Raw genomic sequence first — 121,896 nt, forward strand, 5'->3', positions numbered from 1 at the left:
TATGCAAAGGAAAATGGCCCTGGAATTCTGCGAATGATAATGCATATGAGATTCAGCCTCTAAAGCCAAACAAAGCGGCGAATTGTATTTACAAAACAGTAGTCGACTCTAAAAGTTACTGGGTATTGTAAATTCCAAAGTAAAAATAAATTCCAAAGTCGGACTGTAGTGTGCCGGCTCTCAAATTGAGTGGTTTGATTTTCCTCAGCACGATGTTTTAAGCATTGCACCATATTGTACGGCAAGAACGGACGATAAAATTTTAGTTGCCCACCATAATATTCAATCCGAAAGCGAAGAAGCTCTATCAACACCTTATATAGGAAAGGTTAGTGAAGTTTCGAACGATTGAATAATGAAATTAAATCATTACAAATTGAAAAATCTAGATTTCCATTGAATTTTCAGTATAGGTTTTTGGCCGTTCTAAAACAATTCAAATTAACTTAGGAAAAAACCAATTCATATATTTTGAATAAGAGACGAATCAGACTTTTGCAAAAATCTTATGCAATTGAAGATATGTATTGAATTCAAGTATGGGTGAGCAACAGAGTGGGCACAGGCATATTTTTAGCACATACGCTTCTTCTTTTATTTCTTTCTAAGCTGGCATTCGGCCCAGATTTTATCCACTCAATTTTCCGTTTTGTCATTTTCTAGGCCACATTTTCCAGAATATCACTTTTCTTCATTTTTTTAATTAATTCGTTATCTTATAACCAACCTGAATATCGTATTTGGTTGTCAAATTTTGCTCTTCAAAATTCTTGCAGCTAAGGTCCTCGAAAAAAATCACTTTCCTTGAGAAACCTGAAATGCTGTAGAAAAATCGCCGAAATTCCTGGGACAACAAATTTGTTTTTTTATTCTTTAAACAAAAAAAGGAAAAAAAAAAAACCAAACAAAAAATTTCTGACCGAGACTCAGAAGCCGCGATAAAACAAAAACACTCGAATAGATACAAATCACTCAATTACTTTCTCACTTGATTTTGCTAGACCCACAGAAAAAAAAAATATTTCCGGACTTTTTTGCCAATAATTCAGACTTCCCGCTGCTCTGCGCACTCGACGACGTTCACACTTATCTTATTGCGTACTTTTACATTTGTTTAATTTTTCTTAAATGCTGTTGCCAATTTAGGCAACTTGATTATGACGATCGACCTATAACGGCGGTTGCGCGGCTACTGCGGCGCTCAACAAAAGACTCAAGCATCGACGAAATATTGTCGCATTCGGAACTTCCGTACCGCAGCAGCTACAGTTCTACCGCTAAATTAAATTGCTACCACAATTTAGCAAAGTAGTTAAATCTTGATCTTTACATCAACCACCGAGCCTAATAAGAGATATTCTCTACATAATAACCATAATAACAGATAAAATTCCTCACATAAACTCACCAAATAGGGATCTGCGCGGATTGGCTATTCTTCAATCAACAAGTGTTGTTATTGCGAACTCGGCTATAAAAATCTATTTTTAGGCATCGCCCACGCGGTGTCCGATATTTAGTGATAAGCAAACTCAGACAACAGAGAAAAACTTGCATATTACTTCTCTTCCCTTAGGGCAAGAGTTTATCTCTCGTGATTAATGAATGATGTATGAACAGTGGTGATTAACCCATTTTTCGTAATTGAAAAATTTGAATAATCAATAATGGACAGGAAAACATCATCTAGCTCAGGGTCTTTGGTAAGGTGCTGCTGAAAGAATGAAAAAAGTTGCTGGTAAAACACCAGCTGAAATACGCGCTACAATCGCAAGGGACATAGCCTTAAATCTAAAAATGTTGCCTATTGAATCAAATAATTCAAATGCAGTTACGACTAGCTCTGCCACCTTTGTTACTAGCACAGTCACAACGTCCATCGCTAATACTACTACAACAAATACAGTACGATACCAAACAGGTACTAGTGTTTGTTCTCCACTAGAGTCGTCTCTAGATACTCCTAGTATACCAACTTCTCCTAAAGGTTGTTTGTTTCACTTGAAAACAGAAAACAAGCTAATACAGGCAAAGCGTCAAAAACAATAAAGAAATCAAAAATAAAACCAATCAATGTCATTAATAGTTTAACTAAAACGCCACCCTAAGCAGCAATCGTTTGGCTGCCTTTGCGGAAGAGGCTGAGGAAGTTCTGCCAATGGACATAGCTAAAGATGATGACATTCCTACTGCTCACGTACGCATCAAGGTCAGATTCTGCATTCAAGGGTTTCTGTGAACCCAAAATTAAAAGCAGTGATAAATTGGAAAAAGCACCCAATACAGTTAGACTTTGACATAATTATAATATCGGCACCTCTAAAACGGGTATCGCATATATACAAAGGAAGCAATGTCGTTCAGAACGGTAGTTAGAACACTCTCTGATTTGAATTGCGAGTTTTGGCACCACCAATTGAAGGCGGACAAGCCATTTAGGTTCTTAAAAATATTCACTCCACCGTTCCAAAAGAGTTAATTGAACGTGCATTCTCTAATAAGTGATTTTGTGTTCTCAATACTTACTGTCCGAGGAGATCTGACTGAGATCTTAATTGAGAAATTCCAATTGAGGATGGATCTGAGGAGCAAGCCGTCAATGTTTTATGTTAATCTTAGGCAAGCACCAAATGTGTCTGATGCATTAAAAACATCTTATGTGGAAAGGCACAGGGTTACTGTAGAGCGTGTCATTCGTAGAAAGGATCTGGTGTAATGCTTTAATTGCCAAGACTTTGGGATTACCCGAATTTACTGTCTTAAAAGACCGGTCTGTGGAAAGTCGTGTTGTTAATTTCGCACTGGAGGCCATGGAAGAAAGAACATACTCTGTAGCGGTTTTCATGGATATACAGCAAGCCTTCGACAGGGCGTGGCACAAAGGTCTACAATGTAAGCTAAAGCCTTTGCTTACCCCGCAACTACATCAGGTAATAACCAGCTTTCTAGAGGATAGGTCCTTCTGCGTAACTGTAAATAATCTTCGAAATCTTCGAAAAGGCCAATTTGTGCAGGAGTCCCCCAAGGCAGCGTCCTTGGGCACTGCTGATATGCCAGATCCGGGATCAGCACAAACCGTGGACCTGATGACGTTCTCATTGCAACATACGCCGATGATACCGCAGTTCTAGTTAGAAGCCCCTCCCTGGTCATTGCCGCAGAAGCCTTACAGAAATATGTTTGTTCCTCCGAAAAATGGGCGCAGGATAAGATAATTGGCATAAACAGTAGCAAATGCGCAACTGCCACGTTTTTGACCAGACCGGGAAGCTGCAGTAATATTATATAACGCTTCTTGGGTCCGTGCTTGAGCATAAGTCGCATTAGAAATATCTTGGTGTCATCCTGGACAGGAAATTAAACTTTGGCCGGCATGCTACATTGGTGAAGCATACTTTATTGTCAAAAGCTGCGTGGCTCATGTCTCCTTAAAAAACAAGGTGGCAATATACAAAACAATCCTTAGCCCGATTTGGAGATATGTCCTTCAAGTTTATGGACAATCGCACATAAAGAAAACCCGTATAACTCAGATTTAAATAGTGAGAACAATGTGCAATGCTCCGTAGTACATGCGTACTAGGGACATAGAAAGAGATTTGACAATAGAGAAAGTTGGGGACGTCATCCAAAATATAGCTCAGAAATACGAAGACAGGCTGACCCGTCATCCAAATGTTCTCGCTAGACGGCAAAGTGGAAGAAGCAGATTTAAAAGACTCCACCAACAGGATCTATCATCTAGAATCTTGTCGTGAAGAATTGTTAACATAAGTTGTCAATAAATATTGAAATATATAAATATATAAAAGCCGTTTACGTTATGTCCAATACAATAGTATTAATCATTCACTTTCCTCAATATATAATTATTTAGGCTGCCTGAAGGTAGCAGTACAATAATTTAATTCTACACGTATCCAAATCTTTTAACAAAATAAAGGAAAATAAAAAGGAATTTAGCTGTAGCTTAGGTTTCAAAGCCCTATTTTTCCTTCCTACATCCCAGATTGCATTTAGACACTTACCCCTTGATTTCTTTTATCACTTGGGGTGTTGGCTTGACTGCACTCTATGACGTCTGGATGTGAAAAGGCAGATCGAGACGAAACACCAGTGGCGATAGCCCCAAGAGGAACCCGTGGGAATCGTCAGATAAGGTTGACAGGAAGATGCCCCTTCCCTTATGCAACCTTTTCCGCGCAGAACTCATTCCTAGATGGCGGCCCGAGACCTACGACATTTGGTCAACTACAAGAGCTACAAGATATAGCATTCTCTCTTGTTTTATTTAATAATTTTATAGGACTATTCCCTTACATTTTTACAAGAACAAGTCATTTAACTTTAACTTTATTTTGCAGGTATTTTCACGGTATATATTTTATATATGGATGACTTAATCATACCCAACATATATTTGCTCATTTAGTACCTCAAGGAACTCCTGCAATTCTTATGCCTTTTATAGTTTGTATTGAAACTATCAGAAACATTATCCGACCTGGAACTTTAGCTGTTCGATTAACAGCTAATATAATTGCTGGTCATTTATTATTAACTTTATTATTAAATTGCTTTATTAGTGATAAGCTAAGATTCAATCTTATGTATTTGCTGTTTTAAGAACTTTATACTCTAGAGAAGTAAATTAATGTCTACACATTCAAATCACCCTTTCCATTTAGTTGATTATAGTCCATGATATTTACCAGGGCTATTGAGCAGTACCAGAGCAATGACAACGGTAACAGGTTGAGCGTAACAGGTGATTTCATCAATTATTTTATGCTATTATTATTTTTATGGTTTATCAATGAAGACGAGAAGTATCACGAGGCGGAACATATTAAGCAACGATTGCATACATACGCAACTATTGGTTAAAGTTAAGGAATAATTTTATTTTATCAGAAGTTTTATTGTGCTATATTTTTTTTTTTTTTGAGCATTTTTTCATAGAAGCCTATCTCCAGCAATTGAATTAGGAGCTTCATGACCTCCTATGGGAATTATTTCATTTAATCCATTTCAAATTCCATTACTAAATACATTTAAATTATTGGCTTCATATGTTACTGTAACTTGGGCTCATTATAGATTAATTGAAAATATTCATTCACATGCTACTCACAACTTATCCTTATCACAACAATCCTGATCAAGAATATGTCGGAGATTAAGTAGGTCTAACGTATTATTTTTAAATGTAACCGAAACTATGTTAATAATATGTTATCTTAAGATTAAAGAGCGAGTTAATGAATTAGCTTAGTTTAAAAGTATTGAGAGGGCATCATTTGTAAGTGCACTGAAATGTGTATGGCGCCTGGTGTTGTTTGCTAGTGTTTCATGGTGGCAAAAAGATGATGAAATAATTGAGTGAAGTTGAGAAATATACAAAATGCATTATTGCATTATTGGAAGCTTAAAACAATAATTTTATGGAGTTAATTAGGTCCATGCAGACTTCCAAAGTGAAGACGCATCCCCGCATTTAATCCTGAAAAATGCAGTTGTAGCTGTGTGCTGCAAAACTGTCGAGATATTTATGTCAGAAATATGTTGGAAGGAAGCTGAATGGCACTGAACAACTCATTAGAAGGAGGAGCATCCTTCCTGGCCAAAATTCCGGCAATCACTTACGCAACGATACGATAGTGTAGAGACGCTGTCAGCCATTTTGTTAAACATGTACTATATAACTATGCCCCAAGAGTGAATGAGTCTGTGTATGCCAGCAGACAAGAAACGATATTACTCTCCAAATGGGATAAAATGAATGAAGAAGATTGCGGTATCGATCGTGCAGGCACATGCGGCTCAAATAGACCACCGACTACAGCCTCTGATATTTACAACAAACATCCAGACACGAAGCGAAATGGAACAACTACTGCGTGCCTATGCTTTTGGTAAGCGCAATGATCAGAAGCCACCACACGGTCCAGAATGCCAGAAGCAGAAGTTTTCATCGGCGTGAAGTGTCACTTTTGTGGCAAACAGGGCTAAAAGATCGCAGAGCGCAGAACCAAAATGGCTGAAGAGACGAAGGTAGTCATTAGAAACCCTACACATAATTACTCTACGCCAAAGAGGGACATGTCAGCTCAAAGAAGCTGGGTTCAGTAAAATCGAATTTTTGAAATTGGAAATCTGGATTCGTTTGGCCATATTTGCCCACAAATTAGATTTTTTTTTGCCCACATCCAGTTTTGAAGATATGATATTACGAAAATTTTCGAAAATCTAAAAGTTGATTTTTTTTTAAATCGCAATTAATTTGTTTGCCCACGTTTGCTCACAATTTAGAATTTTGAAAGAACTTTTAGTTTATTTATAAGCCCTTAGGGAATTATTATTATTTTTTTTTAATCAATATTAATTACTATACATAAACAAAAATTTATAATTTAACTAATAACTTATAATTTTAACTAATTTAAAGTGCGGAGTAACTAGCTACTGTGACCATCGACTCGACTACTTAATAGATAAGTTATGTTAGATAAGGTGAATAGATTTACATTTGTTTAAGAAATATATTATAACGTGAGGGTTGTTTGATGGGGTTGTTTGCTAATAGATTTGATGACGGCGTAAGACCGAAGAGGGTTGTTCTAAGGTTATAATGTTGTCGGCTAACTCATTTCCATTAATTCCTATATGAGCTGGGACCCATAATAGCTTAATTTTGCAACTGCTTTTTATGATCAGGTGACGAATTTCGCATAAAAGGTTGTTGTTGTTGTAGAGGTTTTGGACTCCTTCCAGGGTGGACAGACTATCACTGCAGATAATATGTCTTCCCTTGACTTCGAGGGCAAATTTAATTCCCTTCATGATCGCTACGGCATCAGCGGTAAAACCCGAGAAGTGGTGGGGTAGCTGACCCCATGAAGCAATTGATCCGCATTCATCTTTGAGCCGTCTGTGTACAGCCATTTACGGTCAGCGTAGCTTATTCAAATAGCTGTTTAAACACTGTAGTAGGAGTCCCAGATTTTTGAAAATCGTGAAGTGTAGTGTCGATGGCCGTGGAACGTAATTTCCAAGGGGGCGACGGGATGACTTTATTTCAACTATAGGATGTTTCAATGTTGTAACTCTTCATAAATTGTATGCATCTACGTATCGGATATTGGATTTTGAATTTCCGACGATGTTTCAAGGCAATTTGAAAGTCTTTGTGAAGGATAGAGTTCGTTGAGCACACGAGTTTTGGTATTAGTTTGAAGGTTGTTTGAGCGATTTTCTTTAAATTAGATGGAGCGCACCACCCTTATATAAGGAGGCCGTAATCAATATGGGACAGCAACAAAGCTCTTGTTGCTTGAATAAGTGTTGTGGGGTGGATGAGTGAACGCTTAGTTGTTAAGAATTTAATAATGTTAAGTCTATTTTTGAGATTTATCCTAAGTTCATTACAATGTTGTTTAAATGTGAATCTCTTATTATGCCGAGGATTTTAGAAAGGAACGCGTTCTATATCTATGTTATTAAAAGCTAATTGTGGGTATGTACAGCGTTGTTTATTACTGATATGGAAAACATTTGCCAGTATGGTAACATGATTTTTGGTTGATGCATAATGGAGTGGAGCTGTAAAAGCGAATCAAGAGTGCTATGCTGATGTTTGGTGGGGGCTGATAAGTTTATGTATAGAAATAAACCACATAAGACTTTAGGCTAAAATTTTTTCAAGTGTTTTGCTTAAACAAGGAAGTAGGGAAATAGGTCTAAAAGATGTAATTTCGTGTGTTGGCTATTTAGGTTTTAGAATTGGTATAATAATTGCGGATTTCCACACATGGGGGTAGGAGCCCCGAGCGAGCATTGTGTTATACATTTCTAATTGGCGGTGTTTAGCTTCGGAAGGTAGCTGCTTAAGCATTGGATAGAAAATACGGTCAAAAGTGGGTGTTTTCCCTTTCGCATACTGAAGGGCATATTCAAGCTCACTAATGGTGAAGTTGCAGTCGAGGTCTACAGCTGCAGTGGACAGTTTAGTGGGATTGTATTCCTGAGACAGGAATTTTTCTTTAAGGGTCTTGTATTGGTGGAAGAAATTGTCGTCCTTAGAATAGTCCAAACAAAAGTTCCCCAAAAGCATCGCCAATGTCTACAGAGTGATGTAGCTCTACATTTGTATACTTCATAGTTCTGAGGGAATTCGAGGAGTTAGGTCGATTTAGGTCGGCCCAAGTCTTCTTTGTAGATGCTTGGGGGCATATGTTCCTTGTGAATTTTTCGAAGGATTCCCTTCTAGCTAATTTTGATCTGTACTTGAATAGGGCAAAGGGATTGCTTTTGTTGCCTAAGATCTTGGAGCGTTTGGCTCCACCAAGCAACGCTTCTCGGACGTAGAGATGGTTTAGTTTGCGGAATTGCTACATTGGCTGCCGCTTTAATACCTTTTATTATTTTGGCGGCGAACAGATTTAAGTCGCTGGTTGTAGGAAAATTGAAGCTACCTATACAAAGGGTGCGGTACAGATCCCAATCGGCTTTATCCATCTTAAATTTTGGTGGTGGGGTTAGGGTTTTACTATTTTTTCGCGAATAGATAGATATCTGTAATTATGAGATAGTGATCACTCCCATACAGGGAGTCTTTTACGGACCACGTACAGAAAGGAAGCAGTGATGCGGAGGCAAATGTAAGATCAATAGACGTGAAAGAGTTGTGAGTGGAATGGTGGGTGACGGAGCCGTCAGGACAGTTAAGATTGAATTGTTTATGACTTTTTCAATTTGATGCCCTTTAGAGTTATATGGGGGGAACCCCACATTGGACTCCAGGCATTGAAATCACCAACATATACGATTGGTTTGATAGTGAGATCCACTATATTAAGAATTTCGCTGGCAGCTACGAATTGGGATGGAGGTATGTATGTATTAAAAATACAGGTATTGGGTAGAGCTAGGATTTCAATACCTAAAGAGCATGTACTACCATTTATTGTTATAGGTCTGTGTGGAATGTCTTTACGGACGTGTATGCTGACACCTTGCTTGGCATTAGAAATAATGTTATAGCAATATCTAGTAAATGGGGAAGCTATATTCGTTAGGGAAGCATTAAGATGAGTTTCCAGCAGACAAATAACATCCGGGTTGGTATCGTTAATCAAGAGTTGTAGCTCGTGGTAATGAATCGCTCATAGATTCGTCGGAAGGTTCATTGTTCGGTTTTTGGGTATTTAAAATATTTTTATGCAAAGTTGATTTATTTTGAATAGAAGATGTTGATGGGCTGTTTGTATCATGTTCTGCATGAATTTTTCGATATATGTAGTTCAAATGATGCAGGGGATAGGTTATATTTGTTTAGATTCGATTGTTTAGATTGGTAGGGGGTACTAGGAATAGGGGACTGGGGAATGGTGGAAGGGGGAGGGGGAGGGGAAAGGGAGGGGGAAGGGGAATGAGAGCGGGAGTTATTCCGGGCTACGTCGATGGACGCGTTAATAATTTTGTCATTTTTGTTTTGGTTTGCGTTATCGTTGCGTTGATGTGTTGTTTTGGCTACTGATGAGTATGTAGCGGTGATAACCGGAGAGTGTGATGTTGTCTTGAATATTGTTTTCGCTTCACGCAAAGTGCAAATTAAGGGCCTCATGAAGCTTGCATCCGATCGTTAACCGCTGTTGGGAGATAAGAGACGACCGCTCGCAACGGAAGATAGTCGAAGACTGCCTTTCCATGCATTTTCCATGTCTCAAAACTAAATATTTTCAAACAAATACGTTTGCCCACCTCTTAAAACTAAATCTTCAAACAAAATAGTTTGACAACCCTTTAAAAATGGTTTTTATCGTTTGCCCACCCTTTAAAAACTGTTTCTTTCGGTTGCCCACCCTTAAAAAAAAATTTTTCGTTTGCCCTAAAACTAAATCTTTTCAAACAAAATAGTTTGTCCACCCTTTAAAAATAGTTTTTATCGTTTGCCCACCCTTTAAAATTGTTTATTTTTTTTTGTTTGCCCACCCTGAAAAAAAATATTTTCAATTAAAACTTACTTTCAGTAAGTTGTGGCGCCAATTCACACGCTTTAGGATTTTCTTACAGAACACATGCACACGTGTTACATACTTACCGCATTGACAATGCATACAATGTTGTGTATTCTGCTTATTCTTAACTAGTTCTTTATGCTGATCAACAACAATAATAGCAGAACCGAAATATGTACATATGTTGTTTTATTTACATATATGTATATGTCGGAGCATAATTTTGCATGTGTTAGTGTATTGGTATTCTGGTAGTGTATTTCATCATAATGGAAATATTGCATCAGCCTCTTTTTTCGCAGTTATTGGTTGCTTGTAGTTTGTAGTTTTGGGAAGAACCGTTTTAGCGCGGCGCCAGCGTGTTGTCGCTGACGCCGAGTGTGGTTCGATGGTAAGCACGGAGAAGAAGAGTGCGACACAAGGCAGTTGTGCGTAGTACTTCAGTGCGATCGGAACTCACTGCGCTAGCATTATGGCAAATAACAACGAAACTGCGACATCAGAAGTGGGATCGGGCTCGCTACCTGATATGTCTAGTGAACCATGGCGGATTTTAATGGAAATGCAAAATAGAAACTTTATTGAGCTTGTTAAAACACTGCAAACAACGACATCCGAAACAACAAATAAAAATTCGGTAGTGCTACACAAATTCAACGCAGACGGTGCTGGCGTCGATGCAACGGCGTGGTGCTCTACAGTGGACATAATTTTCGCAGAAAACACCATAAAAGGCAGCGCGTTGGTGATGGCTTTGAGTGCAGCGATGGAAGGTAGTGCTTCGCAGTGGCTTGCTCAAATTTGTTATCCTGGCATAACTTGGGACGAATTTAAAGAACTTTTCGTTCAACGTTTTGCCAGTGCGGAAACTCCAGCGGCTATGTTTTTGGCAATGCTGGCAGATTGTCCAACTGACGGTGAATGACTTTCCAATTATGCTAGTCTCATGATGACGTCACTTATTACGAAATGGCGTGATATGAATGTGGAGGAAATTGCAACTTCAGTAACGCTTGCTAAGATGGCACATGTGGATAGCAGACTGCAGCGATTGACATTTACTTCAAATGTACGGACCAGAAGTGAATTGCAAACGGAGCTTAAAGCATTTACCTTCAACAAAAGGAAGAAAACTCTGCAAGAAGAAGCGGCTCCGTCTGAAATAAGATGTCATTTCTGTGGAAAACTAGGCCACAAGATGATCGAATGCAGAATTAAACAGCAGCAAAATCTTTCATCTCGTGCTAAGTACAGCAACGATAGAAGCGCAGTTGGTCACCATCAAAAATCGGATGTAACCTGTTTTAACTGTGGAGAACGTGGCCATATTTCAACATATTGCAGTAAACCGAAGAAAGAAAAAGGCACGCTTCAGGAAAAAAAGGGCGGAACTTTGTGAAGTTGTTGAACCCAAGGGCGAGATGGTTCATCAGTGCGAGACATATCCAATAACTTTTGACTCTGGATCGGAATGTTCTTTAATTAAAAAAAAGCTAAGTAACAAATTTGTTGTTAAAAGAATTAACAATGTAGTGCTGTTGAAAGGTATTGGCAATGGTAGTATTTGTAGCACATTGCAAATACTTAGTAACGTAAAAATTAACAACTATTGTATTGAGATATTGTTTCATGTTTTGGACGATGTGCATTTAAGAAATGATATCATTATTGGTCGAGAAGTGTTGTTCTCAGGATTTAATGTAATAGTATCACCTGGTCAATTTGAAATTATCAGATCAAAAACTGTAAATTAGTGTTCAAATGATAAACAACTTTGCGAGTTGAATGCTGATCTTGTTGGTGAAGATATGAGGAGGTTAAAGAGTCTAATGGGAAAATACTCAAAATTTTTTATTAACGGAATTCCTTTGTCTGGGGTTAGCTTTAGGGGAAATGAAAATTAAATTGGTAGACCCAAATAAAATTGTTCAAAGAAGACCATATAGGCTTAGTCCAAATGAAAGAGAGTTGGTGCGTGAAAAAATTAAGGAGCTATTGGAGTGTAAGATTGTAATGAAGCTGTTGAAAGAGACAGTAATAAAGAGATGGAAAATGAAGCTGTTGAAAGAGACCGTAATGAAGAAATGGAAAATGAAGCTGTTGAAAGAGACAGTAATGAAGAAATGGAAAATGAAGCTGTTGAAAGAGACAGTAATGAAGAAATGGAAAATGAAACTGTTGAAAGAGACAGTGATGAAGAGATGGAAAATGAAGCTGTTGAAAGAGACAGTGATAAGGAAATGGAAAAGAAAGCTGTTGAAAGAGACAGTAATTCAGGCGGTGGCCTGAAGGGCTTATAATGAAATTTATAATAATAATGTAAGCACAAGTGCAAAACAATTGTTTTGATCATGGCGTGTGGCGCATTAGATATTGTAATGAAATGATGAATGAATTATGTTAAAAAGTTTTGTATTGCTCTAGGAATGATATTGAGGTGTGAAAGTTAATTTGTTAATGTAAGTGTAATTTGAAAATGGTTTTGTTGTATTAAAGAGGAAGCATTATGATAATATTTCACGAGGTCGTGTAATGGTCAGGATGGCCGTGTCGGAGCATAATTTTGCATGTGTTAGTGTATTGGTATTCTGGTAGTGTATTTCATCATAATGGAAATATTGCATCAGCCTCTCTTTTTCGCAGTTATTGGTTGCTTGTAGTTTTGTAGTTTTGGGAAGAACCGTTTTAGCGCGGCGCCAGCGTGTTGTCGCTGACGCCGAGTGTGGTTCGATGGTAAGCACGGAGAAGAAGAGTGCGACACAAGGCAGTTGTGCGTAGTACTTCAGTGCGATCGGAACTCACTGCGCTAGCATTATGGCAAATAACAACGAAACTGCGACATATACATATGTTGGTTATAATTCCTAATGCTAATAATGCCTAATTCCTTAAGGGCTTATATTTTCTAAAATAAAAGTTTTTCAAAATTCTACAGGATGGGCAAATGTGGGCAAACGAAGTTATTGCGATTAAAAAAAAAAAATAAAGTTAAAAAAGTCAACTTTTTGATTTTCGAACATTTTTGAAATTTCATATCTTTAAAACTGGACGTGCGCAACATCGTCAAGCAAGACTGAGAAACGAGATGTGTGCCGTCGGCGATCTAAGAGGGAATTTTTACCAAATGGGTTAACTCGTTTCAGATTTTTTTGATTCAGGAGCTGAGTGTGTGGAAAAAAGAAAAAAGAATGGGAAAAAGAATTAATATCACTGCACTTGGTGGTATAGATAAAGGCTCCGCGACATGTACATTGCAAATTCTATCTACAGTAAAGATTTGTAATTTTGCTGTAGAAATTCTGTTTCACGTAAAGACAAATATTTAAAGTACGATGTTTTGATTAGCCGTGAGTTTGGAGGTCAAGGTTTTAGTGTGACAATAACTGCCAAGTTATTTTTGTATAAAATAAATACCGTCAATATACTGTCTAGCATTGCTAGTATGAATTATAAGGATTCGATAAATAAGGATAGCAATCTGAATGAGACCGACAAGCTGAACTTGCAGAAATATTGAAAGCCTATGCTCCAAAGTTTATAAATGGTATCCAAATAGCCCAATTACCACAGGTGAATTAGATAACCGGCAGGTTGATGCTAATAAAACTCTAATGAGCTGCCCATATAGACTGAGTGATGAAAAAAGCGAGAGATGAAGCTAGCGAGAGTCAAAATTCAGAAACTTTGTTATACACCCAAGCTGTTCCACATTTGCGAGTCCAATGTTGTTGGTAAAGGAAAAGAATGGCAGTGATCGTATGTGCATTAATTACCGCGAATTTAATTCAAACACAATATCCGATAAGTATCCTATGTAAGTATCAATATGAGTAATGAGCAAAAAAAGTAGAGCTGAGCTGGACAATCGTTGCGGGTATGGTTGGAAACCCGGAATTCACCCTTTGCCAAGTTGGCCAACTTAACTATTGTTAAGTTTAATTTTTAGATTTCATATACTTATTTTTAGTCTCCTCATGAAAATAATCCAACAAATATTAGTTTGGCAAATATCTCCCTTCCGCCTTTTTGTCTTTTGAATTTCGCGGCTATGTACAAAGCGCTATCTGGCAATACTATACATAATTTGAAAGGTCTTGACATAACCTACAAAACGACGCTATGCATGATTAGTTTGGATATTGCGTTCAACAGTTATAGACGTCTAAACATGGAGTTCACTAACGCCGAAATTCGCGCTATTTTAAAGTTTTCCTTCGTTAAAGGCAAATCCGCCAGAGAAACGTTCCGTGAGATTAATGGTGTTTTGGGGGATGGTACTCTATCACTTCGAACCGCGGAGGAATGGTTTCGACGATTCAGAGCCGGTGAAAACGACACCATGGATAAGCCAGCCGGCGGAAGACCTGTGACGACAAATACCGATCAAATCATGGAATACATCGAGTTAGACCGGCATGTGGCATCTCGTGACATCGCCCAGGAGATGGGAGTTAGTCACCAAACCATTTTAAACCATCTGCAGAAGGCTGGATACAAAAAAAAGCTTGATGTTTGGGTGCCGCATGATTTGACGCAAAAAAACCTTCTGGACCGAATCAACGCCTGCGATATGCTGCTGAAACGGAACGAACTCGACCCATTCTTGAAGCGGATGGTGACTGGCGACGAAAAATGGATCACATACGACAATATCAAGCGAAAACGGTCGTGGTCGAAGGCCGGTGAATCGTCCCAAACAGTGGCCAAGCCGGGATTGACGGCCAGGAAGGTTTTACTGTGTGTTTGGTGGGATTGGAAGGGAATCATCCACTATGAGCTGCTCCCATATGGCCAGACGCCTAATTCTACCATCTACTGCGAACAACTGGACCGCTTGAAGCAGGCGATCGACCAGAAGCGTCCAGAATTGGCCAACAGGAAGGGTGTAGTGTTCCACCAGGACAACGCCAGACCACACACTTCGTTGATGACTCGTCAGAAGCTAAGGGAGCTCGGATGGGAGGTTTTATCGCATCCACCATATAGCCCGGACATAGCGCCAAGTGATTACCACCTGTTCCTGTCCATGGCGAATGCCCTTGGTGGTGTAAAGTTGAACTCAAAAGAGGCTTGTGAAAAGTGGCTGTCCGAGTTCTTCGCAAATAAGGAGAGGGGCTTCTACGAGGGAGGTATTATGAAGTTGTCATCTAGATGGAAACAGATTATCGAACAAAACAGCGCATATTTGAAATAAATCCGATCACTGTAACACTTTTTATAAGGCATTGAATAAAGAGCAAAAAAGCGGAAGGGAGATATTTTCCAACCTATTATAAACAAGTTTATAAAACAATGAATTATAATTCGGTTTGATTTTTCCTAACTTTAAGTATTCTGAAAACGGAAGCGTAAATAGTCTTTTGGTTTCTGTGATTGATTTTCAGTGTTCTTTAATTTGCTGTAAGAAAAAGTTACCTTTCTACAAATTATGTTTTAGTTATTTCCCTGGGTTGTCCCACGCCTCAGTCCGACGGGAAGGGGTGATGACGTCAGTCCGACTTGGTCGGCCTCTCGTTCGGGGAGGGGAGCGGAGATCTTCTCTGCTCGTGATGCGCAACGTTTCCAGTGTGATAGCCAGTGTCATCTATCATCATTTCGAATTCGGACAAATTACTAGAATGCCTAAGCCAATTTCTCTGTTCCCACACCAGTGCAACACCGTCTGTTATGGGGATGTAATTAGCATGAGAGTAGTCCGTAACCCTAGCGTTAACTATAGCTAACGTAATTAATATGATTCCGGCAATCCTGTAAGAAAGCGGAAGGATAAATGGAATGTGCCTCTAATAAACATAAGTATGCTTAAATATAAGGTGGTTGAATAAAGATGTAAATTCAAGAGGGAATTTTTTATCTAAGGTTGTCCTTATGGACCACCCTCCCTCTAATGAGGACAGACGTTCCCATGTCTGCTTCTACACGCTCTTCTGTGTATAGTGCGGTTAGTTTATTTCCTAACCTTTTATTGTTTCTGAGGTAAACCTTTTCACCTACCTCAAAAATTCGCTTTTGCCTAGTATGGTTACACCTCTCTAGGTTAGCCTGTTGCGCTTTTATGATACTGGTTTTTATTGCCAGCCTCTGAGCGTCCCTTGGAGAATGTAAGGCATGTTTAGGTTGCAAATTTGTGACTGAGTGTAACGTTTTGTTATACTCTACCGTGGCTCTCATGATGAGCTCGACGGTGTCGTCAACTTTTTTGTCAATTTAAATGCACCTAGCTATTTCCGATAGGGTGCTGTGGAATCGCTGCACTTGCCCGTTGGAGCTGCTGTGTAACGGGGGTGCAGTAACGATGTCAATGTCATATTGGTTTTTCAATCACGAAGTTATGGTCTCCGAATTGAAGGATGCCTCATTATCGCAGTATATGATTTTGGTATTTGGAAAAAAATTTACCAATTGTAGTATGGGGCTGCGTACGTCAACTATGGCCCTAGAATTTAATGGCTGTACCACGGCGAACTTTAAGAATTTATCCACACAGGTTAAGAATAACTTTTTATCCGTGGAGTAGAGGTCTATATGCAGCATTTCGCCCGCATATGAAGGAATTGGGGTGATACCCAATTCTTGCTTCTTGGGGTGCCTGTTGTACTTGGCCTTGGTACATGTCTTGCAATTTATAACCACCTCGTTGGCGAGTCTTGCTATATTTGAAAAATAGTAGTCCTGAAGGACTTGTTTAACATTTTCCTGGGCAGCCCTGTGGTGCGGTTATGCTCGCATGTAATAATTTCCCTCTGCTCATTAGCATCAGTGATATCATTAACGAAGTTTTTGCAATGCCAAAACTTGGTTGCTGGGAATTCCGTAACCAAGGCATGCTGGATGCATGCTATTGTGGGGAGGTTGCAGTAAATAGCATTGACAGCATTTACGTTTACTACTTCTTTAATCGATTCAAGCAGCGAGTCCTTCTTATCAAAGCTGATAATGTGTCGGTTTTTGTTTCCAAAAACAATAAAATGTCGCCACAAAATTTTCCTTTCCAGGCTTATAGATCACTTTGGCGTTGTGTTCTTCGATGAATGCTTTCCATCGTTTTATTTTAGCGTTAGTGTTCCGCTCGGACACAGCGAAGGTGAGCGGCTGGTGGTCCGTGTAAATCCGGATTTCTCTGGTGCCGTATAGGTAATTTTACAATTTCCAATAGCCCAGACGATTGCTAATAAATCCCTTTTGTTTGTTGCGTAATTAACCTCGCACTCTTTTAATGTGCGAGTTATCATAGTGATTGTTCGTCTCTTTTGGGACAGTACCGCACCGATACTGCTTAGTGAAGCATCGGTAGTCAATTCGAAAGGGTGTTTAAAGTCTGGATATGTTAGTATTACATCTTCCGATGATAGAATGTCGCGCAGGCGCTCGAACTCTGCGTTAGGTCTCATCAAATTCAATAGCGACCTTTTTTGACATGTGTTTATTAACAACGTCATTCTCTCCCTTAAGTATTGAGGTAAATGGTCTAGCTATGGTCCGAAGTCTTTAACAAAACTTCTATAATAACTGGCCAGTCCAAGAAAGGACCTGAGGCTGAACAAATTTTTTGGTTCGGTATACTCTTGAATGGTTTTTACCTTTTCCGGATCTGTTTTGGCTCCGTTTGATGTGACAATAAAACCTAAGAATTCAACATTTTCTTTGAAGAATTTGGTTTTTTCTGGGGCCACTCTCATGTTGGCTTGACACAGGCATTTAAGAACTGTGTCAATGTGTATGACGTGGTCCGCAGCATTTTCGGAGAAAAAATTCACATCGTCTACATAGACGTCACAAAATTTCCCGATTTGATCGCAAAGCACGTCGTCAATCGCCCTTTGGAAGATGCTTCCTGCATTCTTTAGTCCAAAAGGTAGACGGCAAAATTCATACTTTCCTCCGTTTATGGAGAAGGCAGTTTTTTCGCGGTCTTTTTCAGCCAGATAAATCTGGTGGTACCCCGATTTTAAGTCTAGGGTAGTACAAAATTTTGCCTTTCCTAAGTTCGCTAGAATCATAGGAATACTTGGCATAGGGTACCGATCGGTAATGGTTCTTTCATTCAGTTTCCTGAAATCGATTACCAGTCTTTTTTTTTTGTTGCCGTCGGCATAGGTCCCTTTTTTGTCGACCTAGAAGGCCGAATAATACCATTCTTTAACAGCTGTTTGATTTCTGTGTTAACAAAATCCGCTGCTCCCATGGGATAAGGATATAGCTTGGAGTATACGGGTTCGTTAGTCTCCGTACGAATTGTGGCAATGATCGAGGTGTTAAATGGGAGCGCCTGGTTAGAGTGCGAAAACACTTGTTTCCTCTTAAGGATCATTTTTTTAAATTCAGCTTTCACTGAACTTTGGACTTCCACGTCATCGATATTTGTGAAGTTCACAGTATCGCATTCGCGGTATTTTAACTTTTCAGATACATTTCCATACCTTGCGCTGTTGGGTAGATCTAATGCCGCTCCGGCCTGCGTTAGAAAGTCGAAACCTATTATGGCATCAAATGTACTAATAGTGTCAAGTAAAAAGAAGGTGGCCGTTAGGCCAAATATGTGCATTAAGCATTTTCTGTTTACTCTACTGGAGCCATGAATGGAACTCACAGTGAATGGGGAGTCGACAAGAGTTATGTTTTTCAGCTCCTTTAGGGGCTTTACATAATTTTTGCCGCTCCGGTATCTATGAGAATTTTTAAAACTCTCCCCGCCAGCCTTCGTTCAATGAAGGACATGCGGGACCTTCCTCTAAAAAATTAATAATGTCATTGGACTCCGAGTAGTCACTGTCGTCGTCAATCGCATCATAATTATCCTCTTCCTCCGCTTTGGCGGCTTGTTCAACCTTAAAAACCCCCTGGCGCCTTTGGCCAGAATTTCTCTCAGAAGAGTTTGATCTTTTAGGGGCATGTTTAATACTTCCCTGCCTAAAGTTCGTTGGATGTCGAAATTTTGAAGATGATGAGATAGACATAGATATGTCTTTTGATTCTTGTTTGGCTTTTTGAAATAATGGGGGTTTTTTTCTGGGCCGTGGTCGGCACCTGAATTTTTGCCCTGTTTTTCAGGCGCGCGGTGGCTCTTGTGGAAATCAGTATTCTGATTTCTTTGCTCCATCGCCTTGGCATATGTGGCCGCCAACATACTTCGCTCGATACTGGCCTCTGCCTCTCTTGCTAATGCCAGTGCTGCTGGCAGGTCTTTGGGCTGTGCTGGAAAAACGACAGCCCTTAGGGATTTTTTTAGACCTGAAATAAATACGTGTAGGGCATCAGCCCTAACCTCTGTATTAAGCAATGTGGCTCTTTCGTCATCATATGTCATGACGATTTTGTTAGTAACAAGGGGCAATTTTCGTTCGACCTCATCGTAGTATTGCATTAGGGTCTGGTCGCCCTGACGGACCGACTCAAGACCCTGTCGTAATAGGCGCAGGGATGTCTTGTCTGCATAGGAGCAGTCTAGTCTGGCCAAAATGGCGTGAAAGTTAAGCACTGTGTTATGTGATACTAGCAGCGCGCGCGCTGGCACTTTAATTTTGTTCCTAATAATTGTAACGGCTTGGAAGTGTCCGCTACTACCTGTATAATCTTCGAATAGTTCTTTACAATATGTAACGGTAGGTCTCTACCACTGGCACTTCTACGCGCAAATCTTTCAACTGTTGATTAACAGCACTAATTTGATCAGCAAACTCGACTCTGAGCCTCTGTTCCTGATTGGTCAATGCGGCCTGAATTAACATTTCAATCTGGGCCGCGTTCATTGTGTACTTGTTTTTTTCCTCCTCTTCACTATCACTATCTAAATCGCGCTTTTTTTTCCTATATGGGCCTAGAAAACGCATAAGGCCCTGGTAACACTAAGCACAAGTATAGACAGGCCGAATATTTCAATTCGACAGCAGGTAATTTGGCGTATGAAAATATTTATTTAATTAATATTTGCCTTAATATGCGAGTCACTTTTACAGTCACACTTGTTTAAATTTAATGTGTTAAAATCTTTTGATTAATAATTTGTCCCTACAAAGTATTGAAAAAAATTTTTTTGGTAAATAATAAGTAGGGATTTTTTATTTTTTCCCCTGTGTATTTTAATCTGTATTAGGTTTGATCAGCCCACTTACATTTTTTGGGGGTCGTGAATTCTTCTTTTGTTGGGTGCCAATTATGTTTTACGTCAGTCCGACTTGGTCGGCCTCTCGATCGGGGAGGGGAGTGGAGATCTTCTTTGCTATTGATGCGCAACGTTTCGTTGCGCAGCTTGGTATAGGTTTAGTATGTGTTGGGCGAACTTTCTCCGTTATAGACTGCCCTTAAGGCTAGCCAACCAATATAAAATATGCAGCCTTCGCTGGAGTAGGATTCTTGAGCGTGTGCTCTTTATTATAATTGAAATCAAAACTGAACTTATTCTATTTTACTCCAGCTATTCGCGGCCGGCAAGCCGACCGCTCGTCCAGCAAAGTGCTGACACTAGCAAAAACTGCATATCGCCCAATACTGGGAAACCGTTGGGAACCAGGCACGGCCCCTAAGGCTTTTATGCTAATCTGCATATAAAATACTAGGGTAGCGACCCTGAACTTATACCGACTTAAGTTTACTCATTAACCGTGTTAACTTACATACACTGCTAACCTTCTTTTTTTTTAAGAATGCTTGCTAAGGTGACAAAGCAATTTCAGTCTTTTGATGTTTTGCTTACAAGGCAGTGACCTTCCTCTTTTCGAGATAGACAGCATTCTCCCAGTTGGATGAAAAAAAGTACGTTTTGGAATATCGATTTTTTACTCTTAATAATTGAGTTGTCATCGCATAGTAATAATAGTATTCTTATAATTTAAACATATAATTTTGATGTTGTATAATTATATCTGTTAATAATTATATCTATAATGATCTATTAATATAAAATGTTAATGTTATGACATTAAATTTATTATTTGAAAAAAAAGCAATAATTCAAACATATTTAATATCGATCTTTTCATATATTCTTAACAATCCAATTTTATATGAAGAAAAAAATCGTTTTTCATCAGCCTTTGATTCGTAGAGCTACCGTTGTTTATCCACACTGATATCGGATGTAACCAAAAACAAAAAATAAAACATTTTATCTGATGACGGTTGAGTTAATGGGATTTAAAATTTCACTTAAGTGAATTGACGGATGAGCACAGTTGGATTATGCTATAGTACATAAATCTTTAAAAATTGTTTTATAGCCCAATTCCATCATCACATATTAGGCTTTGTACATACATATAAGATTGTATTCAATAAAACCTTTGCGGCTTGAGTATTAAGAAAGCTTGCGAAAAAGAAATGAAACCTTTTTTTTGTGGACGACCGAAATTCTTTATAAATATGTTATCAATTCCAGAGCAGATAAAAGGCTTGTTGTCTGTTAATTCGCAGATACCTTTTGCGAATTATCTTCCTTGTTTGCAATTTTTAATCGTCCATAATCAGAAACAAAATAATAAAGAATGTGTTGCTTTTTTTAACAATTTTACGAAACAATATGTTTTGATTATAAACATAAAAGTCAAGTCAATAACTTTTCCCTAACACAATTTGCAATTGTTAGGCTTGTCAAGCCAACCGTTGGTTTCGCAGCCACGATTGATAAGCGACCAATACAAAAGTATAGGAAATATATGTATATCCGTCATTCACTTGGTCAAATAAGAAGTCTTTTTCTTTTGTTCATAATTTTAAAACAAATTCCACAGAGAACATCTCTCTTTATTCTAAGTATGGATTTGCTGTACACGTCTGTATAGTATATTCCCTCTCTTCTATGTTCCATGCATGGGTATTGATGAACCTATTTTAAAAACCATAGTGTAAGCTTAGCCCTACGCTCTTTCAGTATAAAATTGTGGTCAAATGCTTACAGAGGTTGTCAAAAATATTTGCACAACAAGCATATTCTCGTGTATATGTGTTGATATTTATTAATGGAAAATACTGGTTAATATGAATAAAAGTAGGAATACATTATTTTAATGGGTAATATTCATAAATCTGAATAACGAATAATACATTATAAAAATTGCAAGCGTGTATCATATGTATGTTTTAAAAAGAAAGCCAATAATTTAGAATAAGGATATAAAAAAATAATATCTAAGTATATAGTGTTTTTCAAAATATTTTCCTTGATTATTTTATTATGAAGAAAACCTTTCAATTCTTCGCAAAATGCTTTAATACCCTTTGGTATTTTCACTAAATTGTATTGTTGATTTAGCTTTGTGAGAAAAGGGTATAACCTTTTTTTACTGTTGCATGCGTAAAAGTAATTATATCCCAATGCAACTCTGAACTCTCTCTGTGGTGTGATCTAACTTGTTGTTTCCTTCTTTTGGATTTTCTCCGTGCTGTAAGTTGGTTATGATTCGGCTAAATTTTTTTTTATATATATTTTTTTTTAAGAAATTGTTACAAGAGTAGATTTAGTTATTATTTTGGTCCTTTTTATATCATGAAATATTGGTCATATGATGATAATTCCGTGCACCACTCTGAGTTCACTGTTGATTATGGTTATCTGATGTATTATTTTATTCATTTATTCACGTGGCTATGTAGCATATCCGTTATAATTATAATTATCCGTTTTAGATTGTAAAATGTACTTTGGGACCTTAATAGTACAGTTTAAAAAGTTGGTGGACCGATGATGTGACAGTTATTAAATAACTAATGAATTTGTTACTAGGTCTATCGAATTGCAGAAATGGGGGCTTATCGGTACATGCAGGAACTTTATAGGAAGAAGCAGAGCGATGTGATGCGGTACTTGCTACGTATTCGCGTTTGGCAATACCGTCAACTGACGAAATTGCATCGTTCTCCAAGACCTACTCGTCCGGATAAGGCAAGACGTTTAGGATACCGAGCAAAGCAGGGGTTCGTGATTTATAGAATCCGGGTTCGCCGCGGAGGTCGCAAGCGTCCAGTTCCGAAAGGATGCACTTATGGCAAACCGAAGAGTCATGGTGTAAACCAATTAAAGCCCTACCGTGGCTTGCAATCCATTGCTGAGGTAAGTAAACACGTAATTTGCTAACACAAGTTTAAATTAATTGATGACAACCGTATTTGACATACATATTATGTTGACATAAACTTCCTTAGATGTCTGAAATAACTCGTGGCCAATTAAGAAGTCCCTACCAAAATACTCTAAAATATATAATGGATTTTACTCTCTTGTAGGAACGTGTTGGTCGTAGACTTGGCGGCTTACGAGTTTTGAACTCGTATTGGATTGCGCAGGATGCTTCCTATAAATATTTTGAAGTAATCTTAATAGACACTCATCACAGTGCTATTCGTCGTGATCCAAAAATCAACTGGATCTGCAAGCATGTCCACAAGCATCGTGAATTGCGAGGTCTTACATCAGCTGGAAAAAGTTCGCGCGGTATTGGCAAAGGATACAGATACTCCCAGACTATTGGTGGATCTAGGCGTGCTGCTTGGAAGCGCAAGAACCGTGAGCACATGCACAGAAAACGATAAATTGTAAAGCATTTATTTTATCGGTTAAATAAAGCATTTCGTGCACGCAGAGAACATAAAAAAACAATTTTTATAAATAAATCCGTATTAATAGCTAATAATCACACAAGCATTACAGGTATTTAGCCGTAACAGGTATTCGATATACATATATTTTTGTTTAGGTATCTAGGTTTATTTAGGATTTTTGTTTTATACATAATTTCTTTCTTTATCCGCATGTATGACTGCCTTATTGAACAAATTTTACAAAGTTGGAAATATTACTAATCTTGTAACATGAAAATCTCTAAACCTCAAAAGTTGAAAAAAAGTTGTTTTCGTCATTTAAACGCAAACGGACTTCCCTGTTATAGCACTTCTCTCTCATTTCTGAAATGTAATTTTCACGTATATTTTCCGAAAAAAACATTGCCCACGGCTTAGCACAGTAGACCGGATTTCCAAATAAATGGCTTAAAGGCGGGTGTTGCAGATAAATATGTATGTAGATATTTGAAACTTCGCATATTCATTCATTCGTTTTCTAATTATAATTCAAAAGAAAGTGGATTTTATGTACACTTAGTGGCAACAAGAAAACTATTGGTACGACCAAAGGCTGAACATAATCAATGTTTTGATTTCTTTTCCATTGTAGGGTATACTAGATTCGTTGAAAAGTATGTAACAGGTGGAAGAAAACGTTCCCGACCCTTTAAAGTATATGTATATATTCTTGATTAGAATCAATAGCCGAGTCGATCTGGTCATGTCAGTCCGTATAACGTCGAGATCTCAGGAACTATGAAGACTAGGAAGTTGAGATAAAGCATGTAGATTTTAGAGGCATAGGCATTTAAAGAAAATGCTAATTATACCGTTTATTCGTAGAGTAAAAGTGTATACTCGATTTGCAGAAAAGTATAGTGTACAGTATTACCTGATCAGGATCACTAGCTATATTTAAGGATTCATGTTGTATCATGTTTTCTGAATCTCCTGGCAAAACAAGCTTTTCGTCCAAATCAGAATCTTTTAAGGATACTGGGAATCCTTGATTTATAAACGCAAATACCTTGATAATGAAATTGAAAGCACCTTAAGCAACAGTATACATACGGTACCCTTCTGTAAGGACATTTGCTAAACTATTATTTGGCTGATCTAATCGAATTTAATAATGTAATTACTGTCAGGGGCAAACTTTTTTTCTTCATTAATCATATGTATGATTGTGGAAGGATTTTCATGCTTTTCTTCTTGCACACGTTTAGACTGTGCCCTTATAGGAGGCAACCAAAGCATAACTTTAGTTTGTTACCATTTATTTTACGTTAACGGTTCTTAAAGAGTGCTTGACTCTTTAGGAGATTCTGTGTAATTTGCCTTATCACCTTCTGAGTTGTTCCTTGGAACATTTTGGTAACTAGGTGCAGTTGGAAGAGCAGTTTGTTACTCTGGATTGCTGAATTTCAGGGACTTTCTAGTTGACTCCTGATCAGAAGTCTTGACTAAAATATACGTTTGTAATATGTTCGACATTTACTGGGTTTGGTAGCAACCTTGAAGCTATTTTGAAACGTAAGTAGATCATTTAAATCGTAGCATCTATAGACAAGGTGTGTTTTAATAAGACAATAGGAAAAGCTTCTGGCTGTCTATTGGAAGCGGGCAGATGAATTATGTTGGCTCTATGTTTACCTGCAACTCAGAATGCGGCACTAACCCGTTGTTTTGTGACAAGTTATTAATTCATATATATTATATTTCAGCATCGGAACATTCAAAAAACGATGTTTAGCAAATTTAAACCGAAATTAGAAGTAGTAAATACTGGTTGTTGACCTAATTATTTGTTAAAACGATCTACATAAATGTATAAAAGACGTCTACATTTTGCCACGCCCACTCCAACGCCTCCAAGCCGTTCAAAACTGTTAGACCACACTTTTGGAAAATTGATTGTTTTCTTTTTTTATATATCTTTCAAATTTCTATAGATTTGCCAACAAACTTTTTGCCACGCCCACAAAACGCTCAAAACTCTTACACTTTCAAAAAATAGTTTTTTTTTTAATATTATTAATTTTTTTTAACTTTTTACCGATATACCAGAAAATTTTGAAAGTCCTTGTTTGCACTTCCACTAGGTGAGTAACGGGTATCTGATAGTAAGGGAACTCGACTATAGCATTCTATCTTGTTAAATTTACGGTGTGAGGTAAACAATATTATCTTGTATACAATGTCATGTTCATGTGTGAACATTCTGCAAGGGGCCAGGAAGAATTATGGCTTGAGTGCGCTTTGACACTAACTCGTCCATTCATATGTATATACAATTAAAATTAACATGATAATTAATCCTACACTTAAAATTAAAGCCCCTTTAATTCATATTGATTTTGTCTTATATCTTTTAATTCATTCCTTAATTTATTTATTTCTTCATTATGGTCAAAGGCAGTTTTTAATGGATTCCAAAAAATACTCGGAATCGTACTTATATTACTTACATAAGAAAGTGAAATTGACTCATAACTTTCTGATTGAATACTATGCAGTGCTATTAATATTTTGTCATTGCTTCTTATTGTGCAACCAGATGCAATAGTGAGAATTCCTTGCTGAGGAAGATCTATAAATTCATGGGATAAGTTATTACATTGTATCCTAGCCTACGATACTTTTTGAATAGCCATATTAAGTATATAATATATATTCTTGATCAGGATCAATAGCCGAGTCGATCTGGCCATGTCCGTCTGTCCATATGAACGGCTCGATCTCAGGAACTACAAAAAAATGTCCTATTATTTCATTTTTGAATATATATTGTACATTTTTATAAATTTGTCAAAAAACTTATTGACCTGCCCACTCCAACGATCACAAACATCCCAAAACTGTCACTTCCACACTTTTGAAAAACTCACTTTTTTATATAGTAGACTGTCAAATATCTCCGCTTTTTTGCTCTTTATTCAATGCTTTATAAAAAGTGTTACAGTGATCGGATTTAGTTCAAATATCCGCCGTTTTGTTCGATAAGCTCTTTCCATCTAGACGGCAACTTCATAATACCTCCCTCGTAGAAGCCCCCCTCCTTATTTGCGAAGAACTCGGAAAGCCAACTTTCACAAGCCTCTTTTGAGTTCAACTTTACACCACCAAGGGCATTCGCCATGGACAGGAACAGGTGGTAATCACTTGGCGCTATGTCCGGGCTATATGGTGGATGCGATAAAACCTCCCATCCGAGCTCCCGTAGCTTCTGACGAGTCATCAACGAAGTGTGTGGTCTGGCTTTGTCCTGGTGGAACACTACACCCTGTTGGCCAATTCTGGACGCTTCTGGTCGATCGCCTGCTTCAAGCGGTCCAGTTGTTCGCAGTAGAATTAAGAATTAAGCGTCTGGCCATATGGGAGCAGCTCATAGTGGATGATTCCCTTCCAATCCCAACAAACACACAGCAAAACCTTCCTGGCCGTCAATCCCGGCTTGGCCACTGTTTGGGACGATTCACCGGCCTTCGACCACGACCGTTTTCGCTTGATATTGTCGTATGTGATCCATTTTTCGTCGCCAGTCACCATCCGCTTCAAGAATGGGTCGAGTTCGTTCCGTTTCAGCAGCATATCGCAGGCGTTGATTCGGTCCAGAAGGTTTTTTTGCGTCAAATCATGCGGCACCCAAACATCAAGCTTTTTTTTGTATCCAGCCTTCTGCAGATGGTTTAAAATGGTTTGGTGACTAACTCCCATCACCTGGGCGATGTCACGAGATGCCACATGCCGGTCTAACTCGATGTATTCCATGATTTGATCGGTATTTGTCGTCACAGGTCTTCCGCCGGCTGGCTTATCCATGGTGTCGTTTTCACCGGCTCTGAATCGTCGAAACCATTCCTCCGCGGTTCGAAGTGATAGAGTACCATCCCCCAAAACACCATTAATCTCACGGAACGTTTCTCCAGCGGATTTGCCTTTAACGAAGGAAAACTTTAAAATAGCGCGAATTTCGGCGTTAGTGAACTCCATGTTTACACGTCTATAACTGTTGAACGCAATATCCAAACTAATCATGCATAGCGTCGTTTTGTAGGTTATGTCAAGACCTTTCAAATTATGTATAGTATTGCCAGATACGAGCTCTGTAGCGCTTTGTACATAGCCGCGAAATTCAAAAGACAAAAATGCGGAAGGGAGATATTTGACAACATTATATATTGTAAATTTTTATGGATTTGCCAAAAAACTATTTGCGAAGCCGACTCAAATGCCCACAAATAGCACAAAAGTCTCACTTTTCCGAATTTTTACCGATATTCCAGAAATTTCTTGCTGAGTAACGGGTATCTGATAGTCGGTGAACTCGACTATAGCATTCTATCTTGTTTTTATGTGCGTTTCATATAATTAAAGCGTTTCTCTAATAAATTTTAGGATTGTATCAACTATTTTTATTAAATCATTTATTAAATTTTATCAAATATCTTCAACATCCTCAATTAAATTTTCTATCGATTTTATTAAATAAATTAACCCATTTATTGAGTCAATAAAGCCTTTAATTTGTTTTGCTGTATCATTGTCTAAAATGTGTAAATGAATCAAACGAATCAGCTAATCAGAAAATACTTTTCTCTTATTTTCATACCGCTTGGTTAAAACTTCTCAAGCGGCATTATAATTTTCGGAAGGACCCGTTAGCAAGTGAGCGACCATATTCCTAGCTTCTCCTTTGAGAGCAGTTTTTAAATAATCAAACTTTACGGATGTGCTCAGATCATCTCTTGCATGAATTATTTCTTTAAATAATTCAGATAATAAGTCCCACCCTTTTCTTCTGTAGTAAAAGTGGGAACATTTATTTTTAGTAATACAGGGAAGTCATTCTTTACCAATACCACATTATTAGCTCTCGTTTTTATTTCGAAAGAATTCCATCTTTTATTTAGGATGTTTAAAATATTTTTGACGTCAAATTCTAAATCTTCGACCGATTTCTCGAAAAATATATTATTTTTGTATTATTTGTAGAACTCTTTTTGTTGACTTTTTCTTCTACTCCTTAAAAATTATATTTTATTAGCTTTTATTATGCAAACTTCCCGGCAAGCATTACTGAGCTCCTACAAAGTTTCATTTAAATACTTTTATAATTTTTTAATTTTGTCGGCAGCTTCTGCCATCTTGTTGAGGTCACTTTTTGCTTAGGTTCTATTTCAGTTCCAGGCTTGCCTGTGCTCCTAGGAGCTTAATTAATGTTTCAGACAGCATATTGGTTTAATATAAAATGTTTATTGAAATATAAATATAATAATATAAAAATTTTATAAAAATATATTGAAAGCTAACTTATCTGCTACTTTCGTTGGAGGTGTTTACAGTTGTGAAGAGGTGTTGCTGCTTCGATGTCGTTGATGTCGTCTTCGATTTGATGTTGGTGTGGTCTTACCACTGGTGGGGGAAAACTTCAGAGAATTTCGAAGAAACAAAATGTTAGCAGACTTTAGCTGATCGCGCGCTCGTAACACATCAGATTCTAAGGTGTTGGTGTTCTGGTTGTGAGTCTCTTACCACTGGTGGGGGAAACTGCAGAGTTTACTCGAACTAAAATGTAAGAACGATTTAAATAAATGACGTCTACATTTGTTGAATTATAATTTCAATCTGCCTTTATTTTGTATAAGTCCTAGCTTAGGTATGTAACATGAAATTCGTAAAACTACTTATCTACAGACTGACTCGTCGCAGGCGCCCCGAAGAGCACTTTTCTCTAAAAATATGCAACAACCGCTCACAGGACGTTCAATTACTTATTAAGTATTTTACAGTGTACAGATATTATGGTGTTACAAATTAGAATTGTTATTTTTAAATTTACGGTGTAAGACAAACAATATTATCTTGTATATAATGTTTATGGGGTTACAAAGTACAATTGTTATTTTGAATTTACGGTGTAAGGCAAACAATATTATCTTGTATACAATGTCATGTTCATGTGTACACATACTAGATAATGATAATGTTGTTTACCTATTTTTGAATGAAGAAGACGACTACTTATACGTAGCTATTTCTAAACAGATTTTAATTTGTTTTTTAGAGAGATATTTGGCATCGATGCGAGCGTGTACATATGTGTTACGAAAGCGAATGTAATAAGAGACTTAATTGCAAAGGAAACAGCAGAACGCTAAGACAAAGGTGCAAGCTCGTACAAAAAGTACAAGAGAGAGACAGTGCTTCCACAGCACGTTGGTCGAACTTGCTAGATGCTTAAAAATCGAAAAAGGTATAAGTGACACAGTGGAGTTGATCTTGCTTGCATATCTATCTATTCTGTCATTAACAAGAAACCGGCCGAGGTCATGCAGGCAAATCCAGACAATGAACAAAATGATGTCCAGGAAAAAATTAAAAACTCCCAAAATATGACCAGAAACCGAGAAAACGCTTCTCGGCAGAACAGAGTGTTCCACGTTGGCGACAAAGTCCTAGTAAAGTCAAACAAGCAACAAACTGACTCTCTTATGCGAGGAGAGGACCATCGAGGCAGACTTAGGGGCCACAGTCCTTATTAAAGAGAGGGTGGTCCACAAAGACAACCTCAAGTAATCCGACCGGAGCCCAGTTGCGTTTCTCTCGGAGCTTTTTCGTTTTTTTTCATTCATAGTCACTTGGCATAAGTTCCATTGTTTTTTTTTCATAATTTGTAGCCACTTGACATAAGTTTTGTTACCCTTTACGATTCATAGCTACTTGGCATATTTTCATAATTCGTTTTTTATCCTATATTTTACCATTCTGAATACGCATTAATCAAATACACAAACAACTACAGGTTGCTACCAACGCTTCTACTCCATTTCCTGAGCGTAACATCGGCCCATATTGCAGATTATTCCCAAGCGAATTATATGCCCGTCGTCGACGGTACAGTCTTGGTATAGACTATGTAAGACACTCAGCTAATCTCACTGAGTATACGCCAGTGGCAACATGGTCGATGTGCTTCCTCAATCCCACATGAGAAAGCTTCTAAGCATTGATATCGCTCATCTACGTGATATGCTCGACTCGTTAAGCGTCCGAGGAGCCAGGAGCCTGGACTTTTTGGGAACAGCGTTAACAGCGACACCTGACGCTGAGAATTTGGAAAAGATAAAATTCACTGAAACACGAATAGTTGAGGGACACAATAAACAGATCCAAATCAACACCAAAACACAGATTAGAATTAACGAACTCACCAATACGGTCAACCAAATTTTTAATATTGTCTCGTAACAGAATTATTATCATGGTATTGCAAAATCTCATGTTGACTATTAACCTCGCAAAAATCAATATAGTTAGTCCAAGTATTTTGGTCCACGCAGATCTGGAGTGTTTGGGTTGAGGAGCTCACCAGTACCCCAATAAGGGATATTTTTTTCCGTTGCGTCTGTAAAAGTCTTACAATACCCTAACATGTTGCATTTTGTAGTAAAATTCCCCAAGATTAAAATAGCCTGTAATAAGATCACCGTCCTTCCAGTGGCACACCATGATACGGTGTTGAGGTTAGAGGATAATGTGGTGGCATAGTGTAACGGAGAAGTCCGCACCGTCAAGAACTTTTCGGCCCCGGGGCTACGTTCTGTCAGTTATCTTCAGTGAGCTCGTGCGCCCAAGCACTCCACGCTGGAATCTAGCGCACTGCGATACACAGCAGAGCGAGCAACACCCGATCATTTATGTCGACGAAGGAATTGTAGTCATTAATGATAGATAGACCAGCACTCGTGCGCGTGGACAATGTAACGAGCATCCACATTACAGGCACGCACCTTGAAACATTTATTGAGAGCGCTATGGTCAGTGAGACCGTCTTTCTAAATCATGACATGGTCCAGAAAAGTAGCTAAGTCCCCAGCTCTGAATATCTCGATGAAACACGAGATCCTGAGCCTCCCATATCTTTACCGCCTGAGTGAACGGAATCTGCAGCAAATCAGAAAATTCAAAGAAAAACGAGAAAACGTTGACGGATACCGACTAAACCAGATGGCGCTAATTGCAGGAGCATTTTGCTGCGCAGGAGCAATCTTATCTGCATCGGCCTAACCTGCCAGCGAGCCACAAGGGCCAAGAGATCCGCGGCCCAGTAGACTACCAGGAGTAGTTAACTAAGTTAACCGGACAGATCGTCTGCTTACTAGCACCGGTTAAATTGCTGACCAAGCGTTTGGTCGAAGGCTCTCACATGGCCGGCAAAGCTCTGCATATTGGCACGGGCTGCTATGAACCTTTTTTGTGTTTGCTTTTAAGTCAGTTTGTTTTGGACATTCATATTATAAAGAGCACAAGCTCAGAAACCAAGAACTCCGACAACCTTTCGTTAATATTTTATTTTACCATAGCTATCTGAGTCCCTAGGCCAGTAGCCAAAGGAAGACAGGTATCTTCCCAACGTAATCGTCGTAAATCTTCCGTTGGATTTACCACCCTCCGCCCCTGTGCGCGGAAGACAACGAGAGACACCTGGAGATCCATCCACCGGCCAACCTACCAGTGAATGCACCCCCCTGCTTAACAAGCATTTAATTAATTTGTACACTGCAGAAGAAGCTTTGTGGAAATTGGCTATTATTTAACGAATCATGGCCAACCAATTTTTGGAAAGACCGTTTGGTAGCTCTGACTTTAGAAATAAACTAAATTTCTTTATTCGGATTAACTTTAAAAATATAGGTTATATTGGGCTAAATATTTAATTGTTTACCTTTTTCACGTTCTTAAACAGCTGTATTTTTACAGAAATCGCCACACATTTAAGCTCAAATTCAAAACAACTTATTTACATATGAAAAAATAATTATAACGTATTGTTGGACATATTCAACATAACAATGTTTCAAGAAACAACAAATCTATTTGGTTTTCAAACAAAAATTTTAGAAATCTTAACTTTTCGCAATTCTTTTGTGTATTTTAAGAACGGACTACAATGTTCTCAGATGATCTGTATCAACATCTAGTAATTTGCCCATATTTGCGACTGCGGACAATTTTTCTGTCTATCTACCATACTAATAAATTCGGAATGGTTGCTCGAGTGCCTTAAACAGTCACGTTGTTCAAACACCAGCACATCTCCATCTACGACTGGGATGTAGTTGGCGTTAGAAAAGTCGGTAATCCGTACAGAAGCCATTGCAAGGTTGATGAGCGTTGTGAGGGCGAACCTGCAGAACCTGTGAGACCAAGGTGTCTTAACTTAAATCTGGACTACTATTGAAAAATATGGCTTACTAACAAATTAGAAGTGGGGGATCTAATTGAGGTTGTCCTTACCACCCTCCCCTTAATAACAACAGAAGTTCAAAGGTCTGCCTGCACTTTTTGTTCCGTGCATAATGGAGCTAGCTTGTTTCACAACCTTTTATTGTTCTTGACAAATACCTGTTCTACCTCAAAAACACAGTTTCGCCTAGCTGGGTTACATATTTCGATGTTGTTTTGCTGGGCCCTTATCAACCTGTCTTTAAGGTCTAGGCAGCGATCATCGGAGCCCGTGTGGAGGATCTCGACCGGTTTCTCCTGAGTGACCAAGTGTAGGGTCTTGTTATATTCTACCGTTTCCCTCAAGATTAGTTCTACCGTATCGCAATTTTTTTTGTCTAGCCTAAGGCATTTGGCGATTTCTGTAAAGGTGCTGTGGAACCGATACACTTGACCGTTTGACGAGCTATGTAGCAAGGCCGCGTTCCGTTCGCGGAAGCATCCGTTGTTAGATCGAATAGCTTCCAGAAATCAAAATATCTGAGAACTACATCTTCGGACATTTCTCAGCCTCTCGAATCCATCTCTCTGCAAGTCACCGAAGTCAATAGGACTTTTCCTAGACATGTGTTTGCTGATAGAGCCATTTTCTCCTTTCAGCAAGCTTGTCAAAGGCCTCACGATCGCCGCAAAGTCTTAAACAAAACAACGGTAGTAACTGGCTAGACCCAAAAATGACTTTAGCTCATACATATTTGTCGGTATTCCTTTATGGCTTTTACTTTTTCTGGGTCGGGTTTTGCACAAAAAGTGAGTTTTTTCATTGGACACCTTCATGTTGGCATCACACAGGCTTTTTAAAACCCAATCTATGTGCCTATGGTCATTTTCAGAAAAAATAATGATTAGCATGATTTGCCAATTTGTTCTCGTAAGACGTCGTCGATCGCTCTTTGGAAGATGCTTTCCGCATTCTTCAAACTGAACGGTAATCGACAAAACTCATACTTTCCGCCATTTACCGAGAAAGATGTCTTCTCGCGGTCATGCTCGGCCAAGTATATCTGGTGATAGGAGGACTTTAAATCTAACGCAGTTCTTATGACCTGCGAGCTTAAGATAAAAAACCCTGAATATCCGGGAGAGTTATCCGAAGAAAATTGCTTAAAAAATAGGGGCTGGCGACTAGCGGGATAGATGGGGAATTTCCACTGCGAATTGAAGAAGAAAACCAGAAAAGTTAGTTGTCCAAATTTATTGCGCGGGCGCAGCCAAAAGTTTCGACATCAGTGACTCTTTTTTTCCGAGCAGCATTGAAATGTGCAACGATACGGAGGGCGGAAAGCTTATCAGTTGCGCTCAAGCTAGCGCATAGCCGAGTGGGTTTTGCTCTAACTGATAAGCTTTTTACGAGTTGTTTACATTGGTTTGCTTACATTTCATCTTCATATAATTTCAGTATTTATTCAGTATTAATTTTAATAATACAATTTAAAAACTACTGCTCCAACAAATTCTATGATTTTTAATAGACTTAATTTCTTTATAATATCATTAGATATTTAACTTCACATATTGTTTAATGTCGGAATCACAATGTTGTCCTTAATATTAACGGAGATATTTGCTTATTACTCCATTGCTTTTTATTCTACTTTACAGTGGATCTCATACGTTTCTATTATGTCATGTACAAAACAGTGGGACCTAATACAAATGTCCTATTACAACTCGGCCACCATTTGGTTCCTTAAATATTATTTTCATAGTAATTTTAATACATAATTCAAACACCTTGGGATACCTTGAATCCTTCTACGTCTCAATACGAACCTATTACGTTTTATAACTTTTAATTCACATATGCCCCTTTGTTTTAAGAAATTAATTTTCTTGAAAATCCTAATTTTGTGTCATTTAATATATTTTCTACTTTATCTATCACTGAAACCCAGTGTAATCCTATTTCAGGTTCAATCATCTTAGCTACCATAGGTCAAAGACTTCTTTTAATTCATTCAACTTGGATATTTGCCTCAGTTGATCCAGTTGCAAATTTTAATATGCTTAACGTTGGAGTCATTTCATTCTTTATAGGTGAAACAACTTCCACTATCTGAAATTATGCCTTTTGCCACGCGCTGGTTTTACAAGATTGGTTAAAATGTATGTAACAGGAAGAGTTTCCGCTGTCATTCTTCATATAAAAAAAACATAGAGCGATATTTTTAAAAGCATCATAGTAAACATTCTCCCAAGACCCCAAACATTAAGCAACCATGAACATTGACCGACAGAATGATTTTTCAATCTTCAAGTTCACGATAAACAAATATTTGTCCGAAGTATGAAAGGCTATTCAAAATTAAATAAATTTGTAAATCTCTCAGCCAATGAACTATTCCATCAATCGCCGAAGGTCTATATTCATTCGTTTTCACCATTTTATGATGGTTTTATAGACTAAGAAAAGAAACAGTTATCAGTGGAAAAACATTCCTTCACAAAGATCTTGACCTATGTGATAGAAGTCCATCAAGAAATTTTGAAGCAATTATGCAAGAAAACCATTTTACAGCTGAAATAAACTACGCATTAAACAATGACATTAACTCAGACCGCACATACCGACTAGACCACTTAAACAAAAAAGTATAAACTGACATAATTATTGAAAGAATTTAAAGTTATCAAGTATTCTGATAAAAAAAGCCTAACTTTTACAAGCATCATAAGTCACGAAATAAAGACCGTTTACGAGAACTCAGTATATTAAAGACCCTATTCATATCCCTTCGCTTATGTAGCAGAAGTCAACAAGCAAATTGAGGAGATGCTACAACTAGGCATTATACGCTAAAGCGACAGCGACAGTGACACCCCCTATTGCAGTTCATTATGGATTGTTTCCAAAAAGATGGATACCTCTGGAAAATGAAAATTCAAATTGGCCGTCGACTATCGAAAATTAAAAAAAATAACCATAAACGATAAATTCCGAACATGGATAAAACTTTAGGTAAGTTAAGAAAATGCCAATACCTTACAACAATCGACTTAGCGAATGATTTTCTCCGAATCGAAATGGAGCCAATGCACATTCCATAAACTAAATTTTCAGCTATGCACGGTCAATAGGAGTATACCTGCATGTCATTTGGTTTGAAAACGTGGCATTAACTTCGTCCTAAAAGACCTCAAAGGACGAAGCATATAAAAAATCTTTCGAAAAATTAAAAATACTCTTGTTATGAATAACCCCATTCTCATTTGTCCTGACTTTACAAAACATTTTAAGTTACCACTGACGCTATCAATTTCGCCATAGGAACTGTATTATCATAAGATAATTATCCAATTAGTTTTCAAGCAGAACTTTAAACGACCACGAATTACAGTACAATAGAAAAAGAATTATTTGCAATTGTTTGGGCAACCAAATGTCCATATTTGTATTGTGACCCTGTGACCATAGCAGTGACCTTTTCCTAAACTCCTCATTTATCAAGTACTGTGCGTATTAAGCTTACAAGGTTTTTAGAAGAATAAGTCGTTTCGTGGATGAGCTTTTCAGTGGCCAAAACAGCAATTCGAAATCCGATGCACGTCACAGTAACATTGTCCCTTGACGTCCAGCAATCTGAAATAATTCCTCAGTTCCTTTACGTTTTTTAAAAATGCGAACAACTTGACCTTCTTTTTATTGTATGCATTTACCACAAAGTGCTTCGTGAAGGCAATTCATATCTTGGGTCAAGGAGACAAAAGGAGGCGCAAGTCCGAACTAATTTAGTAGCATAACACTGTCCAGTGTTTGTTTTCAGGCCATTGAATACAATGAATGCACGCGCACGTGTAGAATCAGAAAAATTCAATCTTCTCGAAAACTGTCGATCAAATTGTAATGAAAGTTGTCGCATATATTATTAATAAAATTACAACAATTTTAGAGTATCGTGAAATTTGGAACACGCTTTTTGGACAGATTAATAAATATGTATTTAAAGTAGTGCATAAATCTTATTGTGTATAGAGCGGCTTTTGACATGGATTTGCTGTGGTACTTTGTACTACAGAAGGCGGCATTTCCAAATACCTTTAAACTCCTCCCACTTTTTGGCAACTTTCTGGAAAACTGTAGATCATTTTTTGAATGCATTTTTCATGATCATTACTTAATTAGGGTACATAAGCCTATAAGCACGGCATTCCATAAGACAGTTGTATTTTTCTTTCAACTAAAAATAACGAAAAACTAAATAAATAAAATCGTCCCCATGCTTCTACTTCCACTGTTCCTCCATCGCTACTAACTCATCAACACTAATTTAAGGCACGTTATAAATCCAATTCATTAGGAGCCGACATCATATTCAATTATTTTTCCATATATTTATATGTATATTAACGATTACTATAATTAATTTTAATTAAGGTGAATTATTAATTTCTATGGAGGTACCTATTAATAGAAAGCCTGTACACTATAGTGTTAGTATCAAGCGACAGGAAAGCTAGTTGGGCAGATTGGGCAGAAGATAAATCTCAGCCGGCAGCTTTAGTGCCCACAGTTCTCAGGACTGTTACACTAATATCGTGCGTAACACATCCGATGTGCTTCAACCGAGAAAACCTGATTCATTTAAATCGCAGAAATAACAGGAATGGAATTTCCCTTACTATCGTTAAAACGTCCACCACGCGCTTATTGCGAATCTTCTAAAAGTGAATTCTGGAACATAACATGAACACTGTAAAGTTTCTATAAAGGTAATATTTTGCCTTTTGGCCAATAAATAATTCTTATTTAATATTTAAAATTATTTAATATATTTATTTATTTTTATACTTATTTTTGAAATAATTCATAATTTAAGCAAATTGGAAAATTATGTTTGGAAACTATCGTAAATTATATTTTACTTTTATTAATGGAAGCTTTCGTTTAAATTATATCTGGATACATTTTCCAATTTCGTCTAGACTATTGCTTAGGAGAAAATTATGTTGCATGGGAAAAATATTGGTATTGTTTTTGGATGTTAAAACGTGTCAAAAGAAATGTAGGAATTTGGTATAATATAATACAACAAAGTATGTACACAGCAGAAGAAGCTAGGTGGAAATAGGCTATTATTTAACGAATCATGGCTAACCATTTTTAGGAAAGACCGTTTGGTAGCTCTGACTTTAGAAATAAACTTAATTTCTTAATTCTGATTAACTTTATAAGTATGGGTGACTGGGCTAAAAAAGCAGAAGACCAGGAGGTTTCTAAGCTGGTATTTGGGTTTTGAAATAATCGTTTGTAAATATTTATCATCTATATTTTTAACTTAGGTCGACAAACTTAATATAGAATCTGATACTGGTAATAGCCACAGAAAAAAGTGTTCGGATTATGATTTACGAGTTTCTAAATCAGGCGAGGAAACCGAATTCGATGTCGCTGAGTAAGTTTTGTTAAAAATATAATTAGCTCTATAAGCATTACTTACTACTTATACTGTAAATTATAATCGGAACACATCCGGATAACAGTTGGTCGCAGCTTAGTTCAACCAGTGCTAATTTAAATGATTAAATATTTTAAGATATGAATCAAATTACCTAAATAATTGATACGCAACTATCCGCATAAATTTAGACAATGCCTTTAAATTATTAAATTATTTGGAAAAACTTATTTGTTTACCTTTTCCACGTTCTTAAACAGCTATATTTTTACTAGAGCGTACCGGAAAACCTTTGCCAGTGTCAGGCGTACGTTTATTGCACGCCTGTACCGGCCGAGCCGAGCGCCGGTAGAGAAATTGCTACACATTGTGATTTAAGCTCAAATTCATAACAACATATTGATGAAAAAATAATTATAACGTATTGTTGGACATATTCAACATAACAATGTTTCAAGAAACAAAAATTCTTTTTGGTTTTCTAAAAAAAAATTAAAAATATTTATAAAAGTCATGATATGTTTATCGAATTTAAGTCATTTAAATTATAATAAATATAAATATAAAACAATAAGTAAATTATAATAAATAATAAATTAATTAAAACAAACAATATTGTTTAGGGTATCCTCTCATATTGATAATTTCATGTAGTAATAAGACTACATTTTCCAAATTAGTTTGCTCTACTTTCTCCCATGCTACTTTCGTGATGCATCTGAATTTCTTGAAAATAGTTCCATGTCTAATGACCCTATTGGTCAATGTACGCTTTGAGTCTTTATCCTGATAAAAAGTTATTTACAAATTATATTGTTTATCATACAATCAATAAACTCCAGATTTCCGACGCTTACCTTATAACACCCATATATTGTACTTAGACTCTTGCCATACATTAACAGGATGTCTTTTCTTACGTTTTTGCAAACGCAATATTCTGCACTCTGGCTTCTTCACACAATTCGGGTGATTCCGCATAGGATTTGTTCTCTTTCACGTGCAAATTAAAAAAATGTGTTTCGTCCTGTGCTCTTAACGAAATTTTATTAAAGTATGGGACTTAGAAAAATTAAGTAATGCAAACTAACGCAACACAAAGCAAAAATTTTGGAAACAATAAATAAAACAGTATTTAAGAGAGCACGGTGTGTGCAACATAACAGATTTGCATTGGGAGTATATGCTATTCGCTTTCGTTGGTTTATACTTCTCTTCAAAAAGCATAAGCCATTACGCATTTTATTTTCTCTGATCTGTGGCTCTATTTTTATTATAAAAGCGCTGGTGAGCTTTCTATCATCGGAGTTGTTAGCGTTTTCCAAGGTACAATCATTTACTTAAGATATAACACGTAACATATAAGCATCTCTTATTTTTGTCCGATGTAAACTCAGGGAGCATATGGAATCTTGCTTGCATTGCAAAAGGCGCCTAACTCTGAAGTTGCAAGTGGTGTTAGGACAAAGCGAAGTAATTTAAAAAAAAAATAGCAATACCCACTCGGAGTGAATTAATCGGGTAAAATGCGCAAATAGCTTCCAAAGTCAAAAATAAATGCATAAATATATCGTAATATATTCCTTAACTCGGTAATACAGTTGGACCTATATACAGCAGTGTATGGCAGTTCTTATGACCTGCGAGCTTAAGATAAAAAATCCTGAATATCCGGGAGGGTTACCCGAAGAAAATTGCTTAAAAAATAGGGGCTGGCGACTAGCGGGATAGATGGGGAATTTCCACTGCGAATTGAAGAAGAAGACCAGAAAAGTTAGTTGTCCAAATTTATTGCGCGGGCGTAGCCAAAGTTGCGCTCAAGCTAGCGCATAGCCGAGTGGGTTTTGCTCTAACTGATAAGCTTTTTACGAGTTGTTTACATTTCATGTTTGCTTAAATTTCATCTTAATATAATTTCAGTATGTATTCTAACTTAATTTTAACAATACAACTTAAAAACTACTGCTCCATCAAATTCTATGATTTTTAATAGACTAAATTTTTTTATAATATCATTAGATATTTAACTTCACATATTGTTTAATGTCGGGATCACAATGTTGTCCTTAATATTAACGGAGATATTTGCTTATTACTCCATTGCTTTTTATTCTACTTTACAGTGGATCTCATACGTTTCTATTATGTCATGTATAAAACAGTGGGACCTAATACAAATGTCCTATTACAACTCGGCCACCATTTGGTTCCTTAACTATTATTTTCATAGTAATCTCAATACGAACCTATTACGTTTTATAACTTTTAATTCACATATGCTCCTTTGTTTTAAGAAATTAATTTTCTTGAAAATCCTACCGTGCTATCGAAATTATTTTGCCTTTTTGCTGTTTTGTCATATTGCCTTTTGTTGTATACTTGTGCTTTTCACAAACTGACTGACGTTCTATATTTTATTAAATTCTTTTCTTCTGGTGCATTGTCTAACTCCTCTAAATTATTTTTTAACTCGTCAACTATTTGTTCTTTTTGTTCTATACCAAATAAAATTTTGATTGGAATTATGCGGTATTGTGTGTCATTTAATATATTTTCTACTTTATCTATCACTGGAACCTAGTGTAATCCTATTTCAGGTTCGATCATTTTAGCTATCATAGCTGCAAGACTTCTTTTAATTCATTCAACTTGGATATTTGCCTCAGTTGATCCAGTTGCAATTTAAATATGCTTATTTTCATTATTAAACAACCATGAACATTGACCGACAGAATGATTTTTCAATCTTCAAGTTCACGATAAACAAATATTTGTCCGAAGTATGAAAGGCTATTCAAAATTAAATAAATTTGTAAATCTCTCAGCCAATGAACTATTCCATCAATCGCCGAAGGTCTATATTCATTCGTTTTCACCATTTTATGATGGTTTTATAGACTAAGAAAAGAAACAGTTATCAGTGGAAAAACATTCCTTCACAAAGATCTTGACCTATGTGATAGAAGTCCATCAAGAAATTTTGAAGCAATTATGCAAGAAAACCATTTTACAGCTGAAATAAACTACGCATTAAACAATGACATTAACTCAGACCGCACATACCGACTAGACCACTTAAACAAAAAAGTATAAACTGACATAATTATTGAAAGAATTTAAAGTTATCAAGTATTCTGATAAAAAAAGCCTAACTTTTACAAGCATCATAAGTCACGAAATAAAGACCGTTTACGAGAACTCAGTATATTAAAGACCCTATTCATATCCCTTCGCTTATGTAGCAGAAGTCAACAAGCAAATTGAGGAGATGCTACAACTAGGCATTATACAAAACTTTACAAAAACATTTTAAGTTACCACTAACGCTACAATTTCGCCATATGTATTATGTACTATGTATTATCATAAGATAATTAACCAATTAGCTTTCAAGCTGAACTTTATACGACCACGAATTACAATTCAATAGAAAAAGAATTATTTGCAATTGTTTGGGCAACCAAATGTTCATATTTGTATTGAGTCCTTTTTTAAATATTATGTTATCATAAAGTGAACATACTGCATCAAAAAGTAATGAAAAAGTATTGAAATAGACAAATAGAATTTATAAAGTATTCCACAAACCAAGTAGACATATCCAGATATCTCACTAAAACTGAAATGTTTTTAAAATACTATAAAATACATATTTTTAATAAAATACTATTTAAACCACCTAGCGTAAAGTATAATTAAACCAAAGGACATTAAATGTCATTAATGATCTGCAATCTTGCAAGAACAGATAATACATATACCACTAAAAAAATATTTTTGAAGTAACCCCAAGAAACTTTTATGCTATTATTATGGTATTATGGTATTAAGTATCAAGAATCCCTTTTATAAAGCTTACATAAGTCTGCAATCCTGTCTTTTTCTTTGGTCGGGCAAAGACACAAATCATACATTTTGTGGGAAGAACAAACAAAATTTTCAAGATCGGACCATCGGAGAGCGTCTGCAGGAAGCAAAACTATTTCAATACTTTTCGTCCTTGTAACTCAACAATAGCTAACTCAACTCAACTAACTCAACAATAGATATAGATCGCATCCGAAAGTATAAAACTTGCAGCGTTTGAAATGGAGAAAATTATGGATTAAAAAACTACAAATAAAGTACAGAAAGCCGACATGATTCACTACATTAAAGTTATTCTTATTGAAAGCTACATGCTATATGAGCAGTGCAAGAAGTATACAATACACGCACATTTGTCCTGGGAAAGTTAAAATCATCAGAATGTGACAAAAGTCAAGAAAGTTACCGATGTAAGACATTTTGAAATACCAACGGTTTTTTTTTAAGGATCATTCTAGGATATTCCATTATATCAGGGACAGGCATTCTCGTATCTGACGAGATAGAGGGTTATTGCTATATTGAAAGATGGACCAGCTGATACCAATGGCTATTTATGTCTAGCTACATCCGATCCAGAAAAAAACTATCATAGCTGCGAGCTCGGGGCTCTAGTCCTCCTGGATTGTGGTAGAAAGATAAAAGTTATTACTTATACCGGAGATATAAACACAGTATGACTTAAAACTTCGGCCAGTTGTCTCTCATTTATGTGTTGCCTCCGGATATAAATGACCATTATAATTATAATAATCGTTGTCAACGCTAGGGCCGAGTGTACGCTTGCCGTGTGGAAAATCAAGTCATCAATGTGTACTTTGTTATTTTTCAGAGTCTTGATGCGCATTTGAAGATTTTGCAGTTCATTAGTGTTGTTGACAATCAAGTGCTTCAGCGGGACCACGTTCCATGTCTCCTTGTCATCTATTTACTTTTTGAGGAGTAATTATTGTTGTATCCCCTAATATTGCTGTGCATCCTGCAAGTAGTTGTATAATGCCTTGATTGGGCAGTCCTATAACGATGCTGTTCGTTGCATCTTATATTATATATATTATTAGCTGTTGTATTCCGAAACAGTCTAAATAGCCAACGGTTGGATCCACTTATCTCTTTGATGAACGAATTGCCTTGGAATTCCATCATTTCGCATGAGTGTGCCTTGCTTGGTTTCAATGGAGATATTTCGCAAGAGTGATCTTCCGCGTTTTTCCATGCCCAATTACTTTCGCAAAGCCATGTTGTCGAATCCTCTTGTCTGCATTGGTTAATTTCCATTTCAGACATTAGGTGATATGCGTTTATGTCTGTAATAAACGCAAAATATTTACAATTCAATTTCGGAATAAGCTTTGTTCCGTTTGTCCACAGTGGTATTGGGATTACTTCAAAGAGATCCGTTTCCTGATTGTTGTATATCGGCAATTTTGCTTCAATGAATAGGACATTACCCTTCAACATAGCTTGTGCCTTCATCAGATTATAGATCAGTGGTAATTGTATAACTGAATTTCCACCCGGTAGCATTTGTTTTCGTCCTAATTTTTTCTTAACTTTTTCGAGCTCCTCCAGCATTTTGTTAGGCGCAATTAGTGTAGGATGAATTCTTCCTTCACTAATGTCCGTTATCATTGAGATCGCTGTTGCTTGTAGGCTTTCTGCCTCTTCAATCCAGTTTCGCACTTGATTTGATAACATAAGGAATTTAATTGACTCCTTATATACCATAAAGTGCTCCTTCATGGTTTCTGCAATAATATTGACTTGTTGGGTCAGTTTTCCCAAATTCCGGTTTGCTTCTATCGTAGTTGCTCTTACTAATTCTTCCGTGGCATTGATGACCGAGGTCTGATTGTCAACATATTCCATTAGATGTTTTTCGTTTCTTATGATCGTTTGCATATTTTCCTGTATTCTATTTGCATTTCAGATATCAAAGAACAGTATAAACCTTTTCTTTCGGTTGGTACGGTGCCGTAGTATTTTGTCTTTTTCTTTTATGTTGTCAATTTTTGTCCGTATTGTCGTGCTGAAGAAATCGCAGTAGTCCTTGAAGTCTCCCATTTTTTCGCAAACCAAGCGGGATTTTTCCAGGAAGTCCTCTGATTGTTTTATGACATCAAAATAGGCTTGCATGTCATAATAAAACAATAATTGCCAACTGGATGTAGCGACTTCAATTTTACCAATTTTGTTCACCATAACTGCAGCTTTTGCGTCGATGTCGTAGTTCTTTGGCCTGTTTTCGAGGTTCCGAATTTTCTGTCGCAGTTGTACCTTGCAATATCAATAAACAGCATAGCAAAGTAGCTATGCTTCCAGTGCCATTCCTTTTGTCTTTTGGAACTCGCTGCCTAAGCTTCTTGTCCTTGCGTAGCTGCATTGACTCCGTTATAGATGGCGTTGCAGCTCCAGCTGGTTTTGCTTCGCTAACAGGAAGTTGACAGATCTTATTTAGCGATCTTTTTACTTCCCCCTCGTTTGTTTTGACAGTGACTACCCGGACTTTATCATCTTGTCTTGTAGTAGTCGTACTAATGATTCTTCCCATTGGCCATCTTGCAGGGTGAGTATTCTCATGTTTTATAAGAACCAGCTGTCCCTCCTTCAGATTGGGCTTTACTTGCCGCCATTTGGTTCGCTGTTGCAATGACACCAGATACTCCTCTTTCCATTTATTCCAAAAATCACCTCTGATGCGTTGAATAAGCTTCCATCTATCTAAAGAGCTGATTGTCTTACTTTCGTCAAAAGGTTCAGGAGCTCCAATTAGAGGTCTTCCCACCAGAAAATGACCCGGCGTTAATATGTCCTCACCATCGTTTTCGCTCCTTACAGTGACTAATGGGCGCGAGTTTAGCACTGCTTCGATTTGACATAGCAGCGATGCAAATTCTTTATATGTAAAGCTGTTTTCACCAATAACTCGTTTAAGGTGATGCTTCACTGATTTTACACCGGCTTCCCATAAACCTCCCATGTGGGGGCTTCCCGGGGGAATAAAGTGCCACTTGATGCCTTCTTTTTCTAGTGTAGGTGCTAACTCATTATTGTTTTTAATGGCAGCTACAAATTCTTTGTCCAACACTCTTGAAGCTCCTACAAAGTTTGTTCCATTATCTGAGTATATGTTCTCACTCTTGCCTCGTCTTGCAAAGAACCGTCGAAGAGCCTCCAGGAATTTGTCTGATGAAAGGTCGCTAACAGCTTCCAGATGTATCGCTTTTGTTGCCATACAAACAAATACACAAATGTATCCTTTATACGTTTTTTGACCTCTTCCCCTTGAGCAGCGAATCTGGAACGGTCCGGCGTAGTCGATTCCAGTATTTTGAAACGAGTAATCAGCCGTTACTCGATAAACTGGTAAATTTCCCATCAGTTGACTGGACATCTCTTGCTTGTATCGTATGCATACAATACATTCCCTTAAATATTTCTTTAAGGAATTTTGTATGCCAAATATCCAGAACTCCCTCTGAATATAAGTTCTCATAATGTTAATTCCGCCATGCAGAGTTTCTTTATGAGAATCCTTTACAATTAACCAAGTTAAATGTGACTTATCCAGTATAATTGGATGTTTTACATTATACGGTATCATTGCGTTTTGTAGTCGTCCACCAACTCGAAGTACGCCATCACTATCCAAAAAAGGATTTAGCGCCTGTAACTTACTCTTCGATAAAAGATGGTCTTAGCTAGTAAATGCGCAGCACATAATTCCAACTTTGGAATTGTTTTCCTGTTTTTTATAGGATTAACTTTGCTTTTTGCAAAGTTTTGCTAGTAAGGTGACTCTGCCGCCTACTTTTGTATACACAGCCGCTGCATATGCTTTCTCTGATGCATCGCAGAATCCATATAGCTCCATAATACCTTTGGAGCATCCAGTCCAGCGTGAAATGCTAATTTCTTCTAAATCTGATAGTCCTTTAGCATATTCCAACCACCAGTTTGCTAAGTTGGATTCCAATTCAACGTCCCAAGTCATCGGTAACTTCCACAGTTCCTGAATGAAACATTTGCCTTGAATCGTTACAGGTGCCAACCATCCTAGTGGGTCGAAAATTCTGGACAACTGTGATAACACTAACCGCTTTGTTATGCGTGTTAGCATTGGTTTTTCTGCCGAAAACGTAAATGTATCCTTCTTCGGATCCCATTGAAGTCCTAAGGTTTTGATCGATTCATTCTCCTCAATGCAGATTTTCTCCGTAGCACCGTCGTCCTGAATGTCGGCTAAAATACGTTCGTCATTTGCAACCCATTTTCGCAGATGCATGCCGGCCTTCTCCATCACTTGTCTCAATTTCCTTTAAAGTTCATAGCACTCGTTGACTGTGTCTCCACCAGTTATGAGGTCATCCATATAAAAGTCGTCTCTTATTGTTCTTGCTAAGACGCTATCCTCTTGGCAAAAGCGATCTGTCAACTCTCGTAGACATCGGACTGCTAAGAAAGGTGCTGCCGAGGTGCCATAAGTTACGGTTGTTAACTTAAACTCACTGATCGGCAATTTTGGATCATCTCTCCATAGGATATATTGGTATTCTTGGTTTTTCTCAGCAACCTTTATTTGGCAATACATTTTTTCAATGTCAGCTACCATAACATATTGCCACTTGCGCCATTTAATTAGAATATCGAATATATCCTTTTGAATCTTAGGGCCAGCTATAATAACGTCATTTAGGCTTAGTCCATTTGTCGTCTTTGCGGATGCGTCAAAAACTACTCGTAACTTCGTAGTTAAGCTTCCAGGCCTGATGATTGCTTGATGGGGTAAATAGTATTTACCTTGACCCGTTGTCTTTACAGATTCCATATGTCCCATCTTAAGGTATATCATGAATTCGTTGTATGCAGCCCAGTTCTTTGGGTTTCTTTGAAACTTCTTTTCCATTTGAATAAGCCTTGCCATTGCCTGTTTGAGAGAGTCCCCAAGCTTTGCCTCTTGGGGGAATGGAATTGAAACCACAAATCTGCCTTCCTCGTTGATGACAGTTGTTTCTTGGAATTTTCTTTCGCATTCTGCATTGTCTGTAATCGTCTCATTGGTTTCATCTTCCAATTCCCAAAAGCGTTTCAGGTCCTTTAGATTTATTGTTGTAGTGGCACTTATCATTTTTTGCTTTGCTGCTCGAGTTATATTTCCGGAGACAATCCATCCAAATTTCGTTTTTTGTCCCAAAATTCCATTTACGGTTTTTATTTTCTCCATAATAATCAGGGGAAATAGATCCACACCTATCACTATGTCAATTCTGCTAGCCTGTAGCCCTTCCACTCTTTGTTGATATCAATATCAAACTTTTTGCTGGGAAGGGCTCTATGGAGTGTTGGTAAAACCAATGCTTCCGTTGATGCTTTGAAGCTGCTTGGAATTTTTGGTTTGATCGTTAGGTGGACACTATTTTTTAACAGTTGAGTAGTCTGGGAATCCTTAATATTTGTGCTGCTTCCTTGAAATCAGCGTCTTCTGGGATCCAACGTCAATAAGCGACCTCAACTCGTTGTAACCTCCAGCTTTGTTTTTCACTAAAACAACAGCTGTAGCCAATAGTGTGTCTTGGCCTTGCTTAAGGCTATTGCTGTTGATACTGCGTTTTGTGTCTTCATGCAGAAGGCTGTTGTGTCTTTTGGAGCATCGATTGCATGTAATTTCCTATCTGCAGTCGATAGCATTATGCTTTCCAAAGCATCTAAAGCACATATTGTTCTTTTGAACGAATTCTTTTCTTTTTTCGATTGATTGTGCTCTGAATTTGAGACACTTTATCATATCGTGGCCATCCTTAGAGCAAAACGCACACGATCTAACTTGCACTTTTCTTGTAGCAAGCTGAGCGGTATTTTTGGTAATGGCATTTACTGAGTTGTATTGTTGCTCAATAAACTCCAGTACATCTTGTAAGGACTGTATAGCTCTTGCCTTTTTTACATGCTGTTCATACAGCTGCAAGGCTTCTGGCGAAAATTTCCGCAGCAGAATTTCTGCTAAAATTACGTCAGCAGAGCTTCCTATTTTTCCTTTTTGCTTTATGATGAATATGCTCTCGGTCGCAGTATCCAAAAACTTCCCTAAATTTTTCTCATCATGGGGCAGCAAGCACTCCAATTCCATTAATTTGTTAAAGTGTTGGGAGAATATTTTTCTGCTATTCTCATAGCGTTTGCAGATAAGCTCCCACGCTGCTGCATAGCTAGCTGCTGATCCCGTTATCAAATGGCTAAGCAGGCTCTTAAATATCCCAGCTTCCTTGTGTTGCTGAGCTCCTTCCTGCTGTCTATTAGTTCAGAGAACACCTCGTAAAATGTTGGCCATTCCTTCGCATTTCCATTGAACGTTGGAAGGTCCACTTTTGGGAGTTCTGGCACGTCGCAGTTGGAACTTTTGAACTGTTCCAACTTCATTTGAAGTACCATCTCTAGTGCGGCAACTTCAGATTGCAGAATGTCTGCCTCATCTTGATCAAAGACAGTTCTGTCATACTTGTTTTCAAGCAGTTTCAGTGTGTCCGTCACGTTGGACCAATGACTTTTCAGCATTGCCAGCTGCTTGACTAGTTCAATCTCACTTGAACTATCCAGGGTTTCGTAGATTAGGCTCATCTGTTGCCTCACCCTGTCCGCTCTTCTATCCACCAGTTGAACCAGATTATCAACTGGACTGGAGCTCCGAGCTGATGCGCTATCAGATAATTTTGATCCACTTGGTATATTTATTTCTTCAAGTGTTTCTACCTTTAATTGCGACTCCTTGTAGGCCTTGACAGCATCCATAGTTTTAATAAATATTATATCATTAAAATATTGATGATCGCCAACTTCCAATTTTACCAGCGCATTGTTGTTAGTAGTAAATCGAACTACCAATGCTTCTATTGCTTTTATAGATGCCTTTTCCTTGATTGCTTGCAGTATTTTGTTCTGCAACTCTCCTTGGTCTTGCATCAATTTCACAGATCTTTCCGACAACATGTTGGGAAAACAATCACTGTGACTTTTTTGTGCTTTCTGCTTGTATTGATTGGTCGCCCAGTTGACCTAGCTGTGCCTCGACTCACAGCTGATTGATCAGCCAAGGAAAAGCAAGAACACAATGTTTCACCTTATAGTCCTAGTACTTTAAGGCGTGGTCTTTTATTCTGTGTTTCTTACCACTGGTGGGGGAAACAACAGAATCACTCGAATAACCTTGCTCTTTTTACTTTGAAGCGCTGGTTTTTTTCTTCTGTGTTTCTTACCACTGGTGGGGGAAAACAACAGAATTTCTCGAAGGACCAAAATGTTCACACTATAAACTAATGCGTACACTTAATGAGTTCAATTCGGGTGTTTGAATCTAACTGACTCGCTACTGCGAGGGCATCGCCTTTTATTCATTCTTACATAGGTTCTTATCATCTAATTATATAATGCAGCGCTTGTAAGACGCTGCAGTCTGCGTTGGTCAATGCAGCTGAGGTTTATCTTAAGTCTATGTTTGAAGCCTATGACCGCGCTAGTCACCTCCCGCGTGATCATATCTCTTGACACTTCGGCAATAGACCACTGCAATCGTACTTATCTGTAGTTGCCACTTATGCTGTCCCGTGACATGTTTATTGCAGCCCTTAAATAGAACGTATTTATAGATTGTCTACTTATCATGTCTAAACACATGTTTAGACACATACATATATGAATTGAAAACGAGAAATGTCTACGTTTTCTGGAATATCTGTTGCAATCAGGGAAAAAAAAAAATTATTTTCAAATTTACAAGACTAATAAAAAATGAAAAAAAAAATCAATACATTTTTCAAAAATGCGGCCGTGGCTGCTTTGGGGGTTTGTGGGTGGTCGTCGCAACAAGTTTTTTGGCAAACCGATAGAAATTTACAAGACTGTAGCTTCGTTAGTTCCTTAGATCTCGACGTTCATACAGCCGGACAGACGGGCATGGCCAGATCGACTATTGATTCTGGTCAAGAAAATAAATATTTACTTTATAAATATACTTTTATACTTTTATAAATAAATATATACTTTATATTGTCGGAAAAGCTTCCTTTTGCCTGTTACATACAAATCAACGAATCTAGTATACCCTTTTTGTCTACGAGTAACGGGTATAATAAAACGAACAATTTTCAAAATATTTTCTAAAATATTAGAGTGGCAGCTTCGGGCGGCTTGTGGTGGTGTCTAAAAGTTTTTTTGGAAAATCGATAGAAAATTACAAAATTATTAATAAAATGAAAAAAATAAAAAAAACATTTTTAAAAGTGTGGGCGTATAAGTTTTGCGCTGATTGTGGGCGTTAGAGTGTTGCGTGACAACAAACTTGTGCCTATGTCTTTCGTTAATGTCTCCGGAATCAAGGCGTTCATACAGACATGACTGAGCCAAAACGATTCGACTAGGGCTTGATCAAGAATAGATATACGGATATAGAATAGATATATAGATAAACGCATATTCGACTTTAATTCTATATAATTCTGAATAATAAATTCTATCTATATGCCATAATTGTTTTGGTACGCCCACTCTAACGTTTAAAACTGAAACGCCAATTTTAAAATGTAGATTTATTTTCATTTATTTTATTCGCCTTTCGAATTTTTGATCGATATGACAAACAAATGTGCAATATCTCGTTCGACCCCCAGTACCTTAGTAACGGGAATCTGATGGTCGATCGTGGCAACCATGTGATAAAATTCCACTGCGTAAGAGTTATTAGAATCTGCAGGCTTAATCTCAACTTTCGAATTTTTCTGGACCCGGGATCACAGCGCTCTATCGGACAGACGGACGACATGTATTGGTCATGCTTTTTATTTTCCCCCGCCTTCTTCTTACTGAGTAAGAGCTATCTGACAGTTGAGGAAATCGACTATAGGTTTCTCATTTGTTTTGAATTAGTTTTAAGTATGATTAACGAAGACACTACAATTTAAAACACTTGTTTTCTTTGCTTTTTAGTCCAGCTGAAACAAGTCTTCTCATTAAAATATTGGGAAAGGGGCTGGTGAACACAAAATTATCGCTCGACATTCAACAAAAAAATCCGAATTCTCCCTTACATTCCGTGAAAACCTTTGAAGCTTTACACCTGTAAGTAAACGGAATAACATTTATTTGAATAAAATTTTATGAAGTTTTACGCCATTTTATTTATTAGAAAAGCTTCTCTGTTAAAAGGAATTTACGCAATGGGGTTTAATACTCCATCAAAAATTCAAGAAACAGCGTTGCCCACTCTACTTGCAGATCCACCACAAAATATGATAGCACAAAGCCAGTCTGGGACAGGCAAAACAGCTGCATTTGTATTGGCAATGCTTAGCCGAGTCAACGTTAGCTTAAATCATCCTCAGGTACTTAAATACATACATATAAAATAATTAAAAAAATATTTAAATAATAATGCTTTCAAAACAACATAATTCTGTTACTTCGGCGTGTAAGTGCCCTTGTCCTGGAAAGGACTTGGGCAAAGGGAAAGGCAATCGATGTTCAGGCATCACGTTGCCAGCGTAAGCTCGCAACGTAACGAGAATAAATATTAAAAGTTCCTGTAAAATAATTGGTTCGTCAGTCATCAAGTCCAAGTTGTTGGCTATTCACGACTACAAACGTCGCTCTGAGAGCTCTTGAGGTTGATACTCGCCCCTGATGAGTTAAATTTATCTATAAAAGTATTAATTATTTAATGTTTACTTTTTGTCAATATCTGAAAGAGGCTAAAAATAAAATGTATTTCATGCCTAATACACTTTGGTTAACATTATTTCGAAAATATGTTGATCGTGAAAAGAAATGAAGCTGGCACGAGAATATACATATGTATGTATATATCGAAGATATATAGAAAATCTAGGAGTTGTGTTCCGTCAAACTTACCCAACTCTAATCCTGGGCGATAAGATCTAGACATGAATTATACATTATACATATATACGTGCGCCAACATAGTATAGATAAAAAGCTTTATACACATACAAAAAAATAACAAAGAATAGATTTTATATAGGTATGTATGTATTTGTGATCATATGAATATTTCGCGGTGGCACGCTAACTGATTCTCCAATTACTTGGTCACTACACTTGTTTTGGGTGCTACTGTTTTGACTTTATTCTTGCTGGTATTTATAACAAGTTAGAATGTCAAGTTCCCCGACTATCAGATACCCGCTACTTAGCTAGTGGAAATGCGAACGAGAAATTTCAACATTTACAAATTTACAAGACTAATAAAAAAGTTTTTCGACAATTTTATAGAAATACAAGATTTATAAAAAAACGAAAAAATGTCACATTTTTCTCTGGGCGCGATCTTTATCGTCCACTTTGGACACGAAATTGGTAGTTTCCTGTAGGACACGAAATCTCTATCTCCTCGATTCTTAGTGTGCCTTAGGTCTTTTATACTGGGCTAAAGCTTTCTCTAGTCTTCTTCCGTCATTGGTTCTATGGGCCAAGCGTACCCACCTAGGAATTATATTTTACAATTTCCCCTATTTTAACTGTCAATGCCATACTGATCAACTTTGCCAATTACTGGAGTAGAATTTCCATATGATCTATTGTGGCCGCTGGACTGGTTATTTGACACTCGTTTATTGCAGAACTGCATTTTCTTTCATGCATTCAGTCTGACTACAACTACCTAGTTGTATTCCTCCCTCTGCTTCAGATTAGTGTTTGATGTGTGAATCTTCAAAGTCTTATGATCTTAAAAGAGAGAATGTGTGTAACAACTCTTCCCAAAGAGGAAAAGGCAATGGACGATCACTCCGAAATTATATATAATTTAACTTAAGCACAGAATATTGAAGGATTTGTTTCTGCTATAGATTCAAAATTCATGCATTTCAATGTGTGCGTTTTTTCACGATTAGTGGTAGTACAAACTACGTTTATTCTGTGCCACCAGGTCGGTTCACTTTAACAAATTATCACGTAGTGATTTAATTCGATCACCATCTTATCAACAACATAAAAATACTTTGTTCCTACCCGGTCTATACCAGTTTTTATACCCGTTACTCGTTGAGTAAAAGGGTGTACAAGATTCGTTACTCCTTCTCCTAGCAAACCATCGTGATGCCAATGGACAGACAACCACCCAGCACTGCCTAAGTCTCGCTGCGGCTTATCGCCAACTTGCGGTGTTGCAGCATTACCTGTTTTCCTTCGTGGATTATGGAATAAAGCTGCATAAGGCGATAAGGTCACATCTTTTTTTTAATATTTGCTTTTTTTTGTTTTTATTTGCCTTTATGTGCTTGGAGCAAGTGAAACGCATCGCCTATTCCCCCAAAAAGGTTATTAAATTTAGGGAGAAGGAAGAGCCCTGATCTTTTGTTACCTTAGGTCGCTTTTTGGAAATATTTTTATTTTTAGATTGTTAGAGTTGCTTTCCAAGACTTCTTTATTCCTGAACCGCCTGGTCACGTAATCTTTTCGCCTGGATGGTAGGTAACAGATTCCTGTCTTTATTCAAACTTTGATTCGTTCAGTTATGTCTGAACAGATTCGTTCAGTAAAACTGGATGCATGCATTGTTACTTAGGTGCCGCGTGTTGCAGCTTTTGCTGAACATCCTTCAGCCTTATTGTTGTAAATTGTTTGCAAATGTGGTTTTTACATCTTATATAAAATAATCTCAATTTATTTACTCAATTTTTTTGATAATATTAGGTGTTCAGCATAACTTTATTAAAAATTTATCAAAAATAGCTGCCAGAGGTACAGTCAATAATGTAAATAAACACAATAAATTTTAATTTAAATAAATTGAAAAAAATGTACTACTAAATTATTGTTAAAAATACTCGTCGAATGACACCTTGTATTTTTAAATGAAAAGCTTTGTTCAAAAGTTCAATATTTTGTAAAATATTGTTTTGTCTTCATATGAGAAATATTAGTTTTAGTTTTACCACTTTTTGGAAAATCTGCTAGTTTAGCGGGAAACATTTATACATAACCATATTTTATGGTGTCATAGCCTTTGAACCCATGAAGTTAAAGACTATATGTCGTTGCTATATGACGACTGCTTATAATCGTTAAAAAGGCATTGCCAAATGCTATCTACGCTGCTCTAACAAATTGTGTCTAAATAAGAAATATTAAATGTTCGTTGAGAATGAAATCATTTTTTGTCACAAAAGTTAATATCAATACTTTTGTGTGTTGAAGCTGCTATCGTTACAAGTTTTTATCACGGTAAACGTAATTTCTAGAAGCCAGTTAAGTGAAACATAATTATGTCGTTCCGTGGTCGGCGCTGCTATGCAGCCTAGTCTAATTAAATGTCATAAAAAATTGCAAATTAAATTGATCAACAATTGCTTGACCGTAGCAGAACACCCCTATTTATTTAAATATAACATTTCTGCAAGGGTATTCGTATAAATAACTATATAATAATCAATATTAATTATTATTATAATCAATAATTAATTTGCAAGACAAATAACAAAGTAAAAAAAAAACCGAACAATTTTTAAAAAGTCAGTTTAGGCTGTCAGTTTATCTTAAACTGAATTGCACACATTCTGCTTGCTTAAGCTTAATTTTTCGCAATCTTTTCGACATAATCGGTTGTCAAATATCTCCCTTCCGCTTTTTGCTCTTTATTCAATGCTTTATAAAAAGTGTTACAGTGATCGGATTTAGTTCAAATATGCGCCGTTTTGTTCGATAATCTGTTTCCATCTAGACGGCGACTTCATAATACCTCCCTCGTTGAAGCCCCCTTCCTTATTTGCGAAGAACTCGGACAGCCACTTTTCACAAGCCGCGATAAAACCTCCCATCCGAGCTCCCGTAGCTTCTGACGAGTCATCAACGAAGTGTCTGGTCTGGCGTTGTCCTGGTGGAACACTACACAGTGTTGGCCAACAGGAAGGCCAATTCTGGACGCTTCTGGTCGATCGCCTGCTTCAAGCGGTCCAGTTGTTCGCAGTAGATGGTAGAATTAAGCGTCTGGCCATATGGGAGCAGCTCATAGTGGATGATTCCCTTCCAATCCCACCAAACACACAGCAAAACCTTCCTGGCCGTCAATCCCGGCTTGGCCACTGTTTGGGAAGATTCACCGGCCTTCGACCACGACCGTTTTCGCTTGATATTGTCGTATGTGATCCATTTTTCGCCGCCAGTCACCATCCGCTTCAAGAATGGGTCGAGTTCGTTCCGTTTCAGCAGCATATCGCAGGCGTTGATTCGGTCCAGAAGCTTTTTTTTTTTGTATCCAGCCTTCTGCAGATGGTTTAAAATGGTTTGGTGACTAACTCACATCTCCTGGGCGATGTCACGAGATGCCACATGCCGGTCTAACTCGATGTATTCCATGATTTGATCGGTATTTGTCGTCACAGATCTTCCGCCGGCTGGCTTATCCATGGTGTCGTTTTCACCGGCTCTGAATCGTCGTCATCCCCCAAAACACCATTAATCTCACGGAGCGTTTCTCTAGCGGATTTGCCTTTAACGAAGGAAAACTTTAAAATAGCGCGAATTTCGGCGTTAGTGAACTCCATGTTTACACGTCTATAACTGTTGAACGCAATATCCAAACTAATCATGCGTCGTTTTGTAGGTTATGTCTAGACCTTTCAAATTATGTATAGTATTGCCAGATACGAGCTCTGTAGCGCTTTGTACATAGCCGCGAAATTCAAAAGACAAAAAGGCGGAGATATTTGACAATCTTATATGAAAAATGTATACTTTATTGGGTTATTGCACGAATCCTGTAAGGATAGCAATTATCTAGTTCTTATAGTTTCCACAATCTTAACGATCCCTTTTTAACGACTTTAGTATTTCCTTATACTCTACGTGTAACGGATATAAAATGAAAATAATCTTGCTTTATATATAAAGGTGTATGTGTAAGGAGGTCTTATAGTTTAAAGCAATAGTTTAAATAAATTATTAATAAAAATGCTCATGAGAAAAATTACAAATATGTTTAGGTTCTGTGCTTATCCCCTACGTACGAGTTAGCAATTCAAACTGGAGAAGTGGCTGCCCGAATGGGACAATTTTGTCCGGAAATAAAGCTAAGATTTGCGGTCCGTGGTGAAGAGGGTATGTTCTTTTACCATATTACAAATATTTTAATAAACTTTTTTGCTTTTACTTTCCAGTTGACCGCAGTAAAAAAATTGAGGAACACATTTTGATTGGCACCCCCGGAAAACTTTTGGATTGGGGAATAAAATTTCGTTTATTTGATATGAAGAAAATAATCGTTTTTGTATTGGATGAAGCAGATGTAATGATAGCCACACAAGGACATCATGATCAATGCATTCGAATACACAAGTATGTATATATTAATGTTATAATGTGTACTAAAATAGCTCTGTGCAGTGTAAATTTTTGCAAAACCCTAAAAAAGATATACTCATAAAAAAAATAATTTTCCCCAATAGCATCTGGGAACTAAAGAGAATCTCAGGTTTTGTTTCTTATGGAAATGTGTTATTTACGAAATTAAATAAAGTTTTTTTTTTCAAAAGTAGTGAAACTTAAATTTCTGATATCGAGCTATTTAAACTAAAAAGACAATTTATAGAACCTTTTTTTGCAGTCGGACCAATAAACAATTACACAAATTTTATCCTCCCAACAGCCCGATCTACATCATTTTTTTTTTAATTTTAGCTAGAACACTTTCTAAGCTCTTGTTTCCTAATCAATACAATTTTTTAAAGTATTGTTATGTAACCCTTTTTGAGATAACTTTTATTTTATTGTAATAATTATAATGCCCTGTTATATAGAGTTTCTTCCGGCACAAAATAAAATTATAACACCTTCAACATACAAATGTTTTGATATCAACATTTGTGCAAATACTAATAATAGGTTGGCAAATATCTCCCTTCCGCCTTTTTTGCTTCTTATTCAATGCTTTATAAAAAGTGTTATAGTGATCGGATTTAGTTCAAATATGCGCCGTTTTGTTCGATAATCTGTTTCCATCTAGACGGCAACTTCATAAAACCTTCTTCGTAGAGGGGGGCTTCCTTATTTGCGAAGAACTCGGACAGCCACTTTTCACAAGCCTCTTTTGAGTTCAACCTTACACCACCAAGGGCATTCGCCATGGACAGGAACAGGTGGTAATCACTTGGCGCTATGTCCGGGCTATATGGTGGATAAAACCTCCCATCCGAGCTCCCGTTGCTTCTGACGAGTCATCAACAGAGTGTTTGCTCTGGCGTTGTCCTGGTGGAACACTACACCCTTCCTGTTGGCCAATTCTGGACGCTTCTGGTCGATCGCCTGCTTCAAGCGGTCCAGTTGTTCGCAGTAGATGGTAGAATTAAGCGTCTGGCCATATGGGTGCAGCTCATAGTGAATGATTCCCTTCCAATCCCACCAAACAAACAGCAAAACCTTCCTGGCCGTCAATCCCCGATTCACCGGCTTTCGTCGCCAGTCACCATACGCTTCAAGAATGGGTCGAGTTCGTTCCGTTTCAGCAGCATATCGCTGCTGATTCGGTCCAGAAGATTTTTTTGCGTCAAATCATGCGGCACCCAAACATCAAGTTTTTTTTTTGTATCCAGCCTTCTGCAGATGGTTTAAAATGGTTTGGTGACTAACTCCCATCTCCTGGGCGATGTCACGAGATGGCACATGCCGGTCTAACTCGATGTATTCCATGATTTGATCGGTATTTGTCGTCACAGGTCTTCCGCCGGCTGGCTTATCCATGGTGTCGTTTTCACCGGCTCTGAATCGTCGAAACCATTCCTCCGCGGTTCGAAGTGATAGAGTACCATCCCCCAAAACACCATTAATCTCACGGAACGTTTCTCTAGCGGATTTGCCTTTAACGTAGGAAAACTTAAAAATAGCGCGAATTTCGGCGTTAGTGAACTCCATGCTTACACGTCTATAAGTGTTGAACGCAATAACCAAACTAATCATGCATAGCGTTTTGTAGGTTATGTCAAGACCTTTCAAATTATGTATAGTATTGCCAGATACGAGCTCTGTAGCGCTTTGTACATAGGTGCGAAATTCAAAAGACAAAAAGGCGGAAGGAAGATCTAAGCGATCTTTGATTTGATCAGGGGATAATCATATTTTTTTCATCATCATCATGAACGCGTGAGGTTATCTTGGATTTGTTTATCTGTGTTATTTGTGCTTTGTTGATTAAAAAAATAAAAAAACGAAGGAAGTTTGCTTTGTAAAGCCGAAACTTTGTGTATTTATAATAGATACAATTTATTATCAATAAGAGAGAACACTATGGTCGAGTTCCTCGACTACCAGATACCAGATACCCGTTACTCAACTAGTAGGAACGCGTATCAGAAAATTTATTATTCTTTGATATGCCAAATTGGCAAAAAAAAAAAATGTTTTAAAAATCAAAAAATGTTTAAAATTGTGGGCGTGGGAAATAGTAGTGTATACTAGATTCGTTGAAAAGTATGTAAATGGCAGGAGGAAGCGTTTCCGACCATATAAATTCTTGATCAGGATCAATAGCGGACTCGATTTGGCCACGTCAGTCCGTATGAACGTCGAGTCTAAAGAACTTCAAAAGCATGCAGCTTCCAGAAATATGGACGCAGATCGTTTTTGCAAAAATTCTGTTGTCCACTTCAGCGCCCACAAACCATCCAAAACGGCCACGACCACAGTTTTGAAAAATGATTTTATATATTCAATTTAAAAAAATGGGTGTACTAAGGGAAAAACGGTATACAAGGTTCGTACAAAGTATGTACCAGACAGAAGGACGCGTTTCCGACCATATAAAGTATATACATATATTCTTAATAAGGATCAGTAGCCAACTCAATCACAGGAACTATAAAAGCTAGAAAGTTGAGAATAGGCATGCAGATTCCGGAGACATGGACGCCTCGCAAGCTTGTTAAATGATGTTGACACACCCACTCTTACGTCAACCGGCCAAAACTGGCACGCCCATACTTTTGAAAAATGTTTAAATATATTTTCATTTTTTTATATTAGTCTTGTAAATTTCTATCGATTTGCTAAAAACCTTTTTGCCACTCGCACTCTTACTTCGAAAGAAGTTACTTACTTTCTTACTTTGAAGAAGTTAATATTTTTGTAAAATTCTTTTGTTTTTATTTAGATAAAGATCTATCTTACTTACAACTTAATTTATGTAATGCATTTTGAAATTTCATTTTTTAGAGTGATATGATCTGTAATCATAAAGTACCCATTTTAACTCACTTAACCTACCATGCAACGGTAACGTTAACCAAGAAGCTCCTATTTAAAAAAAACTCAAATTTCTAGTCCCTGAAACACAACTTTAGGATCCTTTGTGGATCCTGAAACCTATATTTTAGAATATATTAAATTAAAAGGCTTAAAATGAATATAAACACAATAAAATATTTTAATGTTTAAAAAGAAGCCAAACAAACGGCTATTCCGAAATTCACAAATAAAATTCTTCCGAAATCTGACCTTTCGTTAATGTGGGCTAACATTAAACGTTTTTTTTTAACTTGATAAATACACATCCTTACCCAAACAACTACTAAATGCCCATCTGAAATATAACACCTTTGGTCACAAGAAACTGACGATTGAAAATTTTCTAATAGCTGGGAAGCTACATGTCGTAATTTTACCCTCCTTCCAATCTACCTAGGAAATAGAAAATAACATTTCACATTGAACTGTTATCCGATCTTAACTCTTTTAAAGGTTCCACTCCAGGTGGCCCAAACCCACGAAGTGGTAAAGTACCTTGTTATCTCGACTATCAATCTTCTCCGGCAACATAATTTATACCAGGTCATCTTTGTTGGAATGGGCATCTATGACATCGTCTTCTAAATGGCGCTAACATTTTTTGAAGTAATATTACATATTTAAAAAATCCTTGTTGTCATCGTCATTCTGGTCGACATAGTTATCCATCTGTCTGTCGTGAATCTCGTCTGCCTTTTTGTCGAATGTGTGGTCGCCGTTGCCTAAAACTGTCGAAGCCAACGCCTTTTAGAAAACGACTCCAACGAAGGCTGTCAGTTACAAGTAGGACACACGTTTCTACGGGTCGCCTTAGTGTCATTCCACATTCTGCCGGATTGCTTGGGTACATTGAAACTACCCGTTTGCAAAGCTGGCTGTTAACGTAAGTATTTGTAATGACCAACTGGTAAAAAAGAAATCCATTCTCAGCTGCTATGGCCAACAGCACACTGTTGTTTTCATAAAAAAGTTCAAAAAAGTTTCATCTATTCATTTTGATTTACAGTTGTGTTGAGTTGATTTTGCACCTTGGTATTAATTTCGATCTACCTATTCTTTGCATTTGTCAACTGCCAGTTTGTGAACATAGCCCTTGCTAGATCTCCAGCATCTGGCATCCCATCAACTACTTTTAGCATTGAGTCCGCGCTTCGCCCCAATCTTCACACCAAAGGACTCTAGCATGTCCCGTATGATAGTATCCACATCCAGTAACTTCCTCATGTGGGACTGCGGGAACATTTCGCCCATGTTACTAGTTTCCTTTATTATGCTATAGCTTATTCATAAGATTGCTCTTTCCACCCATGGACCTGTCCATCTATGATTGGGGTATACTTTTGAGACCAAGGTCAGTGAGAAGAGAATGAAAATTCTACACCTGTGGAATGGAATTTTTTTTTTGTTTATTTGCTCATCGAGAATTATCTCATATATAATAAATTTGAGCGAAAATTACTATATTTGGTCGTTGGCAGTGCACTTCATGTTTTTTTCTAAATGGCAAAAAATTTAAATTGTTGTTCTTGTGAACCACTCTCGTCTCAACTAGGACTGTATAATCGAGTCTTCTGTTAGACTACCAAAACTTTTTCGCTTCAAAGACTATTTTGCCAAATGCGTTATCTCTGATTCTTAGTGAGTGTTGGGCACTTATAATTTTGACGATTCTAAAAGAATGCCTGTTTAAGACTCTGTGAAATAGCGTCTTTTAAGTGCTGCTCCCCAAATTGATTATCGAGGAAATGGCCGTGATCGCGTGCGATTACAATGATATCTTGTTTTCGCAGTAGATAATTTTGGATTTTGGGAAAAAATGTATGACCTGTAATAAGGACGGTTTCAAATCCTCCAAAAGATCTCGAGTGCACGTGCTGTACGAATGGCGAATTTTGAGAACTTGTCGATGCCATAAAATGTATTACGTTAGCAAATTAGTGCCCGTGTCCTGGAAAAGGACTAGAGCCGAGAAAGAGCCATTCGATGTTTAGGCACCAGGTTGCCAGCGTAAGCTCGTCTTTTTTGGTCTTGGGATATTGGAAAAAATTGACGGCTAGTATACAAATGCTCTACGAAGTTTACAACAATTGCCATTGCGGAGAGTATAGAATTTACCTCCGGACCACGGTGCTCACGTCAACAAAAATTTTTGGTTATTCACGACTACAAACGTCGCTCTGATGGCTCTAGTTTTAGCACATCAAAAACAAGACTGATATTCGCCGCAGAGAAGTTATTTTTATTTCTATTAGTGTTAAGCATTAAACATAAAATAAAATAAAAAACATCCCTTATGCCTAATCCCTTTTAGATACCACTATTACAAGAAAATGTAATCAAAGTGATCCGTCAAGCGATGAGATCTCGATGCGTTGGATCCTGGGTGTTGCTATGCAAGTTAACAACTAGTAATATGTTTGCCCTAGCAACTAAGTAGATTTGTAGAAAATGCTGATGTGCCAAAATCAAGTTCAGCGCTCCGCGGTAAGAACAGACAGCAGCGGAAATCGGACACCCTTTATCCGGGGTACCCCCTGCGCTGCACAAATGCGGAGTCGGCTTGCCGACCATGGCGTGATGCATTGGAGCTAGGGTAAATTCATATTTTCCCGTTTCTCTGTATTCAGTTCTAAGCAAGCACTTTAAGAATAAAGAATAGCAACTCCGGCATCCCGCAATTAAATTCATTTGTTTGATACATATAAATCATTCTCGCTGAGCCAAAAAGACCAGTGATCAGCAAAGGGGGCCAAGTCACGCCCTCCACCATAATCATCGTGGGAAGTCACCCCACTTGGATAAAACCTGGACTAGGGAGACCAACCGATCAACGTACTTCTTATCTGCCGGAGCCACTTAACTGGAGGACATCTGGACTGTAAGGAAATACATAATCTGCATGCTGATGAGATTATAAATACACATATATTCGCGCACCAATAATTTGTAGAGTAAACAAAAAAGAACGTGTAACGAACTGTTTTTCTCATTTCTGCTCGCTACGAATTGCAACGGCTAGCTCAGAGAATTGGTTTGTTCCTCCCACCAAATTTATGATTTGTGTGATTGCCCGATCAATAAGAAGACAGAGTTTTAGATTCGAACAGCTTCATTGACAGACTATTTCAACGATAGACTCCTACAGTCATCGCCGTCGGCTGCGCGGCGTCGCTCTTTCGTCGTCCTTCCCTTGTTCTCGACAGTTTACCCGTGCCGGCTCGAATGGGCTTAGGGTGTTATGGTGGGGAGGTGCCTCGTCCGTGGATAAAGCCCAACGCCCTTCCCCGAACCACCTATGCCGACCAATGACTTCACTGTCTCTTCTGACCGTGCCAGGTTTTATCACTTTGCGTTCTTACTGATCGTTAACATGTCGACGGGTGCGAGTCTATCACTTTCTCTCACTCGCGGATCTTCTGTCGACTCCCGGGTATAGCTCTTCGCGTATTCTGACTGACTGTCTGTCGCGCGGCCGCGGACTGCGCCCGTACTCTGCCCGATTATCTTCTTGCACGTATGACGTTGCGCTGTCCCGTTACCGTTCGATCTCTGCGCCCTTGGCCGGCTTAAGTCCAAGGTCAAGCGCGGTACCGATGCACTTATTGAGCCTGCGGAATGCTGGACACAATCATTTCCAATGTATAGTTATCGGCACTACGCTGCTGCACTGACCGCTTGTAGGCCTTTACTAATCTGAATATCGCCATAAACACCAACAATACCGCGATGAAATTGTAGGGTACGCTGTACGCTTAGGATCTCGTCTTTGTGGTCGATTACTTCCACGGTGTTGATCACATTGGCTGTATTGTCGGAAGTCTTGGACTCCCTGTCGCCCATCTTGACATTTCTTGTGTGTTGTTTTGAACTGCCGGTCTTTCTTCGCAAGACGCCCGCTTGACTTCCAGTCGGTTGGCTCGAATGGATTGGATCTTCCTTGATGAGGTATCATTTGGCCCGCCAATTGTCTTGCCAGTCCAGAATCCTGTAACTTTGTGCAGGATTGGAGCGAAGATTTCCTCTCCGGGTTCTCTGGACTTCTTGACTACGAGATCGAGACCTCTCAATTTGGACAGCAATCTTTGCCTTGTCTTCAGACGGTCTTCTCCCGAGTATGACACCTCCCGGGAGAAGAAAGAACTTCCGGCTCAGAGCTTTTTCTTAGCTACTCTGGTCATCGGTCTGATAGGCCAAGTGTTCCCACCTAGGAGTCATATTTCATATTTCCCCTGATTTGGGAGTCAATACCCTATGAACTATGCCCGTTACTGGTGTAGAATTGCCGTGGGGTCGATTGGCATTTTCTGGGTTGCATTCCGTATAGCACGAAATGGTTGTACGCCTTCCCCTGCTTTAGATTTTGGCTGTTTTTGTGTGCGAATATTGAAAGTCTTATGAATTTACAAATAGGGCGTACGTAACTGTCGATATGAAGTTTTTTTGCTTATTGAGAAAGAGAGAGAAAATTTGTCTTCTGGGATGCCTATCGTATTTAGCTTTCTGGTATGTTACAGTTTTGCACTATTTCATTAGCGAGCTTGCCCATTTTTGGAGTCTTTGCTGATTTCTAACAGCGCCCTTCCGCTCAGAACTCCGTGGCCTGCTGTTCTGATACTCCGGTTGAGTCGGATGTAACTTCTTTAAAAATGAGGGGTCGACATCCATGAGCTCTAGGGCATCGTCATTATTATATTTTCTGGTATTACGCGGGCTAGAGTGTATTTGAGCCTTATGTTACCTGGTAAAGTCCGTGTTTTTATAAATAATAAAAGCTTGGTTAAAGTCTAAAATAAATATGCGCAATGCAGGCTACCGATGGGCCTCATCATAATATTTTATTAGGGTCATGCATCCCTATTTCAGACTGCTCGTTTCTTGTTTAATGACATTCATCGTTCGCTTGTGACTGTAGGTAAAATCCAGTCGAATTATAAAAGCATAATTTAACACCGTGCCAAACGAAGATAGTAAATTGTTTCTAACTATGATGACCGCTTTGCAATATTTATTGCAATACTTAGGCAACTTCATTTAGTTGCGATGACTGGCCAAAACCAAGCAAAATAATAAAATAAGCAACGGCTGTTGATCTGTATATTGCGCACGACTTATATTCAATTAAGAAATACCGAGTTTCACTCGAACTAATTTTCGGGATTTATGAGACCTTAGATATGCTGAAGTAGCATTGTTATTTGGTTATTCTTATTTGTAAGCTGCCAACCTGCTTGCCAAGTCTTTTTTGCTTCTATGACTTCTTTGGAAGCGTAGCCTTGTAGTATGTGAGGCTCGCGTCCAGGGAAATATAAAAACTATTGAGGAGTCGAGGGTATCGGTCAGCTACTGTGGGTAGTGGATCTCAAACGAATCGGTCAAGTCGTGATGGTTGTGAAGTCCGAATGTATTAATCAAACAAAGGGAGGCGGTTTTGAACAAACACTGATTCTAGATCAGCCAGTTCCACTAACACTGTTTAGGTGGGCCAGTTCAAGTAAGCAACCTTGTTAAAGCTTTTTAAAAAATGAAAGCTAATACATATCGGCCAAGCAGGACCATGTTAATTCTTATAGCTCGTAGAGTAAAATTCGCTGAAATTCGTTGAAAAGTATGTAACAGGTAGAAGGAAGCGTTTTCGACTACATATATAAAGTATATATATTTTTGATCAGGATCAATAGCTGACTCTGGCCATCTCCGTCTATCTGTCTGTCCGTATCAACTTCGCGATTAGGCATGCAGACTCCAAAGACATAGACGCAGGGCATTCTTGTTAAATGATGTTGTCACGCCCACAATCCGCCCAAAACTGCCACGCCCACAAATTGAAAAATGTTTAGATATTTTAAGATATTAATTTGGCAAATATCTACCTCCCGCCTTTTTGTCTTTTGAATTTCGCGGCTATGTACAAAGCGCTACAGAGCTGACAATACTATACATAATTTGAAAGGTCTTGACATAACCTACAAAACGACGCTATGCATGATTAGTTTGGATATTGCGTTCAACAGTTATAGACGTGTAAACATGGAGTTCACTAACGCCGAAATTCGCGCTATTTTAAAGTTTTCCTTCGTTAAAGGCAAATCCGCTAGAGAAACGTTCCGTGAGATTAATGGTGTTTTGGGGGATGGTACTCTATCACTTCGAACCGCGGAGGAATGGTTTCGACGATTCAGAGCCGGTGAAAACGACACCATGGATAAGCCAGCCGGCGAAAGACCTGTGACGACAAATACCGATCAAATCATGGAATACATCGAGTTAGACCGGCATGTGGCATCTCGTGACATCGCCCAGGAGATGGGAGTTAGTCACCAAACCATTTTAAACCATCTGCAGAAGGCTGGATACAAAAAAAAGCTTGATGTTTGGGTGCCGCATGATTTGACGCAAAAAAACCTTCTGGACCGAATCAACGCCTGCGATATGCTGCTGAAACGGAACGAACTCGACCCATTCTTGAAGCGGATGGTGACTGGCGGCGAAAAATGGATCACATACGACAATATCAAGCGAAAACGGTCGTGGTCGAAGGCCGGTGAATCGTGCCAAACCATGGCCAAGCCGGGATTGACGGCCAGGAAGGTTTTGCTGTGTGTTTGGTGGGATTCGAAGGGAATCATCCACTATGAGCTGCTCCCATATGGCCAGACGCTTAATTCTACCATCTACTGCGAACAACTGGACCGCTTGAAGCAGGCGATCGACCAGAAGCGTCCAGAATTGGCCAACAGGAAGGGTGTAGTGTTCCACCAGGACAACGCCAGACCACACACTTCGTTGATGACTCGTCAGAAGCTACGGGAGCTCGGATGGGAGGTTTTATCGCATCCACCATATAGCCCGGACATAGCGCCAAGTGATTACCACCTGTTCCTGTCCATGGCGAATGCCCTTGGTGGTGTAAAGTTGAACTCAAAAGAGGCTTGTGAAAAGTGGCTGTCCGAGTTTTTCGCAAATAAGGAGGGGGGCTTCTACGAGGGAGGTATTATGAAGTTGCCGTCTAGATGGAAACAGATTATCGAACAAAACGGCGCATATTTGAACTAAATCCGATCACTGTAACACTTTTTATAAAGCATTGAATAAAGAGCAAAAAAGCGGAAGGGAGATATTAGCCAACCTATTATTAAGATAAGACATTTAAAGACATTTAAGATTAAGACATTTTAATTGTTTTTATATTTTTATTATTTTTTCCGCAATTTCTTCCGATACTCCTGCGCGCACACATATGCAATGTATGCATAACCAGTCAGAAGTTCGCAAAAGCGTTAACAAAAATAGCTGTTCTGGGTGAATCTTACTTTACAAATCAAGGGAAAACATTTATTTTCCACATCAAATCAGCTTTAGCCAATGAGATTTTTCATTAGCCCTTGAAATACATATACTTATTGTTCAAATTATATTCTGGTAGTTTATTTGACAGCGAAAGGGCCAAATCAGGGCGAAAAAACGTTTGTATGCAGGCGGAGTATGTATAAAAAATAGTCTCTCCAAGCACTCTGTAAAAAGATGAGCGTAAAAAATTAGAATATGTACAAACGGTTGCTTCGACAAATACGCAAATAAATGAGCAAGCAACAATGATTGATTTACGTTAATCTTAACTATTACAATTGATCTTTTTTAATGCTGTCGGCTGCGTGCCCGATACTCTTGTATACTATACTACATTAAGTTGTATTATTTTGGATATGAAAACGATAATAAAAAACTTTACTGTACTGTAGAAAATTTTAAATGTATTTTTATTTTATTATTTTGTTTCCCAATTTCTACCGATATTTCAGAAAATGTTGAAATTTGTCGTTCGCAATTCCACTAACTGAGTAAGGGTATCTGATAGTGGGGAAACTCGACTTAACCTCTTGATTTTTTTTAATTTTTTGTAATCAATATTAAAATATACATAAATAAATATAACAATTTTAAAATATTTGTAACTTTTTAACAGAATGCTGAATCCACAATGCCAAATGTTGTTTTTCTCTGCTACTTATGATAAAGAGGTTATGGACTTTGCTCGGCTAATTGTTGCAGATCCCACAATAATAAGGTATTTATATGCTTTAAAAACAATTTTCAAATGTGTAATTTCGTGACGATTGTGGTGGAATTCAATTGAATTTTAAAATCTTTGTAGGGTCCCGCCGCCATGGTATCATGGATTACTCTTATATTATATAAAAGAATGATTTTTTTATTTTATTTATTTCTCGCACTCTTGTATTTATCTTGTGCGATGATTTTTTAAGATGTTTTCCAAATTGTAAGTAAGTAAAAGTCGTCAGACTAAATGCTTTACTATTTATATATATTTATATACATACCTGTTTCACTTTTCGATATGCAAAGTACATGTTTGAATCAAATATAGTAATTAACGTTAATATGCTGCTGGAAAATATTTTGGTGCATCGCAAGTGTTAAGTTAGCCGTGCTGCAACTAGTAAATCATGATGATTACACGAAATGAGTCGAAAAATAGTAACAACCGGAGAGGAAAAAATAACGAAACAAACTAAAATATCCCATATTGTACACACACACAAAACTTTACCACCGTTGGTGGTACCTCCTCAACTACGCCTTTAATATTCTACCGACGCTGCATCCTCCGAAGTTTAACTTTAATATTAATATTCATTTTCATATTCATTATATTTATCTCAATTAAAACCAACGATAATGAAATATAAAATCTAGCTGGACAAAAATTAGACATACAATGAAAATTTAAAAAATTCGATCTACTTTTACTTTGTCTTCGTGCTTGCTACGTCCGAATTGTTTTCACCTATATTTGCTTCACTTAATCGATCTTATATTATGTGTTAATTAGTTTATATAATGATCATATGCCTGCCTCTGCTAGTGTACCGCTTTGTATACCTTCGTTGGACGCCTCCAAGCCGGTATCACACCACTCCGCCATTCTGGGCAGGACAGGCGCGAATTATTACCACTCCCTTCTCTCATTCCGATCTATTTACCCACACAGCCACCGATTTTCCGGAGCGGATTAAGCGCGTAGCATATCGCTTGCCAACCCTCATGTTTCTGAAATATAAGTTTCGGATGCACACGAATCGCTACATTTCGATGTCGAATGATCCGTGTTGTTACCAACTAACTAATAGATACAATTGCTGGTACGAGAGCGCTTGTACGTATAAAAAGTAAATAGTCAATAAAGTCAAACAAGTCCACTCTAACGTCCACAAACTACACAAAACTGCCACGCCTACGCTTTTGAAAATTGTTTTGATATTTTTTATTAGTTACATCGATTTGTCAAAAAATTTTTACCGTGCCCACTCCTTTTTTATGTGGGGGGGATCTGATAACCACGGAACTGGACTAAAGCGTTCTCTCTTGTTAGATAATAGGTTGTCAAATATCTCCCTTCCCCTTTTTTGCTCTTTATTCAATGCTTTATAAAAAGTGTTACAGTGATCGGATTTAGTTCAAATATGCGCCGTTTTGTTCGATAATCTGTTTCCATCTAGACGGAAACTTCATAATACCTCCCTCGTAGAAGCCCCCCTCCTTATTTGCGTAGAACTCGGACAGCCACTTCTCACAAGCCTCTTTTGAGTTCAACTTTACACCACCAAGGGCATTCGCCATGGACAGGAACAGGTGGTAATCACTTGGCGTTGCTTCTGACGAGTCATCAACAGAGTGTTTGCTCTGGCGTTGTCCTGGTGGAACACTACACCCATCCTGTTGGCCAATTCTGGACGCTTCTGGTCGATCGCCTGCTTCAAGCGGTCCAGTTGTTCGCAGTAGATGGTAGAATTAAGCGTCTGGCCATATGGGAGCAGCTCATAGTGGATGATTCCCTTCCAATCCCACCAAACACACAGCAAAACCTTCCTGGCCGTCAATCCCGGCTTGGCCACTGTTTGGGACGATTCACCGGCCTTCGACCACGACCGTTTTCGCTTGATATTGTCGTATGTGATCCATTTTTCGCCGCCAGTCACCATCCGCTTCAAGAATGGGTCGAGTTCGTTCCGTTTCAGCAGCATATCGCAGGCGTTGATTCGGTCCAGAAGGTTTTTTTGCGTCAAATCATGCGGCACCCAAACATCAAGCTTTTTTTTTGTATCCAGCCTTCTGCAGATGGTTTAAAATGGTTTGGTGACTAACTCCCATCTCCTGGGCGATGTCACGAGATGCCACATGCCGGTCTAACTCGATGTATTCCATGATTTGATCGGTATTTGTCGTCACAGGTCTTCCGCCGGCTGGCTTATCCATGGTGTCGTTTTCACCGGCTCTGAATCGTCGAAACCATTCCTCCGCGGTTCGAAGCGATAGAGTACCATCCCCCAAAACACCATTAATCTCACGGACCGTTTCTCTAGCGGATTTGCCTTTAACGAAGGAAAACTTTAAAATAGCGCGAATTTCGGCGTTAGTGAACTCCATGTTTACACGTCTATAACTGTTGAACGCAATATCCAAACTAATCATGCATAGCGTCGTTTTTTAGGTTATGTCTAGACCTTTCAAATTATGTATAGTATTGCCAGATACGAGCTCTGTAGCGCTTTGTACATAGCCGCGAAATTCAAAAGACAAAAAGTCGGAGATATTTGACAACCTTATATTAAAGTTCGCGACTGCTGCGAGAGTGGACAAGTCGATCCTTGGCAGAGGGGATGAGGAAACTAACCGAAAAACGTAAAGCCAACGCTGCCAACCTGATAGGCCAAATAAGCTTTGTTGTTTGATATGTTCAAAACTTTTTTTCTTCTATGACTTCTTGAGCGACGTAGCCTAGTAGTAGGTGAGGCTCGCGACGCAAACGAATCGGTCAAATAACAGCAGGCTGTGGAGTCCGAATGTATCGGTCAAACAGCTTGATTTTCCGTCTACTGGCGGCAGGGGGTTTTGGGAAAACACTGGTTTTAGATCAGCTAGTTCCGAAGGAACAAAAAGTTCCTTAGCCCACTGTTTGGGTGGGTCAGTTCTAGCAAAGACACTAGAATAATAAGATGCATATCGGTCATACATTGGTTTTGCACTATGCAGCCACTTTTTTGGGGGCGGCAATAATTACTCTCTCCCCGCTCGCCTTAAAAAAATATAATATAAATAAATAATATAAATATAAAAATCTAAAAATATAATTATTTTGCTAGGGTGAGTGAAAACATTAAGTAAAAAAGTGTGCATGTGCGTTTAGTTGTACCAGAAGACGATTTCCGGCCCGAAATCAATTTTTCTCTAAGAAATGAATTTGATTATTGGTTTGGTCAATTTCGTTGTAATATGGTCTAATAAAATATTATTTGAAAATTGATGCCGTGACTCAGCCGCCAAAATAAAGAAAAAAACTAGCGTGCGTTCGGACTGTGCAAAGAGTTATTTCGAATGCTGAACATATAAAGCATCTAATATTAAAAAAAAAAAAAACACCTCTAAACCAACTTAGAAAGATGCAACGACTCAATTTCTGTCGATCAAATATGACATGGACTAAGGAGTGGGAGCGTGTAGTCTTTTCAGATGAAAAAGAGTTTAGAAAGGAAGAACATACTTTTGATCGATTGCACAGCCGTGCGGGTGGTGTCATGGTGTGGGGAGCTATAGCATACTTTGGCACTATAGAACTGCAGTTTCTTACCAGCCGTATGAATGTCATTGCGTACAAAGGCTTACTGAATACGGCTTTCCCTGCAATCAAGGATATTTGTGGACCCTTGAAATGGAAGTTCCAGCAGGACAACGCAGCTATCCACACACGAGTCCATTATTAATTTGTTTTTAAAATAGGTTAAAAATATTTAAATTAATATTAAAAAATAACATTTGAATGAAGTTTGACCCCATTTTCTTTTGTTATTTTAAGTTTTCAAGTGACTGTGCTAATCGGCTGTCGCAAAAATAATAGTGAATTTTGTATGTTATGTATGTTTACATTAATTTCAAATGTTATTAATAAAGTTAGTAGTAGTTAGAAGATAGGATTCTATTATTTTAGTGTGAAATTATATATTCTTTTAAGGGGAGCTTTTATTTGAAAAGCTTTTTTAGTTTTCCTGATATTAAGTTTCTAAGACGAGCAGCATAGGGTGTGCTAATCGGTTGTCACCAGTGTAAGTATGCATATTTTTTTACTTGTATACTAATACTTTTGTACTAATAAATATACTAAATAGTTAACAAACGTCATATGCTACCTGTTTATTGCAAATTGAATTCTTGAGGCAGGACCAGGGCACCTAAGAATCTTTAACTTCAAATATATTATATTTTCCACGTCGCGAGCTGAATTCTCTAACGACATATTTTTTAGTATAAAGTAATTTATGAAATTATTTAGGCTCGAATTAAAGCAATGCAAAATTAGAGTTTATTACTTGGTGGCAATCCAGTACAAATAATATAGATTGAAAATCCATAAACTTCCGAAGTGAAATAATAAATGAACAAAAATTCGAGAGAGTCTGAAGCCAGAACGAAAAAATCGTGTGCAAAAAAATTGTATGGCGTTACGCATCTTATTATTCTAGTGTCTTTGGTTCTAGTAAGGAACTTTGTAAAAGCTTTCTAAAAAGTCGAAGCTGATGCATGTCGGCCAGGCATGTTGATTAAACGACCAACACATCCCGTCAATTGTTTTATATCAATTTTGTGGCTATAACCGAAGAAAGACTTATTGATAGCATACGATACCCCAACATTTTATATTATTATTATTTGCCCTTCGGTAACAGAAATTAGCGGGCGGTAACTAGTGTTTTGGTAAAGCAAAGGACACCTTAATGAAGGGAGATAAGGTCTTATTCCAACTGACAACCGGGAGTGTTTCCCGATCAGTCACGCGTTAGTAGAACCGTATACCCCGAAGTGCGAGCGCTCTCCGAAGACACTCTCCGACTATACGATACTGTTGACAGAGAAGGCCTTTGAAAACTATCCAGGGCAAGTAAAAAATCTGACCGACAGAGAAATCGACGCAATGGATGAAGCAGCCGGAGGTGCAGACTTACCACTAATGCATTAATCGGTTTTTCGAGTATGCTTCCTCAATATCAAATAAAATTCTGGCAATTTTATAATTATAAATAAAATAATTGCAGAGCAAAGGATTACAGCTTCGACTACTATTCGCCAATTAGGGAAATGTTTTTTACACGACCAGAAGTGACCTGATGGAGGTCAAAGAATCGATGAAAAGAAAGCAAGAACATAGCGAATCATTCAGCGACGATGTCTTTGAAATTCAAAAATTCGCTGAGAATACAATTGTAGAACTCCCTAAAGACGAAATTAACTCGCAAATGGTGGACTTGCTATTATCCTTCATAATAAATTCTTTAGCAGAGCTTAACATTGAAGTAAGCGCTGAGAGTAAAGAGCTGGTAAAACTGAAAATTAATGTGATTTTCCCCAGCCAAGTTTCGACAAACAAATGCATAGGTTTTTGGTCATAACTGAGTGGTACAAAATTAAATGCAGATTGCAGCCCCTCTTCATGATTGTCTAAAGCGAGATCATATAATAATACCTAATACCCTAAGTATTATATGTTAAATTGATCCAGCCCGTTGAACTACGCGCCGACTAATGCCCAAATCTTTTTTTTCCATTTTTTTCCAATGTGTGTGTTTTTATACCCAATACTCGTAGATAAAAAGGGTATGATGACTATAAAGTATCTCAGAAAAATATAGATCAGGGTCAATAGCAGAGTCGAGCTGGCCATGTTCGTCTGTCTATCCGTCCGTATGAATGTCGACATCTCAGGAACTGTAAAAGCTGAGATTAGGCATGCAGATTCCAGAGACATAGACGCAGCGCAAGTTTGTTAAATGATGTTGCCACGCCCACAAACCGTCCAAAAATGCCACACCCAATCTTCTTGAAAATTATATGATTTTTAATAAAATTTTTTTAGTTGTAATTTCTGTTGATTTGTTAGGAAACCACCCCTACTCTAATAGCCACGCCCCCACCTATTAAAAATGATTTGATATTTTTAAATTATTTTATTAGCTTTGTAAATGTCTATCGATTTGGCAAAAAAAAACTTTTTGCTACGCCACCGTAACGCTTACAAACCGACAGAAAATCCAACGGCCACACTTTTTTAAAAATGATTTCATATTTTTTAATTAGATTTGTAAATTTCTATCGATTTGGTAGAGAAATTATAGCCTACTCTAACAACCACAAGCCGTAAATAACGCCCACACTTATTTAAATTGAGCTGATATTTTTAAATTCTTTAATTAGTTTTGTTAAAATCTATCGATTTGGCAAAAATCTTTTTGCTACGCCCATCCTAACGCCCACAAACCGCCAATATTCGCCACGATCACCCTTTTGAAAATAATTGGATTTTTCTTAATGTTTTTATTAGGCTTGTAAATTTTTATCGATTTGGCAAAAAACTCTTTGCTACACCAAATTTAACGACCACAAACTGTCCAAAATTGCCACGCCCACACTTTCAAAAAATATTTTAATTTTTTTTAATTTTATTATTCATTGGCCACACTCATTCTAACGCCTTCAAATCGCCCAATACTGTCTCGCCCACACATTTGAACAATTTTAAAAGTTTTTTACATTTAATTATTTATTTCCCAATGTCTATCGAAATGCCACGACAATATCGTTCTCTCCTGTTATTATTAACTTTTTACATTGTTTCAGGAAATATACGAGTTTTGCATTTGCGTTAAAGAAATTGCAGATGGGGAGACTTAATGAGTTGGTATGCATAGTAGGTGGGTGATCAGCGGTTTTGTTGTTTGTATGCCTGTAAAGTTTCTCAATTGCTTGGGGCTGATGTCGGATATTGACGATGAAGGGGGAGTGGTCTAAGGACAAGTCTAAGGCTTTTCGTTATTGCAAAATCAATGATATCGGGGAGTTTCTCAGAGTCCGCACACCAGTATCTAGGTGTTCCCGGGGATACGTAGTTCGGCTATCCCTTTGCTTTTATTATGGCATTATAATGCTGCTTACCTTTACGGATAACCAGAGAGTATGCTTTGGGCTAAAGTCGCTGATCGCGACAAAGCGCTTTCTTAAAGTATAAAAATACTCCATGAAGTTGTGCCGTTGTGGCTATTTTCGTCTTATTGTGATCTCCTTATTCTGTGGGCTCTGTTTCCCCTTTATCTGGATGACATTTTGTTATTGTTTTTATTTATAACGGAAGTGATTTTTGAAGTGAGTGTTTTAAGTGTTGTTGCTGTAGAAGCTAGTGTTGCGTTGGTGGTTGACCGATAATTGACAGTGCTGGTAGCTACAATACTTACCGGAGAGAGCGTTAGTGAGCGCGAGAAAGAGTTGATAATATGGTACGGTGAGCGACCGCTTGACTTGTTGGCCGCTTTGTTTTAGCAAGTTGAGAAGAAACGTCCTCGCGCTATATGAACTGTATGAGTTTCACTGCGGAATATGATAAGTTGTTGATATTAGAAGGATATGTTTACAAATTACTGAGTGTCAGCTCTAATGAAGTTATCAACGACGCTTGGAAGCTCTGGATACCTTTTGAGTTACAATCAGCTTCAGTTTATAGAGCACACAATGACCATTCCCACGGGGGTGTACAAAAATATATAGCAATATTACGGCAGTTCGCTTATACCAACAAAAATTTGGCGCTGAAAAGTTAATTTTATTACAACGTTTTCTGGTTTGTCGTAATAATGTAATTTTGGATTAAACAGTCCTAGTCGCGAAAGTTGCATTCCCATTGCAATGGGTATATTCGGTAACTTTTTCGTTTTTAAATTCTTGTATCTTTTGTATGTTACTGTTGATAAGCTGAATCATGTCATTTATTTCTTGTTAATTTGAACTCGTCGCTACTGAGTCTTGTTGGATTCTATTATATTAATCAGTCCTAGTTTCCTGTCTATTTGTCTGGTGTAGGGTTATACCACTACGTTTTCTTAGATTATTATTGTGTAAAAGTTTAATTTGCGGGTTATTAGTATAGTTCGATATTTTAGTGTTAAAATAATGGGTTAAGTTGTCTAAATCAGAATTGTTTATGCGAAGACAATGATGTTCGTATTCTGAAGGGACTTAGATTGGTTTTGCCGGAAAATAAGGTATCCATGGTCGATATCAATGTTGTTGATTTGAAATTGTTGGGTTTGGCAGGAGTTTTGGAGATGTGAGGATGATTATTATGGTGAACCAGGGGCCTGTAGAATGGGAATTTTATTAATTACCTTTTGTTTTTTGAATTGATTTTTATAAAAGCGTGGGTCTCTTTTCCTATTAGTGATTTTGTAGTGATCGTTGTGGGTTCGACGTTCTTTGTTGGCTTATACGGTTTTTTGTGTTGGCTTATTGTGCTGCTTGTGTTTTTATATCCGTTGTCCGTAGAGTAAATGGGTGTAGTAGATTCGTTGAAAAGTATGTAACAGGAAGAAATAAACGTTTACGACCATATAAAGTATATTATTGATCAGGATCAATAGCCGAGTCTAACTGGCCATGTCCGTCTGTCCGTAAGAATGCCCCGATCTCAGGAACTACAAAAGCTAGAATGTTGAGATTAAGCATGCAGCTTCCGGAGACATAGACGTAGCGCAAGTTTGTTTCCAAATATTGCCAGGCCTACTTTAACGCCCACAAAACGGCACAAAACTGTCACGCCCTTAATATTGAAAAAATGTTGTGATATTTTTTCATTTTTTGAATATATCTTCTAAATTTCTGCAGATTTACCAAAATAATTTTTTTCACGCCCACAAACCGCCCAAAACTGTCACGCCCACACTTTTTAAAAATGTGATATTTTTTCACTTTTTTATATAATTGTGTATTTATTCACTTTTGAGTCTATTAAATGGACCGTTGCAGTAACTAAGACCAACGCTGTAACCGAAGTTTTGTCAAATAAAAGAAATTACAAATCGGGTTGGATTGTGATCTTTATTGTTCAGTATTCAGCTTAAGACTAAAAATCAAATGCAAGTGAGATTGAGGAGAAGCCTCAGTATTTTAGGAATATTGTATTTTGGGAGAGCGTTGCTCTTGGATACTTAAGTTTGGGAGAAGCTTCATTGAGAGCAGGCAAAGCTGCTTGGGTCAGGCTTTAGGATTTGTTTACAAGAACGGCTAAGTGCCGTTGCCAAAGAATTGTTTATTAAAACGCATACTGCGCAGATGGCATACAGTATGGGAATCAATTAAGCGCTTTATTGTTTATAGTTCTTTGAAATAATTAAATTGGCCGGTTTGGGTGGCGCAAATACGTCACTACCCTCCCCTTAAAGGGAAGCCTATACTTGGGCTGGGATCGATGGATATAGTAGGGGTAATGGAGCTTCTTCCATTTCTATTTGTTGTGGTGTGTTTTGATTTTGATTTCTTATTTTGAATTTTGCATACAGCATCATGAATGGGTTAAATGATACAAATCTTAAATATAAATACAATAAAATAAGTGCAATTATGACAATGGTCATTAGTATGTAAAGTGTAATGTTGTTTTCTGAAATCATTTTAACGATGTCGTTATGTTTTACAATTTTTATTTTTGTTATATTAAGTGGGGTGTACAGTGGTGTCAAGTCTATTTCTGGTTTTAAAAGATTTTCACTTAAAATTATGCCATCGATTTCTATTTTGCATTGGGTTACTCTTATCATTTTGTTTCCTTTTATTTTTATATTATTAATGGGGTTTTGGAAATTTTGTTTAAGAATGGTTTGGGTTAAGTTCCAAGTTACAATTGTGTTAGGTTCTATGTATTTTATTATTTCTTTCGTGTGCACTGGCTTAAAATTACAAATTGGTTTTAAGTGTTTAATAATATTAGTGACACATTCATTGTTTATTTCTTTATTTTCAGCATTGTAAATTTTATTTGCTCTTTCAAAATATGATTGTGTGTCTGTGTAATCTAGCTGATAGCTGTTGGAATCTGGGTAAGGGATTATTTTAATTGTGTTTATTAATGAAAAGTTAATGGGTATGTGGGATATGATTAATAATTGGTTATCATTGTAGTTAATCCAAGTGGATGTTTTGATGTTTAAAATATTCTGGCTATTCACATTCTCAAGTTTGTCATAGTTTAGTAATTTGGGGTTAAACAGTCCGAGTCTGCAAAGCTGCATGGCCATTTCCAAATCTTCTACGTATTCTGTGAACTGCATTAGTTCGAATAAAAGAGTGTTAATGATGTTGTTGTTATTTTCATGATTCTGTATCTTTTGCATTCCGTCATTTATTAATCGTATAGCGTCGTTGAGTTCATATAGTTTTACTGAGTTATGGCCGTTCATGTCAAGTTTCTTCTGTATTTCTACTCGATCATTTTCATCGAGTGTGTCAAACAAGTATTTGAAAACTGAGCCCACAATGTTAATAAGTCCCCGTTTGTTTCTGTGTTGCAGGGTTATTCCGGCTAGTTCTCTTTTCATTTTATTGTATAAAAATTTGACCTGGGGTGCATGGTAATTGGTTTGTAGCCTTTGCTCAAAATAGTCGGCCACAATGTGTATTTCAGTTAAATTGATTCTCAATCAATGATGTTCAAAGGAGGATGGTATCTGGACTGGCTTATCGGAAAAAAGGAGATATCCGTGGTTGGTGTCAATATTATTAATTTGAATTTGCTGTCCGTGGACCGTTGTGATCAGCACAAGCAATAATGTTATCAGGTGCCAGGTGCCTGTGAAATTGAAAGTTGATTATTTTTCTTTCGCTTTTTGAAATGTGTTTTGTAGTAGTGAGTAACTCTATTTCTATTAGTGATTTTGTAATGGTCAGAGTCTGTCTGTTCTACATTTTTGTTTGGTTTAAATGGGTTTTCTAATTTGCCTTTATGTAGTGGTCCTTTTCAGTGTCAAGTGTCAACCTCATAATCTGCTCTGTCGTTATTCATTTTGTTTTCTTTGTTTTGTTGGGTGTCTAATATTGGTTGTCCGCTGTAGAGAAATATGTGTGCAGGGGTCTGTCCAGTGGTATCGTGTTTGGTCTTGTGATTGTATATGTTAAGTATTGTTTCTATTTTACTTAATTTGGTTTCGTCGTCGTCGGATGTTTTGATTATGCGAATCTTTTCATTAATTGTTTTATGTAGTCTCTCTATGTCCGCTACACCAGTTTTTGTTGTGTTAAGCTGCAATTCAACTTCCTCACTCTCCAGCCATCGCTTTAGGGCCAAACTGGAAAATGCGCTGTCTCTGTCTGCCTTTAGTAATTTTGGTTTGCCAAGCTGGTTAAATATACGCATAAGCGCATTTTTAAATTCTATCCAGTCTTTTGTTTTTATTTCTTCTAATGTGGCAAATTTTGAATAAATGTCCATGCAACTAACGTAATGTTTGCCTTCAGATGAATAAATGTCTATCATGAATTTTTCGCGGCAATGTTCTGGTTTGGGTGTGGTTTTCATTGGCATATCTGTGCTGCGGTGCTCTGTTTTTGCCAGATTGCAAATATTGCATTCGTTTATTATATTCTAGATAAGTAGCTGGCTATTAGGGAAATAGTAAGTTTCTCCGAAAAGTTTATTTGTTTTTTGTATGCCTGGGTGTAGAAGTTTTTCATGAGTAGTCAAGATCAATTCTTTAAATTCTGCGTAAGTGGTTATGTTTTTCAATAAAATTGAACTGCGTAAGATTTTTGTATATTTGGTGTTTATGGTTTGTTTGTGTGCTGCCTGAATGACTTCGAAATCTGCGTCACTCTCAATGAACAACGCACTCTTCTTATCGCAAAAATGGTCTATCAAATATTGTTCAGCTTTTTCTCTGGAAGGATTTGTTTTTTAAAATATTTAGTAACTTTGATGTCTGGTGGTCCTTTTGAGAATATTACCTGTCTGTGACCAATGTGTTTATTGGTCTTTCTGTAATAAAGATTAAGTCACTATTGTCTTCCTCTGGACTATGTTGGGTTTGTTCGCTCAAGTATGTTTCCTCAATTTTTATTCTGGACAGGGCGTCTGCTACGCAGTTTTCTTTTCCTTTTATATACTTTATGTCAAAATCGAATTCGGATAATCTTACTCTCCATCGGGTGAGTTTTGAATTGAGTTTTGAGTTTTGTCACTGGATATTTCAAAGTGTTTTCCAAGTAGGTAACGTCGAAAAGTTTTTGTCTTTTTCAATTGTGCTGTAATTAGTTTCGTGCTCATTAAGCGTTCGGCTAATGTAACTAAGTGGGTGTCCCTCTTGTGAGAGTACAGCTCCTAAAGCGACCTCGCTTGCGTCTGTGGTTAATGTAAATTTCTTTGTAAAATCGGGTACTTTAAGAATTGGGTCCTCTGATATTAGATATTTTAATTTTTTGAATGCCGAATCATATTCTGGATTGGTAGTGTCAATTTTCGTATTCTTTTTTAAATATTTCGTCATAGGTTTGGCTATGTCTGCAAAATTTGGAAAAACTTACGGTAGTATCCCGTCAGTCCAAAGAAAGCTTATATTTTATTTGGTTTAGTGGGAATTGGATATTTTTGAATAGCTTTAATTTGTTTAGGGTTTGGTTTTATGCCGTCTGGTGTTAAGACATGTCCCAGAAATGTGGTTTCCTGCTTTAGAAACTCACACTTGTCAAGCTGTAGCTTAAGGTTGGCTTTTGCTAGTTTTTCGAAAACCAGTTCGAGCGATTGTAGGTGCTCATCAAGGGATGTTGAGAATACAATTATGTCGTCCAAGTACACGAGACAGTGTTTATTTAAGAGTGGTCGCAAGATATCATTCATGCACCGTTGAAAGGTGGCTGGTGCGTTTTTTAATCCGAATTGCATGCGTAAATACTCATAATGACCGTGCTTGGTGGAAAAGGCAGTCTGTGAAACTGAATCTGGATCCATTTCGATTTGGTGAAAACCCTTTGCCAGGTCTATAGTTGTGAAATAATTGCATCTGCCTAGTTTTCCTAAGATTTCGTCCATATTTGGGATCGGATGTCTGTCTCCTACTGTGATTTCATTCAATTTTCGGTAGTCTTATACAATTCTGAATTTTTGTTTGCCTGATGCATCTTGTTTCTTTGGGACTACCCAGATGGGGCTGTTGTAAGGTGAGTTACTGGTACATATAATACCTTGATTTAGCATATCTTGTATTTGGCTTTCTACTTCTTGTTCATAAGCCTGTGGGTAACTGTATAATTTAGAATAAATGGGTAGATTGTGGTTGGTATTAATGGTATGTTTTGTTTGATTAGTAAATGTCAATTTGTCACCCTCGTGGTATTGTATGTCATGCTATTGCTGCAGGAGTGCACACAATCTTTGTATTTCTTCATTATTAAGATATTCCAATCTGTATAGGTCTGATTTTATTATGGGTGAACTATTTCTTGGTTGTCTGAGCATGGTGTCAGGTGCCATGCTTACGTTTTGAAAGTGACTCTGTTCTGGTGCTGATTTGCGTTCGATTAATTCGTATTTGTTGTTGTAAAGAGTCACTACTTGATCGCGGTAACTAATTGTTGCTTTTGCCTCTGCCAAAAGTTTTCTTCCTAATAAGAGGCCGTAGTTTTCAGAGAAAGGGTGCAATACAGGGTGCGTTATGAAAGTAATGCGCATGGTTTCATTGTCACGTAACTACCTGTCGTAGCACGCTCGGACCTGTCTGAAAATTTGGGGCGGAGTCTCTCCTTTCCAACGCGCTCGGTCTCAGTTCGCTCTGAGCAATAGAAGTGGTAGGACGTGTCGTAGAGCGAATTCATTTTTTCTGTTGTGTCACGGTGCGACGGAGCGTTCGCTGGAACAGCGGTACGCCATAAAGTTTTGTGTGCGACTTGGCAAAAATGCCACTCGGAGCTCTGTCGTTTGGATTCTGGATCGTACTCGAACATCCAGAAACGGAGCGCGTTGAAAGGAGAGACTCCGCCCCAAATTTTCAGACAGGTCCGAGCGTGCTACGACAGGTAGTTACGTGACAATGAAACCATGCGCATTACTTTCATAACGCACCCTGTAAAAATTCTTTTGGTGTTGGGAACAAAATCTTTGAAGGAATGATTATACTCTTGTTAACTATGAGCGGTCCATTGCTGGTTTGAATAAGAATATTAGTATTTTGGATTGGTAGGTCAAATATATTTTGGGATATCATGTTGACTGTGGATCCTGTGTCAATAAGGCATTTCAAATTATTTTCTTTGTATTTAATTGTTATTTAAGGTTGTCAAATATCTCCCTTCCGCCCTTTTGTCTTTTGAATTTCGCGGATATGTACAAAGCGCTACAGAGCTCGTATCTGGCAATACTATACATCATTTGAAAGGTCTTGACATAACCTACAAAACGACGCTATGTGATTAGTTTGGATATTGCGTTCAACAGTTATAGACGTGTAAACATGGAGTTCACTAACGCCGAAATTCGCGCTATTTTAAAGTTTTCCTTCGTTAAAGGCAAATCCGCTAGAGAGACGTTCCGTGAGTTTAATGGTGTTTTGGGGGATGGTACTCTTTCACTTCGAACCGCGGAGGAATGGTTTCGACGATTCAGAGCCGGTGAAAACGACACCATGGATAAGCCAGCCGGCGGAAGACCTGTGACGACAAATACCGATCAAATCATGGAATACATCGAGTTAGACCGGCATGTGGCATCTCGTGACATCGCCCAGGAGATGGGAGTTAGTCACCAAACCATTTTAAACCATCTGCAGAAGGCTGGATACAAAAAAAAGCTTGATGTTTGGGTGCCGCATGATTTGACGCAAAAAAACCTTCTGGACCGAATCAACGCCTGCGATATGCTGCTGAAACGGAACGAACTCGACCCATTCTTGAAGCGGTGACTGGCGACGAAAAATGGATCACATACGACAATATCAAGCGGAAACGGTCGTGGTCGAAGGCCGGTGAATCGTCCCAAACAGTGGCCAAGCCGGAATTGACGGCCAGGAAGGTTTTGCTGTGTATTTGGTGGGATTGGAAGGGAATCATCCACTATGAGCTGCTCCCATATGGCCAGACGCTTAATTCTACCATCTACTGCGAACAACTGGACCGCTTGAAGCAGGCGATCGACCAGAAGCGTCCAGAATTGGCCAACAGGAAGGGTGTAGTGTTCCACCAGGACAACGCCAGACCACACACTTCGTTGATGACTCGTCAGAAGCTACGGGAGCTCGGATGGGAGGTGTCTAAACATGTGTTTAGACATGATAAGTAGACAATCTATAAATATGTTCTATTTAAGGGCTGCAATAAACATGTCACGGGACAGCATAAGTGGCAACTACAGAAAAGTACGGTTGCAGTGGTCTATTGCCGAAGTGTCAAGAGATATGATCACGCGGGAGGTGACTAGCGCGGTCATAGGCTTCAAACATAGATTTGAGATAAACCTCAGCTGCATTGTCCAACGCAGACTGCAGCGTCTTACAAGCGCTGCATTATATAATTAGATGATAAGAACCTATGTAAGAATGAATAAAAGGCGATGCCCTCGCAGTAGCGAGTCAGTTAGATTCAAACACCCGAATTGAACTCATTAAGTGTACGCATTAGTTTATAGTGTGAACATTTTGGTCCTTCGAGAAATTCTGTTGTTTTCCCCCACCAGTGGTAAGAAACACAGAATAAAAGACCACGCCTTAAAGTACTAGGACTAAAAGGTGAAACATTGTGTTCTTGCTTTTCCTTGGCTGATCAATCAGCTGTGAGTCGAGGTACAGCTAGGTCAACTGGGCGACCAATCAAAAAATCCTCCAACGGATCACGCCAAGGAATATAAGCAGAAAGCACAAAAAAGTCACAGTGATTGTTTTCCCAACATGTTGTCGGAAAGATCTGTGAAATTGATGCAAGACCAAGGAGAGCTGCAGAACAAAATACTGCAAGCAATCAAGGAAAAGGCATCTATACCAGCAATAGAAGCATTGGTAGTTCGATTTACTACTAACAACAATGCGCTGGTAAAATTGGGAGTTGGCGATCATCAATATTTTAATGATAAAATATTTATTAAAACTATGGATGCTGTCAAGGCCTACAAGGAGTCGCAATTAAAGGTAGAAACACTTGAAGAAATAAATATACCAAGTGGATCAAAATTATCTGATAGCGCATCAGCTCGGAGCTCCAGTCCAGTTGATAATCTGGTTCAACTGGTGGATAGAAGAGCGGACAGGGTGAGGCAACAGATGAGCCTAATCTACGAAACCCTGGATAGTTCAAGTGAGATTGAACTAGTCAAGCAGCTGGCTATGATGAAAAGTCATTGGTCCAACGTGACGGACACACTGAAACTGCTTGAAAACAAGTATGACAGAACTGTCTTTGATCAAGATGAGGCAGACATTCTGCAATCTGAAGTTGCCGCACTAGAGATGGTACTTCAAATGAAGTTGGAACAGTTCAAAAGTTCCAACTGCGACGTGCCAGAACTCCCAAAAGTGGACCTTCCAACGTTCAATGGAAATGCGAAGGAATGGCCAACATTTTACGAGCTGTTCTCTGAACTAATAGACAGCAGGAAGGAGCTCAGCAACACAAGGAAGCTGGGATATTTAAGAGCCTGCTTAAAAGGAGAAGCTCAAATGGTGGTTAGCCATTTGATAACGGGATCAGCAGCTAGCTATGCAGCAGCGTGGGAGCTTATCTGCAAACGCTATGAGAATAGCAGAAAAATATTCTCCCAACACTTCAACAAATTAATGGAATTGGAGTGCTTGCTGCCCCACGATGAGAAAAATTTAGGGAAGTTTTTGGATACTGCGACCGAGAGCATATTCATCATAAAGCAAAAAGGAAAAATAGGAAGCGCTGCTGACGTAATTTTAGCAGAAATTCTGCTGCGGAAATTTTCGCCAGAAGCCTTGCAGCTGTATGAACAGCATGTAAAAAAGGCAAGAGCTATACAGTCCTTACAAGATGTACTGGAGTTTATTGAGCAACAATACAACTCAGTAAATGCCATTACCAAAAATACCGCTCAGCTTGCTACAAGAAAAGTGCAAGTTAGATCGTGTGCCTTTTGCTCTAAGGATGGCCACGATATGATAAAATGTCTCAAATTCAGAGCACTATCAATCGAAAAAAGAAAAGAATTCGTTCAAAAGAACAACATGTGCTTTAGATGCTTTGGAAAGCATAATGCTATCGACTGCAGAAAGGAAATTACATGCAATCGATGCTCCAAAAGACACAACAGCCTTCTGCATGAAGACACAAAACGCAGTATCAACAGCAATAGCCTTAAGCAAGGCCAAGACACACTATTGGCTACAGCTGTTGTTTTAGTGAAAAACAAAGCTGGTGGTTACAACGAGTTAAGGGCGCTTATTGACGGTGGATCCCAGAAGACGCTGATTTCAGAGGAAGCAGCACAAATATTAAGGATTCCCAGAGTAAGGAGTACTATAGAGGTCGAAGGTATCTCCCAGACTACTCAACTATCAAAAAATAGTGTCCACCTAACGATCAAACCAAAAATTCCAAGCAGCTTCAAAGCATCAACGGAAGCATTGGTTTTACCAACACTCCATAGAGCCCTTCCCAGCAAAAAGTTTGATATTGATATCAACAAAGAGTGGAAGGGCTACAGGCTAGCAGATCCACGATTCAACGAGCCAAGCAGAATAGACATGGTGATAGGTGTGGATCTATTTCCCCTGATTATGATGGAGAAAATAAAAACCGTGAATGGAATCTTGGGAAAAAAAACCAAATTTGGATGGATTGTGTCCGGAAATATAACTCGAGCAGCAAAGCAAAAAATTATAAGTGCCACTACATCAATAAATCTAAGGGACCTGAAACGCTTTTGGGAATTGGATAGATGGAAGCTGATTCAACGCATCAGAGGTGATTTTTGGAAGAAATGGAAAGAGGAGTATCTGGTGTCATTGCAAAAGCGAACCAAATGGCGCCAAGAAAAGCCAAATCTGAAGGAGGGACAGCGGGTTCTTATAAAACATGAGAACACTCACCCTGCAAGATGGCCAATGGGAAGAATCATTAGTACGACTAAAGGACAAGATGATAAAGTCCGGGTAGTCACGGTTAAAACAAGCGATGGGGAAGTAAAAAGATCGCTAAACAAGATCTGTCAACTTCCTGTTAGCGAAGCAAAACCAGCTGGAGCTGGAACGCATAAATGATAGACGACTACTGGCCGTACATTTTCCCCCCCCCGGAGAATGTCTAAACATGTGTTTAGACATGATAAGTAGACAATCTATAAATATGTTCTATTTAAGGGCTGCAATAAACATGTCACGGGACAGCATAAGTGGCAACTACAGATAAGTACGGTTGCAGTGGTCTATTGCCGAAGTGTCAAGAGATATGATCACGCGGGAGGTGACTAGCGCGGTCATAGGCTTCAAACATAGATTTGAGATAAACCTCAGCTGCATTGACCAACGCAGACTGCAGCGTCTTACAAGCGCTGCATTATATAATTAGATGATAAGAACCTATGTAAGAATGAATAAAAGGCGATGCCCTCGCAGTAGCGAGTCAGTTAGATTCAAACACCCGAATTGAACTCATTAAGTGTACGCATTAGTTTATAGTGTGAACAGGAGGTTTTATCGTATCCACCATATAGCCCGGACATAGCGCCAAGTGATTACCACCTGTTCCTGTCCATGGCGAATGCCCTTGGTGGTGTAAAGTTGAACTCAAAAGAGGCTTGTGAAAAGTGGCTGTCCGAGTTCTTCGCAAATAAGGAGGGAGCTTCTACGAGGGAGGTATTATGAAGTTGCCGTCTAGATGGAAACAGATTATCGAACAAAACGACGCATATTTGAACTAAATCCGATCACTGTAACAATTTTTATAAAGCATTGAATAAAGAGCAAAAAAAGCGGAGATATTTGACAACCTATTATATAGGGGTTTTCCAAGGCTTGTGGCTGAAAATTTTCAGCTGGTTCGACATTGGGTTCTTGGTTATCGTTGTTTGTCTCGTCCGTATTAACCTGCTATGTCATTTGTGTTGTTTGTGGACTTTGATTGTTTTCGTCAGTTTGATACTGATACTCCGGATAATAATCCGAATAGTCGTAAGTTGGATAGTAAAAACTGTCATAAGGAACATATTGCTGATAAGCAGCGCTCTCTTGATATAACGATTCGTCAATACTCATCCCAGTCTGTCCACTGTTAGCTGGTCTTGGTCGCTTCATTGGTTGGTTGGCTACCTGGGGGCCATAATTATGTGCTGATTGTTGGTTTTGATATTGGGGTTGTTGTCCAAACCTATTCTGATCGAATGCATTGTTTCGATTGGTGTTAGGAATTGGTCGAGGTGCAAAGTTTGCATGATCGCTTGGTTGAAAAATGTGGTTTGTATTAGGGTGTTGGATGACGATATGGTGGGTTATTAATTGGTGGTGTTTGATAAATTTGTGGGGCTGGATATGGCATTGGTGAATAATGTAGGAAAGGTGTTGGATATCTTCTATTGTGATTAAAGGGCTTTTGTGGCTTATCAGAAAGATTTTGTTTTTGGATAGGCGTATTTGTGTGATTTATTTGTTCGTACATGCCTTTCTCTTGTAAAAGGTTTATAAGTGCTCGCAAATCTGGTATGTTATGATTATTTATTCTTAAATAAATGTGTGTAGGTAATTTTTCAATAAGGGATTCTATACTGGATTTAATTAATCTTAAATAAGGGGCTTTTCTTCAAGGTTTTGTTCTAATTCAAGCTTACTGGTGAGTGTTTGTCTGCGGTTTTCTGCTTATTCCAGGAATGCTCGTACACTGCCTCGGAACGGAGTCTTCCGAAACTCATCCAAAGGACGTGGTTAGGGGTCTGGGGTTTATAGTTGAGTACTAGTTGTCGTCTAAGCTGGGGCCAGGTGGTCATGTCGTTGGCTCCAATGCAGCGCATAACGTCTCCGCTGATGCTGCGCTCGATATGCCCAAATAGGATCTGCTGTTGGCGTTCATCTCCGGTAAAGGAGATAAAGGGCCAGTATGTAGACAATCCGGCTCACAAAGGTGTATAGTGTGCTCGGATCACCGTTGAATTTCTCCACATTGCCAATCTGGTAGGCAACCTGGGTCATGTTGTTATCTGACAGGGGTGGTGCGGTTGTCGACAGGGGTGGTACGGTTGTCATTTTGCTCATGTTTTTTTTTTTTGTTTTTTGAAAACAAGTTTATTTATTTGTTGTTATTGTTATTTGGTTTTATTTAGTTGACCTTTGACTTCGGTCTGTCTTTATGGATCTTAGTTTGTATCTTATTTATTTATCTTACTCAATATATTTTTTTGTTTGTTTTGTTTTTCACTTATTTATTTATTATTCTTATTTTTAAGTTTTTCTTAGTGAGTTTTTTTTTTTCTCACAAGGGTTGCACTATAGCTTTTTCGTGATGTTTTGAGGTAACCAATTGGATTTACGACCTCTCACAAATTCAATAGCGTCTTCCTGATATTAAATTCAGGTTTGTTGTTGACACTGCGTTACACGGTTTCGCGTTATTGTCGAGGTTTTTATTAAAACTTAACACGATATTGACCGTCGCATGGGTGTCTAAAAGCGTGGTGTTTTTCGATAGCGATTCGATAGAATTAACTCTATCACGACCGACTGCGCCAATTGTGTATTTATTCACTTTTGAGTCTATTAAATGGACCGTTGCAGTAACTAAGACCATCGCTGTAACCGAAGTTTTGTCAAATAAAAGAAATTACAAATCGGGTTGGATTGTGATCTTTATTGTTCAGTATTCAGCTTAAGACTAAAAATCAAATGCAAGTGAGATTGAGGAGAAGCCTCAGTATTTTAGGAATATTGTATTTTGGGAGAGCGTTGCTCTTGGATACTTAAGTTTGGGAGAAGCTTCATTGAGAGCAGGCAAAGCTGCTTGGGTCAGGCTTTAGGATTTGTTTACAAGAACGGCTCAGTGCCGTTGCCAAAGAATTGTTTATTAAAACGCATACTGCGCAGATGGCATACAGTATGGGAATCAATTAAGCGCTTTATTGTTTATAGTTCTTTGAAATAATTAAATTGGCCGGCTTGGGTGGCGCAAATAAGTCACTATATATCTTGTGCATTTCTATAGATTTGCAAAAACACTTTTTGCCAAAAACTGTTACGCCCACAAACCGCACAAAATGCTCACGCACAAATTTTTAAAAAATTATAAAGTTTTTAACATTTTATTATTTTTTTCATATTTTTAACGATATTCCAGAAAATGTTGAAATTTCTTGATGCTTTTCCACTAGCTAAGTAAGTGGTATCTTGGGGAACTCGACTAAATCAATCTCCCTTGTTTTCCTTTTCAGCGTTATGTGAACTTAAAATTTATTTTTAATAAAAATATCTTTAATTTAATCGTGTACTTCTAGATTAATGCGTGAAGAGGAATCACTTGAAAACATAAAGCAATATTATGTTAAGTGTAAAAATGAGGAAGGAAAATATAATGCGATTCAAAATATATACGGTTGCATAAGCGTTGGTCAAGCTATTATATTTTGCCATGTAAGTATGTCTATGAAACCCTTTAAATACTTCCTATAAATATAGAAATATAGAAATTCAATAAACTTTAGACTTTTTTAATATAAGATAAGATTTTATTTCATTTAAAACACCAAAGTTATAAAAAGAACGATTTATTGCAGCTATATGACAAATTTCTATCAAATTAAAACAAAACCGAACGCTTTATGATCGAAAACTACGTTTCATTAAATTAGCTAATCGTAATAAAACTAACACGCCCAAAAACTGTCACACCCACACCTTTGAAATATGGTTGGATTTTTTTCGTTTTTTTTTTTTTTTTTGAATTTCTACCAAGAACACTTTGACCACGCCCCTTCTAACGCTCACAAATTTATACCAAGAACATTTTGTCCACGCCCCCTCTAACGCCCACAAACCGCCCAAAAATGTAAAGCCGACACTTTTAAAAAATGTATTAATTTTTTTTTTGTTTTATTATTTGTTTTTTCAATTTCTACCGGTATACCACGAACTTTGACCAAGAATTTTGATTCTGGAGCAAAAGAAATGCTGTAATGAAAATTAAACCTGTATAAAACATCACAACTTCAGGCGGAGGGGAAGAAAAAAACATGGAAAGAGTGAAGATGCTTAGATGATTCATTCCACGCAGCCCGATTAATGGATCCCCCAGAATGGGATCCAAATTGTCGAAGGCAGAAGGACTTCCATTAGGTAGATATTGGGGGTCTACCATGTGGTGTATCTAATCGCAGGCGCCCTAGTCGTCCTTCTTAAGGTGATGTTTTACAGACTTCACTTCCTACAGCCCGCCAAAAGTTAGCGACTAAGGAAAAGCGAAGCTGCGAAGCAAGCTTGGGGTCTTCTCGTAATCCTCCTGGACCTTGCAGTAGAACGCATTCATCATATTTCCCGCGTCATTCATCAAAATTCCGTTGTCACTGTAAAGATGCTGAACCATTTCCCGCCGAGGAGCTGCTTTCAGCTCTACAGCGCTGAACGGTCTGCTAAGGGGGCTCACTCGATGAAGCGAATTGATTGGCCTAGTCCGGAAGCACAACACGCATTTCCGAACAACTGCGCACCTCCGTGGAGGGTCAAAACGTGCAAGTATCGAATTACTAGCTGTGTAAAGTGATGAGAACTTGGAAGAATTATTGGATGATTACGCTCGTCTGACAGCCCAAGAGAGTTCAAGAGCTTGTTTCTGGAAGGCAGTTTATAAGCATTCCTTAGGACGAGAAAGACTCCCTTTGAACGATGCGCATGATAGCACCTGGCTAAAATATTTACACCTGGCTGGTATATTTTCAAGGATCCGAAAATTGAAATCGAGCACATATGTCTGAATTCTTTCATAACCAGACTGAGTTCTTCATGCGCGTCTTGACCTAAAAGACGCATATCACTAATTGGCTCTTGAAGAATCCAGCAGGGATACAACCATATTCAAAACTCCAATTGGACTTTTCCGCAATAAGAGGTAAATATTTGGAGTGAACACAGCTCCAGAAATCTTCCAATCTTTTCTCGAACAAATGCTATCTACTGTTCTGAACGCCATTACCTTCATCGATGACGTCATTATTTTTGGCGCCACTGATTTGGAAATAGACTGCGCTGTAACAAGAGTGTGCAAAATTTTCCAGGGAAATAATGTTATGTTAAACAAAGAGAAGTGCACCTGGAAGAAAAGCAAGCTAAAGGTCCTGGGGCTCATTTTGTCCGACAAAGGAATAGAGGTAACCCGGAGAAAATTTAGGTCATACGGTCTTTCAGGGATCCAAAGATCAAAGAGGAAATACGGTTTGGTAACCTATGTGGGGAAATTCATCCCGACCATGGCAAATCACACGAAAACCTTGAGAAACTTTCTTAAAACTGAGAACCAGTTCACCGGGGAGAAGCCGAGAGAAACGCAATCTAAAGCACAGACTAGCCGAAATACCAAAACTTCCATATTTTAATCCAAAACATCGGACTCGTGTGAATGCGGATTGCCGATATTAAGAATCACGGAACAAGAAGGTAAGAAGGTACTCACCTTCGCACCAGGTGGCGCATGCCTCTTATTACTGTGAATTCCAAATTATGATCAATAAAGAGTATTAGTGAATGTATTACCGAAATAAACCCTAAGTGTTAAAGTCAACGAATAAGCGAGAAATCGTACTATTAATGCCGAGATCGAGAACAGGCATGAACTTGTTTGCCAAATCCATGACGTTACATGCAGAACAGTTGCGCTAAAAACGGGGCTGTAAATTTTAACAGCACCGAAGTTAGCACGTGTTAAAAAGTAAATGGCAGACATTATCATTAGCAAAAGAAGTAACAATGGGTTTAAACAATCAGCATTGCCTACATGTAATTGACACGCCTTATTTGGAGCCGGCAGATCGCGTATATGAGGTGATCATGGCATTCGGAACCAAAAAACGTAAAGAAAGCAAGAAGTTCGCTTCTTATTTTGAGGAAAAATATGCACATGATACAAACATCGATGTGGAGGAGCTTCTCGAGTAAATCATCGACTGCATTTCGACACCAGGACTGCGAGATCAGGCTCGCATACAATGTTTCATTAAACCAAGGCAGATCATGAAAAGTGATCCTGAATTCTAAAACAGAAACCGTTACACTATTTAGGTCTAAGAGCCATGATGTGGGATCTAAGCTTCAGCTCTAAACACCTTAAAAATGGTTACGGTCAATCCTGACCCAAATTAATACAAAATCGGATTATAATTGTGATTGTAAATTTGCGAAAATTTTTTCGAAACAGTTAGTACGATTAGTGATACAGTTAGCAAGATTTTGAAACAGTTTGTACGTTAGTGAAGTTGATGAAACAGTTAGTACGATACAGTAATACAGATGATAAAGATTTTCAATCAGCTAAAGTAAGTGTTGTGAAGAAAAACAGGGATTACATAAACTATTTAGACAACAGGCAAACTGATTATATTTGCGGTACGAACGTTAGTGAAAACTAAAATCATCGGCTAATGCAAATCATTGAACGTCATTATATAGGAGTGGAAAAACCAGAGGAACCAGTTACTATATGCGAGATAAAGTTTAGATTGGAAAAGTCAATACATTTTATTTGTATGCCTAGACGACTCGCCTATTTGAAAAATAAGAAATGCAATTATACAACTTAGTAGAGATGAAAATGCTTCACCAATAGTAATAGAAAGGGCCATCCAATGCTGAAAGGGCTAGTTCTATAGTATTTATAGATACTATGTCGCCAAGTAGGATGTCTTCTCTCAGTCAAAAAAAAAAAAAAAACAGGTTCCAGCCGAATCCATCAACTCTCAGCGTTATGATAAAATAGAACATTGGGTTGTATTTCGGGAAACATGACGTTGCAGAATGTATAGAACAGGAACACCAATATCCAAATTAATTAAATGCAATGTCCATCTTTGCTGGAACAACAACAAAAACTGTTTTTTGTCATACCATACCTAATTTTCAAAATGATATAGAAATAATTGTCAACTTTTCAAAGATTTTTTTATTTTATGTACCAGTTTGGCCCAAAGTTGCACAAGTATATTTCGGAAGCTCCCAAACCGATAGGCGACTCAACATTCTTACCCACCCTGTTATCTCAATAAGAAACCATTAATATTAAAAAAAAAGTTTACATTTTATAGGAAAAAAGTTGGTGTCGAAAGGCTTAAGAAAAGTACAGGAGACATAATATAATGCATAGACCCAAGAAACTTAAAAAGATTTTAAAAACAAGATAGAATGCTATAGTTGAGTTCCACGACTATCAGATACCCGTTACTCAGCAAATGAGCAGACGAGAAATTTCAACATTTTCTGGAATATCGTTAAAAATTGGGGGAAAAAAATAAAAAGCTAAAAACTTTATAATTTGTTAAAAGTTTGTGCGTGAGCGTTTTGTGCGGTATGTGGGCGTGGCAAAAAGTTGAAAAAAAAAGTTGGCAAAAAAAGAAGATATATTCAAAAATGAAAAAATATCAAATTTTTTTGAAAATTAAGGGCGTGACTGTTTTGTGCGGTTTGTGGGCGTTAAAGTGGGCGTGGCAATATTTGGAAACAAACTTGCGCTACGTCTATGTCTCTGGAAGCTGCATGCTTAATCTCATCATTCTAGCTTTTGTAGTTCCTGAGATCGAAGCATTCATACGGACAAACGGACGGGCAGACGGACATGGCCAGTTAGACTCGGCTATTGATCCTGATCAATAATATATATACTTTTAAGGTCGGAAACGTTACCTTCTGCCAGGTACATACTTTTCAACGAATACCCATTTCCCATTTTCAATAGTATACCCATTTACTCTACGAGTTTCCATGTTCCACTCATTGATGACCTGTTTTTGTTAAAAAGGAATCAGCCACGTACACTTCCTTTGTAACGGCGTTCGGAACAACTCAGGATGCCGATGGGTCTGGAAATGTAAGCTAGTTCAAGAAAAAACTCAAGCATACAAAATAAGGAATATTATAATACAGCATAGAAGCAAAAGAATTTCGATTGCACAGCAGTCGTTACAATATCGATTGGCGCACCACAGCAGTTAAAGACGCAGTTAAGACGGCCAAGCATCATCTGTATCGCTGCGTTGGAACATCGCTTCTCAGTTTTGAGGAGCTGCGTAACCTCGTCTGTCAAATTTATAAAATCCGTAATTCTCGGCCTTTCGTTTAAATTTTAGAAAACCCAGGCGTCCTTGATGTTTTGACTCCCGCACACTTTCTTTTTTGCGGACCTTCTGAGGCTCTTGTGAGGCTTGACTGCTCTGAACTACAATCGTTTAGACGGATAGCAGAAAATAAAACAGCAGTTTTTTCGGGCTCGTTGGCGTGAGAAAAATCTAACCCTGCTTCAACAGCAGTCAGTATGGCTCTATTGGAATTGCAATCTCTTTATAAGTAATACTTCCGAAATTAGGTCCTGCCGGGGGAATAAAATTCCATTCAATTTGTTCATTTTCTAATATTGGAATAATTTTAGTGTTTTCTTTGAGTGTTTTCTTTCTGTAAATGTTCATCCAATTTTCTGGTAGCGCCCACAAAATTTGTCCCATTATCAGAAAACATTTTTGCACATTTTCCTCTTCTGCAGCTAAAAAGGGCATCATAAGACAAATCCCTTACAACTTCTAAATGGATAGCCTTTGTGGCCATGCATACAAATACAGCAATATAACCCTTATACGATTTGTGGTCATGATTTTTTGATTAGCTTTTATGATATGGGCCAGCGTATTTAAAAACAGGTGGGCTTAAGTAATCCTGTGCTTTGGTAAATTTCCCGTAATATGTTCTGCCGTTATATGTCTCTATCTTGCACATTTGACACACTCATTTAGGTACTGCTTCAAGCCATTCTTTAATCCAAATATCCAAAATTGTCTTTGAATATAATTTCGAATCAGATTAATTCCGCCATTTAATGTTTCCCTAAATTACGAAGTTAAATTACACTTAATGGATGTTAATGAATGTTTTGTATAAAATTCAACGCTGGAGTTCTGTAATCTACCTCCCACTCCTAATAGCCCGTCTTTATCCAAAAATGGATTCAATCCTGATTTTTTGATATTAGTATCAATATCTTTTTGGCGCTTTAAACAATGTTTCTCTGAACTGAACTGAATTTCCTGATTTGATTTATTGATTTATTTTTTAATTTTATTTAATTTATATATATATATAAAATATATATAATTTACAATTTTCGAATACAGGAGTATTTTCCTAATAGTGATAGTATTAATTTGTTTGGGGTTTCTGTTAATGTGGTACTGACAATAATACTAAATAATTCATCCTCTTTTGTTCAGTATTTGACTTGGACAACCATTGAGGTCCCATCCACCAAATTCTACATTCTAGTAATTTTTCCGGTGTTACACCCTTGCCTTGTGACCTAACATGTCTCCACTCGACGTTCTTAGCTTTTCTTATCTCATCAGTTCGCCGTCGAATAAATTTGTCTGTTTATTCCCATTTTTAGTCTATGCAAGTGTGATCGTTGAATCACCATATCCCTTCGTTTGACCTTCAATTGCTGTCCTAACTATAACGCACAAAGTTATATTTTGCTTTTTTGAACGCATCAGAGAATCCATGGATTTGTACCGGCATTTTATTTGGGATTTTATCCATCTTTGAACTCTAATACTTTTTAGAGATGTTAAGTTTTCTTTAAAAGCATTTCATTCATTGTAATCTGGATCTGATAAGTTCTGATCCCATTTTTGATCGGTCAACCACAGATTTTGCATAAATAAGTTTCCCATTATTGTTACTGGAGACTAAGCGGTCATACATTTTTGCAAGTGTAAAGATTTTTTTTTTCGCCTTGTGACGAGCTCATAGAACTCAAACGTTGTTCTAAGAAATCCATTACATCGTATAGTAATTGAATTTCTTTGGTTTTTTTACCATTTACTTTTAGAGAATATACTAGAATTTCTGAGAAGTGTGTAACAGGCAGAAGGAAACGTTTTCGACCATATAAATTATATATATTCTTGATCAGGATCAATACCCGAGTCGATCTGGCTATGACCGTCTGTCCGTATGAACGGCTCGATCTGAGGAACTACAAAAGCTTGAGATTAGACATGCAGCTTCCAGAGACATAGGCGTAGCGCAAGTTTGTTTCCAAATGTTGCCACGCCCATTTTAACGTCCACAAATCGCAGAAAACAGTCACAGCCACACTTTTGAAAAATGTGATATTTTTTCATATTTTTGTATATTTTGTAAAATTCTACAGATTTGCCAAGAAAACTTTTTGGTACACCCACTTAACATTTTTTTTTTTTTACCGATTTTCCAGAAAATTTTGAAATGTCTTGTTTTCACTTCCACTAGCTGAGTAACAAGTATCTGATAGTCGGGGAACTCGAGTACAGCAGTCCATCTTGTTTTTATGTGCGTTTCATATAATGAAAGCGTTTCTCTATTAAATTTTCGGATTATATCAACTATATTTATCAAATTATTTATCAAAGTCCCATCCTTTTTCTTGCCAATTTCATTCAACTTGCCAAAAAAAAGTGAAGTTTTTTTGGTTTTACTTATTCTTCTTTTTATTTATATAAGTCTTTTATATTATTTTTAATAAAGCTAAATTTTCAGTGGCATGTATCATCTTTTTCTTTGGTATGAACAAATATAAAAGCCCTCAGTCGTCATTAGTCAACATATTTATAGACGAGCGCACCTCAATCGTTTGTCAAAGGTCAAACGATTAGTAAGGAGTATTTCAGAAAGACTTTCTGTACTTCTTGCAATACGCCCAACATTCTTTTTGCAATTGTTTTTTCATTTCGGCTTTAATGGGTTGCTATGTAGTTAGAATGCACATGAATGGTACCGTAAAGTGTGAAACAAAGCCTTCTGCGATCCTCGCCGTTTATTGTGCAACACCTTACTTACGAATAATGAAATATCTTCTTATTTGCGTTTAATATCAATCGAGAAAATTTTTATTTAGAACTTCTTTTTTTAAGGGACTCTTTCAAAAAAGCTGTGCTAATCCGCTAGCAAGTAAAGCTACTTGCTATGGCGATTTTCCGATAAGGATTTTGTCTTTGGAAACACAAAATATTTTCCCGATTTTTAAGTGACTTGTTTTAAATTTATTCTCTTTGTCCTGACACTTCTTGAATATTTATTTATAATTGTGACAACCCCACTCCACTATTATATCAATATGATCAATCCAATTTCATCCAGAAGTATACATAACAATATGTATTTGACATTGAATTGGAATTGAAAACTCCACACAAATCCAGATGTCAACTGCGGAAGAGGGCCCTGCCTGTTGCCATTTACGCAACAATTTAGAGCGTAGTAACGGCAGTGCGAATCGGAATGTTTAGCGAAAGATAGTTTGGAGAATCGGAATCCGTAGAGTTTGGAGAAAATGAATCTGAATAAGAAAAGTGTGGAGGAAAAGAGTTGGAGAGAGAGAATATGGAGAGCGAAAATGAGACGGCATTGACTAGAGCAGGACAGCAGTAGAACAGGTAAACGGTAAAACCGTGGACTTTAAACCGGGAGACTGGGGACATCGAAGAATAACGGTTAAAGGAGGCCTGAACAACGAAGCAACGTAATCAGCAAGGAGCTGCAGTCGTTAAAGTCAGAAAGGAGCAAGATCGCTACGTCGAGACGTTCGGGACGAGGCAAGTCTCCGAGTTGAGACACAGGTAGCTGAGGTTCATTAAGACGAAGCACGGCTATGTTTAGACGCCTTGCTAATAGACCCCAGACCCTGGCGTTAGCCCGGCGAGTCCGAAAGCGGTTGTGGTGATGATCCAGTTGACTGTGTCGGAGATTGTGTACGTGAAGCTGACGGTCACCTGGAGCGTTCGTAAGAACCGAGCAGGCGTGGTACGGGCGCCACCGGTCAGAGCAGAAATGGGGTTGACGAGTTGGTGTTTCACCCCGCGATTGCCTGGACGAAACAGCCGTTGACTACCATGAGTCCGCATACGACAGCAATTTCTTGACCAAGTGTCGAATACCCAGCAGCGCAGTCCGCACCGTCTAGGACAACGAGACCGGCAGCACAGCGAAAGCGAAGACGTCGAGCGACCCGTCCAGTTCCGTACGCACCAGATACAGGAGAGGTAATAGTGGAACTACAGGGTCTGTGGCGTACTGTCGGGGTCAGAGCAAGGGACAGGAGGTTGCGGCTAGCAAGGCGTTCGCCTTGAGAGCCCAGCACCTGTTCTCCCTAGTCTGGGAACGGTAACGCATTCCTAAGCCGAAAGCCCATCTCCTCACCATCAATCACGGGGCATTACCTGGAAAAACCTGGAGAAACCCACATCGGAGAATTAAACCAAAGTGTAAAACGAGACAAATAAAGATCAAGGAAACGAGAACTGCTAAGTGTTGTTACTGGGTGATCACGTTTAATATAAATTTGGTGGGACGAACACACGAAATCTTCTGAGCCAGCCGCACGAATCTCGTAGCGAGCAGACAAACCAAATCAGTTCGTTACAGTGTTCTCTTAAATACTGTTATAACATGTATTGAATTTTAAATTTTTTTCGCTTTTGGTTTGCGTTACAATTATTTGCACCTCAAATTTACGAATTTTAAATTTACACCTTATAGAAAGAAAATTCTATGCAGAAAACACTAAAATTATGTCTAAATGCTGTGTGTTTTAAAATGGATGATTGAAAACACCTTAAAAAAAATAACCGAAATTTATCGATATTTAAACTATATTTAAAACTATTTAGGGTGATCTAGTCACCGCACTGGTCCTTCGAGTTCGTTCGCATTTATCAGAATTCAATTAATTTAAACAAAACTTAAACGCTTTTGAAGACACTTGACCGGGTGAAGTCAGCGCGCTTGCTGAACTATCCTTCAGGCGTCAGGCGATGCTATATGCAACATGCACTCAGAAATGTTGTGGAACTTTTCGACGAAGTCTTAAAAAAACGTTGAAGGATCCAGTGTAGACTTTCAAGGTTACGGGGAAAAGTATGTTCTAGCTGCAGCCAAACGGAGGCGATGATGGTGCGTGTTTTGTTTTTCGTGTTTTGTACTTTCTTACCGTCAAATCAGCTGTTTAGCTGTCAGCTTAGGTACCAGTTTCGTCAATGGTTTGGCATTTCCTACACTTGTAGGTTTTTATTTTAACTTAACAGCATAGAACTAATAAACCAAAATATACCCCAGTAATCCATAATAATCTATTTCATAAAAACATGTATAATCTTTCTGTTATAGACACGAAGAACTGCTGCTTGGCTTGCAGCAAAAATGACGTCGGATGGCCATTCTGTTGCTGTACTTTCCGGGGATTTGACAGTTGAGCAAAGACTTGCTGTCTTAGATCGTTTCCGTTCTGGACTTGAAAAAGTGCTTATAACTACAAATGTTTTATCAAGAGGTATATGCTAAAAATCCTAAGATATATGTACTACTGATCTAATCGTGGTTTTAGGCATTGATATCGAACAAGTTACAATTGTGGTGAATTTCGATTTGCCCGTAGACGTTCGTGGGATGGCTGACTGTGAAACTTATTTACATCGAATAGGGCGCACTGGAAGATTTGGTAAGGAAATTATTTTTTAAATTTAAAAGAAAAAAAACGCTTTATTGAGTTCCTCGATTATCAGAAGTCCGTTACTCATACAATGGGAGTGCAAACGAGATATCTCCAAATTTGGCATATCGACTTAAATTGGCACGAAAAATAATAAAATGATAAATATCGTAACATTGTTAAGAAATGTGGGCATGCGGTTGTATGTCGCTTGTGGTCGTTAGAGTGGGCGGTTCCAAAATGATTTATACTATATGATCGGAAACGTTTTCTTCTGCCTGTTACATACTTTTGAACGAATCGAGTATACCCTTTTACTTTACGAGTAACGGGTATAAATATCAACTAGGAGCAGCGCAACAACAAGAGTTCTACAAGTTCTACAAGAGTTTAAAGGTATGTGAGCAGAACGGGTTGCACTTTCAGATAATGTTGATTTGTCACATTTAAATCAATCCCAGAATGTCGAGGTCGAGAGTTTGATTGAAGAATTGCACCCGAACGCAACGCAAATGGACTAGTACGTCCACTGAAAGAACGAAATACCGGAGTATCACAATCCAGGCTGTTTACCAGTATGTGGTCAGAAAACAGTTGACAATGCAGTTAAAAAGAGTGGCTTGCTAAGAAGGTCATTCTGCCGAGTATCTCTGAGTACAGATCGAAAGTAGTTTTGGTATCCCGAGAACTAAACGAAAAAAATTTTAAATTTCCGATGATCCACGTGGAGGCCGTGGGGTACAAGACATTCACCAATTTGGATCTAGCTAACGGTTTCTTCCACGTTCCAATCGAACCGGGCTTTCGAAAATATACATCATTCGTGACCCAATCTGAACAGTTTGAATTCGTTTACATTCCGTTTGGCATATCTAATTCATCTGCAGTATTCACCACTTTAATCATGGCAGTTCTAAGGAAGCTCATCGCCATTAATGCTGCCGTTGTGTACATGGACGACGTAATACCCAGTCAGAACATCAAAGAAGGACTTGCTAACTTAAAGGAGGTTTTAAAGGTTGCATTTAAAAACGGTTTGTGCATCAACTGGAGTAAAAGCCAAATCTTACGCAGCAAAGTAGAGTTTCTAGGATACGTAATTCAATGTGGAACCAAAGACACTATAATAATAAGATGCGTAACGGCCATACATTGGTTTTGCACTATGCAGCTACTTTTTTTGGTGGCGGCAATAATTGCTCTCTTCCCGCTCGCTTAAAATTGAGAGCAAAAAAATCTAAAAATAGAATTCCCTTGCTTGTGTGAGTGAAAACAGTAATCAAAAAAGTGTCCATGTGTGCGTAGTTGTGCTAGAAGACGATTTTCGGTCCGAAATAAATTTTTGATTAATGTTTCGGTCAATTTCGTTGAAATATGAGCTAATAAAATATTATTTAAAAATTGATGCCGTAACGATTATTATCAAATTATCAAATTAGAATATAACAAAAACATTCAACAAAATAATATTTGCATTTCAAATACTAAAAATTGGTAATTTACATAAGTTTGCATATTTTTGCATATTTACTTGTATACTAATAATTTGTACTAATAAATATACTAAGTATATATAATATATATAATAGTTAAAAAACTTTATATGCCACCTGTTTATTGCAAAATTGAATTCTTGAGGCAGGACAAGCGCACCTAAGAATCACTAAGATCAAATATACTCTAACGATATATTTTATTATTAAAATAATTCGGTATTATTATGTACATTTATTCACCTATTACTATTTCTATGATGTAATTAAATAATTATCATGTTAAGGCAATGCAAGACTAGAGTTTTTACTTTTTACTTACGAGTACTTTGTACTCGATTGCCAGAGTACAAATAATATAGATTGAAAGTCAATTTTCGACTTTGTCAAATTTACAATATATGAGCATACACATAAACACATACAGTGCTCGGCTGTCGCTGTATGCGTACAAGAGAGCTGCTTGCTGGCTGTAGAGCGCTCTCTCTCTGGCCCTTGAACAAAAATTCGAGAGAGCCTAGCGATTCCTAGGTCTCACTTCTTATTTCCGAAAATTCATGTACTCTATGGCTAGGCCTTTGCCGGATTTGTTGAGGGGAGATTAAAAGTATGAATTCGGTGAGTAACAATAATTAGCACGATCGTAACCGTTTGTAACTGAATTAAAACGACTATGAATAAAACGGAAGTTCTTCTTCTACAAGATCGAGGATCGCTCCGAAACGAAAAATCCGAGTCATTTCTCTGACAGGATCTCATCGAAAAATCTTAATTCATTCCCACGGTAAAAGACAAAACAGAGCGAATCGCCAAGAGCTGTATCAGATGAATTATAGTAAATGCTAAAACAGTCAAGAAGGAGGATTTTCTACGTTTAATTGACAATAGTGATTTACCCTATGCTACGTACCACATCGAATACGTCGCCTGCCTGTCGTTGTCCCAACGTCATCCAAAAATTACCCATAACAAGTTTCCAGTTCACCGTGACTGGCCGGATCTGATATTCTATATATATTATATGTATATATGTTTTATTCTATGTATTCCATATATTCGTGTACATATCTCTGAATTCTCTATGAGGGTCTTATTTGCATCCATCAAATTAGTAGGCTGACATGTGGTCCTTAAATGGTTCGTACTTGGAGCTGATTTAGGGATAGTTGTGGAATTTTTGTGACTTGAAGTATTGACTGAAATATTGACTGAATTGGATTTTATGCTGATATCGCGGCGGGTTTTAGCGACAATAGCTATATGCTTCTCTAAGCTTAAAAAATATCTTTCGCTGGGATAATATGTGCTCTTCAATGAAGTGGAGGACACAATTTGAAAATGACATTTTCTAAGAGATTATTCATGCAACGCTGAAAAGTTGCAGTTAAATTTTTTGAACAAAATGGCATACGAGTTTATTTGAAATGAACATTTTTAGTGGAAAAAGCTATCTTTGCAATTGCATTTCCATCCACTTGTGATGAAAATCTACATGAAAACCTTTTGCTAAATCAATGGTAGTGAAATATTGGCAATTACCAAGCTTGTCTAATATTTCATTCATTACTGGTATAGGGTATTTGTCGTCAACGGTTATCTCGTTGATGTTGCGATAGTCAATGACAATCCGAAATTGTACTTTTCCCGATGATTTTTTTGGTACTACACAAATAGGAGAGCAATACGGAGACTTAGACTTTATTATGATGTCTTGTTGCATCATGTCTTTCATTTGTTTTTCGACTTCTTCATTGAAACTTTGGAGAGAGAAAATAGGAGAGCCATACGGAGACTTAGACTATATTATGATGTCTTGTTGCATCATGTCTTTCATTTGTTTTTCGACTTCTTCATTGAAACTTTGGGAGTATTTATAAGGCCTTTTATAAATTGGGTCCCCATGTTTTGTATTTATTGAATGTTTTATTGTACTAGTGAAGGTCAAATTTCCAGGATGATTGAACATCCTGTGTTTTTTCCCTTCCTGGCCAGATTTTGCCGTCCTCCACTCTGTGACCCAAAAACCTGATCCTCTTTTCCAAGAAAGAACTTAATACGCAATCCATATTTGGTCCTCCAAGACTTTCTTTAAATTGACGTTTGTTTAAGCGAATATGATTATATCGTCGATATAAATCTGCATAACATCTTCTTGTATCAAGTCTTGAAAAATGGCATTGACAAAACACGTTAAACACTGCATGTGAGTTGCAAAATCAAAACGGTGCTTTGCAGAACTCAAATAAACCCTCCTTGGTTATAAAAGCAGTGTAGCGACGACTATACTCTTCGATCGGTACATGTAAGAAGCTGTTCTCGAGATCCATGACAGTGAATATCTTTGCAGATTGCAGCTTTTCTAGCACTTCATCCATTTAGGGTACAGTAGGGACAGTTCCCTGTCTCTAAGTACCATCCTGTTCAACTAAGGGAAATCAATACAAATTCTGTTTGTTCCATCTTTCTTCTTCACAATTACCACTCGACTTGCGAAATTTGATGTTGACTTCAGAACTATTTCATTCTTAAGCCAATCGTCCAGTTGCTCTCTTACTGCGGCCGTTTCCATAGCTGAATACCGGCTTGCTTGGTGACGAAATGGTTTTATTTGTTCGTCCGGTACGATCCTCATTTGTACAGGACACTCGACTGAAGATTTAGCTGGCTTGTAATTGTCGACCAACGGCTGATTTATCGGCTTTAACTGTTCAGAAACGCTTAAGTTATTTTCGGTCTCGACAATATTGTATATACATAGCTCATTATGGCTAGCGCTGTCTGGTCGCGCTGACACCTTGATGAAAGTGAACCCCTCCTCGTGGGAGAAATGTGACACGAAACTTGGATGCGAAGTCAAAACCAAGCAAGGCGTCATCTTCAATATTCCTATCTGGAACAACAACAAATTTTTTTTTTTTTCTACCTCAGCTCCATTGAACCACACGGCTCCAGTAAATGAACCCAGTGGCATTGTTTTTACATTTCCTAGGCCTCGCAGTACAATCAAACATTTTTTCAGTTTCACTTCGGTGCACAGATCTGGATACTTGTGCACACTCTCTTGCAATATGTCCCACGCCTTCACATTTAAATTTTGTATCTGTCTTGCAATCCTTTCTCCAGTGCTCAGCTGACCCGAAATTAAAGCAACGAGTATTTACGTGGCTGGCATTGTTTGTGTTTTTCTTGCCACCACTGTACGACTTGGCTTGACTTTCAGCACGTGAAATTCTTTGCAGCTGTACAGGTTAAATTTGAATTCACTTAGTATATATAAGCCGTCAACAATGTATCCCATAAGGATCTTCTTCGATCAATCCCTGTGCTGCTATGTTTTTCATAATCAAAATATACTCGTGGAAGCTGTCATCTTTCTTCATCTTTCGCTCTCCCACTTTGGCATGTAAGTCAGCACTTCTTTTTGTACGCTTAAATTCTCTAGTTATTACTTTTTTCAACTGCTCAAACGGTGCTGAGGCGAGAAAAATGAGCGGGGGTCACAAATGATGACATAACGTTTGACGAACAACCCTGACAAAAGTGGGTCGTATTGCGCGGCCAGCGACGATCCATTTGGCACACGGACGTGTGAAGGGGAGGGAATGTGGCCGAAACATTGCCCGATCGTTTTACGATCAAGGTAACAGCTAAGCTTGTGGAACAGTGAGGACTGATGACTGACGGACGGTACGAATTCAATTATTTTTACAAGCACGTTAAATATTTATTCTCTTTATGTTGGAGAGGTTAGAGTCTTACCCACGACCAAATACAACGAGCTTACGCTGGCAACCTGGTTCCTGAACATCGGATGCCTCTCCCTCGGCCCTAGTCCTCCTCCAGGACACGGGCGCTAGTACGCTGACGTAACAAATCAAATATGTGCTTTATTGTTTATGGTTATTTGAAACTGAAATGGCCGACACGGGTGGCGCTAATTCGTCGCTTTATGTAATAATCCTGTCTCGCACCTCCACAGTACATGGGAAAATTATGATACCCGAATCGAACTGCGAACGGAAAATTACCCTGTAAGATAAAACCTATAGCTATAGTCTAAGTATCGACAGATAAAACCCGCTAGCAAAAAAACCAATCCAGTCAATATTGAAACTTCAAGTCAGAAAATTCCACAACAATCCCCTAAATCAACTCCTTGATTACGATAGTAAGCCCAGACAAGTACAAACCATTTACGGACCACATGTCAGCCTACTAATTTGATGGATGCAAATAAGGCCCTTAAAGAGAATTCAGAGATATGTACACGAATAAATAGAATATATGGAATATAAAGAACATATAGAATATAGAGAATATAAAGTATATAAAGTATATATAGGATATATAGGATATATAGAATATATGGAATATATGGAATATATGGAATATATAGAATATATATAATTACAACTTGGCGGTTTGTTGTTTTATAAAAAATTTATAAATTTATTTTTATTAATCAAAAACTTAAGCGAACGTCGGAGACAAATTCACGTCTTACACAATTGAAGTATGATAAAATCTAAATCTAATTTGCAAAGCGAACGCTTAGCAAACCCTTGGCTGAGCTTATTTACTTCTTCATATTGAGCGTACATAGGCTCTCATTTATGTTTACGTTAATTAAGCGCTCTCTTGAGTGGATTGCGCATGGATACAGATCAGCCGAGTTTGTGCTACGTGGAAAGTTTTGACCCTTTAAGCTGTGTAAGCAGTTTTCACCCTTCTAGTGGGAATAACGAATAAGACTGCGGATGCTTATGTTAAATTGTTTACATCGGCCGAATTTGTTATTGTCACCAAGAAGTTGGGGTTCTTATGTGCTAAGGCATTCTTGGTTCTATGTTCTATTGTTGCTAAGTGAGAGAATATATAAAGTGGCTGGTATATGCTGTAGATATATGTTATGTGGTTGAGCATTACATATGTCACTACCCCACCCTTAAAATTTAGCCTGTCCTCAGGCGGATATTCTAGGATACAATACGGGATTATTTATAAATAAAATATAGTATAAGTGCAAGTATTATAATAGCAAGTATAGTTAATGTAACAATTTGTAATGTGTTGTATGTATTAGTGTGTTCTTTAATTATTTTTTTAGCATGTAGATATGATAATGGTTCTAACTTTGTTACATTGTTATTGATATAGACCGTTTGTGTGTAGTCTAGCGTTGTGCTTGTGATTAATATGTTTTCTATTTGAACAGAACAATTAAAAGCTTTTATTATATTGGCTCCTTCTATTATAATTTCTCTATTAGTTATACAGTTTTGATTTAATACAATTTTTGATAATTTCCAAGTTAAAATTATGTTTGGTCCTACATAAGTTATTCCAATATTGTTATGTATTTTTGAATATCACATTCTGTTGGTATTTGATTTAATATTCCTGTAATACATTTGTTTATTATTGGTTTTCTTGAGTTTTGTTTATAAACTTGATTATCTTGAATATAATATTTATCATTTACATTTTCTATAAGTACATTATTATCTTTGTCTGGATATGGTACGATGTTAGAAAGTGCAGTTTTTATAATGTCTCTAGGAATATGGGAAATAATAAGTATTTCATTTGCATCTGATTTTAGCCACGTAGAAGTTTTTATATTTAACAATTTTTCGGAATTTACATGTGATAATGGATCATATTTTAATAATTTGGGATTAAAAATACCAAGTCTTGTTAATTGCATACCAAGTTCTATATCTTCAATGTATTCGGTAAAGTGTTGTAAATTAAATATTAAAAGTTCTATTCTTCACTTATTGCGCTTAAATGGTTGATTACTTCAATGCCTCTATTGACTACTATTACTTCATTCAATTCATTAATTTGAATACTATGTTGAGAAAGATCGTTCATTTTTTGTTCTAATTCTTCTTTGTCATTTTGATCTAAAGTGCCAAAAAAGTATTTATAGGCGGTACCTATAATATTAATTAAACCACGTTTATTGCGTTTTATTATTCTTATTCCATTCATCTCTCTGTCTAATTTTTCAGTTAAATATTGGATTTGGGCTATAGTACCATATTCTTCAGATTAAATTTGCAAATTTTTAATTAATTAAATTTGCAAAAGTTTGTTCGGTTTTTGTTAAGTTTACGGACAAATAGTGATATTCATAGGTATATTAATTGATCCTGTTTTAAATATAAGATATCCATTTTTAGCTTGTATTGGGCTCACCTCTAGGCTTTGACCACGGACGGCACGGACGAAACATATTATAAATGTTATTATGAATAACTGTTTAATCGGACTCCTCTTGATTTTCGGGAGTTGAGCTGGAATTTATTTACTATTATAAATTTTCTTTTGTTTTTTAAATTTAGATTTATAATGTTCAACTTTTCTTCCTCTATTTGTTTCTTCGTAATGTTTCTCATCTATTTGTTCTATACGTCCTGTTTTCTTAAATTGGTTAGTTGTTTTACTTTTTACCAATGGTGCTTGTTTATATCTGGTATCTACTTCATAGCTATGTCTATCTTTATTCAACTTATCTATTTTTGATTGTTTCTCCTATTGGGTGTCATATGCAGGTGTTCCTGCATAAATGAAAATATCAGCTGGTATTCTACCAGTTGTATTGTGTTTGGTTTTATGATTATATACATAGAGAATAGTTTCAAATTGTGTTATCTTATTTTCTGGGTCGGACTCACTATTAATGATTCTAACTTTTCATTGACTGTTTTATAGAATCTTTCAATGTCAGAAATTCCATTTTTACTTGTTGTGGTATTTATATTCACATTTTCGGACCTAAGCCATAAGTGTAACGCGGAACATATAAAAGCTGAATCTTTATCGGCCTTTATTTCGGACGGTTTTCCCATTTCATTGAAAATTTTAAGGAGAGCTCTTTTCGCTTCCAGCCAGTCTCTACTGCTATCTTCAATCAATGCGGCATATTTGGAATAAATGTCAATGCATGACAGGAATGTTTTGATTAAATAAAAATCAATAACATATTTTTCTCTGGGATTAAAAGTTTCTGGTGTTAACTCATAGTTTAGTTTAGTATCTCTCTGTTCTGTTTTGGATATGTTACATACTTCGCATTCATTAATAATGTTCTGTATTAACTTTTGGTAGTCTGGGTAATAATATTTTTCTTTGAAAATGTTAGTTTTTTTCTCTATTCCTGGGTGTAAAAGTTCTCTGTGGCTTTTTATAATTATTTCTTTAAATTCTGAATATGTTTCAATATCTTTTAATTTGATGTTTGATTTCATAACTTTAGTTATGTTATTCGGACTGACAATTGACAATTGTAAGCGTATTGAAATGTAAGGAAATCTATTTCGTTATGAAAGAAGATTACGCTTCTTTTAGTACAAAAATATTCTTTAATTAATTCTTTGGCATGGCTTATTGTCATTTCTATGTAATGAATTTTAATTTTTGTTTTATGAAAGTATCCTTTGGTTTCAACGGTATTATTATCGTCTTTTATAAATTCTATCTGCCTGTTGTAGTAATTAATTGGTCTCTCCGTTAAGGAAATATAAGATTGGTTATCTTCTTGAGCACTGTGAATAGTAGCTTGTGTTGGTAACGAAATGTTACTGGAGGTTTCTCCTAGGAAGTTTTCTTCAATTTTTACTCTTGATAGAGCATCTGCTGCATGGTTTTCTTTACCAGGGAGATATTTGATATGGTAATCAAATTCATTTAATTTGATTTTCCAACTCTGAAGTTTCATGTTTGGCTCTTTAATTGAATCAAGCCAAAAAAATGGCCTGTGATCACTATAGATCTCGAATTTTCTACCAAATAAATAGGACCTGAAATATTTAGTGGCCCAAACAATAGCAAGGAGTTCCTTTTCTATTGCGGAATAATTAATTTCATGTTCGTTCAGAGTTCTGCTCGCATAGCATATAGGGTTATGCTCTTGCGATAATACCGCGCCTATAGCAAAATTGCTGGCATCAGTAGATAGTGAAAAAGACTTTTTAAAATCTGGGTGTATTAATATGGGATCGGACGTTATTAACACTTTAGATTTTTCAAAAGCTAAGTAATAGTCTGAGTCTCTGATATTTATTATTGAGCCTTTTTTTAGTCGTAATGTCATTAGTTTTGCTATTTTAGCGAAGTTTGGAATAAATTTGCGGTAAAAACCGCAAAGACCAAGAAATGATTTTATTTCCTTAGTGGACTTTGGTATAGGGAAATTCACTACGGCTGTAATTTTTGCGGGATTTGGTTTAATACCATCTGTTGTAATTATATGCCTTAGGAATTCAGTTTCTTTTTTAAGGAATTCGCATTTGTCTAGCTGTAATTTTAAATTTGCTTCCCTGAGCTTTAAGAAGACCTTTCGCAAAGGCATTATGTGCTCTTCCAATGAAGTGGAATACACAATTATGTCATCCATATATACGAGACAGTTTTTGTATATTAAATCTGCTAAAAGATTATTCATACAACGTTGAAAAGTTGCGGGTGCATTTTTAAACCAAATGGCATTCGAGTATATTCAAAATGACCATTTTTGGTGGAAAAAGCTGTCTTCGCTATGGAATTTTCATCCATTTGTATTTGATGAAAACCGAGGTCAATGGTTGTAAAGTATTGGCAATTTCTTTGGCTTGTCCAATATTTCATCCATTACCGGTATTGGGTATTTGTCATCAACGGTTATTTCGTTGAGGTTGCGATAGTCAATGACTATGCGAAATTTCGATTTTCCCGATGCATCTTGCTTTTTGGGTACTACCCAAACCGGAGAGCAATACGGAGAATTCGATTTTCTTATGATGCCTTGTTGCATCATGTCTTTCATTTGGTTTTCGACTTCTTCGTCGAAGCTTTGTGGGTATTTGTATGGACGTCTGTAAATTGGGTCTTCGTGTTTAGTTGTTAGGACATGTTTAGTTGTACTTGTGAAGGTAAAATTTTCACCTTCTTTGTGCTGTATGTCACTAAACTCGTATAAGACACTGGTGAGGGCTTTCCTCCCTTCATCGTTTAGATGATCAAGGCGAAATTCATTTGTTTCATTGAGTTCGTTGTCAATTACATAATTGACATACTCAATATTTGGGGAATCTAATAGGTTTTCTTTTAAACTCTCTTTAGGTGTTTCTTCTTCTTCATTAATATCTTCAAGTCGCAATTTAAATGTGTATTTATTTAACGTAACTGTATTGGATGTATAGCATATAGTTGCTTTGGAATCTTCGAAATATTCCCTGCCTAACAAAATGTCGTATTTTTCTGAGAATTTATGTAAATAAAATGTTTGCTTTGTCGGACATAGTTTACTAGGTTTTAATGCAATTTTTGATTTTAAAATAATTTGAACGTTTATTGTGTGTACATCCAATGGAGCTTTTGAGTTAATCGGACGATTGAAAAAATGTTTACTCAGCAAATTTATTGATGAACCTGTGTCAATCAAACATTTGAGTTTGATATCGTTCATAGTTATTTGTATGAATGGGTAGGTTCTTCTTCTTCTACTTATGATTCCGATCCCGAGGCAAGTTGATGAAAATTTTCACTGGTGTCCATTTTAGACTGACTTTCACGCTGCCTTTTTTGGGGCTGGTTAGTAGTAGAATAAGATGTGGGTTTTTGATAATTTAGAGCGTTTTGCGCTCTACCTTGGTCTAACTTTTGTTTTTTGTTTTCTATGTCGCTTGGTTATTTTCAACTTTTTTTGAATTATTATTTGCATAATTATTGTGATTTTGATTTTGCTGTGTTTGAATATAATAAGGTTTTGTACCTTGGTCATTATTATTTCCTTTATTCTTTTGAGAATAATTATTTTTACTACTGCTTTGTGATGTAGATGTACTGTTTGATTTAGCTTTAGCTTTTTCTGTATTTAATACAATTGTATCGTAAAGGCCTTCCCTTTGCGCTACTTGTCTTAATAATGTTGTTGTTGTAATGTCGTATCTTGCTAAAGTCATGAACATTCTGTCTGGAATTCTTTTATAAATTACATCTTTTATAGTATTAGCCATTGCGGCGGTATAAAGGGTTGTATTTGTATAATTATTTTCTAGTGATAATTTACTTGAAATTTCGAACATCTTATTTTCTAGTTCTTCTACAAACTTACGAATACTACCACTCCAGTACGTGTTGTAAAGTCTTCTTAGCAGCTCTTCGTGTGGGATTTGGGTTTTGAATTCATCAATGAGGACTGATCGTAGTTCAGCCCAAGTGTTGCACTGTTGTAGCTGGGACACTTCTTGTGCGTGTCGGGACAGCTGCATCTCGATGGCACTGTAGAGCACACTATGTTGCCTATTGTCTGTTGTCGGGTATAGGGACATCACGAAGTCCACATGTCTCACAAATGATGCCAGTTCTCTTGTGGAACCGTCAAATGTTGGGATGTGGCGAATCTGGCCCAAAGCCTAATTCAAATGTAACTCGGATAGAATCATAATTTGTTCACTGGGTTGTGCCATGTTATTTGCTTTTGTTGATTTTTCCTTTAACTCACTCGGTAGATTGATACTGGGGTTTTATTATTTTTTTAATTTTTTAAAATTCACACACCTTCAATGTTAGATGGGCTACACTGACCTGGTAACAGTCACACCTTTTTTTTTTATTTATTTTGGTGGGTCACACTTTAATGGTCACTTGCAGTTTTAATTTGTATTTATGGTATCCAACATCGAGAGTTAGATAACTATTCACAAATATTTTGCCACATAGATTCTTTTGCGGATCTGCTTTGTATGAAACGAAACCTTGTTCGCCACGAGCTGCACTTTTTTAATCTCGAACTAATCTATTAGCTCTAAGAGATTATGTTCACACGCGGATCCTACCGGCTGCGCCAATTACAACTTCGCGGTTTGTTGGTTTATAAAAAAAATATTTTTATTAATCAAAAACTTAAGCGAACGTCGGAGACAAATTCACGTCTTACACAATTTAAGTATGAATAAAATCTAAATCTAATTTGCAAAGCGAACGCTTAGCAAACCCTTGGCTGAGCTTATTTACTTCTTCATATAGAGCGTACATAGGCTCTCATTTATGTTTACGTTAATTAAGCGCTCTCTTGAGTGGATTGCGCATGGATACAGATCAGCCGAGTTTGTGCTACGTGGAAAGTTTTGACCCTTTAAGCTGTGTAAGCAGTTATCACCCTTCTATTGGGAATAACGAATAAGACTGCGGATGTTTATGTTAAATTGTTTACATCGGCCGAATTTGTTATTGTCACCAAGAAGTTGGTGTTCTTATGTGCTAAGGCATTCTTGGTTCTATGTTCTATTGTTGCTAAGTAAGAGAATATATAAAGTGGCTGGTATATGTTGTAGATGTTATGTGGTTGAGCATTACATATGTCACTATATTATTGACATGGTACTCAATGGTATTCAATGGTACAGAACCACTTGACAACACATACACACACAGACAAATAGTACATATGTGCATCCCTAACCGTGGTAAGCGAGACACATGGACGAAAGTAGAGACGGGGAAGAAAACACGCTTGTCGCGGAGACCTGACGCAGTGATAGTTGAAGCGAAAGGTAAGACCTACAGCGAGGTCTTGGCTTTGGTCACGAGGCGAAGCGACGGACAACTGCTAGAGCTGGGAAAGAGCGTTCACAAGGTTTGCTGCACAGCGAGCGGCAACCTTTTGCTCGAGCTCAACGGGGATGGGGACAAAAGTGCATCGCTGACGAAGAGTGATCTGGAAGCGGTGCTGGGAGTTGCATCGGTGCGAGCGCTGTCAAAGGACCCGAAGATGCAGTTCATTTCGATTAGCGACTTGGACCCACTAGTCGTTGCAGAGGACCTTCCAATAGCGTTGGTGGATCAGTTCAAAGTTGACCAAAGCTCAATAAAGCTGAGAAGCCTTCGACCCTACTTTAGGGATACCCAAACGGCAACAATAGGCCTGCCGTGTAGCGAGGCGAAAGCGGTCCTGGCCAAGGGAAAGCTGAAGGTGGGGTGGACAGTCTGCAGAATCAAAGAGAGCGAATCAAGACCTAGGTGCTTCAAGCAGTCAAATAGGAGATGCAAAAGCCGGGGACGCCGCCCAGATGACGTGTAACATCTGTTCCCAGTAGTGCCCTTCGCTCCGCAAGCTGCGAACATTTTTATTATTCCTTTCGGATGAAATTCGCAAGGTAGCCAGTGATATGCCGTCGGGAAAAGCGCCAGGGCCAGATGGAATCCCAGACATCGCCGTCAAGCTAGGCATGAGCAAGCACCCGGAAGCATTCGCAAATGTTTTCAACCAGTGCACTGTGGTCCAGAATTAATTTTTTTTTTTTGGCATAAAGTCGAAAAATTGTGTAAAAATTGTGAAAAAATGTGTAATAATTTCTCTCTGTTTATTAGCATCTGTGATATCATTCACGAAGTTTTTGCAATGCCAAAATTTAGTTGCTGGGAATTTCGTCACTAAGGCATGCTGGATGAATGCTAGTGTGGGGAGGTTGCAGTAAATAGCGTTAACAACATCTATGCTTACAACTTCTTTAATCACTCCTAACAGGGGGTCTTTATTATCAAATTGAATGATGTCGGTTTTTGGTACCGAAAACTATAAAATGTCGCCGTGAGGGCTGGCTTGCTTCTTCCAGGATTATTTGATTCCTGTGGCAGTTAAAGGGCTTATCGGTAATTTCGACCGTGTAGGTCACTCTGTCGTTGACAGTTGCATCTGTCGTTGGTGTGCACAAAGCTAATGCACAAAGCATTAATTATCTGACGGGACAAAGCGTCGGCTACAAAATTTTCCTTTCCAGGCTTATATAACACTTTGGCGTTGTGTTCTTCGATAAATGCTTTCCATCGTTTTATTTCAGCATTTATATTCCTCTCGGACACAGCAAAGGTGAGAGGCTGATGGTCCGTAAAAATCCGGATCTCTCTGGTGCCGTATAGGTAATTTTGCAATTTCCCAATAGCTAGATTGCTAATAAATCCCTTTCGTTTGTTGCGTACACAACAGTCTTTTAATGTGCGAGTTATCATAGTGATTGGTCGTCTCTTTTGGGACAGTACCGCACCGATACTGCTTAGGTAGTCAATTCGAAAGGGTGTTTAAAGTCTGGATATGTTAGTATTACATCTTCCGATGATAGAATGTCTCGCAGGCGCTCGAACGCTCTGCGTTGGGTCTCATCAAATTCAATAGGGACCTTTTTTGACATGTGTTTATTAACAGTGTCATTCTCTCCCTTAAGTATTGAGGTAAGTGGTCTAGGTATGGAAGCGAAGTCTTTAACAAAACTTCTGTAATAACTGGCCAGTCCAAGAAAGGACCTGAGGCTGACAACATTTTTTGGTTCGGTATACTCTTGAATGGTTTTTACCTTTTCCTGGTCTGTTTTGGCTCCGTTTGATCTAACAATTAACCCCAAAAATTCAACACTTTCTTTGAAGAATTGTTGGCACAGACATTTATGTAAGTACTGTCAATGTGTATGACGCGGTCAGCAGCATTTTCATACATTTTTTCGTACTTTCCTCCGTTTATGGAGAAGGCAGTTTTTTCGCAGTCGTAGTAAAGTAAAGTAAAGTAGGGTAGTAAAAAATGTTGCCTTTCCTAAGTTCGCTAAAATCGAAGGAATACTTGGCATAGGGTAGCGATCGGCGTTGTTTCGTTCATTTAGATTCGTTCATCCAGTTTTCCTATCACCAGTCGTTTTTCTTTGTTTCGAAAATTTCAGTGTTAACGAAATCCGCTTATATGTATATTACATGGGATATATATAGCTTGTATAGCTATAGCTATATATAGCTATAATTATAAAGCTTGTATAGCTATAATATATTTATTATATAAATAGCTTGGAATATACGGGTTCGTTAGTCTCCGTACGGATTGTGGCAATGATCGAGGTGTTAAATGGAAGCGCCTCGTTAGAGTGCTAAAAAACTTGTTTCTTCTTAAGGATTATTTTTTTTAGTTCATCTTTCACCGAACTTGGGACTTCTACGTCATCGATATTTGTGACGTTCACAGTATTCGCGGTATTTTAGTTGTTCCGATACGTTTCCATACCTGATTGCGTTGTTGCGTAGATCTAATGCCACTCCGCTTAGCAAATCGAAACCTATAATGGCATTAAACTGATGGTATCAAATAAAAAGAATGGGGCTGTTAGGCCAAATATGTGCAGTAAGCACTTTTCTTTCACTTCACTGGAGCCGTGAATGGCTCACACAGAATGTGCAGTCGACAGTCGACAGTTATGTTTTTCAGCTCCTTTATGAGCTTTACATAATTTTTTGCCGCTCCAGTATCTAGGAGAATTTTTAAAACTCGCTGCCAGCCTTCGTTTAATGAAGGGCAACCGGGATCTTCCTCTAAAAAATTGATAAGGTCGTTTGCACCATGAACCGGTATTTTGATTCTTGTTTGGCTTTTTGAAATAATGGGGGTTTTTTTCTGGTCCGCGGTCGGCACCTGAATTTTTGCCTTGTTTCTCAGGCGCGCGGTGTTGGCAATTGTTGAAATCAATATTCTGATTCCTTTGCTCCACCGCCCCGGCATATGTGGTCGCAAACATACTTCGTTCGATACTGGTCTCTACCTCTCTTGCTAATGCCAGTGCTGCTGGCAGGTCTTTTGGTTGTGCCGGAAAAACAACACCCCTTTAGGGATTTTTTTAGACCGGAAATAAATACGTGTAGGGCATTAGCCCTAACCTCTGTATTAAGCAAGGTGGCTATTTCATTATCATATGTCATGACAATTTTGTTTGTAACGAGGGTTAATTTTCATTTGACCTCATCGTAGTACTGCATTAGGGTTTGGTAGCCTTGACGGACTGACTAAAGTCCCTGTCGCAAGAATGCTTTATCTGCATAGGAGCAGTCCAATCTAGCCAAAATGGCTTTAAAATTAAGGACTGTGTTGTGCGAAACCAGCAGCGCACGCGCGGTCCTTTAATTTTGTTTCTAATAGTTGTAACGGCCTGGAAATGACCGCTACTGCTCGGATAATTTTTGAACAATTCAAAAGCATCAGTGACCGATTGCCTCCATGCCACGTATTCGTCCTGAATGCCAGTAAAATCTGGAATTGACTTTACTATGTGTAAAGGTGTATTGCACGGTGTTGCTCCCGAATTTGCTGCTACCCTCTGGTAAGCTTCTACCTCTGGTGGTTCTACACGCAAACTTTTTAATTGTTGATTAACAGCGTTAATTTGATCCGAGAACTCGGCCCTAAGCCTCTGTTCTTGATTAGCCAATGCTGCCTGCACTAACATTTCGATTCGGGGCACATTCATTGTGTATGTGGTATTTTCTGTCTGTGCTTGTTGAGGTCTGAGGTTCCCTGAGACGAGCTCTAATTCACTATCACTTTGCGATTTGGTTTCCCTATATGGGCCTGGGTAACTAAGGCCATTAATTAATTAACAATAACACTAAGCACAAGTTATTGAGAGGCCGAATATTTAATATTTTAATTCGGCAGAAAGTTATGTTTACATTAATAACCGGGTGCTTGGTGTCTGAAAATTTTTATTTAGAGACGGCTGATAATAATTGGTTTCCTTTTATGCGACTGTCAAGCACTTTATTGAAATTTTTATATGTTAAGTATTTCTGGGTACATAAGTTGTTTATTTTCTCCCTGTGTAGGGACAAGTTGTCTTAGACTTAGACTTTGAAGTTGTCTTAGACTTGATCAGCCCACTTACATGTTTGTTTGTTTTGTGGATTCTGTTTGGTTGGGTGTTAAACACCTAATTATTAGGTGTGGGTCAGGGGACGGTCCCTCGCAGCAGTCACTGTATTTTGGGCGGTTGGCCGATGTGCGTAGCCCACAGGTAGCAGGCGGTCGTTCCTCGCTCCAGTTGGAGATCGCGAAGAGCGTTTAGCCGGCTGGCTGTAGTTCCTATGTTGGAATAGGAAGATTATTTTGGAAGGGGAACTACCCTTCTAAACTGCTGGCCTAGAGACACAGTCAGCTTTTAATATAATAAATGATATTTAACGGCCGTTTCCGGAGTTGCTTTGCATGAGATAGTGCTCTTGTTTATCAAACAAGATAGTGCTCTTGTGTTCAAAACTAAACTGAAAAACTTATCAACTGGACTATAGCTAACCGCGGCCGGCAAGCCGACCGCTCATCCAGAAAAGTGCTGACACTAGCAAAAACAGCATATCTCACCATACCGGCAACCAATGGGAATCAGGCACAACCCCTAATGGCGCTTTCGCTGAATTTGCATAAAAAGACTCTAGGGTGATCCAATAATCTTGTAACTTTATACCGATTTAAGTTTACTCATTAATTGTATTAACTTACCTATTAACTACGATTATCACTATTTGTCCGTAAATTTAACTGAACAAACTTTTACCGATTTAATTAAACAAGCTGGAGAATATAGCAGTATAGCCCAACTCCAATATTTCACAGAAAAATTTAGAGTGGGAAATCATTGGAATAACAATAATAAAACGCAGTACTGGTGGTTTAATTAATATTATGGGTATCGCATATAAATTATTTGTCACGTTAGATGAGAATGATAAAGAAGAACTTGAGCAAAAATCAATAATCTTTCCTGAAACTCAGTTCAAATTAATGAATTAAATAAAGTAATAAAAGCAGTCTATAGAGGTATTAGTAATTAGTAAAGTATAGTAATAAATCATTTAAATCATCACATGTAAACTCTGAAAAATTGTTGAACATTAAAACATCGATCTGGTTGAAATCGGATTCAAATGAAATACTTATTATTTCCCATATTCCTAAAAGTATCATTAAAACAGTACTTTTAAATATTATACCACATCCAGACCAAGATAAGAAAATACTAATAGAATATGTTCATGATAAATTTTACATTCAAAATAATGAAACTTATAAACAATACTCCAGAGAACCAATATTAAATAAGCTATTATAAAAGCATTAGGCATACTAAATCAAAGCAGAGTGTAGATATTCTAAAATCCATAATAATCTTGGTGTAATTTATATAGGGCCAAATATTATTCTTACTTGGAAATTATCAAAAATGGTTTTGAATCAAAATTGCACAAGGAATAGAGAAATTATAATAGAAGGAGCTTTATAATAGAAGCTTTTAATTGTTCTGTTCAAATAGATAAATCTTAATAACAAGCATAACATTAGATAATACTCAAGCCATTCACATAAACAATAATGTAACAAAATTAGAACCATTATCATAATAGGTTGGAAAATATCTCCCTTCCGCTTTTTTGCTCTTTATTCAATGCCTTATAAAAAGTGTTACAGTGATCGGATTTAGTTCAAATATGCGCCGTTTTGTTCGATAATCTGTTGCCATCTAGATGGCAACTTCATAATACCTCCCTCGTAGAAGCCCCCCTCCTTATTTGCGAAGAACTCGGACAGCCACTTTTCACAAGCCTCTTTTGAGTTCAACTTTACACCACCAAGGGCATTCGCCATGGACAGGAACAGGTGGTAATCACTTGGCGCTATGTCCGGGCTATATGGTGGATGCGATAAAACCTCCCATCCGAGCTCCCTTAGCTTCTGACGAGTCATCAACGAAGTGTGTGGTCTGGCGTTGTCCTGGTGGAACACTACACCCATCCTGTTGGCCAATTCTGGACGCTTCTGGTCGATCGCCTGCTTCAAGCGGTCCAGTTGTTCGCAGTAGATGGTAGAATTAAGCGTCTGGCCATATGGGAGCAGCTCATAGTGGATGATTCCCTTCCAATCCCACCAAACACACAGCAAAACCTTCCTGGCCGTCAATCCCGGCTTGTCCACTGTTTGGGACGATTCACCGGCCTTCGACCACGACCGTTTTCGCTTGATATTGTCGTATGTGATCCATTTTTCGTCGCCAGTCACCATCCGCTTCAAGAATGGGTCGAGTTCGTTCCGTTTCAGCAGCATATCGCAGGCGTTGATTCGGTCCAGAAGGTTTTTTTGCGTCAAATCATGCGGCACCCAAACATCAAGCTTTTTTTTTGTATCCAGCCTTCTGCAGATGGTTTAAAATGGTTTGGTGACTAACTCCCATCTCCTGGGCGATGTCACGAGATGCCACATGCCGGTCTAACTCGATGTATTCCATGATTTGATCGGTATTTGTCGTCACAGGTCTTCCGCCGGCTGGCTTATCCATGGTGTCGTTTTCACCGGCTCTGAATCGTCGAAACCATTCCTCCGCGGTTCGAAGTGATAGAGTACCATCCCCCAAAACACCATTAATCTCACGGAACGTTTCTCTGGCGGATTTGCCTTTAACGAAGGAAAACTTTAAAATAGCGCGAATTTCGGCGTTAGTGAACTCCATGCTTACACGTCTATAAGTGTTGAACGCAATAACCAAACTAATCATGCATAGCGTTTTGTAGGTTATGTCAAGACCTTTCAAATTATGTATAGTATTGCCAGATACGAGCTCTGTAGCGCTTTGTACATAGCCGCGAAATTCAAAAGAATTTCAAAAAGGCGGAAGGGAGATATTTGCCAAACTAATATTTACAAACAAAAGAAATAATACAAGATCATACAAGTACACAAAATACATTACAGGTTGTAACATTAACTTATAATACTTATATACTTATATAATACTTATTATATTTATAATTATTTTACTTGGCATTCCCCGAAAATAAATGTAAAATATAAAAACGAAAATGCCACACAGATACAACAACCAAATAATACACCAATCGAAAATGTAACAGAAAACGAAAATAATGTAAACCATATTTTGTATCCTAGATTATCCGCCTGAGGGCAGGCTAATTTCTAAGAGTGGGTAGTGACATATGAACCACTTTACAAATACATACACACGCAGACACATAGTACATAATAGGTTGGAAAATATCTCCCTTCCGCTTTTTTGCTCTTTATTCAATGCCTTATAAAAAGTGTTACAGTGATCGGATTTAGTTCAAATATGCGCCGTTTTGTTCGATAATCTGTTGCCATCTAGATGGCAACTTCATAATACCTCCCTCGTAGAAGCCCCCCTCCTTATTTGCGAAGAACTCGGACAGCCACTTTTCACAAGCCTCTTTTGAGTTCAACTTTACACCACCAAGGGCATTCGCCATGGACAGGAACAGGTGGTAATCACTTGGCGCTATGTCCGGGCTATATGGTGGATGCGATAAAACCTCCCATCCGAGCTCCCTTAGCTTCTGACGAGTCATCAACGAAGTGTGTGGTCTGGCGTTGTCCTGGTGGAACACTACACCCTTCCTGTTGGCCAATTCTGGACGCTTCTGGTCGATCGCCTGCTTCAAGCGGTCCAGTTGTTCGCAGTAGATGGTAGAATTAAGCGTCTGGCCATATGGGAGCAGCTCATAGTGGATGATTCCCTTCCAATCCCACCAAACACACAGCAAAACCTTCCTGGCCGTCAATCCCGGCTTGTCCACTGTTTGGGACGATTCACCGGCCTTCGACCACGACCGTTTTCGCTTGATATTGTCGTATGTGATCCATTTTTCGTCGCCAGTCACCATCCGCTTCAAGAATGGGTCGAGTTCGTACCGTTTCAGCAGCATATCGCAGGCGTTGATTCGGTCCAGAAGGTTTTTTTGCGTCAAATCATGCGGCACCCAAACATCAAGCTTTTTTTTTGTATCCAGCCTTCTGCAGATGGTTTAAAATGGTTTGGTGACTAACTCCCATCTCCTGGGCGATGTCACGAGATGCCACATGCCGGTCTAACTCGATGTATTCCATGATTTGATCGGTATTTGTCGTCACAGGTCTTCCGCCGGCTGGCTTATCCATGGTGTCGTTTTCACCGGCTCTGAATCGTCGAAACCATTCCTCCGCGGTTCGAAGTGATAGAGTACCATCCCCCAAAACACCATTAATCTCACGGAACGTTTCTCTGGCGGATTTGCCTTTAACGAAGGAAAACTTTAAAATAGCGCGAATTTCGGCGTTAGTGAACTCCATGTTTACACGTCTATAACTGTTGAACGCAATATCCAAACTAATCATGCATAGCGTCGTTTTGTAGGTTATGTCAAGCCCTTAAAAAATATGTATAGTATTGCCAGATACGAGCTCTGTAGCGCTTTGTACATAGCCGCGAAATTCAAAAGAATTTAAAAAAGGCGGAAGGGAGATATTTGCCAAACTAATATTTACAAACAAAAGAAATAATACAAGATTATACAAGTACACAAAATACATTACAGGTTGTAACATTAACTTATAATACTTATATACTTATATAATACTTATTATATTTATAATTATTTTACTTGGCATTCCCCGAAAATAAATGTAAAATATAAAAACGAAAATGCCACACAGATACAACAACCAAATAATACACCAATCGAAAATGTAACAGAAAACGAAAATAATGTAAACCATATTTTGTATCCTAGATTATCCGCCTGAGGGCAGGCTAATTTCTAAGAGTGGGTAGTGACATATGAACCACTTTACAAATACATACACACGCAGACACATAGTACATAATATATGTACCACAGTACCACTTAACCACACACAAACACACACACACAATATCAAACTGCCTAGCAACACATAAGTCAGACCCCAAATTCTTGGTGACAATAACAACTTGAAAACAGAACAAAAAAGAACATTGACTTATAGACATAAATATCCGCCGATACCAAATTCGTTATTCCCGCTAAGCAACTATATTGCTAACGCAGCACAAATCCCTGCCTGGTAATTTTCCATGCGCAACTCTTTTAAAAGAGCGCAGTCCATTTAAACATAGAAGAGAACCACTTGTGCTCCATATAAACAAATTCAGCCAAGGGTTTGCTAAGCGTTTAACTCGCACTCCAGTTTTAGATTTAATTCATTCACTTTACCATTAAGACGTGATTTGTCTCCGAATATTTTGTCTTTAAACATTTTTTTTTGCAACCGCGAACTCGTTATTCTATATTAGTTTAGCTTGTCGTCAATGGCTTAGTAGCATTAAATTGGTTGTTAACCACTTATACAATTTGTGTCATGCTTACTTATTCTTCTAATTTGAATGCAGTTTTTTTAAAAACTGATTTAAGGTTTTCTAATTACGTTTCACATTTCATTACCTTTTTAACATTTTTATCTTTAACATTTTGTTTCAGGAAAGTCTGGAATTGCCATAAATCTTTTAACGGATGAGAAGACTATGAAAGTGTGTTCCGATATCGAAAAACATTTCAACAAAAAAATTGAAGTTTTAAATACTGATAGCGCCGATGATATAGAAAAAATTGGCACATAGATTTAACTTCCTAAACGATAATTATTTTGATAATAAAAATGAAATACACAATATTGTAAAGTTCTTTAATTGCTTTGGAATGCCTTGGATCTCGGTCAGGTCTACCAGATGTAAATATTATAAATATTATAACAAGTTCAATATTCGTGAAAAAGTGGTAAGCGCTATGTTCAGGGATTAATGAAACAGGAGGGAAAATATGTGCTAAATATTTTAATGATATAGCTCTAAAGGAAAATGATAAATTCTAAAA

At 37.8% G+C, this 121,896-nt stretch overlaps 3 protein-coding genes and 1 non-coding gene across 14 annotated transcripts; all 4 read left to right on the plus strand.

The window, feature by feature from the left end:
* The first annotated feature begins 4,597 nt into the window (after nt 1-4,597).
* On the plus strand, nt 4,598-5,161 carry LOC113563867 (cytochrome c oxidase subunit 3-like). Its single transcript, XM_026976419.1, is given in 4 exon segments — nt 4,598-4,756; nt 4,758-4,850; nt 4,852-4,905; nt 4,907-5,161. Coding segments are annotated over 4 exon segments (504 nt in total). The 5' UTR covers nt 4,598-4,654.
* A 17,145-nt stretch (nt 5,162-22,306) lies between these two features.
* On the plus strand, nt 22,307-23,610 carry LOC6544879 (60S ribosomal protein L15). Of its 2 annotated transcripts, XM_026977417.1 has the most exons (4): nt 22,380-22,398; nt 22,641-22,683; nt 22,738-23,064; nt 23,238-23,610. In XM_026977417.1, the coding sequence occupies exons 3-4, from the start codon at nt 22,756-22,758 to the stop codon at nt 23,541-23,543; spliced, it is 615 nt and encodes a 204-aa protein (XP_026833218.1). In that variant the 5' UTR covers nt 22,380-22,398; nt 22,641-22,683; nt 22,738-22,755; the 3' UTR covers nt 23,544-23,610. The 2 variants fall into 2 exon arrangements, with proteins under 2 accessions (XP_026833217.1, XP_026833218.1); XM_026977416.1 differs by lacking the exon at nt 22,641-22,683 and having other exon boundaries at nt 22,307-22,398.
* LOC113563982 lies at nt 22,507-22,576 on the plus strand. The gene has a single exon (XR_003407748.1). It is a non-coding gene; the product is annotated as a small nucleolar RNA Me18S-Gm1358 (small nucleolar RNA).
* Nucleotides 23,611-37,909: 14,299 nt separating the features above from the next.
* On the plus strand, nt 37,910-121,696 carry LOC6544880 (DEAD-box helicase Dbp80). 10 transcript variants are annotated; one of them, XM_001973804.3, is made up of 11 exons: nt 37,910-38,083; nt 38,142-38,254; nt 51,101-51,232; nt 51,300-51,495; nt 56,113-56,227; nt 56,287-56,464; nt 67,368-67,469; nt 88,704-88,839; nt 98,596-98,758; nt 98,813-98,926; nt 121,504-121,696. In XM_001973804.3, the coding sequence occupies exons 1-11, from the start codon at nt 38,036-38,038 to the stop codon at nt 121,641-121,643; spliced, it is 1,437 nt and encodes a 478-aa protein (XP_001973840.2). In that variant the 5' UTR covers nt 37,910-38,035; the 3' UTR covers nt 121,644-121,696. The 10 variants fall into 10 exon arrangements, with proteins under 10 accessions (XP_001973840.2, XP_026832234.1, XP_026832232.1 ...); XM_026976433.1 differs by having other exon boundaries at nt 51,106-51,232; XM_026976431.1 differs by lacking the exon at nt 121,504-121,696 and adding an exon at nt 98,991-99,094.
* Nucleotides 121,697-121,896: the final 200 nt, after the last annotated feature.

Source organism: Drosophila erecta, unplaced genomic scaffold, assembly GCF_003286155.1.
Source record: "Drosophila erecta strain 14021-0224.00,06,07 unplaced genomic scaffold, DereRS2 tig00000021-arrow-pilon, whole genome shotgun sequence".
Classification (NCBI taxonomy): domain Eukaryota; kingdom Metazoa; phylum Arthropoda; class Insecta; order Diptera; family Drosophilidae; genus Drosophila; species Drosophila erecta.

Coding starts and splice junctions, on each gene's coding strand:
- LOC6544879 (XM_026977416.1), top strand. CDS start 22,756: ATGGGGGCTTATCGGTACATGCAGGAACTTTATAGGAAGAAGCAGAGC. Junction 23,065..23,237: donor GCTTGCAATCCATTGCTGAG/GTAAGTAAACAC, acceptor ACTCTCTTGTAG/GAACGTGTTGGTCGTAGACT.
- LOC6544880 (XM_001973804.3), top strand. CDS start 38,036: ATGGGTGACTGGGCTAAAAAAGCAGAAGACCAGGAGGTTTCTAAGCTG. Junction 38,084..38,141: donor ACCAGGAGGTTTCTAAGCTG/GTATTTGGGTTT, acceptor TTTTTAACTTAG/GTCGACAAACTTAATATAGA. Junction 51,233..51,299: donor ACCTTTGAAGCTTTACACCT/GTAAGTAAACGG, acceptor TTTATTTATTAG/AAAAGCTTCTCTGTTAAAAG.